This window comes from Rattus norvegicus, chromosome 19 (genome assembly GCF_021556685.1).
Source record: "Rattus norvegicus strain SHRSP/BbbUtx chromosome 19, alternate assembly SHRSP_T2T, whole genome shotgun sequence".
Taxonomy (NCBI): Eukaryota; Metazoa; Chordata; class Mammalia; order Rodentia; family Muridae; genus Rattus; species Rattus norvegicus.
Genome location: NC_141552.1, coordinates 297,231 through 438,805, shown reverse-complemented (window position 1 = coordinate 438,805; position 141,575 = coordinate 297,231). Strand labels below are relative to the sequence as shown.

The 141,575-nt window shown below is 43.3% G+C and overlaps 8 protein-coding genes and 1 pseudogene across 25 annotated transcripts; 5 read left to right on the top strand and 4 right to left on the bottom strand.

The window, feature by feature from the left end:
- Window positions 1-400: 400 nt before the first annotated feature.
- Rrad (RRAD, Ras related glycolysis inhibitor and calcium channel regulator) lies at window positions 401-3,608 on the bottom strand. Of its 2 annotated transcripts, none has more exons than XM_087595268.1 (5): window positions 3,443-3,608; window positions 2,869-3,302; window positions 2,137-2,210; window positions 1,832-2,036; window positions 401-1,040 (listed from the first exon to the last, which is right to left on the bottom strand). In XM_087595268.1, the coding sequence occupies exons 2-5, from the start codon at window positions 3,233-3,235 to the stop codon at window positions 763-765; spliced, it is 924 nt and encodes a 307-aa protein (XP_087451394.1). In that variant the 5' UTR covers window positions 3,236-3,302; window positions 3,443-3,608; the 3' UTR covers window positions 401-762. The 2 variants fall into 2 exon arrangements, with proteins under 2 accessions (XP_087451394.1, NP_445790.2); NM_053338.2 differs by having other exon boundaries at window positions 2,869-3,250; window positions 3,443-3,599.
- An 8,169-nt stretch (window positions 3,609-11,777) lies between these two features.
- Window positions 11,778-13,640, bottom strand: Ciao2b (cytosolic iron-sulfur assembly component 2B). Of its 2 annotated transcripts, NM_001144854.1 has the most exon segments (5): window positions 11,778-12,032; window positions 12,431-12,476; window positions 12,854-12,979; window positions 13,221-13,300; window positions 13,458-13,640. In NM_001144854.1, coding segments are annotated over 5 exon segments (495 nt in total). In that variant the 5' UTR covers window positions 13,603-13,640; the 3' UTR covers window positions 11,778-11,934.
- Window positions 13,641-22,840: 9,200 nt separating this feature from the next.
- Window positions 22,841-23,430, bottom strand: Med29-ps1 (mediator complex subunit 29, pseudogene 1; annotated as a pseudogene).
- A 28,292-nt stretch (window positions 23,431-51,722) lies between these two features.
- On the bottom strand, window positions 51,723-82,803 carry Ces2j (carboxylesterase 2J). Of its 7 annotated transcripts, none has more exons than XM_087595132.1 (12): window positions 59,177-59,326; window positions 58,307-58,506; window positions 56,994-57,126; window positions 56,179-56,312; window positions 55,837-56,095; window positions 54,660-54,758; window positions 54,249-54,389; window positions 54,054-54,134; window positions 53,666-53,810; window positions 53,136-53,273; window positions 52,537-52,609; window positions 51,723-52,112 (listed from the first exon to the last, which is right to left on the bottom strand). In XM_087595132.1, exons 1-12 carry the CDS (start codon window positions 59,183-59,185, stop codon window positions 51,926-51,928), a joined length of 1,599 nt encoding a protein of 532 aa, XP_087451258.1. In that variant the 5' UTR covers window positions 59,186-59,326; the 3' UTR covers window positions 51,723-51,925.
- Window positions 82,804-89,240: 6,437 nt separating this feature from the next.
- LOC120098496 (disks large homolog 5-like) lies at window positions 89,241-94,141 on the top strand. 2 transcript variants are annotated; one of them, XM_087595429.1, is made up of 5 exons: window positions 89,241-89,454; window positions 90,491-90,650; window positions 91,958-92,101; window positions 92,759-92,921; window positions 93,637-94,129. In XM_087595429.1, exons 1-5 carry the CDS (start codon window positions 89,334-89,336, stop codon window positions 93,691-93,693), a joined length of 645 nt encoding a protein of 214 aa, XP_087451555.1. In that variant the 5' UTR covers window positions 89,241-89,333; the 3' UTR covers window positions 93,694-94,129. The 2 variants fall into 2 exon arrangements, with proteins under 2 accessions (XP_087451555.1, XP_087451556.1); XM_087595430.1 differs by lacking the exon at window positions 89,241-89,454 and adding an exon at window positions 90,289-90,401 and having other exon boundaries at window positions 93,637-94,141.
- Window positions 94,142-100,268: 6,127 nt separating this feature from the next.
- LOC147998763 (disks large homolog 5-like) lies at window positions 100,269-105,158 on the top strand. 3 transcript variants are annotated; one of them, XM_087595414.1, is made up of 5 exons: window positions 100,269-100,482; window positions 101,519-101,678; window positions 102,974-103,117; window positions 103,775-103,937; window positions 104,653-105,158. In XM_087595414.1, exons 1-5 carry the CDS (start codon window positions 100,362-100,364, stop codon window positions 104,707-104,709), a joined length of 645 nt encoding a protein of 214 aa, XP_087451540.1. In that variant the 5' UTR covers window positions 100,269-100,361; the 3' UTR covers window positions 104,710-105,158. The 3 variants fall into 3 exon arrangements, with proteins under 3 accessions (XP_087451540.1, XP_087451539.1, XP_087451541.1); XM_087595415.1 differs by lacking the exon at window positions 100,269-100,482 and adding an exon at window positions 101,323-101,429; XM_087595413.1 differs by lacking the exon at window positions 104,653-105,158 and having other exon boundaries at window positions 103,775-104,090.
- A 6,115-nt stretch (window positions 105,159-111,273) lies between these two features.
- Window positions 111,274-116,164, top strand: LOC147998762 (disks large homolog 5-like). 3 transcript variants are annotated; one of them, XM_087595423.1, is made up of 5 exons: window positions 111,274-111,487; window positions 112,524-112,683; window positions 113,983-114,126; window positions 114,781-114,943; window positions 115,659-116,164. In XM_087595423.1, exons 1-5 carry the CDS (start codon window positions 111,367-111,369, stop codon window positions 115,713-115,715), a joined length of 645 nt encoding a protein of 214 aa, XP_087451549.1. In that variant the 5' UTR covers window positions 111,274-111,366; the 3' UTR covers window positions 115,716-116,164. The 3 variants fall into 3 exon arrangements, with proteins under 3 accessions (XP_087451549.1, XP_087451548.1, XP_087451550.1); XM_087595424.1 differs by lacking the exon at window positions 111,274-111,487 and adding an exon at window positions 112,328-112,434; XM_087595422.1 differs by lacking the exon at window positions 115,659-116,164 and having other exon boundaries at window positions 114,781-115,096.
- Window positions 116,165-122,276: 6,112 nt separating this feature from the next.
- Window positions 122,277-127,166, top strand: LOC147998761 (disks large homolog 5-like). Of its 3 annotated transcripts, none has more exons than XM_087595417.1 (5): window positions 122,277-122,490; window positions 123,527-123,686; window positions 124,982-125,125; window positions 125,783-125,945; window positions 126,661-127,166. In XM_087595417.1, the coding sequence occupies exons 1-5, from the start codon at window positions 122,370-122,372 to the stop codon at window positions 126,715-126,717; spliced, it is 645 nt and encodes a 214-aa protein (XP_087451543.1). In that variant the 5' UTR covers window positions 122,277-122,369; the 3' UTR covers window positions 126,718-127,166. The 3 variants fall into 3 exon arrangements, with proteins under 3 accessions (XP_087451543.1, XP_087451542.1, XP_087451544.1); XM_087595418.1 differs by lacking the exon at window positions 122,277-122,490 and adding an exon at window positions 123,331-123,437; XM_087595416.1 differs by lacking the exon at window positions 126,661-127,166 and having other exon boundaries at window positions 125,783-126,098.
- A 6,115-nt stretch (window positions 127,167-133,281) lies between these two features.
- On the top strand, window positions 133,282-138,168 carry Dlg5l13 (discs large MAGUK scaffold protein 5 like 13). Of its 3 annotated transcripts, none has more exons than XM_087595420.1 (5): window positions 133,282-133,495; window positions 134,532-134,691; window positions 135,987-136,130; window positions 136,785-136,947; window positions 137,663-138,168. In XM_087595420.1, the coding sequence occupies exons 1-5, from the start codon at window positions 133,375-133,377 to the stop codon at window positions 137,717-137,719; spliced, it is 645 nt and encodes a 214-aa protein (XP_087451546.1). In that variant the 5' UTR covers window positions 133,282-133,374; the 3' UTR covers window positions 137,720-138,168. The 3 variants fall into 3 exon arrangements, with proteins under 3 accessions (XP_087451546.1, XP_087451545.1, XP_087451547.1); XM_087595421.1 differs by lacking the exon at window positions 133,282-133,495 and adding an exon at window positions 134,336-134,442; XM_087595419.1 differs by lacking the exon at window positions 137,663-138,168 and having other exon boundaries at window positions 136,785-137,100.
- The last annotated feature ends 3,407 nt before the right edge of the window (window positions 138,169-141,575 follow it).

Here is a 141,575-nt window from a genome sequence, read left to right as displayed (position 1 = left end):
GATTTCCACCTCTTAGGAGGAGAAGGGAAGAAATACATGCCTCAGATCTTGAGCCCACAGTCTTGCCAGGCTGTGAGATCCAAAGCAAAGTGTGCTTCCTCAGGCAGCCTCAGTTTCCCTTCATGCATGAGGAAGCAATAGAATCTTCAGTGAGCTAGAAAAGGCCAGGCCCCAGTGCAGAAGGATCTAGATTTGCCTGGGAGCGGTATTTTGTCTCTTGCTTCTTGGACACTCCTCCTACCTATATCACAGACTTCCCCTCTGTTCTGTCCAGGCCAACTACTAGGGCCATAGAGACCACACATTAGGTCACCCGGGCAGGAAGACCTTACCTCTCAATTTCAGAATTTCTTTCTGTTCCTGAAGCCACCACGAAAGAAACATACTCAAACAGTCCTGGTTTGTCAGGAAATAGTCTTTATTACAAAAATCTGCATGTAAACAAACAGCAAGCATATAGAACAGCCTCCCTCCAGGGCAGACACCCACATGGAGAAAGGCAGAGTCCTGTCCAAGAGCAGGGTTCAGGCTGCTCGGTATGCACGTGGGCCTGCACATGCATCTCCATAGGCCCAGGCCTCGATGGCCGTTTGGAGTTGCCTCCCTGGTCAGCACTATCTGTCCATGACCGTGAGACAGGCTGTGCATAGTTGACAGTTCTGAGAAATACGGAGGGTGGGCCAACTCTGAGACATTTAGAGCAGTTGGCTGGGCCAGCCCTTCCATCCATCTACTGACCCACAAACAAGGGGGCCGTTGGCCTTAGAGAACAGAGAGGTCATGGCAGGACTTGGACTTGGCACGAAAGGCCATCTTGCGGCTGTTGCGAGCTACTATGCGGCCCAGAAAGCGTTTGGCCTTCTTGCCAAGGCTCTCCCGTCGTCGAGTGCCAGCTTGTCGACGAGCATTATCCTCTTTGCTGTCCCTGCGCAGGCGTATCTGACGCACAACACCCTCGAACAGTGCCTGGACGTTGTGATGCAGTGCTGCGGAGGTCTCGATGAACTTGCAGTCGAAGACCACTGCGCAGGCCCGGCCCTCTATGTGATGGGGACAGACATATACCAGTTAATGATGGGAGAATGCTAACTCAAACCCTGGCCATATCCGGCAGCTATGACTCAAGGATAACAGAAGGAACCCTAGATCCTTCCTAGAGACATGGAGATCCCATTTCCTATACCGAGAATCCCAAACATTCCTGGGGTCACTTGATAGACAGAATATGCCTCCAAAGTTTATGGTGGCCCACAAAAAAGGCATTCATATATTTAAAGCCCAGCATTTAAAATGTATTCTGTAATAGTGGACCAAGGCAAACAAGATTATTTGACGGCAGCTATGTATTTTATGACTTGCTACTACAACAAATAGCCCAACATACTGGGGTCGTGGCAAGATCACCTAGTTTGAAGTCTCGGTACTGCATGCCACAAAAGAGGATGCTAAAGCCTGATGAAGAAGCACCAGGCTTACGCCGAGACTGGTAGGGCCTGGAATTGGGTTCTGACTTCCTGATTCTCTACATGTTTGCCCATTTCTCCAGCCTCACTCTTGTCTCCTGTCAGGCATGGACCCAACGAGCAGTTGTGGAAAGTGCTTTCGTGTCTCATTCCTCCTAGCAGATCTGATCCTCCCCTCCCCCTTTGTTTTAGGTAGGCCTTTGGGAGCCTGATGGACCAGCAACACCTCCCCCACCCTCCAACACCAAGTTTTCTTCCTGAACATTTTTAGCCACTGATGATCCCCAGGGACTCAAGCTGAGCCAAGACCAGCTGGCCCACAGCCCAGCCAGGATCTCCCTCCCTTTCCTGACCCAATGCCTGCTTACCATCCACAGAGACCTCACGAGAGCGCACCAGATCGCTCTTGTTGCCCACTAGGATGATGGGCACATTGTCTGTCTGCCGTGCCCGCCGCAGCTGGACCCGGAGTTCTGAGGCTTTCTCAAAGCTGCCCTTGTCCGTTATTGAGTACACAATGACATATGCATCCCCCATGGCCATGCAGTGGCCAGGCAGCCAGCAGCCTCCATCCTGGAGGGGACACAAATGCATACACGACCTTGTAATTCCTAGCAAGACCCTTCTCCAGCTTTGCTTCCCCTCGTTCTCTGTGACCCAGTCTGCATCCTACCTGTTCCCAAATGTCATAGACCATTAGTGATGCTTCTTCTCCATCCACAGTGATAGAACGGTCATATGTGTGCCCTAGGAAGGAAGCCAAGAGCCAAGTTATCAGTTGGCTGTCAAAGTTCCCAGTGTCCACCTTCTTCTTCTGACCACACCCCCTGCTTCTTCTCTGAGTCCTCTGATAATTCTCATCCACTAGCAGATGGTTGCTATGCTCAAACAACACGGACAAACCTGGGAGCTAGGGACTAGAGGACATGACCTCCATCTCTATGTCCCCAAACTATTGAAGTACTGAGTGTCCAGGGATCCTGCTGCCTGGGTACAGAGTGGGTGTGATCATATTGGCTGGAGTTAGCATAGTGCCTGTCGCAAACCCCTGGAGACCTTGGCCACCTAACTTTCCTCTTCTAGAAATTTCCCCGGATTTTGTTTCTGCCAGCCCCAGCAGGCAGCTACATTTCTCTGCTCCAAGCCACAGAGAAATCGTATCTGGCACTCTACACTCTATTCTGGACACTTCTTCTCTGGACTTCTTCAAGGACCAGCACATGGGTAGGGGAGAGGGGGTGGCAGCAAGTAGGGAGTAAGTGGCTCTTCTCCTTTAGTTTCTCCATCTTGGACGCGGAGGAATAACATGATTCAAAAATGCCTTGAAATTTCATAGAATTTGCCACTTTTAGTCCAGCTCCACTGCCTCCCAACTATCTTTATCTAAACAGCCCAGTTCTCTCACCTGCTGCTTCTGCTTCAGGTCCGTCTTCTATACCACCAAAGATGCGCGCCAGAGCGCTCTTGCCCACACCAGGTGCCCCCAGCAGCAGCACCTTGTAAACGCCATCCTCTGAGCCGCTGTCTCCAGAACTGAGCGAATCGGAGGAGCCTTCAGGCCAGTCCAGCCTCTGCCCCTGTGTCCGAGTTCCAGCTGCAGTCGCTGCCAGGGAGCCCGGGGTTAGCGCCGCCTGAAGGTCTCGCTCGTCCACCGGCATGCTCCTGCGGTGCAGTGGGGGTGCCGGGCCCCATGGGGTGCTGCCTCGACGACGGTCGCGCTCCCGGCCCGCGCTACGGCTGCCGCCCGCTCCGCTGCCTCCATTCAGGGTCATCGTGTCGGACGCCGTCTGAGGAACCAAGAATTGGGATAGCAGCTCTATCGCGGGAACAGGCAGGACCCTGGAGTCAAGAAAGATGCTCAGGATGAAGGACCTGCCAGAACCTACTGCCAGCCAGGAGGTCTCTACACCTTCACCTGGGTCCCCATTCATCCCCCAGCCCAGATGGTGTCGTCCACCCCGCTTTGTCAGGACACTCACCGACTCTTGCACAGATGCTATCAGCACTTGATCAGCGCTGCGGCACAGACCACTGGGGAATCAGATAGACCCACTCGCAGACCCCTGTTCAGACTCGGAGCCTTGTCTCTGTCACGTCTGCAACCTTTTTCTCCTTGATGGCCTTCTCAGCCCCTCAGCTGGCGCTGGATCGCGGTTCTAGGGCCTCCTATTTAAACCTCTACCAGCCCTTACCCCTACCCCGCTCCCGCCTCTGCTCCCGCCCCCGCCCCCGCCCCCGCCCCCGCCCCCATCCTCCCGGGCTGCTGCCCAGGCTGACGCATCCACTCGCCCCCGGGAATCCCCCCCTCCCTTCTAGGACCTCAAACCCGCCAGGGGCGGGGCAGGTAGCTGGAAAGAGGCTGGCACAGGGCGGGGGAGGGGGGTGTTGGAGGGGAGGTATGGGGACAGGGAGTGTGAGTTGAGGAGGGTGCACCAGTGTGTGTAATTCAGAGGCTGCCAGTAGTGGGTAACTGGACCAGTGAAGTACAACTCCATCTGGAGAAAAATTAGGTCTGTCTCTTTAAAGATGAATTTTCTCTTCTTTGGCTCAGTCCTGGCTTGTTACCCAAGCTAATAGACATGTTATAGACTGGACACACTCAGAACCAATGGAGCCCATTCCTCCAGGCATGGACCTAACCAGAATTTAGAGGGTCTTAAACCAGCATTTCTAGCTTCAACACTAAGCCCTTCCTATTCCTGTCCTTGTTCTGGGACTTAAAGAGTCTCCCAAAGAGACTGCCCTTCAGGTTGAGGGTTGGTGTCATCCATGAATTCTTAGGGTCCCTTAGAAGGTTCAGGGGGTGCAATGGAGTCCTCTGTTAGGGCCTACTAGGTGCTTGTCTCCTGGAGAGAAACTACAGGGCCAGAAAAAGGAAAACACAAACTCAAGTCCCCACCCTAACTCTAAGCATGCCAAGCAGCTGCCAGTAACTGCTAAAAATATCTAACCCTGGCCCTAGCCATTTTGTTTCTGGGCATGAGGCTGCCCAGAGTTGGGGAGATCCAGGCTGACAGTGGGGGACTCCAGAAAGAGCCAACTCCTTTAGAGTTTTCAAGTTTTTCCTGCTCCTGAGCCCCATGCTAGGCCTCATCTCACCGAGGAGGGGCATAAATGGTTATGGGCAAGGGGTAGCTTTTAGGAACTAGTCCCAGGGCCTCTGCTCTGTTTAAGACTCACTTCTCATCCATACTAAGTACCCATGTGCCAATGGCAAAACTAGATGAAGTACCATCACTGCCTCGGGTCTCCCCTTTCTCAGACACTGAGTGAAAACAGGTATAGTCTCAGAGGGAAGGAGAGCTGATGGGCGGGCTGTGGGTCTAGTGCCCAGTCTGCCTCTCTCCCAGCGTTCAGGTTCCCAGTCCTGAACTACTGGATATCATAACTATTCTTTCCTTGCTCATCTCTAGGGTGAAGATTGGGCGCGCGCGCGCGCGTGTGTGTGTGTGTGTGTGTGTGTGTGTGTGTGCCTGCCTGCCTGCCTGCCTGCCTGCCTGCCTGCCTGTCTGTCTGTCTGTCTGTCTGTGTACTGGCTGTGACGTACTTTGGGACAGGAACTTGCTCTTAGATGTTTACAATGACTGTGGTGGGGGTGGAAGGGCACCCATTTGAGGCTCAGGTGACATCATACATAGATGGACCTCAGTGGGCTGTAGCAGGTTGCCATGGAGACTTGAGCCAGCCTTTCTGGTACTGCATCAGTCTCCTTGGCAACACCTAAGAAGGCCTTGAATTGAGGAAAGTGGCTAAGGGATAAGGTTAGGAGGTTTATGATGCAGGGTTCTCTTGTTCTCAAGGCCCTCAAAGTAAGCGAAAGCTGAGAGCCAAGGCACCTGCTTACGTGTCCTTTCCATGAAGGAGGAATCATGGAGGCCTAGGAAGTCCCTGCTGACTTGTTTCTTGGATAAGGCTCAGTAGGAGGAAGGAATCAGAGACTTCTGTCTCTTCTGTTCCGTCAGAAGCTTCTAGAGTCAGCACACCGCTTCCCGGCAGGAATCCGAGTTCGCCGTTTATGACACATACACCCCCATGGCATACACATACAGTGTGGCTGGAAAGAACCTTGAGGTGTCCAGGAGAATGTCTGGCAGAATACGGGTATAGGATAGCTGTAGGCCTTCCCAGAAGGGGCCATACAGGGAAACAGGGCTGACTTTCCCCTCTGGTAATTTGAGCTTTTGACTTCAACAGTGTATCTTCTTTGCCAAGGCAACGACATCCACACAGAGCCACTCAGACCCCAGGCATTCCTTGGCTATGCCAACGGGTCAGAGATGATCATCACAAGCCTAGGTATAGCCAGGATCCAATATCAGGACATGACCTTAGGATCATTTCCTGCTACACTCCTGGTCCTCTCAGCTCTCTCAGCTGCCCAGAAGGAGCAAGCAGGTTGGAGCCAGCTCTGTACCTTGTTAGTGCCACCTTCATTGGTTTGCCCCAGCCGAGCCTCACTTTCCTCCACTGTAAGCCAAGGATAATGTCTCCCTAGTTCTTTTCTTTCATTTTCATTCATTCATTCATTCACTTCACATCTCGATCACAGCGTCCATCCCACTTCCCCCTCACACAGCCCCTCTCCGCACCCCCTCCCCTTCTTTTCTGAGTATCCCCTGGGTCCCAACCCACTCTGCCACATCAAGTCACTGCAGGACTAGGGACATCCTCTACCACTGAAGCCAGACAAGGCGGCAGTTAGGGGAACAGGGTTTACAGGCAGGCAACAGAGTTGGGGATAGCTCCCACTCCAGTTGTTGGGGATCCGGCATGAAGACCAAGCTGCATATCTGCTACATATGTGCTGGGGGCTAGGAGACCTGTGTATGCTCTTTGGTTGCTGGTTCAGTCTCTAGAAGGCCCCAAGGGTCCAGGTTAGTTGGCTCTGTTGGTCTTGTGGAGTTTCTATCCCCTTCGGGTTCCCCAATCCTTCCCTGTCTCCCTAGTTCTGAGACGCAAGTAACATGAGTTGCCGAGATAGGCCATTGATTTAAGAGTGGTACCTATTGCTATCTTAGCAGGCACACGGATATTCTCATCATCCTGGGTTGGATGGGGTAGGCTGAGTGAATCCGTGGACTCTCTCTTGCTTCTGCTTCAGTAGTTTCAGGAGGATGTTTTGTCCGGAGGAAGGTTGGGGAACTCAGGGACAATGCAGATAACTCTGTCATCTAATCCCACCTCTTCTCTGTGGGACACTCCCCACTCCCTCAAGTGACTAAATGTTGAAAAGGTAACCTAGCACGTCTGAGGGTTAATCTCCATTGCCAATTTGACTGTGTTTAGAAACTTCTGTCTGTGACTGCAGGTGGAAAGGTTTAACTGAAGAAGATGCATCTTGAATGTGGGTAGCACCACTCAAGGACTGGGATCTAAGATGATAACAAGGAGAGAGAGAACTGAGAACCAGCATCCATTTTCCTTTCTGCCTCATGTGCCTGAAGTCATGCCTTCCCTACTATGATGTATATCCTCAAACTGTAAGCCCAAACGAACCCCTCTCCCACAGTTGCTGCTTCTCATGCATTTTGTAAGAACAACGAGAAAAGCAACAAACACGGCTGGGCTTTAGCATCCACCACCCTCCTCACACCACAGCCCTCTTCCTTCAGGGCCTCTGCTGTGCTGTGGTGCCATTCATTCATTTCACTGAGCTATGCTAAGTACCTGTGTGCCAGACCCTTTTGTCAAGGGCAGGAATGATGGGAGAAATAAATGGAGCTGAGTGTGCTCATGTGTCATCCCTGAGGCAATCTCATTTAGCTGGGATTTGTTATTCCTATTGTGTAGACATAGCAACCGAGGCTTGAGGGATCACAGTCCTGAAATAGAGCTAGATATATGAGGTGGAAGGTCTCAGGGAATCTCAGACTTCATCCCTCCCCCACCACTACTGTGCCTTCACAGCACAGCTGTGCTTCCAGAAAGTTCTTTGGGTGCTGGTCCAATATTCACAGATGGTATCCTGCAGACAGCCAGTGGCCAGACACAGATGAGTCAAGAATGGCAAAGGGACTGAAATGCCAGAAGCTTGATGTCTCTCACCCCAGTAGCCCCAGCTACCAGGAAGACCAGCAGAATGACTTGAAAGCACCTGCCTACCCTGAACATGGCTGAACACAGACAGATACCATGACCACCTCAGACAGATGGGGCTTGCCAAACTGAGGTTTACACATGGGGAGGCTTGCAGTTTGGGTCTAATCACCCTAGTGGGTCACCCCATCTTTGAAACATTCAGCTTTTCCACTTGTGAACATGGAGGACCAAGTGGCTGGAAGATCATTTGAGATAGATCAAGGGCAAGTTAACACATGCATAGAGAGGTCCCAAAGAGATTGCCATGCCTATTCCCATGTCAACAGATGAGAATCTGAATGACATGGGCAATGGCTTCATCTTTTTGGTCTTGGGTATTCACAAGAAGCCCCTCCTCTTCTTAGTCACTAGACTGGGAAAGCTACTCCTCCTAAGAATGAACTGAGACTAGGAGCTGGGGTCTAGGACCTGCTTAGGTCTCTGGAATAGGCCTAGGCCTTTCTATGGGGGAACCAGCAACCCCAGCCAAGGGAGAAGTATTTTTATCTGTGGCTGGAAGTCTTTAGGATATTCTAGATCACTTCTCACTTGCAAAGTGTACATAAGGAAGAAAAGCAACCACCACTTGAAGCAAGATGATTTGCTGAGCTGGACCTGGTGGCACACGTGCATAATCCTAGTACTCAAGACTCTCTTAGGCAGCCTGGGCTATACAGTGAGTTCAAAGCCAGCCTGGGCTACACAAGTAGTTGTTACAAGATATTTGAACTTGTTTCTAGTTAGGGTGTGTGTGTCTCAGCCCTTAGCACACTTTTAATTCCCTCTGGCTGAAACACAGACATCCCGTTAATCCCAAACTGACGGTAAAGTAAGTTTGTAGAAGGAATCACTTGTGTTTGAAAGTGATGTCTAATTGAGTGGCAGAAAAAGTAATGAATCAGAGAAAGATCACAGAATAGGATCTTCCTATCTCTCATGAGAAAGAGAGAGAGAGAGAGAGAGAGAGAGAGAGAGAGAGAGAGAGAGAGGAAGCTACTTAAGGGAGAGACAAACAGACAGACAGAAGAGAGTACAGAACAGGAATAGAGTAGAGTTGGTGGAGGGCAGCACAGTAGAGTTGAGAGGGAGAGTAGAGCAGCAGCAGAGAGGGAAGAAGGAGGCAGCTTTACTAGGAGAGGTTTACAGAGACAGACTGAAGAGAGAACAAGCTAGACACAGGTGAAGACAGTATGAGCCAGAGAATGAGAAGGAGCCAAAAGATTAGAACATAATGCCAAAGTTAGTTTGAGGCCAAGCAGAGTAAAAGTCAGAGGCTGAGAGAAAAGGCAGATTGAATCAATCATCTGGGAGAGGAGTTTGACCCAGAACAGCTGAGTTCAACCAGTCAGCCAGAGCTCAGAAAGAACAAGAAAGGGTGAGCTTATTCAGCAGCAAGTCTCAGAGGCTGACAATATTCTGGGCCTAGATAAGGTTGTTTGGGGCTAGAGGATTCCAGGACTAGGTTTCGGTTAGCAGACAGAGGCAGAAAGTCTGAGAGGACAACTGAATCAGAATAAAAGCTACTTTTACAAAGAGTAAGACCCTGACTCAATAAACCAAAACAAATGAACAGGAGATTTGACACATTTTAAAGTGCTCAGGCAACCTGATAAGGATCCATGAGGACCCTGCCCAGTTACGACTGGGCTTCAGTAGGGATGGGCATTCTCATCAGAGAACGAGACTGAAGCAGGGAATCCCAAGGCAGAGTACCAAACAAGAGCTTCCCACTGGCTAAGATCTAAGTCTCTCTGGATGACAAAGTACACTCGGGGGGGGGGGGGGGGGGTCAACAGGAGGCAGAGGCCCCAGACACAACCATATCATCTTACAGAGCAGAGCTTCTCTTACCCACCACCTGGGGTGACAACCGCCTTACCCAAAGACTGATGGTGAGGGTTCCCCAGGATCCTGTCAGAAGACACAAGGAGCACCTTGACCTGGGGACTAGGCTAAGCATTTGTCATTAGGCAAACAGGTACCATATCTACAGGTTAAGTCATAGCATACACACCATTCCCTGAGCAAACCCCCAGAGCTGAGCTCATTTCCTTTAGACTACTTCTAGCTGACAAAGAAACACATCAGATGGTGGGACTTTGTAATAACTTGCCTGGATCTTTTGAGGGGGTGGTAGACAGAATGAAGATGTACAAAGGTGGGTGCTACAGCCTAGATCTAAAAAAAAATTCCTAAGATCCTAGTGCCCAAGGCTTATTCTTCCAAGTGGAGCTACAGAGAGGTGGTGGAAACTTTTAAGAGGCTGGGCCTAAGGGAAGGTCTTCTAGAGCACACATTTGAAGCACAGACAGCAATCCTGGCCCTTTCAGAATTTTTCTGCCAAGTACTCTGAAACAATGTACTACTTCACCACGGGCCCAAAAGCTACCAACTACAAGTGGACTTACTGTCACCTCCAAAGCAGTGAACCAAAGTAAATTTGCATTTTAAAGGAGAGCTTTTACGTTTTATGAATTTTGTTGGCATATATGTTTGCAAAACACAAGTGCCTGGTGTCTGCAAAGGCTACAAGAGAGCATTGAATCCCCTGGAACTAGAGTAATAGTTGTGAGCTACCATGTGGGTGCTAGTAATCAAACCAGGGCTCTGGGCAAGAGGAACAAGTGCTTTAAACTGCTGAGTCATTAGTAAAACCAAACCAAACCAAGTTTTAAATTTACACACATGTATATATATGTATATGCCACATTGTGTGTTGAGTGCCCACAGAGGCAGGAAGAGGGGTTGGAGCTAGAGTTACAGTGGTTCTGAGCTGTCTGATATGAGTGCTGGGAACCAAAATCAGGCCATCTATAAGAACAGTACACGTTCTTAGTTAGCCGTTGGCCCCAAAACTTGCTTTCTTTTGTAAATTATTTCATGTATGTAGGTATGGAGAACAGACTATCAGTGGAAGGGAAAAGGAAGTCTTAGAAGCTTAAGAGAACCTGACACAACACACAAACGTTGAGAAAAACCTAAGTGCTGTTTCTGGCAAACCTATCCATGACCAGTGTGGATATCAGTTTTGTTTTGAGACAGACCATAGCCCAGGCTGACCTTAAAAATCACTGTGTAGCTGAGGATAACTTTCAACTTCTGATCCTTCTGCCTCTACCTCCCAAGTGCTGGAATTACAGGCATGCAACTGCCATTCCCAGATTAGAATGGCTCATATTTTGGTCAGATAAACACCATGGTTATATAGTTTTTGTGGTTTGAATGAGAATGGCCCCTGCCCGTTCATACTTTTGAATACTTGTTTTCCAGCAGGTGAGACCAGGATGAATTAGGAGGTGTGACCTTGATGGAGAAGGCCTGTCCCTGGGGGCAGGATCTGAAGTTTCAAAAGGCAAACTATTTCTAGTCCCCCACTCTCTCTGCCTCCAGCTTGTAGATTGGGACGTGAGCTCTCAGCTGTTGCTGCCACCATGTCATTGCTCTGCCATCATGAACACTAGCCCTCTGAAACTGTAAGCCCTAAACCAAACATTTCCTAAGCTGCCTTTGTCATGGTGTCTTACCACAACAGAAAAGAAACTAAGACAACAACAGACTTACATCAATTTAGGGCATGGTTCTTTAAAGCGAAGGGTCACATTTCTGGAGATCCCTCTAGAAGCAGTTCTTAAACACATATAAACAAGGCCAGGGTCACAACAGGTCAGCTGAATCTATAGACTTCAATTCTTTGGGGGCTTGGCTATCCAGGTATATGTATCTAATTCTTCAGATTTTTTATTTTTAACATTTGCAACTTTTGGTAAGTGAAACATTGGAAGGGCTAAAAGATAATTTAAAAAACTTTTTGGGGAGGGGGCAAGATTTCCCTATAGTGCCTTGGCTATCCAGAAACTCTATGTAGACCAGGCTGCCTGCCTCAATCTCCTGAGTGCTGGGACTAAAAGTGTGTACCACCACACCCAGCTTGCCGACTTATTTTGTGTGTATAATTATTTGCTTATACCTATGTGTACATGTGTGCTCCCGGTGCCTATGGAGACCCGAATAGGTTGTTAGATCCCATGGAACTGAAGTTATAGATGGTTGTAAGCCTCCATATGGGTGCAGGGAATCTAACCCAGGTCTTTAAGAGCAGTAAGTGCTTTTAACTGGTGAGCCATGATCTTTCCAGCCCCACTGGGAGGAATTAGAAGCGATGAGGGCACCTCACAGACCTACCTAAGCACACACTCCCCACCCCACAACCGCAAATAAGTCCACTATGAGAGATACTAAGGCATGCTGGGAAATGAATATAAATTAAGGGTTTATTACAAAATAAAAAGTGTTAAGTTTCTCCTTGTCAGTGATTCAAGAAAACAAAGCCAGAAGCCTTTTGTGGAGCCGAAGCCAGGACCTCTGTGTGCAGGCTGGTGGTCAAAAGCCAGGCTCATGAGCGGGCAGACAGACACTGATTAACGACCTCTAGCAGGTGGGTATTCTCCAGGGCAGCTGCCACTCGCTCCTTATCTGCAAGTTGTTTGTTCACTAGGTGGGAAAAGAAGGGTGGAAAAACAGGGTTAAAACAACTCGGCCAGGCTGCTAGCCCCAGTATAGATTATATTTCTACCGATGAGGTTCTCTTCTGACGTCTCAGGACTCCAAGCCTGGATCAGGATATATTTACTGCCTGTGCCATAACTAGCTTCTTCACTAGGAATACCTGTCACGGCCAGGGACTGCTCATTCCGTCTCTGTCCCTGTGTACTTGAGAACTTCGGGAGGGAGGGTCATGGGAAGCAGGAGATTTAAGTCAGGCCAGCTTTGGTCTAGACTGTAGTCTGGCCATTTCATTCACTTAGTACCCTAGTCCTAATCTTGCCCCATACACTGCTGTGGCAATGGGGAGGCCTCCCACAGTTTGGGCCCCACCAGCCCACTCTAACCTGCATGCTCTGAGGCGTGGGTGCCCGGCGTAATGTGCACATCCATCTGCAGGAAACACAACGTGGGCATGAGCGCTTACTCACCTGTCCATATCTTTTGGACACCATCTTCCTCCCAGTCACACCTCTTCATTCTGGCTCTTCTGTCCCACCCCGAGCCCACCTGCAGTCAATCCATTTTTAGCTCAGGCCCTAGTCAGCGACTATTTAAACGTTTTCCAGTGCCTGCATCAAGCCCAGCCACAGCTCCCTGCCGCCCTTTCTACCACGCTTCTATTTTCTGGTGTATTTCCAATATCCTTGTCACATCGACTTGGAGTTTCCTCGAAGTTCAACTCTGTGAGTTTGGATCCTTCCAATCTCCACTCTGATGTCCCCGCTCCCCAGTAGCTGTTTCACCTTTGGGGATCGACTCCAACTGACCTTGAACCGCTGGGGAAGGGATCGCAGAAGCTTGACTTTGATAGAAAGGCCTATAAGTGTGGCCATGCTGCAGTGAGGGATGGTGGGTGTGAAGGCCACTGCTACTGTGCTCTCCGGGTCGCTAACCTGGATGGATAAGGGAGATCAGACCGCAATGATCACACGACCGGCCCTAGACCAAAGACACTCTCTTTAGTTTACTGACTTGGGCAAATCACCCATTTTTTACGGGCTCCATAAACATGAACATTCGTAAACTAGAAAAACAACCACCCCTCCCAAAGATCCTCTTATGTGCTTGTGAACGGAGAACACCAGCCTCTGATCTACAATGGTACCTTTTTGATTACTTGAGCAAACTACTCACCTGAATTCGAACCTGCTCTACTACGTTCAATTCCTCCAGTGTCAGTGGATGCTCCGGGTCATTAATGGAGCGAATAAGATGTGCCAAGTGAAGGAAAAGGAACTCTAAGTTTTGGCCCAGTTAAAATCTCTGCGGGCTCGCCTAACCCGGACACCCTTCCACCAGCGTGTTGCACATCACTTCTTCCCGATACGCCAAGCCCCCACTGTCCCACCAGCGCCCAGCAGCGACGGATATCGAAGATCTCCCGGGCATCGATGCTGTCCGGCACTTCCTCATCTTCTTCACCCGCCGTCACCGGCCGCTCCCCCGATCGCTCATAGATGAGGGGGTTAGCATTCTCTAGGAGCCCGCCGCCGCCGCCGCCACCACCGCCCACCATCCCGGAACCGCAGTTCCCACAACCCCCTGGTGGTGTGTACTTCCGCTCCTACGGCGCACTTCCTGGGAACGAGAAGAAGGCGTGGTGTGGCTACGGGGTAGCGCAAGGGACATGCCACACTCCCGGGATCCAGCGGGTAGTCCGCTAGAAGCGTTGTGTTTGTCGTGCAGGCTACTCCAAAGGCGGGAAAATGCTGGTAGCTTTGGCCAGGGCATCTGAAGGGTCTCCCGCGGTTCTTAGCCGTGTGATCCTGTTGTGGGCGGGAACGCAGGAAGCCAACACCATTTGACAAGGGCACTTTGAGATTGAACCCACACGACCTTTTTCAGGACCTTTTTTTCCTGGGCTGAAAGGGCATTCGGACGCTCAAGCTCGCTGTCTGCTGTCGTGGAACCGCAGATCAGATAACACGCTGTTTTTCCCTAGTAGGGATAGGCAGCACTAGTTACATGCATGTTAAGTAGAGAAGCGGTCCTAAATTCTACTGAAAAAGAAAGGCCTACGGGGCATGGGTGTCATTAAAAAACGTCATATTCACGAGTCTGGGAGGACCGATGTAGCCTCTCTGACCAGGAACTAAAATAGATAAGATGTGTATACTTGAAGGTGGATCCCCTAAACTATGAGTCCTGAAAGCAAAAAGGAGTTATAGGGAATAAAGTCTTCCCCCCACCCCCAACTCTCCTCTCCCCTCATAAATACACATGCAGTTCTCCTCACCCAGATCAAATTCCCTGAAGGTGGGCTCTATTCTCCATCTGGGTCCTGAGTGTGTACTCAGTTATAGGTTTCTGCATTATTCTTTCCAGTCAATCTCCTACCATGGGAATGTGTTACAGGGGCAGTTAACACAGCGAGCCAAGACTTAAGAGAAAAGTTCTCGATGTCTTAAAAGGTCCATTGCTGTCCCCTCCTTGCTGGTCAGAGGCTCACTGCAACATACTCAGTACTGCTGTCCTGCAGGAATGACATTACCAGGCACACCCTGTGCCCAGCCTACCAGCTGTCCAAACCAAACTTCTGGAGGAGGCCTTGATATGTATGTATTCTGTTGCTGTCTGAGAAACACAGCATACCTAGACACAAACCAAGATTCTGAAGACAATGTGTCCAGGCAGACTTTACGGCTGTTTAAATGCTATGGTATGTGGGCTCTTGAATCTCTTCTTCCCACTGCAGGATGAGACTCTTGAAGGGGACAGGGACCTGGTAAAAATTACACAATTGTGTAGAATCAGAGGCTGAGACTGGAAGTGAGGAGGCACCACGGAGGAGAGGGTAGTTGACTGTGTGGGAATAGTGCACCTACCCAATGAACTTCTAACCACAGGACCTCTATGTAGCATTAGGAGGGTCAGATATTTCTGAGGACACCCAACACACGATCCAGTTCAGCATAAAGAGCTCTGAGGGGTGTTGGTCTTGGAGGTTAGAAACCTCTAGGTGGTGGTTGGGACGTGGTCATGTGAGTGGCTGTGGGTGTGATTGTGGTTGTAGCTGTCCCTTACCACAGGATAATAATGACAATAAGTCCTTCCCTCTGGCATTTGGTTCGGAATGTTCCCTTCATCACTGGTCAATGAAAAGGTCTTCCTTGCCCAGGGAGATACAGAAACTCCTACCTCATATCCCACACACACAGTAGAAGGCCCCTGTGTTCTGTTCCCCACATACTTCACCTGGACCTGGGGCAAAGGCACAGCTTGGCTTCCTTGGTGAAGGGGATATGTCAGGCAGTCTGTAGGTCCTATTAGTAGCTCAGCTGTGCATCCCCTTGAGGTTTCTCGCCTCAGGGATCCTAATGTGGTCCATAATGATCTCCAACTAGGCTAGTTGAATCTGATCTGCCCTGAGGAGGCAGCATTTACTTTATCCCATAGCCCCTCCCTACCAGACTGTCTCATTTCCCTGCTGTCAGCCAGGCTATGGAAGGCCCCGAATGCCTTAGCAGGCAGAAACATCATTCTTGGCATGAGTGATGTCATGTCCAGCTTGTGAGTCTAGAGAACGGGAAATATGCAATGTGATTCCCACAGTTCTTTCTGTAGATCAGGAGAGGCAGAAATGGTGGAAGACAGACTTGTGCCATTGGGACCAGCACATGTGGCCCATTGCTGGATTGAATGATGGCAGCAGTTCCCGAGGGGTAAAACCAGTGTTTGGAAACAAGAGTACCTTGACAAGGCTGACCTAAAGGTCACAAGGAGGTAGCAACACCCACACTGCGGCAACAGCTATTAGAACAAACTCAACTCAGTCAGTCCAATCATGACCCACAACATGGGGGTAGGGGTATGTTGAGTAAAGCGTCTTTCATCTGAGTGGTATGCCCAGCTACCTCTAGGGCTCCTCTGGTTTATCCCCTGGCCCCCGCCCCGAGGCCACCTAAACTGTGGGGTGGTGTGAAGGATGAAACCAGCAATGTAAGTTCTCCTGGGGCCCAGGGGACTTAAGGGAGCTCTGAGCTCTGGGTCAGGCTGCTGTGGTTCTTTCCTCTTAACCCCACATTTCCAGCACCGTTGTGAAGAGTCTCATGTTCATTAACATTTTAACTATATTTGAGAAGAGGGCATATGCCACAGTGTGTTAAGTGGAGGTCAGAGGACAAGTTTCAGGAGTAGTTCTCTCTTCCAGCATGTGGTTTCCAGGAGTGGAATGCAGGTCATCCCCAGGCATTGCAGCAAATGCCTTCATCCAATAAGTCATCGTGTGCTTCCTCCCATATATCCATGCACCTGCTTCTCATCTGTCTGTTCCACTAACAGTTATGCGGGCTGCTTGGTACCAAGCCTGCCGGTGTCCTGTCTTGCTTTACATGCTCACTAATTTCCCTCAGGACATTGCATGTGTCTGACTTAATGAATGGCAACTTTCCTTCACACCCCAGTGACCTGGCTCCCTTTCCCTCTTCCTTATCTTATCTTCTCTCCATCCTTTTCCACTTCTTCTCCAAGTCCCAGACATCTTTAATGAATCTGAAGCATTGGAGGAGACAGAGGTGAGTGGGTACCACAACCTTATGTCCACCTCTTAGGAAGCCTCGAGTTTTCTCAGTCTGTAAATGGCTTATAGATAACCCAAGCTGCCATAGCAAAATCATTGTAAGCTGAATGCTGTGGTAAATATGTGTGTCCCAACTACTAGGAAGACTGAGGCTGGAGGATTTCATGAGCTCAGGGATTCAAAGATAGATTCAATATCTATCTATCTATCTATCTATCTATCTATCTATCTATCTATCTATCTATCTTCTATCTATCTATATCTAGAGATATGAATAAGTTTAATATGTATGTGTGTATATGTCATGAGCTATGTGGTTTCTAAATAAAGATTCAGATACCAGCAGATTTGCTGCGCAGTGTGGGTTAACTATCTGGTTTAAAGATTTCCCTTTTTGTCTTTCTGGGTAGAGGAAATACAGTGTAGTACTCATAATCCAGACATGACTGGCCTGAATCTTAATACCATCACACTGGACATTGGTCTTCAACATACAGACACGAGCCATAGACATTTTCAAAACTTAGTGTCCAAAGGCCTCCATTTCAGCCAGCAAAGTTGCCAACAGTGGAAAAACGCCTCCAACAGCTTCTGTAGATTAAAGGCCACTCATGATGGGTATTTTAAAACAATTTGCCCATTTGTATAACCCTGTTCCTGTTTGAGTGGCATTAAAAAACCAAAAAAAAAAAAAAAAACAAAAACAAAAAAAAAAATGAGCACCAGTCCACTATTCTGTCTAGCCTGGGACAGTGTATGTGTGCCCACAAGAACCATCCTGGTTTCTTGATGCCCACTGATGTCTGTTCCTGTTCTAAAGGTTCTTTAGACATGGTGAGACTCACACTTGCATGATCATACTACACTGTGAAAATGTTTAAATGTGCATGTCTGAAAGGAGGATGTGGGTGTCAGAAGGCTCAGACATAGCCAATACAAAGGATTGCTGTCCCCTGTGTCCCTGAGTGCCTATTCCATGTATGGAGGACCCATCTGCCTTTTTTAGTTCCCTGCACACTCCTGGATCCTGTGACACCCCCATTCTCCTTGGTCCTCTATGTCATTAATTTCCATTCTTACTTTATTGTCATTCCCACCCTCACAAAAAGGAAACCCTCTAAGATGTCTTTATATAAAAGTGCCAAATTGTGTTGACTTCATGTTTTCCTAAAACATCTTTGTCATAAAGAAGCTCGATCCTGGGGCTGGAGAGATGACTCAGTGGTTAAGAGCACTGACTGCTCTTCCAGAGGTCCTGAGTTCAAGCAGTCAATGCTCTTAACCACTGAGCCATCCCTTCAGACAAGGGCAGCCTTGTCTTAACCCCGATTTTAGTGGAATTGCTTCAAGTTTCTCTCCATTTAATTTCATGTTGACTGTGGGCTTGTGTATATCGCTTTTATTATGTTTAGGTATTTGCCTTCAGTTCTTGATCTTTCCAAGACTTTTTTTTTTTTATTATTAACTTGAGTATTTCTTATATACATTTCGAGTGTTATTCCCTTTCCCAGTTTCCGGGCAAACATCCCCCTCCCCCCTCCCCTTTCTTATCGGTGTTCCCCTCCCCACCCTCCCCCCTTGTCCCCCTCCCCCCAACAGTCTAGTTCACTGGGGGTTCAGTCTTAGCAGGACCCAGGGCTTCCCCTTCCACTGGTGCTCTTACTAGGACATTCATTGCTACCTATGGGGTCAGAGTCCAGGGTCAGTCCATGTATAGTCTTTAGGTAGTGGCTTAGTCCCTGGAATCTCTGGTTGCTTGGCATTGTTGTACATATGGGGTCTCGAGCCCCTTCAAGCTCTTCCAGTTCTTTCTCTGATTCCTTCAACAGGGGTCCTATTCTCAGTTCAGTGGTTTGCTGCTGGTATTCGCCTCTGTATTTGCTGTATTCTGGCTGTGTCTCTCAGGAGCGATCTACATCCGGCTCCTGTCGGTCTGCACTTCTTTGCTTCATCCATCTTGTCTAATTGGATGGCTGTATATGCATGGGCCACATGTGGGGCAGACTCTGAATGGGTGTTCCTTCAGTCTCTGTTTTAATCTTTGCCTCTCTCTTCCCTGCCAAGGGTATTCTTGTTCCCCTTTTAAAGAAGGAGTGAACCATTCACATTTTGATCATCTGTCTTGAGTTTCATTTGTTCTAGGCATTTAGGGTAATTCAAGCATTTGGGCTAATAGCCACTTATCAGTGAGTGCATACCATGTATGTCTTTCTGTGTTTGGGTTAGCTCACTCAGGATGATATTTTCCAGTTCCAGCCATTTGCCTACGAATTTCATAAAGTCGTTGTTTTTGATAGCTGAGTAATATTCCATTGTGTAGATGTACCACATTTTCTGTATCCATTCCTCTGTTGAAGGGCATCTGGGTTCTTTCCAGCTTCTGGCTATTATAAATAAGGCTGCAATGAACATAGTGGAGCACGTGTCTTTTTTATATGTTGGGGCATCTTTTGGGTATATGCCCAAGAGAGGTATAGCTGGATCCTCAGGCAGTTCAATGTCCAATTTTCTGAGGAACCTCCAGACTGATTTCCAGAATGGTTGTACCAGTTTGCAATCCCACCAACAATGGAGGAGTGTTCCTCTTTCTCCACATCCTCGCCAGCATCTGTTGTCCCCTGAGTTTTTGATCTTAGCCATTCTCACTGGTGTGAGGTGAAATCTCAGGGTTGTTTTGATTTGCATTTCCCTTATGACTAAAGATGTTGAACATTTCTTTAGGTGTTTCTCCGCCATTCGGCATTCCTCAGCTGTGAATTCTTTGTTTAGCTCTGAGCCCCATTTTTTAATAGGGTTATTTGTTTCCCTGTGGTCTAACTTCTTGAGTTCTTTGTATATTTTGGATATAAGGCCTCTATCTGTTGTAGGATTGGTAAAGATCTTTTCCCAATCTGTTGGTTGCCGTTTTGTCCTAACCACAGTGTCCTTTGCCTTACAGAAGCTTTGCAGTTTTATGAGATCCCATTTGTCAATTCTTGATCTTAGAGCGTAAGCCATTGGTGTTTTGTTCAGGAAATTTTTTCCAGTGCCCATGTGTTCCAGATGCTTCCCTAGTTTTTCTTCTATTAGTTTGAGTGTGTCTGGTTTGATGTGGAGGTCCTTGATCCACTTGGACTTAAGCTTTGTACAGGGTGATAAGCATGGTAACACGAAGGTCTTTTCAGCCGCTGCATTTCGTCTACTGAACCGAGGAGTCTTGCTTTACTCACTTTCAACACCAGAGGGCAGTCAAAGATAAAGTTTGCCACAAGGGCTTAGGCGCTTGCTAGCCGGCCTTCGAGCACTGGGAGAAGGGAGATGATGCTCCGAATGGAGCCGGAACACGTTGCTGGTTGCAAGCACATTTCAGCAGGCGAACAGGGCCCTTCATCAGGAGTGTCAGCGGGCACTTTAGATTTCAGTAATTGTCTCATTTTTGAGGATCTTTACCGTCCAGTGATAACGCACTCAAATTCACCCATTTACCTCCATAGCTTAGTAAATTGGAATAAAAATGACGCATGCAACCACACCCACTTCAAATATAGAGAATATTTATTATTTTCTGGCTAAAAAAATGTTTCTCTGTGCTCCTTTTCATTAAGCATTGACCTGAGCCCTGTTCCCAGGCAACATCTAACACCTTTCTGGAAGTTTGGAAATGGAATATAGTTCAGAAACACCAGAGCCTTGACTCCTCCATCACAGAAAAGAATCACACGTGGAAGGTTCTGTCACTGAGCACAATGCCTTTGATATTCGGACGTCATTTTCCTTTGACTGTGAGTGAACACGCCGCACTGTTACCCACTCGCCTGTTGGTACGCATCTGAGCGACTTCCGGTTTGGATTATTTCAAACAAGACTTAAAGCTGGGAGTGGTGGCGCAGGTCTTTAATCCCAGCACTGGGGAGGCAGAGGCAGGAGGATCTGTGAGTTTGGGCCAACCTGACCTACATAGTGAGTTCCCAGACAGCCAGGGCTATGTTAGAGAGACCCTGTCACAAAACAAAACAAAACACAAACACAAACAAGCAAACTGGACCTTTAACTGTGTGATCACATTCACTTGTTTCTTCAGGCTAATGTCCTGAGAGTAGAACTTTTGAGTCACAGGGCACAGATGCTTAACTTTCAGAGAAAATGCCAATTTGCCCTCCCCAAACACCACATGATCGTCTTAGTTCCCCTCTAGCCGCGGTGTGGCTGTATCAATTGCTCCATTTCTTTGCCAATAATTTTGGTTATTGGTCTTAAATCTGATTATATCAAATGGGAGTGTAGTGGTATGTCACTTCAGATGCTTCCCTGAGCTACACACACACACACACACACACACACACACACACACACACACTCAGTACACACAACACATGCATATTCTCACACATACACACTCACCCACACATACACACATGCATGCACACTCCTGCAATACTCTCATGCACACAACACACACACATGTACTTACACATACACATACATACATATACAGTATCTCATAAACTCACATACATATACAAACACACACTTATATACATACACTCACACACAAAACACACACACACACATACACTCACACATACATACACATACACACACTCACAAATTCCTTGTATACAGAAAAATACCAGAGGAACTCTCTACATTTTCTGTGGTCTTTGTCATCATCAATAAGAGTCTCTGAATGTCAATGCAGCAGAGTGAATGGGGACCCTCCTACAGTTGGTGCAGCAGCCAAGGGTTAGGAAGATTACCATGGTGTCCAATTAACTAAAGACACTGGCTCTATGACACTGAGCTTGGAGTCACTGAGGGCCTCTGTAGTGGCTGGTTTTGTGTGTCAACTTGACACAAGCTGGAGTTACCACAGAGAAAGGAGCCTCCCTTGAGGAAATGCCTCCATGAGGCAGCTGTAAGGCGTTTTCTCAATTAGTGATCAAGAGTGGGAGGGCCCATTGTGGATGGTGCTGTCCCTGGGCTGGTAGTCCCGGGTTAAGCTGAACAAGCCAGGGGAAGCAATCCAGTAAGCAGTACCCCTTCATGGCCTCTGCATCAGTTCCTGCCTCCAAGTTTGTGTCCTAACTTCCTCTGGTGATGAACAGCAATGTGGAAGGGTAAGCTCAATAAACTCTTTCTCCCATTTGAAAGGACACGTGAGCACATATTGGTCAGGCTTGCATTGCTGAGTTGAGCATCTTTTGTCAGAACTCCATAGAGAGAAACGCACCAAAGCCCCTAGTGGTTTGCTGTAGCTTGTTGCCACTTCCGAGTATGTGGGCTGATTGGCAGAGCGAGGTTAGCTGAGACAGACACGCGGGCTGAGGCAAGACCTGTGGAGGATAGGTGATTTTGGAGGGAGTATAAATAGGACTCAACAGACAGGAAGAGGAGCATGAGGCTTGGCTGGGCTCAGTTGGCTTACGGAGCTAGCTGTGCATGCTTGCTGGTCTTGCATCTTCGCTGATCTTTGCTTGTGGAGAGAGCAGCTCCTGACACCCCTGCTGCTCCACATCCCTCCTGCCTGGCTGTTCCTGCTAGGTCATGCTATGTGCTGCTATCCTGACACTACTGAGCTGGACTGCTGATAGATCTGTGAAGTGTTTGCCAGTGGATCAAGCTGCCACTGCTGGCCTGTGAACTGAACTGTTGACTTCCTGACAACGCAGGCAGGATTCGCGCCAAAGAACCATTTCTAAACAGGTCCACTTCCCCATATCCTTTCTTTTCCACTACCTCTGGTGGGTAGTGGGCTAGAAGGGAGGTTAAAGCATTTAAGAACCATCATTAAAAGTAGGCTTTGAAAAAACTTAGTTTTCAAAGATAGGTTTAAAAGTTAGGCAGATACTAAATAGCTAGCTAGAAACAAGCATCTTTTGCCTATTCAGATATACTTTAGATAGAAGGTCTTCAAACAACTCAGAGATCTGCAGAATGTGTCATTTAATATGGCATTTTATTTTATTTTATTTTATTTTTAGACTGAGGAAGGTTTAAAGGGCCCAGTCAGCGCTATGCCAGGGCCAGGTGGGAGACGGGAGTCTCCAGAACAGAGGTCATCAGCAGTCAGGATGACCTCTGGGGCAGAGTGGTGGAGGCAACAGAGGTGGGGTTGAGGCCTGTGCTGCCTGCTAGTCTCTGCTGCCCCCTGCTGGTTTCAGCTACTAACTGTGGCGGGACAAATAAATCCGTAACAGGAACCACCTATTTTCCCTCAGGCCAGATTTCATTCTCTACCTCTCCCCTCACCAAGACCTCAGAGGCCGCCCGTAGGGCCAGTTGAGGGTGCAGTAGTCTTGCCAGTGACTTTGCTGGCACAGTACACCAGGTCAGTGTGAATGCCTTTGGCACAGGTAATCTGGGCTTTGATGACAGCCAGGTACTGCGGGGAGTGCAGCCTGCACTGCATCTAGCTTTGTGGCTGTGGGTACCAGTGTTGGAGAGTGCTTGCCGCTGTCACAGCTCTGTGAAAGGCACTCGTGGTCAGGTGCAAGCAGAGTTCCAGCTGATCACAGAGTGCATAAAACTCCTCCAGACACTTGTCAAAGCGCTGTGTGGTCCATCACTGCTTTTCTGTCCGTTGTCAATGTTAGTGTTCTGAATCAGGTTTTGGGCTGCAACCTTCATCAAAGTCTGGAGACTCTCCTTCAGTTGCAGGATGAAGATCTTGTAGCACTGCACAGGATCGAAGTCCTGTTGCTGCTGCTGCAGGAGCCCGCTCTGGGCAGAACCCACTAGTTGGGTTGGTTGCGGCTGTTGCTGGGGACCCGGACCACTGGCCGAACCCGTACCTGACACGCTGGCAACAGAGGAAACCACCGCAGCCTGTGGCTGGGCCACAGCCATTTCCCCTAATTTTAAAACCATTTCTAATCTAGTTTATTAATGAGCTGATGTTTCCATTTTCAGCATACTCTTGTAAACTTCTCAGGAATCTTCGGCCTGACATTTTGAGAAGTTAATGGACTTCAAACTGCTATTCATCTAGGTGTAAACATTTACAAATCACCTGGTAGCCACATTGATGACTTACATTATATTTATAAAATTATATTTCCAATAAACAAAACATGTGTGTTAATAACATTAGGTAATGTTATTTAATGAGCATAGGAATTGTGTCTCAACGAAACCCTCCACACTTCATTTTCATGATATTCTCTTATGGAAGAATACATGCCCTTACAAACTTCTTGGCTCAGTGTAAGTAACACCTACAAAGCTAAATCCATAGAAACTTATTCACCCTTCTCTTGTAACTCTAATATTGTCAGACGGTGAAGTTGAATAGATCCCTTTGTCTGATTTCTTGCTTTTCCTATCATGAAACTATTAAGGGTTGTCATAGATAGGAAACTTTCCAAGGACTGTTCAGCAGATAGCAAGCCAGAATACACTTTTACTTCTTATTTTTTTCATCCCAGTGTTTCTTTTATTGGCTAATGAATGTTTCTTTTCATTTCTGGTCAAGTTTGGCTTTCTAATGAAAATTCTGACAATCCACATTATACACAATTACTAAAAATTGCGGAAAAAGACTGTTCTAGAAACTTGGAAATGAGGAGAAAATGAGCCATTATTCTTATTCATTTGGAGATATTATGGCATTTAATATATCTTAATAACAAAAGGCTTTTATGACTGTGAGACACATCAGCTCCTGGCAGCACCCCCATACTACTTCAAAGAAGATGATGGGCATCGCAGAACCTCCATATAGAGTTTGCTTCAAATGTGGCAAAACTAGGCATTGGGCAAAAAAACTGCCCTTGTCTTGACTGATGACAGCTTGCTGTCCAAGCTGTGGACAAACAGGACACTGGGAAGTCAATTGACTAACTTTGCAGAGTCAAGGTAGGCTAGTGCTTCAATATTCCTGCTTCACAGATAAGTCTGCCATCTATTCTGGGCCTGTAAGCTAAGGATAGATGGATGCCCCAATGTTGCAGAGGAACCTTGGGTGGTTGTCCAGGCAGGCAACAGTCTTTGTCATTTCTGGAGTTTTGGAAGTGGCTTTCTCTCTACTTCCTGTTTACTCAAGTAATATTTATCCTTCTCAAGTCTCTGATGGGATTGAAAACTAGATAGTTATAGTCTCACATTAAGCTTGATTTGTTTAGGTTTTAAAAAAAGGGTTTAAGGTCTAAAAAAGATATTTTTAGATTGGTAATGCAATTTATAATAGAAATTGATTAGGTACAGAACTTTGAACTCACCAAGATAAGATACAGATGGAGTACTTTCTCCAAGGTTGCCAAATACAAATGGATTAGACACTGTAAATGTAATCTTATGATATAGTTCCTATAATTTCCTTATTGTATATGGTTTATTTATTTTAGAAAAAGAATCTTTTACTGGACAAAAAGGAGACATTGGGATAAAAAGATAATAATAACCTTTGTGTAAAGATTGCCTTTGTATTATTTAAGAGTTGATTTCCATGCCAGCAGAGAGCTGAGTACTCTCCAGACTTTGATTTTTTTTATGAAGTGTCACCAGTTTCAGTGTTTTGTAAATATCTTCTCCATCATCTCCTTATTGGTTTAATAAATTACTGATGACGATAGATGAGGCAGGAGAGGGACATCCGGGTAGAGATAGGAGCTGTGGGAAGAACTGAGATGTAAGAGATTAGCTAGGCAGACACAGGAAGTTGTATGTACTGGGACTGAGTTAGAGGTAACAGGCCATGTGGCGAATGTAGAATAGAATAACCCGGTTAATTTAAGCAGTATGAGCCAAGATGGAAATAGCCTAAGCTAAGGACTGAGGTATAATAAATAATAATAGTCTCTGTGTCTGTCACTCTTGGTAGCTGGCAAGTCTAGACAGTGAGATGATAGTCATCTCTACCAGCAACTTCCCCTCCCTGGTGCCTTCCATCCCACAAGCTCAACCTCTGATTCTACCAAACTGGGACAGCTCTGGCCCTCCTCTTTCAGACAGTCTCACCGTGCACATGCTGGAGGAGAAGCAGGAGCTCACAGGCTACAACATACAGTCAATCGGGAAGTCTAGCCAAAGGCAAGGTTGAATCTCAGGCCTGAACCTGTGCTGCTGCTACAAGATGAGAATCTGCTGAGAGCCTCCTGGCCTGGAGAGGGTAGAGATGAGGCACAGAGTGGGACTCTGGTGTGGCTTCAAAGTCTGAGGGTCTCTGGATGTGTTAACTCTCTAACTATACTGAGATGCTGATGATAACTTCGAAAAAGTCCTAAAAACTTTCTTGGTCCTTCTGAGGGTAAAAAGCTGCTGGCTTATGCAATCGACACCTGTAGTCTAACAGCTGGGGGGGATGGGGGGATTAAGTAATGTGGCCTTTGTTTTATCTCTTTAGGAACTGCTGGGTTCTAACTTTCAAGCTTGCTAGTCAGAAGTCAAAGAAAAAGGGACACTTTGAAAAGTGATTACAGCATTTATTATGGCGTTATAAAAAGTTTCATGTGGAAGCTAACTAAGAAAAAGGGGAAAGTGGAAAGATCCTAAGCAGGGCAAAGGAAAAATTATTCCTCTCATCTTTTTGTCCTCAGTAATCACACATCTTTCAGAATACATGAGCACATGTTAAAAAGTTCATCACAAGTTCACACATAAAATCAAATCATAAATTGAAATAGAAGTTTACCATGGAGAATGTTTACATGCATATCCATTAGGAGTCATTATCTGGCTAAACATCTATCACCTGTCACAGCTCCACAGGTTCACTGAAAGTTGAAAACTGTAACTAAATTGTTAGTGAAGTTTTGTATAGATAAACCCAGTCAATATTTTATCTTTTGTTCTATCACATATTATAAACTGTTAGTTCCCTTTTACTGACCTTTGGTTAATTGTTTTACAATCTCTTGAAATGTGCTCTTGGTAGTAGAAAGTCTTGTTACTATCTAAGAGCAATTAACTGGTGACACTTGGGAGACTGAGTTCTCATTGCAGTTTTGACTATCAGAAAAGGATCTAATAGTCCCACTATAAAAGAGCTTAATAATCACTGATAAAATTTTAGGAATTCTTATAGGATCATCATTAAGAATTAAGAAGTCATCTATTTGTCTATATTGTATTACTACAAGACAGTATATCTTTGTAGCTCTGCAGGGATCTGCTCAAAAGGGTGGGCTAATACCTAGTGATTTTTATATATGTTTAATAATAACAGGAAAGCATATTAATAGCAGGAATCTTCCCTAAAATGAATTTTCCCTGGAAATTTGCCTATTGAGCAAATCTGTTGCGGATTATAATCAGAAGCAGACCATCTCAGGAAGATCACTTGATAGCTATTAGCTTGTCCTATGAAGGCTCCTGACAAATCTCACAGCAGGAAACAGAAAGGATTGGCCTGGTTCAGGCAGGATTTTGTACATTTAGGGGTTTAGGTGTGGAAATTTGGTTGGATGGGGCAAAGTTCTTATTGCAGAAGAACCAATAAGGCAGAAGTCACAGGGAGCCAAGAGCCAGCAGGTAGGGCAAAGCCATACCTGTAGTTTCTGCTCCTTCCTTGGCCTCTTGGACAGACGTAGCATGGCACCTGAAGTCCTTCTAGAATGCCAGGTTTCCTGTCCTCCAACTCAGATCCACTTCTTCCTCTCTTTCCTCTCAGAAAGGAGCTAGCCTCCCAGGGATATCAACTGAACATGGCTGAACAAGTTACAATAAGACTAGGTGCAAACTCTCATTGTCAAGGTAACCTCGGAGGAGGGAAAGGGTCTCAAGAGTAGGCAAGATAATCACAAACACCCCACTTCTACAGTTAGGAGTCCCACAAAAACACTAAGCTACACAACTATAATATGTATGCAGAGGACCTAGCACAGTCCTATGCAGGCCCCATGATTGCTGCTTTAGTCTCCATGAATCCTTATGAACCCTACTTTGATGATTCTGCGGCTGTGTTATTGGGGTGTCCTTGACCCCTCCTACAATTCTGTTTCCCACTCATCAAAGAATTCCCAAGCTCTGCCTAATGTTTGACTGTGAGTGTCTGCAACTGCTCCCATCAGATGCTGATTGAAGCCTTGGTGATGACAACTGGATTAGACATAGATCTGTGAGACTAGCAGACTATCATTTGGAATCATTTCATTAACTTTTTGGGCAAGTGTTTGGTTCTATCTTAGGTCTCTGGGCATTCCAGACTCTGGTTCCTGGCCATCCAGGCAGTGTCAGGCATGTGCTCCCTCTCATGACATGGGCCTCAAGTTGGATCAGTCATTAGTTGACCATTCCCACATGTTCTCCACCACCATTACCGCAGAACATTTTGTAGGCAGAACAAATTGAAGGTCAGTATGGCAGTTCCTAGGATAATTTGGAATTGATTTATCTCAAAACCCAGCTATACCTCTCTTGGGTATTTACATAATGGATGCTCCATCATACCACAAGGACACTTGCTCAATTATGTTCATAGCAGCTTTATTCATAATAGCCAAAATTTGGAAACAACCTAGATGTCCCTCAACTGAAGTATGGATAAAGAAAATGTATTACATTTACACAATGGGGGACGACTCAGTTGCTAGGAAAACATGGCACCATGAAATTTGCAGTCAAATAGATGGAACTAGAAAAAAATAATCACCCCTAGTGAGGTGACCCTGACCCAGAAAGACAAACTCACTTACGACTGGATATTAGCTGTTAAGTAAAGAATAATCACACTACAGTCCACAGATGACTCAGAGAAACTAAGTAGCAAGGAGGTCTCAAGTGAGGAACATGGAACTCCCAGGGAAGGAGAAGTAAAGCAGATGTTTTTGGGTGGAATGGGCATGTGGGGGAACAGAAGCAGGAATCAGGAGCAGGGGAGGGATGGAAGGAGAGGGCGCTGGAAGAGACGACTGGGATTTGGGGATATTTTGGGGAAACCCAGTGCAGTGGAAACTCCCTGGAATCTACAAGGCTAACTCTATCGGAGACTCATAGTAATAGAGGATACAGAGCATGAAGCAGTCATTTTCTGTAGCCAGGTAAGGCTTCCTGTGGTGAAAATAGGTAGGACAGAAACATTTCTGACAAGGAGAAAATGCTTTAGGGGAACACAGAGACAGGTTGAACACAATTTGTCACCTTTATATGATGGCATAAAGGATAGGAGAAAGTTTTTATTTTTTAATAAAAGGCCCAGAATTAACCAAAGAGTCTCAGGGGCATCTGTGAAAGTTAGAAATAGCTGTCCATACATGGACACACATCACAGTCAAACATATTCACAGATTCCCTGAGCAGGGGAACATGAACCTCCATGCCCTGAGGTTTGAGGAGAAACTTCAGCAGACTCCAAAATACACAGACAGACAGACAGAGAGACAGAGAGACAGACACAAACACACACAGACACTGTCTCAGGCTAGAGGGACTAATGGGCAAGTGTAAGTCCAGATCTCCTTAAAATATGTGTTACCCATCACTTATTAAATAGATACATAAATAAGTGGGTGGATTGTCTTAAATGTCAGTCATAGGTAACACCTGAGTTGTGTCATATGTTGAAGCTCATCCTTAAATATAATGAAATTAAGAATCAGGGACAGTTATAATAAGGTTGTCAAGTCATGGCAACATTGTTTATACTTTCTATCTTGTGAGGACACAAGTTACATCTTTGAGCTAGAAAGCTAGTCCTCATAGCACAGCACATCTACTAGCATCTTGAACCTAGATTTATAAATCTCCAAAACTATGAACAAAGTTTTATTGTTTATAAGTTGAAAACTTATATGTATAGTCATACAAATATGTTCATATATAAAATTATTGATACATAATTCTTCTATATCAGATGGATAATTCTTATATTCCTGAGCTCACACAATCCTCCTGTCTCTGCTTTCCAAGTAGCTGGGACATAGACACCTGACTCAACACAAAGTTAGCAGTTTAGAATGACTTTGCTACAACAGCTGTATCATGCAGAATCCTTTAAAGAAGTAGAAGTGATAGACTACATACATTATACATAGGGATTTACTGGAATATCTGGCTTACATGATAAGTATTAGGTTCTCTAATGATAACAATCTGTACCTTAGAGAGGCTTAGAATCCTGATAGCTGCTTATTCCATGATGTTTAATGCCCTAGCAGTTTCAGTCTGGTGTTGAAGGCCTGGAAGATTCCTGGAGACTCTCCCATCTTCAACACACATTGGAAGACTTGAAGAAACTAACGTCTGATGTCATTGAAAGATGGTAGTGCCATCAGCAGAGCTGGTTAGATGCTCACACCAGGAAGAAGCAGAGGGAAGAAGGCAAGGAATGTTGCCGTTAACATGGAACATGTTAACATGTTAACATGTCTGGGACACACTCTCAAGGAGGCTCCTTTCCCCTCAGCTCATCCCTCCTGCCCCCAGAATGTTCTTCAAGACCCAACCAAAAGTGTGTCTCTTAGTTGCTTCCAGATACTATGAAGTTGGCAATCAAGATTTAATATCACTGCAGCTTCAACCTATTAAGACAAAAGACTTTCAGCTAATCAAGGTTTTAGTGGCCACTCATAGATATGTGAAAACACAGGACTTGCTCAAAGATGATGATAAAAACTTGATACATACGCATAATGTGGCCAAAACTTCTCAAAGCTCCTGCTTACTTTTAGTGCTTGAGACTTGGAGACTAGGTAGGGAAAGAAGATGAGGCAATGAAGAGATGAAGAAACCAAGGCTTATGGGAGGGTGTGGATAAATTTGGCATTGTTTGGGGCACATACATATACATTGTCTTGTGGGAATTTACTGAGGATTTGTACACACACACACATACACACACACACACACACACACACACACACGGGGCATTTACTGAGGGAATAAATAAGGCAGGAAGAATATTGTTTTTGCAACTAGGGGCATAGGCATAGCGAGGATTCCTTTTAAATGTTAGGTGAACAGGCTGTTGAAGAGTAGATACATAGAGACATATATAATGCAGCCACCCTTGGCTATCTGTGTGTGTGTAAACATCTCAGAATGCCCTCACTTGCACTCAGGATAGCACCGTCCTTACATGCTGCAGGACTATATGCTTGTCCTCAGCCCATTTGATCTCCTGGGTCATCTGAGGACAGGATCTGCATCTAGAATTTGGCCTGTGGACTTTCAGATGATGGCTCATAGTAGGCAACATGTCCAACTGCAAATGTCACTTATCCTGGTTGAACATAGGGTATTAGAGCTGGCCTTTGATGCTAAGGTTACTGCAAATACCTCCTTTCAGCAGGATGAGAAAAATGTCACTCAGAGTCCTGATGACTCCAAGCCTTATCTCCCAGTTAGGGCCCATATGGGCAGTGAAGGGGGTCATGGAATGGGATCACAGAGCTATGAATTTGATGATTAGACAATCAAAGAGTGATCAGCATCCAATGCATGTAGAGCCATGTGATGGAGACAGCATCTCTTTTCCCTCAGAGGTAAGCTTCTCTCTATAAAATCCATAATACCCAAACCCACTAGATCTTTGTTTACTGACCAGGAGCCAGCATCTAGAAGTTATCCCTGTCTAAATGGATCTTGGCACAGAGGAAGGAGGCTACCATGTGATCAAGAACAAATGCCTGGTGGCAAGGCCACCAAAGAAGAGCAGAGTTCTGAATACTTCTCCACCACCAGGAGACTGAGGGAGGGCCATCTGCTCACACATGTTATGAAATGTTTGTCCAGTAACCCTCCTCCTGCACAGCAGCTCCTCCTCAGTGAAGTCAACTGCAGACAGGAGGAGGATGAGGGTCCTGACCACAGCATGCAGCTCCCAGCTCGTGCTCAATACTTACCATCCCTGCTTCACCTGATCTGAGGACTCTTCTATGGTCCTTTCTTTCCTCCTCTACCATCCAGGATCCAGGCCTGCCCTTTGCCCATCTTTCCCTCACTAATCCTTGACTCATTTCCATGTCAGAATGACTTCCTTCCCTTTGGCACATAGGACTTCCTGACAAACATCAGGTCAATTTAGATTAAGCTATCTGAGTCTTCCCAGCTAAAAGCCTAAGCTATAATAAAAAAATAATAAGTATCTGTGTCTTTATTTAACCAATGGCTGGTCCAGAAAGTCCTGGTATATTAGGCAAAGTAATCAGCCTTTTTTTTTTCTTTTTCTATTTTTCGGAGCTGGGGACTGAACCCAGGGCCTTGCGCTTGCTAGGCAAGCGCTCTACCACTGAGCTAAATCCCCAACCCCAGTAATCAGCCTTTTTATACATGTATCAAAGCAGAATTATATCATGGTTCCCATGATATAATGGTGGGTGCATGCCCTAGACATGGGATGTAAGATTAACATTTAATGTTAATTTTTCAACCAAATACCTCATTCTTCACCAAGCTCTATGGTACACAGAGAGACCCATAGGTTACTGTATGCCTCACTGCCTGAGGATGTGCCTCAGTTTCTCAGGAACTGAAAGGCACACAAAACGTGTCAGGTATTTCAGACTCAAACCTGAAAAAGCATGACTCATGCATGCCTCTCAAGGCAGCTAGACCAGACCAACTTTATAATTCCCTGAAATTATAGAACTGAGGACCACCAGCTCACGGATGACACCACCTACATGTGCTGGACTTTCCCCCATCAATCACTAATTTTAAAAGTGTCCTTCAGCTGTTAGGTTTTATAAAGAATTTTTTTTCATATTAAACTTGTAGTTTTATTCAGGTTTGATTTTTAACAAATGTGTCAGGGAGAAAGCCCACAGGAAAGGTTAAAGCCCATGGGAGCAAGGCCTTCCCAGATGCCTGAGGAGGGATCGTGTCCTCTCCTCCCTCCTCTTCTTGTCACCCCTAAAGAGGGGTTTGGGAAGAGACACAGGCAGGGAAGGGGGCTGGTCCCCACTTTGTACAGTGGTGCTTGGGGATGAAGGACTATGGAGAACAGGGGACCAGATGGGTTTGAGTGGGATAAAGGGCACAAGACCATTTGCCAGAATCCACAGCTTTCTGATTCCAAATTGAATTAAAAAGAAAAAGGGAGAGGGGAACCTAAACCACAAGCAGTGCCCACTCCCTTTCCCCCATCAGGGCTGCGAGAGAAGAGGCAGGTAGCTTCACCAAGGCCATGGCTCCCTCATGCCTGGCCAAGGGAGCTAGGTGAAGGGCAGGGTCTCCCCGACAGTTTGAAGGGGTGAGGAAAACCAAAAGAAAACGTCAAATAAATTGGATAGGAGTCCAGCCAAGGGCCCAGCCAGAGCTGGGGGAGGGGCCTCTGTAGGCTCATGGATCACTGCTGCCACCACTGCCACCCTGGAAGCCAGTTATTTTGCCATGGCCTTGATTGCAACAGCTGCCTCCTCTGTCATGGCGGACAGCACTGTGATCAGGATCTCTTCTCCACAGTCATACTTCTGCTCAATCTCCTTGCCAAGGTCTCCCTCAGGCAGATGAAGGTCCTCTCGTACCTCCCCACTGTCCTAAGAATTTTTTTTCAACTGAGACTCCCTTCTTTCTGATTTCTATGGCTTGTGTCAATTTGAAAAAAAAAAGCCAACTAGGCAGAATACCCTATATATTTCATTTTATTATTAAGGTATCAGTTAGTTTGGTCCAATCTCTTGCTATATAGGTCAGGCTGCCTTGAAACTAGATTCTGCTGTTTCTCTGCCTCATGCAAAGTGCTGGGTTGCAGGTACAGGCCAACACACACAGCTTATACCCACCCTCTAAAGAAATCCCAGGCACTATGTATCAGCGGTACCTAGCACTAGTGTTAGGAGGATGAGGCAGGCTTGGGAGGGATGAAGGAGGAGGGAACACACCTCTACGCCTTCTACTGTTATCACTGATTCTGAACCCATGCATCCCAGCAGAGGATGTTCTGTAAGTGAGGTAGACCTTCCTACCTAGAAAGGCTTGGTGAGATCCCAGAGCCTGGGAAACAGCACGCAAGGGTCACAGGTAAGGTAAGTATGGCCTCTGTAGGTTGGATTAGATTGGCAATCCTGGTGGGAGGTCATCAGAGTTCACACTGGACACATAGAGTGGTAGACATCAAGGGAATTATATGTGTTTGTGTATACATATATGTATATGTATATGTATATGTGTATGTATATATTCTGGATACTGAACCCTCCTGAGTAAACTTTTGATATAAGCCCAGAGAACACAACCTTAACCCTAGAAGCCAACTTGTTTCCATGCCCAAGGTCAAATATATAGGGGAAGATTACGTGTAGATTCTCATTTCAGCAGTAGGATATGGGTATATGAACTGTGTACCTTAGAGCCAGGAAACTTGCTTAATGTCCTTCTAGAGGGTGAAAGGTTGTTCCTATAGCCAAGGAGGTGATACTAAGAGTCCAAACACATTATGATGACATGATCAGTTTCATTATTATCTGAGGGTCAATAGCAGCTACAGTCAATGGTACAACTACAACCCAACATGAAGAAGGGAAATGTCACATCAGTCTTGTTTTGAACTTTGTGCCTGGAAACCTTGACCTGCAGATCCAGCTCATGAAAGCCCCTTTGGAGAGCAGGCTCCTGAGTGATGAGTATCTTTAGTCATTGCTAACCTTCAGTGGGCCACAGGGTCCACCTCCAGGTTTGGCTTTGGCACTATCATTTGTCATCTATACTAGTTTACACCTCTACTGTCCCTTGCCACCAGCCTTTTTAGCTTCTGACTCTCTGACCCCAGTCCTTATCTCCACCAATTTGCAGTGTTAGCAAGCACACAGAGGAGGAGAAGCAGGAACCCATAGAATACAGCATTCAGGAATCTGTTCAAGTGGCATTATTGTCTCCTGAATCTGTTTTGCAATCGCTATACCATTTTCCAACAGGAAGATATGGTAGGCCTTGTCTGTGAGGGAATTTTTACCCACAGTAGGCAGGCAGCTTGGTGGGGCAGGGCAAGAGAGCTGCACTGACTAGACAGAAGAGTCAGCATTTAGCAGGGGGAGGAAGTCATATCTACTCTGCTCGTGGGAAGGCATAGTTGGCCTCTGAAGCCATTGTAGATACCAGCAGCCCTTACCCACAATCTAGAGTTCATGATCTTCACATTCACAGGAAAATGTTGGTTATATATTGGAGATCTTGGAGCAGAGGGCTCTAATCACAGATTCTATTTTCTCTAAGTTGTGTGTGTTAAGGAACCCACAGATGGAGAATGGTCAGGCAATGACTTCTTAGTTTAGGCATCAGAGCTTGGACTGCTCCAAGTGTGTCTTCTACAGCTTGGCTTATTGTCTTTTCTTTTCATTTGACTCTAAACTTTCTATATTTCTTCCTTGATTTCTTCAATGATGCATACATGATGTCTAATCTATAGTTTCTCTTATTGTGGAATTAAAATTTAATTCTGTCGTGATAAAATAGACATAATTACTTCAATTTTTCACTGTTTCTTAAAACTTGTCTCCAGTCCAAACACACAATCTATTTAATAGAAAACTCTCACAGAATTCAAGAATAATGTGTCTTTTGTAGTATTTAGATGGAATGTTCTGTAGGTGTCTATCAACTCCACTATATCTATGCTATGTTTTAATTTAGATGATAGTCTGTTTTCATGTGACACTTTTTTTTTAAATTTAGAGAATACTTTATTAGTTTTTGTAATCAAACCCACATAGGTAAGACCTTACACATTTAATACAGTGCGTTACCCCTGTACAAATGGAAAAAACTTAAGTTCAACATTTCTAGACCAATATGGCTGTTAATTTCTGTACAGTGCCAACTCAACACAGTAAACGGGGATACTTTTTTCCAAAGTTGACAGCACAGCTAAAGTTTCAAAAAATTCAAATTATATATCTGTATATATATATATTTATATTTATATAAAAAGACCAATAATAGCAGTGTGTTATGCATCAACAGCAGCAACAGCTTTTCCAGGTTCTGCAGTCATCTGAACAAAACTGTAGAGACATCCAGCACACTCCATTAAAAAAAAAAGTAAAAAAAACAAAACCCGAGAAAACAGCACAGTTCTGTTACTCTTGTGGTACCTGGCACCATTTTTTTTTTAAATTAGCTTCTCAATCATCTGGAAAGAAAACATTCTGAGCAACATCATTAAAAACAGCTCTGATAAAGCACGGTCACTACTACGTATCATAAAGCAGGTACAAGCTATTTTACATCCACAGAGGTATGATACAGTACTGTCCTACATCTATAATACTAGAGGATACAATTTAAAAGGCATTATTTGAGACTTGATTCTACTTTTCCAGCAGAGGGCCCAAAGGATGGTGTGACACAGCTTTGTAAAGAAACATACTCTAGACAGGATTTCCTTTCACTAGTGGCACAGTTCTAAGGATTCATTCTCTCCATGAATGTCAGCTAAAACTGTTATTAAAAAAATGAAATATCCCTAGAACAAAACCATATAACCACCGGATTCACATGAAGATGACCTAGTGGAGACAAGCTGGACCTCACCTTACCAACAAGCTATCAAATCTGTTATGTTTAAACAGTGAGACCTCCAAGGAAGGAGATGCCAAGTAGTGCTTCAAAGCTTCGGACCACAATCAAACACAGCATCCTTTTCAACAGAAGCAGAAGCTCATCTGAATATGCTCAAGGATGCTGACATCAACATTTAATCATCTCCTCACTCATCCAGGAAGAAGGGGAGATCAGTTACTACTGTACTTTATTGTGTTCAACCAAATCATCATGTTACAAAAATAGCAAGCTGCCATAATAAAAAATAAGGCTCCTCTATCCAGCACCAGATAGCATCATTTTACTTTCAAGCCTAGAAATTGCACACTTGTATATAAACCAACCGAAGATGAGGATTGAGAGTTCATCTTGGTGGGTTTTTCCTTTGATGAATATGAAGTGTCCTTACTTATCTTTTTTGATGACTTTTAATTGAAAATTGATTTTATTTGATATTAGAATGGCTACTCCAGCTTGCTTCTTCTGACCATTTGCTTGGAAAGTTGTTTTCCAGCCTTTCACTCTGAGGTAGTGTCTGTCTTTGTCTCTGAGGTGTGTTTCCTGTAGGCAGCAGAATGCAGGGTCCTCATTGCGTATCCAGTTTGTTAATCTATGTCTTTTTATTGGGGAGTTGAGGCCATTGATGTTGAGAGATATTAAGGAATAGTGATTATTGCTTCCTGTTATATTCATATTTGGATGTGAGGTTATGTTTGTGTGCTTTTCTTCTCTTTGTTTTGTTGCCAAGATGATTAGTTTCTTGCTTCTTCTAGGGTATAGCTTGCCTCCTTATGTTGGGCTTTACCCTTTATTATCCTTTGTAGTGCTGGATTTGTAGAAAGATATTGTGTAAATTTGGTTTTGTCATGTGACACTTCTTAAGTACCTTTTCTCCCTTCATATGTTCTCTGTGCTGTGGCTAGTGTGGTGGCAAACTCCTACGGAGAACAAGGTCAGAGTCATTTATTCACCTGACAAACATTTTTAGATCCTGATGTTCCCAACACTGGGATTCACTGAACAATCAGAACATATAATAAAACTGGAATACTGGGCTATGAACAGGAGTGTCTCAATTCTACAGAACTTGTCAGGATTCACTAAAGAGTACAGGGGTTCATGGAGGAAACTGGCCGTCTACTGCAGAGAACCATCATTCTATATGTCTCCTTCCCTCCAGCCCCCAGTAATCTAGAGTTCCCACAGCCTGGCACAGCAAGCCTTCTTCCACAGTGCTTTTCCCCTCACCTTGGCAGAGAGATATAACAGGAGAAGCCAGATGGATTCCATGAGAAGGTCACAGTCAAGATGTCACAGGAGAAATGGGCAAATGCAGGAGCTTTGAGTGTGACTTGCGTCCTCAAGACTCCTGTGCTTTGAAGACTCAGTTTACTGAGCCTGCTTCCAGGGTCCCTGATCCCTACAATCATTTAGGGTCTGCATGACACTCTCCTTCTTAGATCACATTTTTTTTCAAGAAAACACACTGAAATTTTGTTGCTTTTAGAGTCCATAGTCCTGTTCTCTCCACTGTTTTGCAGTGTCTCCTCTAGTGGTCAGCTCCTGCCAAGATCAATGTCAAAGTCACTCATCCATTTAACAAACCATTGTGTTTGCCTTTATTTTGCTCATGGATGTGTGGACGCTCCCTGGCCACTTATGATTCATATATTGAGGTGAAAGGATAATTTGTGTTACGTCCTCCCACCATGTCAATCTCAAGGCAGAACTTAGATAATAATAATTATCTCTTACCACACCCTGATCAGTCTCATTCTTATCCATATGACCAGTATTTAATAGGGCCTTAATAGCTCCAACACTGGGTTCAATCTATGATAAAGCTGATAGACAAATCTAAAAATAGAAGTTTCAGAATTACAAAGAACCCCGACAGGATATATGAAAGAATGAAGGACCAGGAGCCAATATCCAGTCCAGTCTGACTCCTTGGAGGAAGTGTTGTGGCTATCAGTGTCAGACAGCCTCTAGTACAACCGCAACTTGACCTTGGCTCTAAATTATAATTGCCATCATAATTAACCAAATAATAATCCAGATCCTGCAGTATGGCATAACAAAACTTCTTCCTTGTATCTTTTTGGCTGCTTCTCTGGCACAACACGGAATGGTTCTTTTTCACTGTTTCTCTAAAATCAGCAGGGGCCATTTGGTTTAATTTTGCCCCTCCAATGGACTCTTTTCTTGTCTATGGTCAAAACCTTTCTTGGTAACTGTTCTCTCTACACCACATTCCATGACCAAAGAATTGCTAGAAGAGGAAGTCTGGGAAGTTCCCAGTTTGTCCAATCTTGGGATGGAGAAACCAGATCCCAATGGGTGCTGGGCATCCATGTGCTTCTTAATCCCAGATATTTCTTTAGCTAAGCTTGGGAAACTCTCCATGTGCTCTGCTATGTACTGCACCATCACTTGAAGGCCCCATGTTTATGGTGACCATGGCCCCAGTGAAGGTATAAAAGGAAGACTTTCAGGTTTTTCCTGTGGATTGAGGGAATAAGTAGGGGAAATATGAGAGATAGACAGAGATGCAAGGGACAGAGACAGAGAGAGACAGATACACACACACACACACACACGCACACACACACACGTACACACACACACACACACACACACACACACACACACAGAGAGAGAGAGAGAGAGAGAGAGAGAGAGAGAGAGAGAGAGAGAGAAGAATGTAGAGGTTTAACCCCATGGAAATACATTCAATGACATACTTCTATATGCCCATTCAGTATAATTAGATTTAAGATCCACAGAGCCAAGTGCTGGCAAAGACATGGATACCCGGACACTCTCATAGAAGAGATACAGGATGGTATAGTCATTATAAATGACCCATCACCCATGCAGGAGCTCAGCAATACCTTGGGCTCCTGTAGAAGTATCAGGCACAGCTCATCTGTGCTCAAAGGAGGGGCTCTTCTCTCTGCCATGCTATAGAATCCAGACTAAATAGAGTGTAGACTAAAGAGTATTCCAATTTCTATCCTTCCTGTGGTGTTTGAAGGTGGCACAGGAAGAACTGTCATCATTTTGATGATGATGATGTTAAATTGGTTTAAAATAATGGATGGAAGAAGGACTGAGTACCAATTTTCCAAGATCAAGGAATAGTTAGTTGCACAGCCCTGTAATTTCAGTCCCCTAGGCAGGAGGGCTATGTTGGGTTTCAGGTCCTGCTAGGCTTGTTCACACTCTTTCTCAAAATAGCATAACATAATGTAATGTAATGTAACATAACATAAGGTACCCCCCTCCCCCTGCCTCATGCTTGTTTCTCTGCTCACTTGGGGTAGATACATAAGGGGGTAGAAGGAGCTTAAATTCTAACCCCACAGTAGCTTTTGAACTTTAAACAGTGCACAACTGGTCCTTTTCTCCCTTGAGGCTATTTCCACACCTGGACATGTTTCTTGCAGGGCAGGGATCAGAAATATGAAATCTGCAATTATCTTTTGGAACTGCAGTTGGAAGGTCAGGGGGTCTTCAGTGCCTCTCTTGAGCTCCTCTACCAGTAGGCCACCAAACTTAGGATTGTATTTGAAGGCTGCAGACCATTCAGGGTGAGGAAATAAAACTTTTGGATTTTCTTATACCCCAAAATGTAATTCTCTCCCACCCCCATATACACCCACTTATTAATTCAGAGTCAAGACAGAACTTAGAAAGAAATTACAGACTTTTTTATAATTGAATGAATATGAATATACAACATATCCAAACTTAAGGGAAAAATTGAAGGCAATTTCAAGGTCACAAGGGTGTACATAAAAATTTTGGAGAGATCTCACACTAGTAACTTAACAGCACACCTGAAAGCTCTAGAAGAAAACATTACATTCAAAATAAGTAATGGTAGAAATAATCAAACCCAGGGATTACATCAGTGATACAGAAACAAATAAAGAATACCAAAAAAATCAATAAAACAAAGAGATGGTTAGTTTTAAAAAATCAGGAAGTTTGACAAATACTTATCCAAAAAAATAAAAGGTGGAGAGAGAAGATCCAAATAACACAACTAGAAATGAAAAAAAAGGATATAACAACAGACACTGAGGAAATCCAGAGAATCATAAGAACGTACTTTAAACACCTGTCCTCCACCAAATTGTAAAAGCTAAAAGAAAAAGATAATTTTCCCAGTACATACCACTTACTAAAGTTAAGCCAAATAAGAGAAGCAATTTAAAGAAAGCTATAACTCCTAGTAAAATAGAATCAGTCATTTAAAGCCTCCTAACCAAATGAAACCCAAGGCCAGATGGTTTCAGTGGAGAACTCTGCATGAATTTCAAATAAGAGTTAGTGCCAATGCTCCTCAAAGTACTCTACAAAATAGAAACTGGGAGAACTTGGCCAATTTGTTTTACAAAACCACTCTGGTACTCAAACAATAATTTTTCTCATAAACATAGGTACAAAAATAATCAAATACTTACAATCTGAATCCAAGAATACATCAAAAGATCATCACCCATGATCTAGTAGACTCTATCCCAGAGACGCAGGGATGGCTCAACACAAATAAAGTGATAAATGTTATATACCAAACAAACAAACTGAAAAAAAAACAACCACATGGTCATCTCCTTAGATGCAGAAAAAGCCTTTGACATCATCCAATATGTGGTGTTCATGAGAAAGTTTATGAAGAGATTACAGATGCACCTCAATAATAAAGGCAGTTTTTAGTGAGGCCATAGGCAATGCCAACTTAATGGAAATAAACAGAAAACAATTCCACAAAAATTAGGAACAAGACAAATTCGTCTATTCTCTCCATGCCTATTCATTATAGTACTTGAATTCTAAGCTAAAGCAATTAGACAATGGAAAGACATCTAGGGGATACAGATCAGAAAGGAAGACATCAAAGTACCTGTATTTTCACATGATATGATAGTATGTATAAGTGACCTGAAAAATTCCACCAGAAAACTTCTACAGCTGATAAACACTTTCAGCAAAGTAGCTAGATACAAAATTAGCTCACAAAAATCAGTCACCCTCCTCTATACAAAGACAAGTGACTAAAAAAGAAATCTGGGAAATATCTTTCATAATAGCTGAAAATTATATAAAATATTTTGAAGTAACTCAAGATCAAAACTTCAAGTCATTGAAGAAAGAAATTGAAGAATATACCAGAAGATGCAAAGATCTCCCATGCTCATGATTTGTTAAAATTAACACAGAAATTACAATCCTATTAAAAAGAATCTATAAATTTAATGCAACCCCCACAAAAAATTCCAATGCAATTCTTCTCAGAATTAGAAAGGGCAATTTCAACCTTCATATAGAAACACACACACACACACACACACACACACACACACACCAAACAAACAAACAAACAAACCCAAATTAGATAAACAATCTGGAATAATAAAAGAACTCCTGGAAGTATCAACATTCCAGATTTCAAATTGTACTATAAAACTATAAGTAACAATAATGACAGTGGTGGTGGTGATGATGATGATGATGATGATAATAAAACACCATGCTATTGGCACCAAAATCAGACATATTGATCAATAGAATTGATTTGAAGACCTAGATATAAGTCCACACACCTATGGATGCATGATTCTTGACAAAGAGGCCACAAGTACACACTGGGAGAAAAAAAGACATCTTCAACCAATGGAGATGTTCAAGTGGATGGCCGTATATAGACAAATCCAATTTGATCCATATTTAATACCATGCACAAAACTCAATTCCAAGTGGATCAAAATCATCATCACCAACAACAAAACAAAAACAGATACATGGAATCTGATAGAAAAGAAAGTGGGGAATAGCCTTGAACTAATTGGCAAAGGAAAGGAGTTTTTGAACAGAACACCATTAGAACAGGCACTAAGACCAACAATTAATAAATGGGACCTCATGAAACCGAGAAGCTTCACATGACAGAGAACATTGTTATTCAGACAAAGAGACAACCGACAGAATGGGGTAAACTGTTTACCAATTACACAGATGGCAGAGGGTTAATATCCAAAATATATAAAGGAGTCAAGAAACTAGATATCAAGGAAGCAAATAACCCAATTAAAAATGGGATACAGATCTCAACTGAGCATTCACAGTAGAGGAAATTCAAGTGACCGAGGGGCACTTAAGCAATCCAACATCCTTGCCATCAGGGAAATGCAAATCAGAAGGACTTTGAGATTTCATCTTACACCTGTGACAATGGCTAAGATTAACAAAACAAGTGACAGCTCATGCTGGTGAGGATGTGGAGAAAGAGGCACACTCCTCCATTGCTGGGGGGTGTGTTTAATTAGGTGTACAGGCCTTGTTAAGTCAGTGTGGCAGTGCCAATGGAGGATGGGGATAGATCTACATCAAGATCCACCTATACTACTCAAGGACATATGACCAAAGATGATTCATTCTGCCACAGAGACACTTACTTCTTGACCATGTTCATTGCTACTCTATTCATAATATCATGAAGCTGGGATCAACCCAGATGTCCCTCAACAGATGAATGGATAAAGAAAAGCAGTGCATTTGCACAATGGAGTATTACTCAGCTGTTAAAAATATGACATCATGAAATTTGCAGGCAACTAGATAGAACTAGAATAAATCTTCCTGGGTGAAGTACCCAACCCAGATCCTGAAGTCAGGTATTATATGTACTTGCTTATATGTAGAAACTAGCTGTATAGTCAATGATAAGCAAACTATGATTCATTGAACCACAGACAATAGGAACAGAGCAAGGGAGCAGAGGGAACAGAGTGATCCTGTTAGGAAGTGCCCCTCGACCATTTGAATTTCCTCTATTGTGAATGCTCAGTTGAGATCTGTAGGTGCAATAATTAATTTTTGATAGAAGCAGAGAAGGAATTGGATGTTAAAGTGATGAGGATAAGCAGGGTTGTTAAAGGAGGGAATATGGGGAGAGGCAGACAAAACTAAAGGGTGTTTTAAGGGTAGTATGGAAACTTGATAGAATAAATACTTTTTAAAATATGTATGTATATGATGGAGATCTGAATGAAACTGTCAAATAATGGGGGAGACAGAGTATCAGCTGGCCATCTTTTGTCACCAAATGAAGCTTCAAGCATCAAGATTAAGTTACTTCTAATTCAGTTGTAATTGGGTTGTTAGCCAAAAAAGTCCCATGGGAATTCCCAAACAAGCCAGGCTATTCCTAACATCATAGGTTGTAATCCACAAACTGACAACAAGGACTCACTGGTGAAGACAAGACTTAAGTCACTGAACACAGGAAATCCAGCACCTTCACACCAGCATTCTGGCATGTTTGGTACAGAAAGGTACTCATGCATTGTTCCAAAAGAGCGACAAACATAAAACCATTTACAAACCCTGTGATCTACAGTGGTGTCCTTCTTGCAAGTTGTACTAGGGCAATGGTGGTACAAAGATGTAGAAGTGACCAACTAATGTCTGGTTTGAGTTAAGGTCCACTCCATGAGATGGAACCCATACTCAACACTTACTGGTGCTCAAGAACCTGAGACTAGATATCATCCTGAGTGAGGTAACCCAATCACAGAAAAACACACATGGTATGAACTCACTGAAAGTGGATATTAGCCCAAGAGGTCGAATTACCCCAGATGCAATGCACAGACCACATGAAACTCAAGAAGGATGACCAAAATGCAGAAGCTTCAGTCCTTAAAAAGAGGAACAAAAGTATCCATTGGAGGGGATAGGGAGGCAAAGTTTAGAGCAGAGACTGAAGGAACAACCATTCAGAGCCTGCCCCACATGTGGCCCATACATATACAGCCACCAAAACTAGATAAGAAAGATGAAGCTAAGAAGTGCAGGCCGACAAGAACCAGATATAGATCTCTCCTGAGAGACACAGCCAGAACATGTCAAATACAGAGGCGAATGCTAGCAGCAAACCACTGACTCAAGAACAGGACCCTCATTGGAGGAATTAGAGAAAGGATTGAAAGAGCTGAAGGGGCTCGAGACCCCATAAGAACAATGCCAACCAACCAGAGCTCCCAGGGACTAAACCACTACCCAAAGACTATACATGGACTGAACAATGGCTCCAACTGCATATGTAGCAAAGGATGGCCTTGCTGGTCACCAATGGAAGAAGAAGCCCTTGGTCCTGCCGAGGTTGGACACCCAGTGTAGGGGATTGTTGGGGGTGGGTAACGGGGAGGGAAATACCCTTATAGAAGGGTAGGGGGAGGAGTTAGGAGTGTTATGGAGAGGAAACTGGGAAAGGGAATACCATTTGAAATGTAAATAAGAAATACCAAATTTAAAAAAAATGAAAAAAAAAAGGTTGAAAATAGCCCCTCCAAAACTAAAAACTTTCTATATGGGAGGAGGAGAAAGAGAAATCCACAGATCAGTTCCAAATGGACACCATTACTACATTCTCATATAATCAGTGTTGACAAAGTCATGGAGTCACTGGCTTCCTCACACACATCTGGAACAAATGCGAAATGATGTTATCATTTTGAAAGACATATTATCATTTTCTTTAAAAGTTAGCACACTGTTCTTTGATTGAACATGTCTACTTTCATGTTTCTAGCCCTAGGATGTGAAAGTATGTCACAGAAACGCATGCTTGAAATGTTTATAACAGTTTGATTAAAAGACCAATATCGTTTATAAAGTTTTTTTTACCAATATCGTTTATGAATATTAATGCAAAAATACTCAATAAAATTCTTGCAAACTGAATCCAAAAACACATCAAAAACATCATTTACCGTGATCAAGTAGGCTTCATCCCAGGGATGCAAAGTTGGTTCAATATATGAAAATCCAATAATGTAATCTACCATATAAACAAACTCAAAGAAAAAAAAATCACATGGTCATCTCCTTAGATGCAGAAAAAGTGTTTGACAAAATACAACACCCCTTCATATTGAAAGTATTAAAGAGATCAGGAATTCAAGGCCCATACCTAAACATAATAAAAGCAATTTACTGCAGACCAACAGCCAATATCAAATTAAATGGAGAGCTAATTGCAGCAATTCCACTAAAATCTGGGACAGAACAAGGATGCCCACTCTCCCTATATCTATTCAATATAGTCCTAAAGTGCTAGCTAGAACAATAAGACAACAAAAAGAGATCATGGGGATATAAATTGGCAAAGAAGAATTAGAGGTATCACTATTTGCAGATGATACAATAGTATACATAAGTGACCCAAAAATTCTACCAGAGAACTCCTCCCACTGATAAACAACTTTAGCAAAGTGGCCAGATATGAAATTAACTCAAATAAATCAGTGGCCTTCCTTTATACAAGTGATAAACAGGCTGAGAAAGAAATTAGGGAAACAATTATCTTCACAATAGCCACGAATATAAAATATCTTGTGGTAACTCTAACCAAACAAGTGAAATACCTTCATGATATGAACTTCAAATCTCTGAATAAATTGAAGAAGATCTCAGAAAACAGAGAGATCTCCCAGGCTCATGGATTGTCAGAATTAGCATAGTAAAAATGGCCATCGTTCCAAAGGCAATCTACAGATTCAATGCAATCCCCATCAAAATCTCAACACAATTCTTCAAAGACATGGAAAGAGCAATTCTCAAATTCACCTGGAAAGGTAGAAAACCCAGAAAAGTGAAAAAAAAATCTTAACAATAAAAGAACGACTGGGGGAATCATCATCCCTGACCTCAGGATCTACTACAAAGCAATAGTGATTAAAAACTGCATGGTATTGATACAGAGACAGACAAGTGAATCAACAGAATAGAATTGAAGACCCAGAAATAAAACCACACACTTACGCACACTTGATCTTTGACAAGCCAAAGGATCTTTAATAAATGGTGCTGGTCTTAGGCATCCAAAGATGCCCCATTATGCCACAGGGGCACATGTTCCACTATGTTCATAGTGGCCCAGATGTCCCATGACAGAAGAATGGATACAAAAAGTATGGTTCATTTGCACAATGGAATACTACTGAGCTATTAAGAATGAGAATGTCCTGAGTTTTGCAGTCAAATGGATGGAACTAGAAAATGTCATCCTGATTGATGTAACTCAGACCTAAAAGGACATGCATGGAATGTTCTCACTAATAAGTGGATATTAGTCAAAAAAAGTACAGAATACCCAAGATACAGTCCACAGAACTCAAAAAGGTCAACAAGCTGAAGGGCTTAAGTGAGGACATCTCAGTTCCATTTGGGAGGGACAAGAAAACAACCACAATGGGGGGGTGTGGAATGGAGGAAGGGAAAGGGGATGGCGGTGGTGGAGCGGGGAACATGGTCTGGTATTGTGTGGGGGAGAAAGGGCTGAAGCCCTGAGGGTCAGCAGAAAGAATGAAAACAGGCAACCTCAGGAGGAAGGAGGTTGGGAAGACCCTCTAGAGTGTACCAGAGACCTGGGAAGTGAGAGACTTTCAGGACTCAAAGGGAGGGGCTCTAGATGAAAGGTCCTAGAGTGGGGAGAGGGAACTTATTGAATCCACCTCCAGCAGAAAGACAGAGCATCAAGTGAGGGATGGGGTTGCTATCCCACAGCCAAAGCTCTGACCCATAATTCTTCCTGTCTGAAAGAAATGCAGGGATGGAAATGGAGAAAAGCCCAAGGATAAGAAGGTCCAGCGGCAGGTCCAAAGTGGGTTCCAGCTCAAGGGGAGGCCCCAAGACCTGACACCATTACTGAAGCTATGGGGTGTTCACAAAAAGGGACCTACCATGACTGCTCTCCAAAAGACCCAACAAGCAACTAAAAGAGTCAGATGCAGAAAAGTGCACCCAATCAATGAACAGAAGCTGCTAATTCCTCTGGTTGAAATAAGGAAAAGCTGGAGGAAGCTGAGGAGGAGGGCACCCTGCAGGAAGACCAGCAGTCTCAATTAACCTGGACCCCCGAGATCTCTCAGACACTGGATCACCAACCAGGCAGTATATAGCTGAGATGAGGCCTCCAACACATGTACAGCAGAGGACTCCTGGGTCTGGGTTCAGTCAGAGAAGATGCAATTAATCCTCAAGAGACTGGAGGCCCCAGGAAGTTTAGAGGACTGGTGGGGTGGGTGGGGTGGAGACAGGACCAGGGGTGTGGACAGTGGGGGTGGGTGGGGAAGAGGTGTGGAACCCTGGTGTTGGTGGTGGTTTGGGAGGGGAATGAAGTCTGGAGTGTAAAAACAAACAAACAAACAAACAAACAAACAAACAAACAAACAAACAAACAAACCAAGAAACTCAGGTCAGTGGGTGTGTTGGCACTGACAAAGACACTCGAGTGCCTGCTGTGCCTGAGAACCTGGAAGAAAGACACTCATGCCTCCACCCCAGACACACCTGCCAGGGTGGGCCCCTAGACAGACTCTCAAGTGTCTGACCAGGGCTAGCAGTCCCTGGGTAGCTGGAAGAAAGTGCTCCTCCTCCTCCTCCTATTCCTCTTCTTTCTCCTCCCCTACCTCCTAAATCTCAACATCCACCTGTCCTCCTCCTAGTCCCATCTTCATACAGCTTCTCCCCCATCTCCCTCTCCTTCTCCTCTGAGAAGGGGGAGGCCTTCCCTGGTATCACCTCACTCTGGCAGACCAAGTCACTGCAGGACTAGGTACATCCTCTCCCACTGAGGCCAGACGATGTGAGGGGGACAGAATCCAGAGGCAGGTAACAGGTTCATGGATAGCATCTGGTCCAGTTGTTGGAGGACTCATAGGGAAGACCAAACTACATATCTGATACATTCATGTGGGGAGCCTAGGCCCAGCCCATGTATGCTCTTGGGTCTCTGGGAGTACCCAAGGGAGTATTCTGTTGGTCTTCCTGCAAAGCCCCTGTCCTCTTTGGCTTCCTCAGGCCTTTCCCCAACTCTTCTGCAAGACTCCCCAAGCTCCATCTAATATTTGGCTGTGGGTATTTGTATCTCTTTCCATTGCCTGTGTGTTAAATCTCTCAGAGGACAGTTATGCTAGGCTGCCAGCCTAACACAGTATTATTGATAGTGTCAGGGATTGGTTATTTCTTGCCCATAGGCTGGGTCTCAATTTGGGCTAGTCATTGGTTAGACATTCTCTCTGTCTCTGCTCCATCTTTGTCCCTGAACATCGTGAAAGCAGGACATATTTTGGAAGGTTTTGCGGGTGTGTTGCTGTCTTTATCCCTCCACTGGGAGTCCTGCCTGGCAACAGGAAGTGGCTACTCCAGATGCCATATCCCTCACTACGAGGAGTCTCAGCTAGAGTCACCCCCATGAACTCCCTGGTGCCTCCTCCCCTCCCTGGTCTCTGGCATGTGCTAGACATGCCTCAGCACCACCGAATTCCATTCTTTCTCCCCTGATCGATGTCAGCCTGGCTCCCTTTCCCCTTCCCTCTCCCACCAAGTTCCCTCCATCAATCGACCTCAATATCTGTTTAATTTCCCCTCCTGAGAAAGATCCAAGCATCTCCTTTGGGACCTCCTTGTTATTTTGGCTTCTTTGGTTCTGTGGATTATAGCATGTTTATCCTATAATTTATGGCTAATATCCACTTATAAATGAGTACATATCATATCACGCCCTTTTAGATCTGAGTTACCTCACTCAGGATGATATTTCCTAGTTCCATTCATTTGCCTGCAAAATTCATGATGTCCTTGTTTATAATAGCTGAGTAGTATTCCATTGTGTAAATGAACCACATTTTCTTTATCTACTCTTCAGTTGAGGGACATCTGGGTTCCTTTTAGTTTCCAGGTCTTACAAATAAAGCTGACTGAGCATAGTTGAGCAAATGTCCTTGTGGAAAGGTGGAACATCTTTTGGGTACACCCAGGAGCGGTATAGCTGGGTCTTGAGGTAGCATTATCCTAATTTTCTTAGAATATGCCAAATTGATTTCCAGAGTGGTAGTACAAGTTTGTACTCCCATCAGCAGTGAAGAAATGTTCCTCTTACTCCACATCCTAACCAGCATGTGCTGTCCCTTGAGATTTTGATCTTAGCCATTCTGATGGATATAAGTTGGAATCTCAGAGTTGTTTTAATTTGCATTTCCCTGATTACTAAGGCTGTTGAGCATTTATTTAAGTGTTTCTCAGCCATTTGACATTCCTCTGTTGAGAATTCGTTTAGCTCTGTACCCCTCTTTTTAAAAGTTGGGTTATTTGGGTTGCTGGTGTCTAACTTCTTGCGTTCCTTATATATTTTAAATATTAAGCCTCTGTCAGAGGTAGGGTTGATGAAGATCTTTCCTCATTTGTATGTAGGCTGATGTTTTCTCCTCTTTCTTCTCCTCCTCCTCTTTTTTCTTTTCTCCTCTTCCTTTTTCTATGTCCCCTTCTTTAATTACCCACTAAGTAAAATTAGATATATATGATTTTTTGTATTTCTTTTTAAAGACAGTTTCTCTGTGTAGTCCTGGATATTCAGGAACTTTCTCTGTAGACCACACTGGTACAGAATTCAGAGATATACCTGCTTCTCCTTCCCAAATGCTAGATTAAAGGTGTGCTCAGTTGCTCCCAGGATCCAGTGGGGATGACATTAGCTGAAATGCCCAACATCGGGGAGATAAAACCTGAAGATATTGCCTCCAGTAGATAGACATGGCCCCCAATTGAGGGATGGGGCCACCCAGCCATCTCAAAAAATTTAACCCATAATTGTTCCTGTCTAAAGGAAACGCAGGGACAAAAACGGAGCATAGATTGAAGGAAAGAGACTGCCCCACTTTGGGATCCATCCCATGTGCAGATTCTAAACTCCAATACTATTGCTGATGTTAAGATGTACTTGCTGGCAGGAACCTGGCATGGCTGTCCTCTGAGAGGCTCTGCCAGCACTTGACTGAGACAGATGCAATACTTACAGTCAATCATTGGACTGGTCCTGCGGACCTGTATGGAAGAATTAGGGGAAGAACTGAAAAACTGAAGGTGATTTCGACCCAAAGCAAGAACAATACTGTCAACTAAACAGACCTCTCAGAGTTCCCAGGGAGTAAGCCACCAACCAAAACACATATATGGGCTGGTCTGTTACTCTGGCTACATATGGGGCAGAGGACTGCCTTGTTTGGCCTAGAGTGGGAGGGGTTGTGCTTGGTCCTTTGGAGGCTTGACAGCTCAGAGAAGGGGGATACTAGAGGGGTGAGACAGGAGTGGGTGGGTCGGGGAGCACACTCTTATAGGCGCGGGAGAGGGGGGAATTGGGTGTGGGGCTTGTGGAGAGAGAACCAAGAAGTGGGATAATTAAAATATAAATAAATATAATTAATAATTTAAAAAATGGTGTGCTCAGTCACCACCTACTGGCCATTTTTTGGTACATTTTATGTGGAAACACACCACAACTAAAATTTATACTAGTATAGTATAGTAAGATAAAGCAATGTCATGTTCACTCTGAAACAGGGCTAAAGATACAGAATGGCAGGAAAAGGGCCTCAGGGAAGCATAGAGCTTATTCATGGCTTTCTTTTTTTTTTTTTATTAACTTGAGTATTTCTTATATACATTTCAAGTGTTATTCCCTTTCCCGGTTTCCGGGCAAACATCCCCCTCCCCCCTCCCCTTCCTTATGGGTGTTTCCCTCCCCACCCTCCCCCCATTGCCGCCCTCCCCTCAACAGTCTAGTTCACTGGGGGTTCAGTCTTAGCAGGACCCAGGGCTTCCCCTTCCACTGGTGCTCTTACTAAGATGTTCATTGCTACCTATGTGGTCAGAGTCCAGGGTCAGTCCATGTTATTCATGGCTTTCTAAACTATACACCTAAAATAGATGAATTTAATTGCATGTAAACAACCCACAGTGGTCTGAGGGTATAGTTCATGGGTGGAACCATTGCCTAACATGCACAAGTCCTAAGACAATCCCTAACACTATAAAACAATCCACACCCAAGCTATCAATGATGAAATAATTATTAAATGTGTAAAGCATATTCTGATTGTCTGTTCCTGGTTTAGTGTGTATATACAGAGCTAATAAGCAGAGGTATGCTGGCAGTAGGAACACCAATCAGTGCTGTGCATATAGAATGGAAAAATCACACACAGTCTCACTGAGAGGAAGGTCTTCCCTGCCCCTACTTCAAGTCAGCAGGGACTTAATATTATCCTTATAATGGCCTTGTTTACACATCCTACAAGGAGAGGGCACAAGCAGTGCCCTTGAGAATGGTTTCCCTGAGAACTGTTTCTCACCATACAGGAAATCTATGGGTATCTTTACCCAGAATTTCTCAATCTACAAGACTGAATATTTGTTACTGTTTGTAAGATACTGAGGTTATGAGATTTTGTTTTGCTTCAGAGATGTGGGTCTTGTTATCTTGCCCCAGATTTATGTAATCCTCCTATCTCCACCTGCACACATCTGAGGACACAGATACTATTTGTAGTCAATGTTGTTTTAGGAACAGAATTCTGAAGGCAAAAAGACTTAGGGAAAGCAGATTTTCTATTGGTAATTATAAATATGAGAAAACATGAAGTTGTCAAGAGAGGACACAGGATTTGATTCAGTCAGTCTCTTAGTCAACAGTCCTCGAAGCATCTGGTTCATTTGAACAGGGTCTGGGACTTGGAGGAGAGTGAAGATGGGGAAGAAAGAAAGTAAGGAAGGAAGGAATAGAAAAAGGAAGGGAGGAAGGAAGGAAGGAAAGAGGAGCTTAGTCTCAGTGAAGGGTTAAAGAAAATGGAGGTAATTTTGGGCACACACATCCACATTGTTATGAGAGCTTTTATTGACTCTAATGAATGTTTGCCCAGAATGATAACACAGAGTGTTTTTCATACATGTCTGAAAGAGTAAATGCTGAGGTGAGAAATGCTTATGTACTTATTGGAATGAATAAATGTAGATAATGGAGTTTGTAACCTCAGAATTACCCCATTTGCTTTCAACCTCACACTCCTGGCCCAGGATGCTACAGCTCTGCATGCTTGCTCTGAGAACCCTTTAGCTCCTGGATCTTCTGGGGCAGAGTCTTGGTCCAGAACTGCAGCCTTCTGGCCTTTAGGGCTCGGCCCACAGCAGGCTGGGTGTTCAACTGCAAATACTGCTCATCATGGTCCAACACAGGCCAGTGGGGTAGATCTTCACCATTGGGGTTCCTGTGGATATACCAGCCAGCAGGTAGGAGTGAAGGTCTCTCTGACACAAAGCCTGATCCCCTTATTTGGTCAGGGTAGTGGGTGAGCAGACCATGGGCTTCAGGGGACAGAGGGACTGGTGTACTGATATAGATACAAGTTTCACCATCAGTGTCCACTCCATGTGAAGCAAGGGGAGCTGGCTAGTTTTGTATCTCCTTCTCAGAGGAAAATCTAAAGAACGGTACTACAGTAGTGTGACTCACCCTCCTGATCTCTGTGGGATGAACAGTAACTGAAAGCTATAAGGTATCTGCCTTAGTGTGGCCTGAGTTGTAGACTCTTGTGTTATTAAGGACACATGAACACTAATGGAACACACCCACACTGGGGCTGGAGATGGAGACTTGACCATAAAGAGGTTGAAGATGGGGTCTATTCTCACCCAGTTCTTGCAAAGTTGGCCCAGTACTTCATCACCCTCCTCTTCAGCAGCTCCTCCTCCTCAGTGAGGTCAACTGCAGACAGAAGAAGAAAAAGAGTCCAAGTCCTACCAACTCATGCTCTCCTATAGCAACCACAGCCAGAGAGTAAACCCTAGGCCTGGTTTATACATTCTTCCCTCTCCTCTCAGAATCCAGTTTCCATCCAAAGCAGTACTTGAAGTTTCTTGGGTTCATTTCTACAGCAGTGTGCTCTCATTCCTTCTAGCACAAGCTAGACAAGGAAAGGATCATATTCAAACTGTAGCATATTTGGGGGGAAGAGCTTGGGTTGTTTTTTTTTTATTTTTTTGTTTTTCTTTTTTTCTTTTCTTTTTGTCGGAGCTGGGGACCGAACCCAGGGCCTTGCGCTTCCTAGGCGAGCGCTCTACCACTGAGCTAAATCCCCAACCCCTTGGGTTGTGTTTTAAGCTCTGATGTTGTGAACACTTGACCTTGTCCCCTCCCAGACTCTCAGTTTCCCCAACTGGACAGAGAGCTCAATAATCCCTTGGGAACTCATCTGATGCTGATTCAGCCCAAGGAAACAAGAAAGACTCACAGGTCATGCCCCAGAAATAGGAGCCAAAGACAAAGACAGTGTCATCACCATGGTCTGCCTTCGGATAGAATGGCCTGACTTGCTTGATGAAGCTGAGCAGATGCTGGAACTCATAGAAGTAGACAGGAGCTTGGGAACCTGGAACACATGTTGACGTATGATTTCTCTCATATGGCACTTATCTGCCTCACCTTTGGTGACAAGAAACCTTGCTGTAAAGTTATCTAGAATCCCAGTTGAGTGGTGAGATCCAGACTGGGGCACTGGACACAGGAAATCTGTGTTAAGCAGAGGCCCTGGTATTCTAGCCGAGGAGTTGACAAGACACTGAGTGTATCTCACATGTTTCCTCCTCTAGACCTGGATTGGATGCCATCCTTTATACTAGACATAAAGATTCACTGGGGGGAAAGCTGTCTGCTACCTGAGACCTGACCAGGGCATGGGTCCAGCCTTGACACTGCAGAGCTCACCGGGGTCCCACAGCTCTGAGTACCCCCTGTCCTTGCTCTTGTCACAGATGTACTCACGTTGGAAATGTGCTACTTGCAGAGCAGGGATCACAAATATGAAGTCCCCCAGCATCTCTTTGAACTGTGCTTGCAGTGTCTCTGCATCCTCAGTATCCCCCATGTACTCTTCCATTATCAGGTCAATACACTCAGGAGGCAGCATCTATACCAGGAAGAATCAGGAAGAATGATGACAGGACAGGCAGGCAGCAGCCTCTAAGTAAGGAATGTGGCCAGGAATGAAAGAGGGTCTATGGGTAAAGTAAGAAGCTTTGTAGTGATCCCACTCAGAAACACACACACACACACACACACACACACACACACACACACACACACACAGAGAGAGAGAGGGGGGGTGCATCTAGGAACCCTCTATCAGGACAGGAGCCAAGGTCTCTCTCACCATCTGTGCTGCTGCGATCTTTAGAGCAGCTGGCAGGGTCTCTCTGGTTATGTTGTTTATGATATGATAAAGGCCCAGGATCTAGAAGGCAGAAGATATTCTTAGGTTTTAGATGGTTTGGAACTACATCCAAGTATCTCTGAGTCCCACCCACCATGTGAGTTTATGTTCTCAGGGGCTTAGAACTGGTCTCACCGTGGGGACTCCCCAGCCACATTCATCTGTGTTGACACCAATGATACTGGGGACAGGGTGAAAATCCTTAGAGGCCAACAGCTCCTGAGGATGTTTGGGTAGGAACTTTCCATCCACCACACCAGGAATCATCTTGAAGACCTATACAGCATTGACGGTCAGTACCGAAGATCAATCATATAAATATTCTAATGCTCATGAATATCCACAGCAATTCCCTATATCATATCTTATCTCAGGATACTATGCACACTCTAGAAGAAATGCACATTAGCTTGTCATGCTCTCTTTGCACACTGTACTGAAAGGACACCAAACCATGGAGATGAGTTAGCAAATTGAGTAGTAAGTGAATAATGGTAATCCCACATCCTGGTCATCAAGTCCTCCAAGACACACAATTCTCCCAACCTGGTTAATAGCCAGGATCTCTTGTTTACTCTTTGCTCGCAGGCAGCGTATCAGGGCTTCTGAGTCTGAGGCCTCACATCCAGATAGGTTGGCTACTGTCTGTAAATGGAACAGACAATGGTTAGCTCATCCTTCCCAGCAGCGAACAGTTTCTTTGATACTAGTAGAAGTCATTACCCCTAAATACCACATCCTAGTGTTTGCTGTGGATGAAAGGAGTCAATAGAATTGTTGACATTTTCTGTTGCTCAGAGGTGAATGACAGCTGGGAAAGGACATTCTACCTGTGCATTGCTTTGTTGTTGCTTTGTTGTGTGTGTGTGTGTGTGTGTGTGTGTGTGTGTGTGTGTGTGTTACTTTGACAATAATTATTATGTAGCACATTTTGACTGAGAATGTCAGAGAGTAATCTCATACATGTCACCCTATCCCTTGTTCACTTTTTCTATACCAGCTTAGTTGGCCTACCAGGGAGTCTTTGTTTCCTGTATCTTCATAGGAACATTAAACATTTCTCAAACATTAAAACCACCAGCTTTGTATGGGTTCAGGAGATTTGAACTTGGGATCTCATGCTTGCACAGCAAGTACTTTTTCCAGTTGACCCTTTCCCTCAATTGTGTGTTCTTGTTAGATTTTTTTTTTTTTTATCAGCTCAACGCAAGCCAGGATCAGCTGCAAAGAGGAACTTCAGCTGGGAATATTGTCTCTATCAGACTGGTCCATGGCAAGTCTGGGCCTTTTCCTGATAAATGACTAATGCAGAAGAGCCCACCTCACTGTGGGCAGTGTCCCCCATGAGCAGGTGTTCTGGGCTGTTTAAGAATGCCAGCTGAGGAAGCCATGTGTTACAAGCCATATGCATGTTGTTCCTTGGCCTCTGATCGAGTTCTGGCCCCCAGGTACATGCCTGATTGCAAACTTCCCTTCAAGATAGATTAAAAGCTATGAGCTGAAATAAACCTTTTTGTCCCCAAGGAGCTTTTGACAATAGTCTTTATCACAGTGATAAGAAACAAACTGGGAAACCATGCGTACGTGTTTTTGCTAATGACGGAATCCACTGGATATTGGTTTGTTGTTATATAACATACTCAGCATACATAAAATCCAGTTAACTGAACATCAGAGTACCAGAGGCAAAGACTGAGGTAGCTGGTGTTCTTAGGGCGCTTACCTTGTAGACCACCTCAGAAGTGTCAGAGATGAGGCCAGGCAGCAGGGCCACTCCACTCTGCATAATGGCTCTATGAAAGAGTCCTTTGGACATGGGGGACACAACATGGGAAGACACACTTGTGCCTCCTGCTGAGACTCCAAATATAGTGACGCTGTCACGGTTTCCCCCAAAATAAGCAATATTTTGCTGGACCCAGCGTAGGGCGGCCATTTGGTCCAGGTATCCCCAGTTGCCTCTGGCATGCTGGTCTCCAGTGCTGAGAAGTAACAGGAAGAAGAAGAATGTATGGTTGTCCATGTACTACTTAGTCCCCATTACCCAGCCCTGTCCCAGGCTTACCTGAAGAAGCCAAGGACACCCAAACGATACTGGATGGATACAATTACTATTTCCTCAGTAGCTGCCAGTGTGGATGCATCATTCATGGAAGCTGATCCTCCAACCAGCCCACCACCGTGGATCCATACCATCACCTGGAGAGAGGAACTCACCTACCAGGAGGCCCACATACAGCCCAAGCTCATCTAGACTGCCCATTAGGTTATCAACTGCTTTGCTCTGTGCAAGTTGACCTACAAACAGATCTCCTTAGGATCTCAGGAAGTGAGCCACAGATGGGGTACTTTAGGCCTATGAGCATATTTCCGTTCTAGCTTCCCCAACAGGAAATCTCAGTATGGATTAATGACTCTAGATCTAAATTAAAGTCATCATTACTCTCAGACGCATCAAAGTAGAACAAACAACAACAACAAAAACAAAAAACAAAAAAGGAGTGTTCTCTTGAGTGGCTTTCCTGATTGCCAATCAAAAAGGCCATTAGATCGCATTGGCAGAACAGGTAACTTGCATCTAGAAATTTCAGTAATGTCAATATTCAGCTTTCGTGCACTATCCTGAGTGAGTCTGCTAAGTTGATAGAAGAATTCTTGATTTAATTGAAGACCTAGACCCCTTTACCTTTCAGAGTGCCAGAACTCTGATTTGCATACACAGAGTTTCAGGCAGCTCACCATGGGCTGGTATGACCTTCTTGAATCCTAAATCTTAATCAGGCTCTAAACTACAGTGGACCTCAGAATTATTCCTTCCCTTCCCATTTTCCAGAGAAAGAAATGAACTCTTCCCCAGCTGACCATGTCCTGATAACTCACAGGCAGGTTGGAGTCCTCATGGGCATGAGCTGGTACATAGATGTTGAGATACAGGCAGTCCTCAGACATAGGAAGCTTGGTCAATTCTGTCTCCTTCATACCCTCTAAATTCATCATAGCAGTCTGCAAACACCTAGTGAAAATGGAAGACAGGGTGTCCAAGATACATAGTGGTCAAACATATATCCTAGTCTGAATTTTCTCCTAGCCACTTATAGCTACTGCTTTGTATGATGGCTGGCTAACATGATTCTTCTCTAAAGTTTCTACCACAGTAAATGCTACCAGTTCTGTGGAGATGGAAATGGAGTCGGATTTTTCAGGGAGGCCTCTTAATATATAATAATATTCTGGGAGTTATTATATGAAGACTTCTGGCAGCCTCTATGAAAATGATAGTTTTTCTGTTCCAACATTCAATCCTTCTGTTTGTATAATTTAAATCCTGGTGTGGTTGTTAGTTTTGATTGTTGACTGGACACACTGTAGAATCACTTGAGGGAAAAATTTTACTGAGGGATTGTGTAGACCCTGTTGGCTGGTTCGCATGACAGTGGAAAGTTATCTCAATTATGTTCTTTGCAATAGAAATACATGCCCATTTTAGGATGCACCAATCATTCCCTAGCAAGGTGGCTTTTGCATTGTATAAGAGTAGAGAGTCACTGAAGATTAGGCATGCATGTGTGCTTTAAACTCTGTTCCTGATTATGGATGTCATGTAATCAGCTCTCTCAAACTTCTGCCTCTGTGGTTTCCCACCAATGGTTGGTTATAAGCTGGAATTGTGACCCTTGAAAAAAATTTGTCTTTACTAATTTGCTTATGTAAAGATACTTTATCACAGAAATAGAAAGGTAACTAAGACACTTAGGCATTGGGGTACTGTGCCCACATAGCAACTATAGGAATGAATGGACTAAATATCATTCCATAGAGTAGTGAGACATTCTTTAGTTCACTTCCAAGTATCAATAAGTACTTCCTTGTTCCACATAGTCTCCAGTTGGAAGCATGAGTACTTGTTCCTTAGTCAGTGGCACAGGGATAACGGATGGTCACAGAGACTGTGAAAAATGGACTCAGTCTCTGCTCCTTACTGCAGTACCTTCAACAAACTCCCTACAGGTGCCAGGCTCTGACCCAGCAGGCTGGAACAGTTGTTCTACTCTAACCCTTAGCACATTCACCAGAAATGTGCATGGGAGACACCCCTCAGCACAGGAAGAAAACTGCTGTAGAGCTGAGTTGGAGAAAACATCGCAGTGTGGCCTCGAACTCATGCCTTAAGTCCTCTGAGTCCCAGAACTTACATGGCCGGCTGTGAGGTCGCATCTCTCACACCACTCCATGGCTCAGGGTCCTCAGGAGGTGCAAAGCGCAGCGGTCCTACAGGAGGCTTGGCAAAGGGAATTCCCAGGAAGGTATGGATACCAGATTTAGTGTCCTTCACATGGACAAAGCTGCCTCTCACCTGACCCGTGTGTGTGTTCCTGATGGGGCTGGCTGAGTCCTGGCCTGTAAGTAGAGAGATGCCATCAGCTGTCAATACACTTGGGGATTTCTACCTCATCATCATCATGGTACATGGGGAAGGTAAGCCAGGGCCTCCCAGTTCAGCAGTAGGATGTGGAAATGAGGGTTTCTGGATTACCTAGGGACAGAAACCTTGTCTACTGACTTTTCTTCCAAACTAACAGGGTTCTTCCCTAGCCAAAAAAGGGACAGGCTCAGAGCCACTTGGTATTGTGAAGGAATTATTGTCATTATCCAAGTACAGTGGGATTTCTAGCCACAACTACATGCAGATGAGGGACATGTCCTGCTTGTTCTTCTGTCTCTATTGCCTCCTCAGGATGTACTAACCTCAGACATCTCTGACTCCTGTGTACCGCGGTGGGACATTAGAAAGCACACAGTCGGGGGCTGGGGATTTAGCTCAGTGGTAGAGCGCTTACCTAGGAAGAGCAAGGCCCTGGGTTCGGTCCCCAGCTCCGAAAAAAAGAACCAAAAAAAAAAAAAAAAAAAAAAAAAAAGAAAGCACACAGTCCCCTGTAATTCTGTCATTCTTCACCAGTCCCTTTCCCCTCCTTGGTGCCTTCCATCCCAGAAGCTCAGCCATGACTTTGCAGAACTGGAGCATCTCTGACCCTGGTCCCCTCCGTTCATTTAGACAGTCTCACCGTGCACATGCTGGAGGAGAAGCAGGAACCCACAGGCTACAACATACAGCCAATCAGGAAGTCTAGCCAAAGACATGGTTGAATCTCAGGTCTAAACCTGTGCTGGTGCAAGCCGAGATTCTCACAGCAGGAAACAGAACACATTGCCATGGCCCAGGCAGGAATTTGTAGCTTTTGGCATGTAGGTGTGGCATTTGATTGCATGGGGCAAAGTTTTCATTGCTGGAGAACTGATAAGGTAGAAGCCACAGGAAGCCAATAGCCACCAGGCAGGGAAAATCCACTCCTGCAGTTCCTGCTCCTTCCCTGGCCTCCTGGACAGACACAGCAAGGCATCTGAGGTGCTTCTGGAATTCCAGGATCCCTGACTTTCAATACTGAGCCATTGTGTTTTCTGGTTCTTTTACTCACCAACCCAATTTGGGCGTTAGTGTGAAGATTAGAGAGCAGAAAGTTGTAACAGGAGAAACCATGGGGCTCCTGTCAACAGGTGCATAGTCAAGATGCCAAGATAAAGAGAAGAGCAAGGGCAGGAGCTCTGAGTGTGCCTTCCTTTCATCCTCAAGACTCTTCTGTGCTGACATAACTCATAGAGTACTGAGTCTACCCTCAGAGGCCCTGGTACCTTAGGATTGTAGATATAAACTCTCCCCACCCCCAATTGGGTCATGGTAACTTCATTGAAAGATACTGAAATTCTGACACTTCTGCCTCAATCTCCAATGTAGATGCCCACACCGCCAACTCCTGTTTAGATGAACTACACAGTCATTTGTCCATTGACAAACATTTTACTCTTTCCTACCTTTTACTTATATGTATTGTGTCCATGTATGTATGTATATGAACACTCACAGTCCATCACATACACGCAGAGGTCAGAAGACAATATGTACTATCAGTTCTATCTATCTACTATATGGGTTCAGGGACCAAACTTAGATTGCTACGCTTGGCAGCAAATTCCCTAACTAGCTAAGCCCCTTGCCATCCCCCAATCCCCACCCCCACAATCTGACTTCTATGGGTTCTGGTATACATGTCCAGAATAGGAGTTTCAGAATCAAATGTCCTAGCAAGGTATATGAAGGTATATACAACCAGGAGTTTATAACTAGCCACACCTGACTTCCTGGAAGAAGTGGCATAGGAGCCCACATTGGGTAGTTTTTTGTTTCTGAGATTTGGTTTTGGCTCTATGGTTTCATTCTCAATAATATATGACCCCATAGCCTGGCACTGCAGGATTTCCTTTACAGCCCTGCTTTCTCCTGCCTCCCTGATACAGTGTTGTGCCTCCAACATATGCTTGTCCAATCTGTGGTCCTGGCCCTTCCTAGAGGATATTCTGCTTTTAGTATTGTTCTTCTTCCACATCCTCAGGGCCAAGGAAGTTCTGGACTGAGGGAACTGAAAGGTCTCCAACCCCTCCAATTTCTAGGTCAAGCAGTCAATTTCTTTGTTTCCTGAACCTTCTTGTGCTTTTTCCTAACTCCAAGTGTTTTGTAGCTTGGCTAGAGGAAAGTCCCCATTTCCTCTGCAGAGGACACTTACCATCAGAGATGCCAGAGACATGGTAAAATAGAATGTGTACTGGAGAAAGTTCAAGCCCTCTTTTGTTGAGGGAGTCAAGGACATAGACTAATCAGACAGACAGATTGACAGACTTTGAAACAGAAGTCTAAATGCAGAGGCTCAAATTTCATGGACATATCTTCATTGAGACACCACTCCACACCCATTTAGTATTCAGTGTTGGCAGAGACTTGGGACACCTGGCATTCCCATATATGACTGGAGGAGATTTAAAATGGTGTAGTCATTTTGAAAGATAGTGTGTTATTTTTATTCAAAAATTAGCTACAACCTTGTCCTATGATTGAGAATTTCTTCTTTCAGGGATTTAGCACAAGGAAATAAAATTACTGATCACAAAAATCAACAACAAATAAACAAGAACAGCAAAAATTGTTCCAAATGATGATAAGAGCTTCATAAACAACAGGAAAAATAACAATGGACATCATATTCATATATGGACTGACACCATTTGTCAAGGATGGCACTTAAATCTCCAAGACTATTAATTAATTTATTAGCAACAGAACGAGTGACCAATCTTTTATTTTCCATGATAGAATATCTAGGGTCCTGAAATTTCTAAATCATACACCATTTCCAAGCTCTTCCATCAGAAAGCAGTCAAGTGGTTGCCAGAAACAGAGATCAGAGGGTAATTGACATAAAATAATAAAAGGAACCTTTCTCCAGTGAAAGAAACACTCATATCTGAAGTCAAATTGGTTGACTAGTTCGTATTCTTTGTGAATTAACCAGGCTATGTACAAACATTCAATAATTAAGCTTTTCAACAACGGAGTTAGTCAAAGTCTATAAATCTCTTTGGCAATGTCCAATGCATTAGCTGAAATGCCTTGGAACCTCACAGTGGTGTGTACAGCAGGAGTTGAATGATGCATTCAGGCCTGGTAGAAGTACCAGGCATAATCTGCCCTCCTGCAGGCAAGAAGAGCTCTTCCCTCTATGAGCCCAGCTGATCTTAATTTCTCTCTCTCTCTCTCTCTCTCTCTCTCTCTCTCTCTCTCTCTCTCTCCCCCCCCCCCCGTCTCTGCTTCCTGGTGTGGAAGATTGACATTGCAAGAATCATCATTTTAGTAATGTCCTAGGGTTGGCCTTCAAGCTATTGCATGAATCTTGCAAAAACCAGCACCCTGGGAAGATGCTGGTTTGTCATATGTAGGGTGCCTGGGACCATGGAGATCTAAAGAAGACAGAACCTGTTAATGACAGAAAATGCTTAGGAGAATACAGAGGCAGACAGAGCAACATTCATCACCATTGTATGATTGCATAAAGTACAAGAGAATGTTTTTAATACAGGGCCCTGAGGATGTGGAGAAAGAACACTTCCCCATTGCTGGTGGGACTGCAAGCTTGTAAAACTACTTTGGAAGTCAATCTGGCAGTTTCTCAGAAAACTGGAAACAGTTCTACCTGAAGACCCAGCTATACCACTCCTAGACATATACCCAAAAGGTTCTCCAACATATAAAAAGGACATATGTTCCACTATATTTATAGCAGTCTTATTTATAATCTTAATTGTAATAGCCAGATGCTAGAAAGAACCTAGATGTTCCTCAACAGGAGAATGGATACAGAAAATGTATATTTATACAATGGAATATTACTCAGCTATCAAAATAATGACTTCATGAAATTGTTAGGCAAATTGGTGGAACTAGAAAATATCATCTTGAGTGAGGTAACCCAGACACAAGTGAACACACATACTCACTGATAATACGTACTCACTGATAATTGGATATTAGCCCAAAAGCTCAGAACACCCATGATATAACCCGTATAAATGATATAAACCATACGAAGAAGGAAGACCAAAGTGTGGATGCTTCAATCCTACATAGAAGGGGGAACAAAATCACCACAGGGAGGAAGGAACCTGGGAGGGAGAGAGGAGGGAGTGGAAAAAGGAGGGGGGCAGGATTAGGTATTGGAAGAGGCAGGATAGAAGTACAGAGTGTCAGGAAAAGGAATAGAAATATGTAGCAGGGAGTATGGGGAACTGAGGTAACCAGTAGAAAGTCCCAGATGCTAGGCAAGCAAGAGGCTCCCAGGACCCAATGGGGGTGACATTATCCGAAATACGCAACAAGGGGAGATAGAACCCATAGAGACAAATTCTTGTAGATAGGCACGACCCACAGTTGAGTGACAGGGGCACCCACCCATCTCCAAATTGTTAACCCAGAAATATTCCCGTCCAAAGGAAAGACAGGAACAAAAACTGAAACAGAGACTGAAGGAAAGGCCATCCAGAGACTACCCACCTAGGAATCCATCCCATCTGCAGACACCAAACCCTGACACTACTGCTGATACCAAGAAGTGCTTGCTGACAAGAGCCTGGTATGACTGTTCCTGAGAGGCTCTGCCAGCTCCTGGCCAGTACAGATGCAGATGCTCACAATAAACCATAAGACTGAGCCTGTGGACCCTAATGGATGAGCTAGGGAAAGGACTGAAGAAGTCGAAAGGGATTGCAACCCCATAAGAAGAACAACACCAACTATCTGGACCACCCAGCTCTCCCAGATACAAACCAGCAACCAAAGTGTACATAGAGGTATCCATGGCTCCAGAGACATATGTTGCAGAGTATGGCCTTATCTGACATCAATGGTATGGGAGGTCCTTGGTCCTAAACATTTTGTAACAGTTGCTATTAAAAGGGCTATGTCAAAGCCTCATGTATTTAAATGATTCGCATAGACACAATGCCTATCTAAGAGTAACAATATTATTTTCATATTTTTATCAAAATACAGATTTATATCAATGAAAACATAAATCCTGTATCAATATTTAAATTCCGTACCAATGTAAGAAATTATAATTTCAATTTTGCCTCAATTATAATAATTTCCATTAATGTAAGGTTATGACTACATAATGCTTTCTTCAAGAATAAATTTAGTAATCTATTCCATCTATTTCTTCCCTGTTAAAAATTATAAACATTTCCAAATTATCCAATAAATGACAAGCTATATATAATTTATAAAATAACCATAACCAGATACCCAAACCCAAGGGATTGGATTGACAATTCTCCATGGCTTCTTCCTGTGGAATACGGGGAATGAGAAATTCTTTAAAGGAGTGAGGAGGGGTAAGAACGTTAGAAAAATTGGTTAGACTTAAGAAAGTTTTAGCACTTAGTCTCTGTGTGCTTAGAAGGGTCAGGGCTTGACTGAAGTTCTGACTGGGTCTGTCTGAAAGGCTAGATAAACTGACTCCATTTGAAATCAGCAACAATTCCTGAAACTGTTCTGGAAGCAAGTCTCTGGACAGCATCAGAAAACAGGAGGCTGGAACAGCAGGTCATTTCAGTATCCCTGAGGATGAATCTTGCCAAGGGTATACAGCTTGTAATATTTTAGTACCATTCGTATATTTGTATAGATTGTGCAAATTACACAATTCAGATAAGGATGAAATTTTGCTCCTTGTTTGAGCAGGTGAAAGACAACTGTCTTTTATGAGTTAATTTGATCAGTAAACAGTTGTAATAAATCTTCATTCATGCTACATGAAGGAGGGCACAAAGAATCTTAAGGATTTCATAACCAACAAGATTTATTGTCTAACATTAGCTGAAGTTTTGGGCTAGAGACATTTTTATGTCTAAGCCAGTTACTGGACTGTTCCCATGTCGAGGAATCAGCAGATCAAGTTACTTGTCCTGTTTGATTTTCTCTCATTCTTCTCCTCTGTCTTCTACTCTTGTCATACCTGATCCATATCACTCTGTAAGGGGTCTAGAGCCTTCTCTTTTTTCCTGTCGACACAGTTACAGAGTCTCTCTTCTCCAGAATAGCATGTCCTTGCTCCAGCAACCAGAAATCATTAATAGTATAGCTTAACCTTCCTGTCAGAGAAATTTTATTATAACCACCAAACTCATAACCACATGAATTTTAATAATTAAAACAATTCAAAGCAATTAAAGCAACCTAAACAAATATTATCTGTTGTGACAGTGCTTCTTCAATGTTCCCTGCCTTGTTCTACCTGAGATCAAGGACTCTCCCCTCAGCAAATCCTCCCCAGAAATGTTCTTCAAGACCAAACCGAAGGTATTCTCTTAATTGCTTCCAGATACTATGAAGTTGGCAATCAAGATTTAACATCACTGCAGCTTCAACTTATTAAAAGACTTTCAGCTAATCAAGGTTTTAATGGCCACTTATAAGATATGTGAAAACACAGGACTTGCTCAAAGATGAGGATAAAAATCTGATACATACACATAATGTGGCCAACACTTCTCAAAGCACCTGCTTACTTTTAATGCTTGAGACTTGGAGGTAAGTGGGGAAAGATGAGATAATGAAGAGATGAAGAAACTAAGGCTTATGGGAGGGTGTGCATAAAGTTGGCATGCTTTTGGGCTCATACATATACATTGTCTTGTGGGACTTTACTGAGGGCATTCATACATTCTCTTGGGGGGAATTAACTTAGGGAACAAAGCAAGACAGGGACAATATAGGCTTTGTAACCTCATGAATGTTAGGTGAACAGACTATTGAAGTGTAAATATATAGAGACATATATAATGCAGCCACCCTTTCTGAGTAGGGTTGACGCAGTCTGGGATGGCCTCACTTGCACTGAGGATAGCACCCACTGTCCTTACACTCTGCAAGACTATGCTTGGCTTCAGCCCATTTGATCTCCTGGATCATTTGAGGACAGGGTCTGCATCCAGAATTTTAGTCTGTGGACTTTTAGATGATGACCCATGGTATGATACATGTCCAACTGCAAATGTCACTTATCCTGGTGGAACACAGGCTATAGGAGCTGGCCATTGATGCTAAGATTACTGGAAATACCTCCTTTCAGCAGGATGAGAAAAATGTCACTCAGAGTCCTGATGACTCCAAGCCTTATCTCCCAGTTAGGGCCCATATGGGCAGTGAAGGGGGTCATGGAATGGGAGCACAGAGCTATGAATTTGATGATTAGACAATCAAAGAGTGATCAGCATCCAATGCATGTAGAGCCATGTGATGGAGACAGCATCTCTTTTCCCTCAGAGGTAAGCTTCTCTCTATAAAATCCATAATACCCAAACCCACTAGATTTTGTTTACTGACCAGGAGCCAGCATCTAGAAGTTATCCCTGTCTAAATGGATCTTGGCACAGAGGAAGGAGGCTACCATGTGATCAAGAACAAATGCCTGGTGGCAAGGCCACCAAAGAAGAGCAGAGTTCTGAATACTTCTCCACCACCAGGAGACTGAGGGAGGGCCATCTGCTCACACATGTTATGAAATGTTTGTCCAGTACACCCTCCTGCTGCACAGCAGCTCCTCGTCAGTGAAGTCAACTGCAGACAGGAGGAGGATGAGGGTCCTGACCACAGCATGCAGCTCCCAGCTCGTGCTTCATACTTACTGTCCACCATCCCTGCTTAACCTGACCTGAGGACTCTTCTATGGTCCCTTCTTTCCTCCTCTACCTGCCAGGATCCAGGCCTGCCCTTTGCCCATCTTTCCCTCACTAATCCTTGACTCATTTCCATGTCAGAATGACTTCCTTCCCTTTGGCACATAGGACTTCCTGACAAATATCAGGTCAATTTAGATTAAGCTATCTGAGAGTCTTCCCAGCTAAAAACCTAAGCTATAATAAAATTAATATTTCCCTGTATATTTATATAACCTCTGGTGAGTCCAGAGAGTCCTGCTATATTATTCCAAGTAATGAGCCTTTATATACATGTATCAAAACAGAATACAATATGGTTCCCATGATGTAATGGCAGGTGCAAGCTAGACATGGGATGTAAGACTAACATCTAATGTTAATTATTCAACCAGATACCTCATGCTTCACTGAGCTCTATGGCACCCAGAGAGACCCACAGGCTACTGTATGCCTCACTGCCTGAGGAAGTGCCTCGGATTCTCAGGAACTGAAAGGCACACAAAATGTACTAGGAGTTTCAGGTTCAAACCAGAAGAAGCATGACTTGTGCATGCCTCTCAAGGCAGCTAGACCAGACCAACTTTGTAATTCCCTGAAATTATAGAACTGCAGACCCCCAGTCCAGGGATGACACCACCCACACGTGCTGGGCTTTCCCCCATCAATCACTAATTTTAAAAATGTCCTACAGCTCCTAGGCTTTATAAAGATTTTTTTTCAGCTGAGATTCCCTTCTTTCTGATTTCTATGGCTTATGTCAATTTGAAAAAAAAAACCAATCAGAATACTCAGGATATTTTATTTTATTTATTACCATACCTGGTTAGTTTGATCCAAGCTCTTGCTATGTAGGTCAGGCTGCCTTGAAACTAGATTCTGCTGTTTCTCTGCCTCATCAGAGTGCAGGCATGTACCAACACACACAGCTTATACCCACCCTCTTAAGAAATCCCAGGCACTATGTATCAGCGGTACCTAGCACTAGTGTTAGGAGGATGATGCAGGCTTGGGAGGGATGAAGGAGGAGGGAACACACCTCTACGCCTTGTACTGTTTTCATTGATTCTGAACCCAGGCATCCCAGCAGAGGATGTTCAGTAAGTGAGGTAGAGCTTCCTACCTAGAAAGGCTTGGTGAGATCCTAGAGCCTGGGAAACAGCACGCAAGGGTCACAGGTAAAGTAAGTATGGCCTCTGTAGGTTGGATTAGATTGGAAATCCTGGTGGGAGGTCAGCAATGTTCACTCTGGACACCTGGAGTGATTGACACCAAGGGAATTATATGTATAGATGTGTACGTGTGTGTGTGTGTGTGTGTGTGTGTGTGTGTGTATGTGTATGTGTGTGTGTGTGAGTGTACACACATTCTGGATACTGAACCCTCCTGAGTATACTTTTGAAAAGAGCCCTTTACTATGGAAACCAAACCAACTTGTTTCTGTGCCCAGAGTGAGGTGTATGGGGAAGATAACCTGTGGATTCTCATTTTAGCAGTGGGATATGGGTCTAGGAACTGTGTACCTTAGGGCCATGAAATTTGCCCAAGATCCTCCTGGAGGGGTAAATGTTGTTCCTACAGACAAGGAGGTGACACTCAGAACTCAATGGCACTATGATAACACGGTCAGCTTCATTATTATCTAAGGGCCAGTAGCAGCTCCAGGTCACAGGTACAGCCACAACCCAACATGGAGGAGGGAAATGTCACATCTGTCCTGATGTGAACTTTTTGCCTGGAACCCTTGACCTGCAAGTTCAGCTCATGAAAGCCCCTTTGCTGACCAGGCTCCTGATGATGAGTGTCTTCAGTCATCGCTGACTCTCAGTGGGCCACAGGGGCCACTCCTGGGTTTGGCATTGTCACTGTCATCTGTCATCTATACTAATTTACTTCTCCACTGTCCCTTGTCACCAGCCTTTTTAGCCTCTGACTCTCTGACTCCAGTCTCCAACTCCCCCATTTGCAGTGTTAGCAAGCACACAGAGGAGCAGAAGAAGGAGGCCATAGGCTACAGCATTCAGAAATCTGCTCAAGTGGCATTATTGTCTCCTGAATCTGTTATGCAATTGCTGCACCGTTTCCCAGCAAGAAGATATGTTAGGCCTTGTCGGTGAGGGAATTTTTACCCACAGAGGTATAGGCAGGCAGCTTGGTGGGGCAGAGCAGGAGAGCTGCACTGACTAGACAGATGAGAGCCAGCATTTAGCAGGTGGAAGAAGTCATATCTACTGAGTTTGTTTACTCTATAGTCCCCTGGGAAGGCATAGAATGGCCTCTGAAGCCATTGTAGGTACCAGCAGTCCTTACCCACAGTCTAGATTTCATGGTCTTCACATTCACAAGCTCTAGTTGGTTTTATGTTGCAGAGGATGGAGTAGAGAGCTCTAATGACAGATTCTGGTTTCTCTAAGTTGTGTGTGTTGAGGAGCCCACAGATGGAGAAGGGTCAGGCAATGACTCTTAGTTTTGGCATCAGAGCTTGGACTGCTCCAAGTGTGCCTTCTAGGGCTTGGCTTATTGTCTTTCCTTTTCATATGACGACTGTACACATTTCTAAATTTCTTTCTTCATTTCTTCAATGATTCATACATGATGTCTAATCTACACAGGATTGTATGTGTTCTATAGTTTCTATCCCTGTGGAATTAAAGTTTTATTCTATTGTGATCAAATAGGTATAATTACTTCAATTTTCAGTGTTTCTTAGAACTGGTTTCCAGTCCTAACTCACAGTCTATTTTACAGAAAACTCTCACAGACTTCCAAGAAGAGTGTAGCATTTTGTAGCATTTAGATGGAATGTTCTGCAAGTGTCTATCAACTCCTCTAGATCTACTATACCTTTTAATTTGGATGATAGTCTGTTTGTTTCCTGGTGACACTTCTTAAGTACCTTTTTCCGTTTCATTTGTCCTCTGTGCTGTGGCTAGTGTGGTGGCAAACTCCCACTGAGAACAAGTTCAGAGTCATTTATTCACTTGACAAACAGTTTTAGATCCTGATGTTTCCAACACTGGGATTCACTGAACAATCAGAACCTGTGATAAAGCTGGAATACTGGGTTATGAACAGGAGTTTCACAATTCCATAGAACTTGTCAGGATTCACTAAAGAGTACAGGGGTTCATGGAGGAAACTGTGTGGATATCTACTTCACAGAGTCATTTTTTCTACATGAGAGCCAGCCTCCTTCTCTCCAGCCCTCAGTAATCTAGAGTTCCCACAGCCTGGCACAGCAGGCCTTTCTCCACAGTGTGAATGACATCCTTAAGACACTTGGGCTTTGAAGACTCAGTTTACTGAGCCTGCTTCCAGGGTCCCTTGTCCCCACAATCATCTTAGGATGTTCATGGTCTCTCTCCATACAAGGTTACATTTATTTCAAGAAAACACACTGAAATTCTGTTGCTTTTAGCGTCCTCAACTCTGGTCTTTCAACTGTTATGAATTGTCTCCTCTAGTGGTCAGCTCCTGCCAAGATCAACTTCACAGTCATTCATCCATTTAACAAATAATTGTGTTTGCCTTTATTTTGCTAATGGATGTGTGGACGCTCCCAGGCCATTTATGATTCATATATGGAGGTGAAAGTATAATTTGTATTGAGTCCTTCTACCACGTCAATCTCAAGGCAGAACTTAGATAATAATAATTGGAGGAATGTTCTCTTACCACATCCTGATCAATCTCATTCTTATCAATATGACCAGTATTTAATAGGGCCTTAATAGCTCCAACACTGGGTTCAATCTATGATAAAGCTGATTGACAAATCTAAAAATAGAAGTTTCAGAATTACAAAGAAGCCGACAGAATATATCAATGAATGAAGGACCAGGGGCCAATATCCAGTCCATTCTGGAAGAAGTGTTGTGACTATCAGTGTCAGACAGCCTCTAGTACAACTGCAAATTGACCTTGGCTCCAAATTATAATTGCCATAATAATTAACCAGATAATAATCCAGATCCTGCAGTATGGCACTACAAAACTTCTTTCTTGAATCTTTCTGGCTCTTCCTCTGGCACAACACAGCATGAGATTTTTTACCCCAGTTTCTCTAACCAACAGGGGCCATTTGGTTTAATTTCGTCCCTCCAATGCACTCTTTTCTTGTCTGCGGTCCTAGCCTTTCTTGGTAGCTGTTCTCTCTACACCAAGTTCTCCAACCAAAGAATTGCTAGACCAGGAGGTCTGGGAAGTTCCCAGTTTGTCCAAGCTTGGGATGGAGAAACCAGATCCTAGTGTGTGCTGGGCATCCATGTGCTTCTTAATCCCAGACATTTCTTTAGCTAAGCTTGGAAAACTCTCCATATGTTCTGCTACCCACTGCACCATCACTTGGAGGCCCCATGTTTATGGTGGCCATGGACACAGTGAAAGTGTAAAATGAAGAAGACTTTCAGGTTATTTCTGTGGATTGAGGGAATGCGTAGGGGAAGAATGAGAGATAGACAGAGATGCTAGTGACAGAGACAGAAAGAGACGCAGACACAGACACAGAAACACACACACACACACACACACACACACACACACACACACACACACACAAGAAAGTAGAGATTTGGTCCATGAAAATACATTCAATGACATACTTCTATATGCCCATTCAGTATAATTAGATTATTAGATTTAAGGTCCATAGAATCAAGTGTTGGCAAAGACATGGATACCCTGGCACTCTCATAAAAGAGATACAGGATGGTGTAGTCATTATAGATGACAGTTTGACCATTTTAAAAGTCAAACATATTTATACCATGACTGAGCAATTGGACTTCAGGTGTTTAGTTTAAGGAATTGAAGGCACCAATCACAAAGACTCATGCTTTTAAAAGTTCATAAAAGCTCAATTGAAAGCAGTCAAAATCAGGTCAGCTAGATGTGCATCAACCAAGGAGTGGCTAAAATGTTTTGTGTGCATATATGGAATGACACTGTTAATCAAATGACATAGTCGACTCTCAAATAGGTTTTATTTAGTAACCGGACCAGTCACAAAGAATTCTTTGACCATGAAAAAGCAGATGAGGCTCTGATGTTTTCAAATTATATGCAGCTTTCAAATTATAGCATCTGAAAGTGGTTGCTCTGGAGCAGAGACCAAGCAATGGTTGACAGAGAGGATACTAGTGAAAGAGTAGTCTCAGACCTAAGTGTAGGTGGTCGCATAACTCATATCTTCATGTAAAATTTACCTATGTATGCTGGTACATGAGTAAATTTGGTTGCATAGAAATCATTAGGCAACAAAGTAAAGCTTTTAAAACATAATAAGGATACTGAAATTCTTAATGCCATTTGGTGTAGTGTTTGTATGTCAGCAGAAATGGGGACCTCACAGATGTGTATGTGTGCAGCAAGAACTTAATACTGGACCCGCGGATCCCGGCCCGCAGCAGCTCTCTGCTCCCAGACCCGGTGAGAGAGAGACCCAACCGCCTGGTCAGGTGGGCACTCCTGAGGCTGCAGAGCGGAAGAGACCACCAACACTGCTCACCCCTGCCCACATCCCTGGCCCAAGAGGAAACTGTATAAGGCCTCTGGGCTCCCGTGGGGGAGGGCCCAGGAGCGGCAGGACTTCTGCGCCTGAGACACCGCCGGAACCTGAAAGAAACAGACCGGATAAACAGTTCTCTGCACCCAAATCCCGTGGGAGGGAGAGCTAAACCTTCAGAGAGGCAGACAAGCCTGGGAAACCAGAAGAGACTGCTCCCTGCACACACATCTCGGACGCCAGAGGAAAAAGCCAAAGACCATCTGGAACCCTGGTGCACTGAAGCTCCCGGAAGGGGCGGCACAGGTCTTCCTGGTTGCTGCCGCTGCAGAGAGCCCCTGGGCAGCACCCCACGAGCGAACCTGAGCCTCGGGACCACAGGTAAGACCAAATTTTCTGCTGCAAGAAAGCTGCCTGGTGAACTCAAGACACAGGCCCACAGGAACAGCTGAAGACCTGTAGAGAGGAAAAACTACACGCCTGAAAGCAGAACACACTGTCCCCATAACTGACTGAAAGAGAGGAAAACAGGTCTACAGCACTCCTGACACACAGGCTTATAGGTCAGTCTAGCCACTGTCAGAAATAGCAGAACAAAGTAACACTAGAGATAATCTGATGGCGAGAGGCAAGCGCAGGAACCCAAGCAACAGAAACCAAGACTGCATGCCATCATCGGAGCCCAATTCTCCCACCAAAACAAACATGGAATATTCAAACACACCAGAAAAGCAAGATCTAGTTTCAAAATCATATTTGATCATGATGCTGGAGGACTTCAAGAAAGACATGAACACACTTAGGGAAACACAGGAAATCATTAATAAACAAGTAGAAGCCTACAGAGAGGAATGGCAAAAATCCCTGAAAGAATTCCAGGAAAACACAATCAAACAGATGAAGGAATTAAAAATGGAAATAGAAGCAATCAAGAAAGAACACATGGAAACAACCCTGGATATAGAAAACCAAAAGAAGAGACAAGGAGCTGTAGATACAAGCTTCACCAACAGAATACAAGAGATGGAAGAGAGAATCTCAGGAGCAGAAGATTCCATAGAAATCATTGACTCAACTGTCAAAGATAATGTAAAGCGGAAAAAGCTACTGGTCCAAAACATACAGGAAATCCAGGACTCAATGAGAAGATCAAACCTAAGGATAATAGGTATAGAAGAGAGTGAAGACTCCCAGCTCAAAGGACCAGTAAATATCTTCAACAAAATCATAGAAGAAAACTTCCCTAACCTAAAAAAAGAGATACCCATAGGCATACAAGAAGCCTACAGAACTCCAAATAGATTGGACCAGAAAAGAAACACCTCCCGTCACATAATTGTCAAAACACCAAACGCACAAAATAAAGAAAGAATATTAAAAGCAGTAAGGGAAAAAGGTCAAGTAACATATAAAGGGAGACCTATCAGAATCACACCAGACTTCTCGCCAGAAACTATGAAGGCCAGAAGATCCTGGACTGATGTCATACAGACCCTAAGAGAACACAAATGCCAGCCCAGGTTACTGTATCCAGCAAAACTCTCAATTAACATTGATGGAGAAACCAAGATATTCCATGACAAAACCAAATTTACACAATATCTTTCTACAAATCCAGCACTACAAAGGATAATAAATGGTAAAGCCCAACATAAGGAGGCAAGCTATACCCTAGAAGAAGCAAGAAACTAATCGTCTTGGCAACAAAACAAAGAGAATGAAAGCACACAAACATAACCTCACATCCAAATATGAATATAAAGGGAAACAATAATCACTATTCCTTAATATCTCTCAATATCAATGGCCTCAACTCCCCAATAAAAAGACATAGATTAACAAACTGGATACGCAACGAGGACCCTGCATTCTGCTGCCTACAGGAAACACACCTCAGAGACAAAGACAGACACTACCTCAGAGTGAAAGGCTGGAAAACAACTTTCCAAGCAAATGGTCAGAAGAAGCAAGCTGGAGTAGCCATTCTAATATCAAATAAAATCAATTTCCAACTAAAAGTCATCAAAAAAGATAAGGAAGGACACTTCATATTCATCAAAGGAAAAATCCACCAAGATGAACTCTCAATCCTAAATATCTATGCCCCAAATACAAGGGCACCTACATACGTAAAAGAAACCTTACTAAAGCTCAAAACACACATTGCACCTCACACAATAATAGTGGGAGATTTCAACACCCCACTCTCATCAATGGACAGATCATGGAAACAGAAATTAAACAGTGATGTCGACAGACTAAGAGAAGTCATGAGCCAAATGGACTTAACGGATATTTATAGAACATTCTATCCTAAAGCAAAAGGATATACCTTCTTCTCAGCTCCTCATGGTACTTTCTCCAAAATTGACCATATAATTGGTCAAAAAACGGGCCTCAACAGGTACAGAAAGATAGAAATAATCCCATGCGTGCTATCGGACCACCACGGCCTAAAACTGGTCTTCAATAACAATAAGGGAAGAATGCCCACATATACGTGGAAATTGAACAATGCTCTACTCAATGATAACCTGGTCAAGGAAGAAATAAAGAAAGAAATTAAAAACTTTTTAGAATTTAATGAAAATGAAGATACAACATACTCAAACTTATGGGACACAATGAAAGCTGTGCTAAGAGGAAAACTCATAGCGCTGAGTGCCTGCAGAAAGAAACAGGAAAGAGCATATGTCAGCAGCTTGACAGCACACCTAAAAGCTCTAGAACAAAAAGAAGCAAATACACCCAGGAGGAGTAGAAGGCAGGAAATAATCAAACTCAGAGCTGAAATCAACCAAGTAGAAACAAAAAGGACCATAGAAAGAATCAACAGGACCAAAAGTTGGTTCTTTGAGAAAATCAACAAGATAGATAAACCCTTAGCCAGACTAACGAGAGGACACAGAGAGTGCGTCCAAATTAACAAAATCAGAAATGAAAAGGGAGACATAACTACAGATTCAGAGGAAATTCAAAAAATCATCAGATCTTACTATAAAAACCTATATTCAACAAAATTTGAAAATCTTCAGGAAATGGACAATTTCCTAGACAGATACCAGGTATCAAAGTTAAATCAGGAACAGATAAACCAGTTAAACAACCCCATAACTCCTAAGGAAATAGAAGCAGTCATTAAAGGTCTCCCAACCAAAAAGAGCCCAGGTCCAGATGGGTTTAGTGCAGAATTCTATCAAACCTTCATAGAAGACCTCATACCAATATTATCCAAACTATTCCACAAAATTGAAACAGATGGAGCCCTGCCGAATTCCTTCTACGAATCTACAATTACTCTTATACCTAAACCACACAAAGACACAACAAAGAAAGAGAACTTCAGACCAATTTCCCTTATGAATATCGACGCAAAAATACTCAATAAAATTCTGGCAAACCGAATTCAAGAGCACATCAAAACAATCATCCACCATGATCAAGTAGGCTTCATCCCAGGCATGCAGGGATGGTTTAATATACGGAAAACCATCAACGTGATCCATTATATAAACAAACTGAAAGAACAGAACCACATGATCATTTCATTAGATGCTGAGAAAGCATTTGACAAAATTCAACACGCCTTCATGATAAAAGTCCTGGAAAGAATAGGAATTCAAGGCCCATACCTAAACATAGTAAAAGCCATATACAGCAAACCAGTTGCTAACATTAAACTAAATGGAGAGAAACTTGAAGCAATCCCACTAAAATCAGGGACTAGACAAGGCTGCCCACTCTCTCCCTACTTATTCAATATAGTTCTTGAAGTTCTAGCCAGAGCAATCAGACAACAAAAGGAGATCAAAGGGATACAGATCGGAAAAGAAGAGGTCAAAATATCACTATTTGCAGATGATATGATAGTATATTTAAGTGATCCCAAAAGTTCCACCAGAGAACTACTAAAGCTGATAAACAACTTCAGCAAAGTGGCTGGGTATAAAATTAACTCAAATAAATCAGTTGCCTTCCTCTATACAAAAGAGAAACAAGCCGAGAAAGAAATTAGGGAAACGACACCCTTCATAATAGACCCAAATAATATAAAGTACCTCGGTGTGACTTTAACCAAGCAAGTAAAAGATCTGTACAATAAGAACTTCAAGACACTGAAGAAAGAAATTGAAGAAGACCTCAGAAGATGGAAAGATCTCCCATGCTCATGGATTGGCAGGATTAATATAGTAAAAATGGCCATTTTACCAAAAGCAATCTACAGATTCAATGCAATCCCCATCAAAATACCAATCCAATTCTTCAAAGAGTTAGACAGAACAATTTGCAAATTCATCTGGAATAACAAAAAACCCAGGATAGCTAAAGCTATCCTCAACAATAAAAGGACTTCAGGGGGAATCACTATCCCTGAACTCAAGCAGTATTACAGAGCAATAGTGATAAAAACTGCATGGTATTGGTACAGAGACAGACAGATAGACCAATGGAATAGAATTGAAGACCCAGAAATGAACCCACACACCTATGGTCACTTGATTTTTGACAAAGGAGCCAAAACCATCCAATGGAAAAAAGATAGCATTTTCAGCAAATGGTGCTGGTTCAACTGGAGGGCAACATGTAGAAGAATGCAGATCGATCCATGCTTATCACCCTGTACAAAGCTTAAGTCGAAGTGGATCAAGGACCTCCACATCAAACCAGACACACTCAAACTAATAGAAGAAAAACTAGGGAAGCATCTGGAACACATGGGCACTGGAAAAAATTTCCTGAACAAAACACCAATGGCTTATGCTCTAAGATCAAGAATTGACAAATGGGATCTCATAAAACTGCAAAGCTTCTGTAAGGCAAAGGACACTGTGGTTAGGACAAAACGGCAACCAACAGATTGGGAAAAGATCTTTACCAACCCTACAACAGATAGAGGCCTTATATCCAAAATATACAAAGAACTCAAGAAGTTAGACCGCAGGGAAACAAATAACCCTATTAAAAAATGGGGTTCAGAGCTAAACAAAGAATTCACAGCTGAGGAATGCCGAATGGCTGAGAAACACCTAAAGAAATGTTCAACATCTTTAGTCATAAGGGAAATGCAAATCAAAACAACCCTGAGATTTCACCTCACACCAGTGCGATTGGCTAAGATCAAAAACTCAGGTGACAGCAGATGCTTGCGAGGTTGTGGAGAAAGAGGAACACTCCTCCATTGTTGGTGGGATTGCAGACTGGTAAAACCATTCTGGAAATCAGTCTGGAGGTTCCTCAGAAAATTGGACATTGAACTGCCTGAGGATCCAGCTATACCTCTCTTGGGCATATACCCAAAAGATGCCTCAACATATAAAAGAGACACGTGCTCCACTATGTTCATCGCAGCCTTATTTATAATAGCCAGAAAATGGAAAGAACCCAGATGCCCTTCAACAGAGGAATGGATACAGAAAATGTGGTACATCTACACAATGGAATACTACTCAGCTATCAAAAACAACGAGTTTATGAAATTCGTAGGCAAATGGTTGGAACTGGAAAATATCATCCTGAGTGAACTAACCCAATCACAGAAAGACATACATGGTATGCACTCATTGATAAGTGGCTATTAGCCCAAATGCTTGAATTACCCTAGATCCCTAGAACAAACGAAACTCAAGACGGATGATCAAAATGTGAATGCTTCACTCCTTCTTTAAATGAGGAAAAAGAATACCCTTGGCAGGGAAGGGAGAGGCAAAGATTAAAACAGAGACTGAAGGAACACCCATTCAGAGCCTGTCCCACATTTGGCCCATACATATACAGCCACCCAATTGGACTAGATGGATGAAGCAAAGAAGTGCAGACCGACAGGAGCCGGATGTAGATCGCTCCTGAGAGACACAGCCAGAATACAGCAAATACAGAGGCGAATGCCAGCAGCAAACCACTGAACTGAGAATAGGTCCCCTATTGAAGGAATCAGAGAAAGAACTGGAAGAGCTTGAAGGGGCTCGAGACCCCAAAAGTACAACAATGCCAAGCAATCAGAGCTTCCAGGGACTAAGCCACTACCTAAAGACTATACATGGACTGACCCTGGACTCTGACCCCATAGGTAGCAATGAATATCCTAGTAAGAGCACCAGTGGAAGGGGAAGCCCTGGGTCCTGCTAAGACTGAAACCCCAGTGAACTAGTCTATGGGGGGAGGGCGGCAATGGTGGGATGGTTGGGAGGGGAACACCCATAAGGAAGGGGAGGGGGGAGGGGGATGTTTGCCCGGAAACCGGGAAAGGGAATAACACTCGAAATGTATATAAGAAATACTCAAGTTAATAAAAAAATAAAAAATAAAAAAAAAATAAAAAAAAATAAAGCCAAAAAAAAAAAAAAGAACTTAATACTGCATTGTGGTCCCAGTAAAATATCAGCAGTAACTCTCTTGCACTCCAAGGAAGAGGTACAGCACAGCTACTAAATAAACCAAGGCTAAAGGACAGATTTTTCTGTCCCTGATATTTGGAATGTGCAATATAAGAATCATCTCATCCATAAGGTATCAGGAATACAATGAACATACACAAACACAGTAAGGCAATATACAGCAAGACAATATCTAACATCAAATTGAATGGCGAGAAACTTAAAGCAATTCCACTTCAATCAGGGACAAGACAAGACTGTCCACTCTCTTCCTATCTCTTCTATATAGTACTTGAATTTATAACAAGAACAATAAGACAACTAACAGAAATCAACGTGATACAAATTGAAAACTAAGAACTCAAAGTATCACTATTCCCAGATTATATGATAGTATACATAAGAGACTCCCAAAATTCTACATCTGGTTTCTACAGGGAACTCCTACAACTGATAATAACCTTTAGCAAAGTGATTGGATATAAAATTAACTCAAAAAATCAATAGCCCTTCTTTATATAAATCATAAATTGGCTGAGAAAGAAAGAAGTTAGGGAGACAACATCCTTCACAATAATCACAACTAATACAAAATATCTTGGTGTAAATCCAACCAAGCAAGGGAAAGTCCTATATGACAAGACCTTCAAATCTCTGAATAAAGAAACTGAAGAAGATATCAGAACATAGAAAAATCTCCCATGCTCCTGGATTGTAAGGATTAACATTGTGAAAGTGTCCATCTTACCAAAAGCAATCTACAGATTAAACACAATTCCTGTCAAAATTCCAATATAATTCTCAATAGACAAGGAAAAACTGTTCTCAATTTTACAGGGAGAAACAAAAAATCCAGGGTAGCTAAAACAATCCTGTATAATAAAAGAACTTCTGGAGTCATTACCGCTCTGATTCAAGCTGTGCTACAGAGTCATAATAATGAAAGAAATGCATGGATTTGGTATAGACAGACAGGTTGATCAATGGAATAAAAACTGAGATCCTGAAATAAACCTACATCCTATGGACACATGATTTTGATAAAGAAGCCAGAAATACACACTGGAAAAAAGACAGCATCTCCAACAAATGAAGCTGGTCAAATTGGATGCCTGAATGTAGAAGGATGCAAATAGATCCATGTTTGTCACCCTGAACAAAACTAAGTTCAAGTAATCAAAGATCTCAACCTAAAACCAGATACAATAAATGTAATAGAACAGAAAGTGGGGAACAACTTTGAACTCCTTGGTACAGGAGACAACTTCCTGAACAGAACACCAATGACTCAGACAATAAGATCAACTGTAAATGAGACCTTATGAAACTGAAAAGCTTCTGTAACACAAAAGACACCATCGATAGGACAAAATGGCAGCCTACAGACTAGGAAAAGATCTTCACCAAACCTTCATCTGACAAAGGCTCATTATCCAAAAAACAAATAGAACTTGAGAAGTTAGACACCAATACCCCCCCCACCCCCCAAAAAAAACAATTAAAAATGCGGTACAGAGCAAAACAGAACTCTTACCAGAGGAATCTCTACTGGCTGAGAAACACTTGAAGAAATGTTCAACTTCCTTAGTCATCAGGGAAATGCAAATCAGAACAACTCTCAGATTCTACTTTATACCCAGACCTAAAGACATGTATGTTATGTACTCATTTATAAGTGGATATTAGCCATAATGTATAGCATAACCATGCTATAATCCCTAGAACCAAAGAAAGCAAAATAACAAGGAGTGTCCAAAGAAAGATGACAGAATCCTTCTCAGAAGGGGAAAAATAGATATTGAAGGTGGATGGAGGGTGGAACTGGGTGAGAGAGTGAAGGGGAGCAGGGCTGATAGGGATCAGGTGTAGTGAGAGCAGGGTAGAGAGAACAGAATTCGGTGGGGGGCATCTCTAGGAGGTTCCAGAGACCTGGGACATGGGCGTTGGGCAGAGGGTATATAGGGGAATTTCTAAGAATCCTAGCAGTTGGGCATATGGGTCCTGAAGTGGTCAATCCTGTAGCCAGGCAAGACTGACAGCAATCCACCCACAAAATCTTTGACTCAGAATGTGTCCTGCCTGCAAAATGAGCAGGGACAAAGATAGAGCACATTCACAGGGAGCAGCGAACCAATGATTGTCCAAAATTGAGACCCACCCTATGGACAAGAACCAATCCCTGACACTATTAATGATACTGTGTTATGCTTGTAGACAGGAACCTAGCATAACTGTCTTCTGAAAGGCAACCCAATAGCCAATGGGAACAGATACAGAGACTCACAGCCTAACATTAGATGAAGCTCTGGGAGTCTTGTGGAAGAGTTGGGGGAAGGACTGAGGGACCTGAAGAGAACAAGGACTCCACTGAAAGATCATCAGAGTCAACTAACCTAGACCCTTGGGTACTCCCAGAGACTGAACCATCAATCAAAGAGCATACAGGGGCTGGCCCTAAGCCCCTTGCACATATGTAGCACATGTGCAGCTTGGTCTTCATGCAGGACCAACAACTGAAGGGAGGTTGTCCTTGAATCTGATGTTTGTCAGTGGATTCTGTTCCCCTAGCTGGGCAGCCTTGTCTGGCCTCAGTGGGAGAAGATACACATAGTTTTACAGTGAGGTCTTGGAGGATAGGATACAGGGGGGATCCCCCTTCTTAGAGGAGAAGTGGAAGTGGAAATGGAGGGGGTTGTGGGAAGAGGAGGCTGATATTGGGATATAAAATGAGTACATAAATTAATTAACTTAAAAAAGAGTTGGTCTCACTAAAAAGCCCAGGACAGAAGCATCACTATTTGCTTGAGTAGCTTAATGTAAACCAAAAGAACACTCTTTGATGAGAAAGCTAACCCTCAACATATAGCACAGAGAAGGTATATTAGCCTTGGATTTCATAGTCTCCAAAGTTAGATCCACATTTTTGCTGGTTATAAGCCACTTGGATTATGATACATACATACTCATTCATGTATGTAACACATATATATGTATATATAAGTGTACATATATGCACATAACTATGTGTATATGCAATGTAAGTGTATGATACAGGCTGACTCTTAGGATATTAGCCCTCTATCAGATGTAGGATTGGTAAAGATCTTTTCCCAAAGTATTTTAAATTTTAAAAAGTTAAAAAAAACAGAGAACCAGTAGTGTTATGCCCCTCAATAATCAAATACCTCTACTTCAATCCCATTTGAGGAAGCTCCAAATAATACTAAGACCCCCGAGTACTTTCTCACTCACATGCCCCACTTGCAGTAGACTTCTCATCTCCACTATGTATTTCCTTTTGAATGAATTTTCTTAACTTCTTTGTAATTTGTACATCAAATTCTAGTTCTTTGAATAACCCCACAAGTACCTGGAAACAATAATTCCAGACACCAACTTCTTGTAACTTTTTGGGTCGGAACCGTAGTCATTTATGAGAGTAGAATTCCACAACCTGAATATTTCATTCAGACTCTACTTTGCAATATTACACAACTGGGAAGCAAACTCCCCACACAGGAGTTCTAAGGGGTAGTACAAAATTACAAGAGTGCACCTTGTAATATTTTTGGTAGTTTGACTGGGAAATTTTTCCTGTAGGCTCATGTATTTGAACACTTGGCCCCCAGTTGGTGGCACTATTTGTGTAGGTAATGCAACAAATTTGGAGGTGGAATTTTGCTGGAAGAACTACATCACCAAGGACAAGCTTTGAAGTTTTATGGCCTCACCACACTCCCTGTGGCCCATCTCTGCTTCCCATGTACAGATAAAATGTGATTTCCCTGGTTCCTGCTTCTGTTATTATGCCATGCCTTCTCTGTCTTAGTGAGTAGATTCCTCTGGAACCATAGTGAAAAGAGAAAATTTCTTCCTTGAGTTGTTTTTGGTCATGATATTTTTCTGCAATAACAGAAACGTGACTAATATATAAACTGGTACCGGAGAGAGTGGAGTTGTTTTGTGAGGAACCTGCTGATTTTTGGAGAAGAGTGGAAGACTTTCGATTGGGAAAACTGTTGAACTATTTAAGCAGATCTTAATAGCCCAATTTAGTTTGCCACATGGGAGACATAAGTGTTGTGAGTATTGTGGACAGTAGAGCCTCTCTGATGAGACTTCAAAAGAGGGCAGGAACTCTATTGGTGACTGGCTTAGAGGCCATTAACATTATTTTGCAAAGAAACTTTTCTGCCCATATACTAAAAAGTTACCTGAAGCTTAATAAAAAATCAATTGACTAATTTTTTTGAGCAAATTTCAAGGGGTAGATATCGGGGTGACCTTCCTCAAATGTTATGAAGGTGTGTCTGTGTTCTCAGTTGTTAATTTAGCTAGGACTTCAGTCAATCCCTGCTCTTCCAGGGCCTGGAGAGCATATGAAACTGCAAACTCTCCCAGGATTTGGCCAATATCCCAAGCATTGTAGGGTCCCTATGTGGTGTTGTCACCCCACAGACTACAGGAAACACTTTAAAAGAACCCGACACCCTCATTCTCAAGAGGAGGGACGAGTGGGTGGTTATTTGTCATTCAGTGGGTTATAGATGGTTATTGTCATTTAGTGTGTTGGTTGTAAGTTGTTACTGACCTTGCTCAGTGAGGAAAGAGTGAAGATTAGAGTCAGGGATGCCTTTCTTCCTTTCTCTTTCTCTCCTCAATCCCTTTTCTCTGCTATCCAGTGTTGGGGGAAAGCAGGGGAAAGGGGCTGAAATGACAAAGAGCATGGATTATTTCATCTCTTTTCAGACTAGAAACAACACCAGGTCTCAAATATTTTAGGATGGCATGGATTTTGTATTATGATAGAATTTAAAATTGTACTTGCATAAATGATTCAAATGTTGTTTAAGGTATATGCATATGCAACTTATTAATGATGTGGTGTGAAGTTCTAATTCTATAAAAGCTACTATTGTACACTGCTATGGATAATTAAGGAATGCAAGCTAGTAGTTACTAGCTTACTTTTGAGAATGCTAATGAAGACTATAAGAGAGCATTAATACCTATAAAGGAGACTGGAGATATTAATGCTTTTATGAAGGCATGCAAGAATATCATTTCTGAAAATGGAAAGATGCATTTTTGGCACATATTGATCCAGATAGAGTTATTAAATTAAATATTTTAAATGCCTTTAAATATTCTACAGGAATTTTAGCTCAAGTTGTATTGCCTTTAGAATGGATATATACTAAACATAAATTTAGTAAAACATTAACAACTTATGAGGGACAATTTCTTTAATTATTCAACAAGGCAGACAAAGAACTGTTATACTGTCAGTATATGATTGTGGTACTATCGTTTTCCCATTAGGTAAAGATAAAGTGGAATATTTAATACAGATGTCTGAAGTTTTTCAGTTAGCCATGATTTCTTACACTGGAAATACTGAATTTCATTTTCCTCACAGGAAACTGTGGGATTGCTATAGAAAGCAGAAATTTGTGATAAATACACTAATTCTATTGATCCATTACCACCCACTGTTACTGTGTTTACTGATGGCTCTAAGTCCAAGAGGGTTTATTGAACCAAAGATAAATTTTGCGTACAGCAATATTCTTTTGGGTCAGGAGAGCAAAATGAATTATTAACAGTAATTAATGTAATACACAATTTTAATCATTATGTAAATATTATAGCTGATTCAGCTTGTCTTGTAGGAATAGTACAGAATATTGAGACTGCTGTTATTTCTACATCTAAGCCTGTATTAAATGTTATTTTGTCATATTAAAGGACTATTGTTAGTATGAAACTCTAGAATATTTATTACACATTTTAGATCACATTCAAAACTGCCAGGAACTTTAACTTTTGGCAATCATATGGTAGATTCGTTAGTGGAATTTGCTACCCCAGAAGAAGAATATGGCCATAATCATGTCAATGCAGGATATTTATATATTAAATATAAGATTCCCTCTTCTCAAGCCAAACAAATTATTGCTAATTGCCCTATTTGTAAGCCTTTGCATATAAAATGTATTCCATCTGACACTAATCCCAGAGGAATACAACCTAATAAATTGTGGTAGATGGATGTAACTCATATTTCTGAGTTTGGTCGATTTCCATATGTAAGCATAGATACTTTTCCAAAATTGTATGGGTTAAGCCATTGCTGGGAGAACGCACTGCTCATGTTATACAACATCTATTGGAAACTTTTGCTGATATGGGAGTGCCGTCTAAAATTAAAACTGATAATAGACAAACATATTTCTTATAAATTTAAACAATTTTGTCAACAGTATCATATTATACACATTACTAGTATAGAATATAATCCCCAAGGACAAGCTTTTGTTAAAAGAACACAACATACCTTGAAACACAAATTAAAGAATTTAAAAAGGAGGAAAAGAGATGACCTTACACAGCTTGAATGGAGTTTACAGACTAATTCCAGAGCTATACTGGCACAAGCATTACTTGTTATTAATTTTCTTAATTTACCACAAGGTGAAATTTTATCAAGATCAGATAGACACTTTATTGACCTTCCCCCTGAAGGCATGAAACAGCCAGTATGGATAAAAATTGCCCGAGATGCTGAATGGCAGGAAGGGACATTATTTTATTTAGGGAGGGGATAGGGTTTTGTCTGATTACATGATGGGAGACAATTCTGGTTACCCAGGAGATGGATCCAAGCATGTACTGATAAGAACCGCGCCCTACTCTCACAGGAATCCAGTTAAACCAGCTACATTTTCTCCTGATGGATGTCCTTCGGTGATGAAGGAGGTGTCCTCCGTTACTGAGGCCATGGCTTCTTTTAAGGTTGACAAACGACAATGGAGAAGGATACATGCAGTGACAACACCATTACCTATGTGAGGTCAGGTGAAGGGATTAACCTCTGAAAGACAAAAAATGTTCTCTCCTACACGAAAGTCCTTTACTGCTGAGCATTTATTTTTAGCAATGTGTGCTTTACTCATGGTATCTTCTGCTGAGGCCAATGTCACTTATTGGGCTTATATTCCTAATCCACATTTACTTGATCCTGCTACTTGAGGAGGGGAACAGACTTCGTTTTATACACCACTCCTAGCATTTTATCATCTCCTTGGAATAATTTGACTTATTGGAATAGATATGATGGAGCTTTGTATAATTTTCCTTATGCTGGAACAAAGATGCCTTTGTGTTTAGGACAGAGACCATGCCTGCAAATGGGTTATCAAAATTGGCTATTACCAGGAATTAATGTTACAGGCTCCAGGACTTGTCTACAGCAATTAACAGCATGGTTTATAAACCAAAATTGGAATAACATTACATTTGTTAGTGAGCCAGTATAGCCTATTTATGCTCAATTTACTTATATAGGCTTAAAATATTGTCCATTCATTTGGAAAAAGTGCCCTGGCACGTTTAGAAAATTTATTCAAGAAAAATGGATAAATTAGGTCCTTATGGCCAATTTATTAATACATGTTCAGAATGGAATGTTACCACTTGTGATTTGCGAAATGTCCACGAGGATGAGTGGAGAGAAGAATGAATGCCTTAATGGATCCTTGCCGATGGAATGGGGAGATGGTGACATTGCTGATAATTGATTGGCCTCTGTGGAAGAACCTACTGCATTCCAAATTCATTGGTGGAAGACTGCTGCTACATTGAAAGAAGTTGTGCTTACTAATGGAGGACTTTCACAGACCGCTCAATTTGCCTCTCAATATAATTTTATCACATTTATGAAAGAAAAGGTTACTACTTGTATTCCTATGCCATGTTTGTTTCTAACAGGTAGATTTAATTTTATTAATGCTTGTATTTACTGTAGTTTGTATTCATGTATTAACTGATCTATTTAGTTTAACATAAACCAAGATCTATTATGATTATTCAACAAAAAATACACGTATAGATTCCTGTTAATTTTAGACGTCATTGGTCACAAGATCCCCTTAATCATATGATAATTGATGCACAGAACACATGAAACTCAAGAAGTACGACCAAAACGCGAATGCTTCACTCCTTCTAAAGGGAACAAGAATACTCTTGGCAGGGAATAGGGAGGCAAAGTTTAGAACAGAGGCAGAAGGAATACCCATTGAGAGCCTGCCCTACATGTGGCTCATACATATACAGCCACCAAACTAGATAAGATGGATGTGGCAAAGAAGTGCGGGTTGACAGGAACTGGATGTAGATCTCTCCCGAGAGACACAACCAGAATACAGCAAATACATAGGCGAATGCCAGCAGCAAACCACTGAACTGAGTACGGGACCCCTGTTAAAGGAATCAGAGAAAGGACTGGAAGAGCTTGAAGGGGCTCATGATCCCATATGAACAACAATGCCAACCAATGAGAGCTTCCAGGGACTAAGCCACTACCCAAAGACTATACATGGACTAACCCTGGGCTCCAACCTCATAGGTAGCAATGAATAGCCTAGTAAAAGCACCGTGGAAGGGGAAGTACTTGGTCCTGCCAAGACTGAACACCAGTGAATGGGATTGTTGGGGGGAGGGTGGTAATGGGGGGAGGATGGGGAGGGGAACACCCATATACAAGGGGAGGGGAAGGGGTTAGAGGGATGCTGGCCTGGAAACAGGGAATGGGAATGACAATCGAAATGTAAATAAGAAATACTCAAGTCAATAAAGAAAAAAAATAATGTGTTTGTGGCTGGAATTGAGTTGCCTCAGCTGTGTTGCTCAGACGGCTCAGCGCCCATTCAACCTCACTCTGTTTCTACAGAGGAACTCAAGGTTTGCCCCAGCCGTCTGTGAGCCAGATATTGCACAGAAAGACCAGGACACAGTGCTGCTTTCCCGCTCCTCAGTTATGCTGGGTTTCCCACTACTGTACTTGTACACACAAGTACAGTGTGGTCAGTTGTTATACATATTTGTCATTTCTTACACAGGGCAACAGTGATTGACTACACCCCATTCTATAAAGAACAAAACTCAGGAAACCTGGCCCTTGGCAGCCATGTATCAAGAAACATCAAGGATGGTGGGGCATAAATCCTGCCAAGCAATGAACTCAGATAGGTTGGTTGCCAGAAAGATGTCTGGTTAAATAGCCCACTAGATTCACATTGTATCATCTTGATTTAATCTAAGGACAAAGAAGTGGAGTATCTCTGATGGCTTCCTTCTAACCCCTTGAAAGGTTCACTGGGGTTTGACCTCAGTACCTCATTCTTCTTGCTGGGGCAGCAGCACTCAGGGAAGCTTGAGATTGCTGTAGGCACAGTATTAGGCTAGAAATGCTGAGTAGGTGATAGTAAGTTGTTCAGATGGTGACAACCATTTCATTTGTTCTTAACGTGGACCTAAGAAAGACAGATCGAGGTCCTTAGAATAGAAAGATCATTTCCAGTTCTTTTCTACCACTCCAGAATGAAAGACTGGTCAGCAGAGAATCGTCAAAATTCCAGAATTGGTAGATGATGCTTTGAATGAAGAGTGGGTTTCAGTGCTGGTTTTAGACAGGGTCTCAATTACCCCAAGTTGTCCTCTTCCATGCTCGCCAGGTTCACTCTGAGCTCAGATAAACCTGCTTCCACTTTCCAAAGGATAGTCTTACAGGAGGGGCCTCCAAGGACTGTGAGGACATTCTTAGCCATTCACAATTGAGGTGTGTAACCCACAGCTATAACTTTATCCACTTTCTCCCAAGTCTACCAGCCATTTCAGATCGTTGCTGTAATATGCCTGACAATCAAGGACACAGAAAATTAACTCGATACACAGCAAGGGCATGGCAATCATATCCTGTGTCGTTATGTATGTTCTGGATGAGGTTTGTTAAAACGACAATATTGCACAAAGCTTTATATAGGACCCATCAAATTCAGGGTCACTATGCATTGTCATATCTAAAATGTCCTAAGGAGAACTGACCACTGGACCACTATTCCTGTAACTTCATATGAGAAGCTTGTGCTTTTTGTTTTTTTCTTTTCTTCCTTCCATCCTTCTGTCCTTCCTTCTGCCCTTCCTTCCTTCCTTCCTTCCTTCCTTCCTTCCTTCCTCCCTCCCTTCCTTCCTTCCTTCCTTCATTCTCCCTTTCTTTCTTTCTATGTTCCTTTCTGTCTGTCTTTCTGTCTTTCTTTCTTTCTTTCTTTCTTTCTTTCTTTCTTTCTTTCTTTCTTCCTTCCTTCCTTCCTTCCTTTCTTTCTTTCTTTCTCCCTTTCTTTCTTATGTATTTATTTATTTATTTTGCTTTATGAGTTGTCAGGAAGATAGTTCAAGTCATGGATCTGCCCCCAAAATCTGAGCTATGCCTCTGATTAATCAGCATTAGTGTGTGCATTCAATAAAATAACTTGTTCTTTTTTTATGACAATAGAGGATTTGTGTTTTGTGGGGTGATCCATGAACCAGAAGGGAAGATGCTTGTTTCTTACTCTGTCCACTGAGTCATGTCTCTAGGCTTGTCCTACCCCTTTGGCTGCACCCCTCACATCTGCTGACTATTTTGTTTTTTTTTTTTCAGATAGAATCGCGTGTTAGAGCTTAGAGAGGCCTGTAAGCAATCCTGCTTTGGTAACTTAAGTGCAAAGAGGAGAGCCCCACACTCAGCCTGAGGGTGCATTCACTGGTGGATCCAATATTTCCGTTTCCTCTGCCAACAGATCTCCACATTGTTGCCAGGACCATAATGATTGCAATTCTCTCTCCTAAGGAATCTGGTGGCAACTGTCAAATGTTAAGCACAAAGCTTCAGGTTGTACCCATAACACACACCCACATTGCAACCTACCCTGCAGGCTATTTCTGGGTGTGATTTCATGCACCTGCACATGATGAGACAGGAGACCTCTTTGGCTACTTATGTAAACTGGTGTGATTTCTCAGTAATTTTTAATGGGTAATATTGCTGAGTGAGGAGAATTTGAGGTAGGATGAAACATTTCTGTGCAGGGATTCAGGAGGAAGCACTCATTTAGATACAGAGCAATGACTTAGGTTTTTCCACTCAAGCCTAGAGCCAAATTTGGCTTTGGAAGCATGTGGTGCTCAGTGGCTATGCCACAGGGAAGTCTCCCGAAAAGGGCACATCAGCTTTTGCTCAGTACAGGGAGAACATAAGCAGGGAGGCAAAGTCTGTTCCCCGTGACATCAGCCGTCCCTTCTTGGACATTCTATTGTCTCCTAGAGACTTCTTGGAATCCCTGTGATGTCACCAGTGTTGTAGTGACAACCAGTTCCCTAATTTTTCTCTCTTAGTGTCCAAAGGATATATCCACAGGCATGTTTGCCCGTCTTCGCGGGCGCTTTGGGAGAGTTGATTTTGATGGAGAAGAGTCTAGAGTGAAGCAAACGAAACCTAAAAGTAATGATGGACACAGGACGTGGTCATGTGGAATGTGGAGTAAGTTCTGGGCAGTGTATGTTGAGCTTCCTGTCAGGGGTGTGTGTGGGAGCTATAGATGGCCTTTATAGCAGTGGGCCACAACCACTGGAACATCTCCAAAGATATTGAATTCCATGATTATCACAATTCCTGAAAGTCGAGGTTTTCACATCATTAGTTTCTCCATACCCAAATGGAGGATATGATAATGCCTATGCTATCATTCTGTGAACTTCTAGCCTTTACTTTTACAGTGCATTCGGTATGTTAAATTGGTATAATAACACCATCAGGAGTCATGGAGGGTATAACTTTTCTGAATTAAACAGGGCATCAATGTACTTCACTTTCATTGCTTCTTTAAATTGAGTGGCTCTCTGACAGTCGCAACAGGGAGAGAATGGTGCTCCTGGCCATGACCTTATCTTTTTAGAACTCCTCTGACTACCTCTGGCTGGCAGGGCCAGCCTTCCCCTCATATATTAGAGGTTCTGTGTGGCAGATATTTTTCTACAGTAGCCAAACTATTTGGAGTGGGTAGACCAAGAAAGAGCCTGTAACCTATTGGCACTTCTGGGGCATTTGTCATTTCGGTAGGGGGAATTGATAAGTCTGCCAACCATGTCCTCCCCCTGCATGACTTTGTAATCCAAAGTTATTGGACTAGAATAGCAGTGAAGGATATCTGAGTATCCCTGATCACTCAAGTCTTTGTGGATGCTGAATTGATGATCTGACTTCTGAAACCACAGGGTGTGGGTCTTGAAACCAGGTTGTAGCCTGCGTAGCTGGTAATAATCCTGGAGAAGCCATTCTCTCTGGTACTTGTAAGCCTGTGTCGGCAGGCATAGGAAACACGTGGCTGCTTACATCTCTTAGTCTCTATATTTAGTGGGGGAACTGAGATCTACTTAGGAGGCCTCTTATGCATAGACCAAACTCCTTGCAGCGACACTGGCTTCCAGGCATGTTCTCCTGTTTGGGCCTCAGGGTGGTCTCTGTATGCTCTATGCATTCTCCCCATGCAGGTTCACTTATGTTCTTCTACCTACAGAGGCCTGCAGACAGACGTCATCCCCTGAAACTGTCCTAAACAAGGTGCAGGGCAACGAGGAAGAGGAGAGGCTGATTAGAGAGCTCGAGCTAACTACCAAGGAGAGAAATGAGCTGAATGATCGCCTCCTTTATGTGACAGATGTATCCATGAACAAGAGGTATGCATTGCTCCAAAAGCTCTTGTGTCATTCACCGCTGTGCAGTATCACTCTCATCTTATCCTATTAAGGTGGTGGGCTCTAGAATGCTGTGCCTCCCGAAAGACCTTGTCCTAAACCTCGTCTCCCATATAGAGGAGATTCAGAACCTGACCCTTAGTGAGGAGTGAGTTTGGAAATGGACTCTCTGGTTCCTCCAGTTGAAAATCGGAACTTGTGATCTGAGTGAAGAATTCAGGGATCAAGTCCCTGGAACATGAGTTCCCAGTGTATACTTGGAAAGCCCTCGACAGGTGGTAGCTTTGGCAGGTTCTAGGTGCTGTGAGTTTGTGGAGAGTCTTTGTACTTTCTAGGAAGGTGACTGAATGCTGGCATCTCCTGGGAGCAGCCTGAGGTGACAGGTCCCACATTGTTTATATCATTGCTTAACTAGAAGGCCCGAGACTCAGGCCTGTTCCTTCTTGTCTGTGTGCCTTATACTCGGAGACAGTAATGGTGCATACATTTCTACTGATTCTCACTGTGCTCTCTGTTTCCATATTTATCTCTCTTTCTCATTCTCTGAGTCTGTTTTCTTTTCTTGTGGGTGTGTCCCAGCTTGTGTGTCTGTGTGTGCACATGTCTACACGCATATGCACAACTTTTATATGTTTGTATATCCCTCCACACCTGGAATTTAGGGGTCTGTTTTTTGGCCTCAGGATTTACCTGTATAACAGTTTCATGGAGATGTGAGTGCTATATTTTGGAAGCCACACTTTCAACAGTACAGATCTTTGCCTGTGTGGTTACATTTGTCTGTACATTTGTATGCCTTGGGCAGATTATAAGTTTGTGGCAATATCTGGTCTCATCTCCAGAATTATGTGTACTGTCTGCCTCTAGAATATTAGTTATTCAGCTTGTAGCATTCCAGTTGTCAAAACAGGAAAAATGAAATCACAGGTTTCTGGTGTGTTTGTGTATGTGTATTTGTGTGTGTGTGTGTGTGTGTGTGTGTGTGTGTGTGTGTGTGTGTGTGTGTGTGTGTGTGGGCATAAGAGCTGTGGCCTAGGCTCCTGATGGCATAACAGGTATCAATGCAGATCCAGCCCTCCTGATTGAAAAAAGTGAGACAGGGATCCCTTTCTCTGGGTGTTTACTTTCTGTTGTCCTGGGCGCACAATTACAAGTTTCTGAACCTGAAGAAGATCCCATTATGTAGAATTCAGAAAGTGTCCTTCCAGAGCTGGGTTAGTACAGGACTCAGCCGAGTTCCTATAATCCTAAACGCCGATGTTCATTGGGTTCTCTCTTCCTGGGGCCAGCCCCTACTTCAGGCCAAATCCATTTTATGAAAAATTGAAGATAAAGGAGAAAGAGGTCATGTCATTACTGCACAACTTAGAGATAAAGAACACTGAACATTGTCAGAAATTTCAGGAGCTCAAGAAGGAGATTAACTTCTATCGGTAAGTACTGGTCAGAAGGGCCATCACTTGGGGAATGGCCATTTCTGCCTTTCTTTGTTCTGGATTGGAGATTCTGCAGCTCTGGTTCCATTACTTCTGCTGTTTAAATATCACTGTGCCGTGGGTCTTTTGGACTCAGTTTCAGTTTCATAAGAGACTGTTACTTATGAGCACAGTGTCTATGCATCTTTAGAAAACTCTGGATAGAACTACACTGATTCAGGCATCAGAGTGTTATTAGGCGGACCTGGGCCTCTGGGGTCGTACCAGGTTTAACAAAGCTCAATGTGTGGACCACATGGTTAGCATGACCTTCCCTTGGTTCTACTGTCCTCCTTTGTGGTTCTTTGCCTGCTACTAATAGATGTTGCCCCCACGCATTGGGCTTTCATGGATACTTGTAGATCCCTTGTTCTTTTGGAGAGACATGGACTCTTATTGGTGCTTGGGTCACAGAAACAATGCATTCTTCCCTGGATTGGCCGTTTGCTGTTTGTGCAGCAGCAGCAGCAGCAGCAGCAGCAGCCATGTATGTGTTTGGAGATGTATTCTGTGAAGTCTTTGTGGGTATCTGGGTCCTGGTGGAGTCTGTGGGATTTGGCAGTTGGAATGGGAGAAAGAGGCTTCAGGATCTTACTATGCAGAGTGTGTTTCCAGCAACCTGCAGAGCCGGCTCCTGATGGACCAGGCATGCATGAAGAAGAAGTTGGTCACATTGAAGCAGGAGAGCAAGGAGGTACAGCTGTACTTGTTTGAGTTGAACCCGAATGATGAAGACGAACAGGAGAAGACCAGCATCCTCCAGACCCAGCAAAATTTGGTAGGAACAAGCAGCTGCGTCAGATTAACAATGTCTGATACCATTTGCCTATTTGATACATCTTTGCTTTCCCCTATCATCTTTCTAATCTCTCACACCCAATCAGTCAACCACCTCCTGTGATACAGTTATTCATTGCTCTGTCTATGCACAGTATTCTGGGAAGTTAACCACTTTTCAGAAACTGAATTACTGGCAAGTATACTTTTCTGCTCTTTTTGAAACTGCAGTCCAGAAATGGTGACAGAGGAATAGCATATCACATTACTGCATCTCCCTGTGATAGATTGGATGCTATGAAGAGTTTTGAACAAGTTCTTGGTCGTGTTACAAAGGTCATACAGGGGTCATGTGATGGTTGGAAGCACCTTGCAGGGATAAGAACCAAGTGCAAATGGCAAATGAGTCCTTGTCATTGGCTTTGATCTGGCTATCCTGTGCCCTTCTCCTTTCTTCCTGCAACCCAATTAGTTCTCTTCCTGTTTCCCCGTTCTTGGTTTGCACTGGTAGAAGTCTGACTAGCAGCTTGTTATCCCACATTACTGTGAGGGTTGCTGGTGATTTTCCCCAGGCTGCAGAGATATTAGCAATGATTTCAGTTAAAAGATCAATGTTTTCTGCCTAATGCAGCTGAAGGGAGAGAAGGCAGCAACTTGACAGGTGGCAAGCGTGTCCCCACCAAATCAGCGTCTTAATAGCTGCCTTCTTCTCCCAGGTCTCAGAGATGCAGGAGAGATGGAATAGGACACATCCCAGGAAGACGGCCACCTGAAGAATGAGTTTCTTTCTCAGGAGTTCCCTGCTGACGACCATCGTCAAGTGCCAAAGCCTTTTTTGGGTGAATGTTCCTCATCTCAGTTAATTTTTTCAATGGTTAGAGACCCTAAATTTATCTATCAGTATGCCAGCCTGTCTGACTGAGGTCTTCATCCCTTTCTCATATCCACAACACCGTTTGAGAGACAACTGAGGGGACTTCCTTGACATCTCGTGTCCTACAACAGAAACAGCAGTACAATTGTTCTTCTAAATGTCCATCATAAAACGTTAAGAAACATTTTTGGTTATGATTTTCATTGAAGTTTGATTTTTGTTGTTTCATAGTTATATATTCCTGTTACTTTTTTTCATTTTTGATAACACTTTAGTTGTTCATTAAGACTGTTTTTTGTTAATTGTATTCCTTATGAATAAAAATTGATTTGGAACTCTTGACTCTTAAGACCACCTTCGTTATTCAATAGTCCTTTCCCCTCCTGTAGCCTTAGAACTGACATCTAGAATTGGATCTTTGAATGTTCGAGGGAACATGGGCTAAATAGTGAATTCAAAGCCACCAAGGGCTACACAGGGTGATAGGGTCTTTTGTGGGGATACTGTGACTTTTTTTTTTATGGACACACACTTTATGATGCAATCACTGCCATACTCTATCCATGCTGTCATGTGTTCTGCTCCTCCTAGTCTATATCAGTCCACAACACACATTCCTTATTGATTGTGTGCACCAGACATTGAGTAAAATACACTCATTGCTGTACAGCTGCAGAAAAAACATGACAACGTTCACAAAGGAATACAGAAGTAATCCTTACCGAGAACCATGTGCCTCAGTTTTTCTTACAATACAGCATCAGCATTAAACCACAGAGATAATGACCTTCAAAGTCATTTTGGGAAATAGGTTTTTATAGGTGCTGTTTTACTTGATCATTCATATGCTGTGTTTTTTATGGTTGCTGATTATATTTATTTTTATCATTTAAGTCAATGGATCTTTCTTTCCAACTCTATGTCTGGGTCCCTCCTGGGTGCATTTTCCCCATGACCCAAAAGAGGGAATAACATTCTCCGTTGTAGATGATTGTTAGGGACCACGTGGTTCTTCTGAGAGAGCAGCAGATGCTCTAACCTGGGAGTCATCACCACAGCTCCTGTAGGTAGCTTTTGTCCTTCCAGGGCATGTGCTGTAGTAGGTGGACATGATCACCTCCAATTAAGGAGACAGATCTCAGGAGATGTGTATGTACAGGTGGTTGAGCGGTGCCTGCTCAATGTGGTAGGCTGCTAGGCATCCATACCGGGCTCTGGTGCCTCCACTGCTCATTGTGCATTCAGGATCATCCTCCAGCATCACCCAGTTTCAATTCCAAACAGATCTCTCACTTACTATCAATGATGATTCCACAGATTATGCACATTTGATAAAATACAGAAGAGACTAGCCTCCTTCTACAGGCCAACTTGGCATAATGAATTCTTTTGATAGAAAGCAAGATAATTATCTTAATCTATGCAGCTTAGGGAGGACCTCAAGAGCATCCATACTGGAATGCAGACCGCAGCTGTGAACACATGTCTGTGTAAGCCCAGAACTTAGGTGGGACAGTTCATGTTGCCCCTTTTCCATGGGAAATCTGTGATTGTATTGAGAAAGTATTTTTTCGTGTGACTCATTTCCAATTTATGGAATTAAACTGACTTACTGAGAGTGGAGGTGACTCAGACAGATAAAGTGCAGAAGAATAATCCAGTATGTCTGCAAATGGATGCTGCCTCATTAGGGCTTTTCAATGCTCAGCAGCTAGAGAAGCAAGGGAGAGGCATTGGTTACTCTCAAGCTTAGGTCCTCTAGTCACTATAAGCCTACCATGACAGGAAAAGAGTCATAGGTAACACAATAGAAACTAGTGACTAGATCTAACCAACCTATCCCATTAATGCTGTATTTGGTGGTATTTTTGGCTCTTTTAGAACCTGGAAGAATTTTGGGGTTTTCTAATCATACTCATAATTTATTATCCTTCCCAACACTATGTGCTTTGTTCTGTTAATGCTAACAGCGGCATCCAATACCTTGGATATTTTCTACTGACACATGTGACATGAGACAAAATAGTTGGTGTCATCCCTTACCTAAATAGACTGTCCTTAGAGTTCAGTGTAGTTGTAGGGTCCTTCTTTCCCCTCCAAGAGAGAGAAACATTTCCCGTCTTCAGACAAGTCTGTCAGCCATTGTCCAGTGACTGACTTGAGATGTCCACACTGTGGGCTGAGTGTCTTCATCCAGCCTGCCCTGTAACTGTTGTAAACGATTAATAGGGTTCCAGCCCTAGGATTTAATTCAGTGCTACAGTACTTGCCAAACACACTCAAAGCCCTGGCTGCCAGCCAAGAGAAAGAAAATAAAGCACCACATTGTCTATCAAGTTTCTCCTCCAATAACAGGAGACTCTGCATCGGGTCTTTTAAGTAACTCTAAGCCCCAGCTTCCCCACATTCCATTATTGGTGTATTTTCAGTAATGCTCACTTTATTCTTGGTGTGCAAAGGATGTGCAACATTTCAGTAAAGTCTCTGTGTGTGTATGTGTGTGTGTGTTTGCGTGTGTGTGTGTGTGTGTGTGTGTGTCTGTTCGTCCTCGAACTCACTATAAACTTTTATCAAATGACCCAGAAGACCATAGAGAAACCTGTCGAGGTGCATGCAGAACTATCCCTTGGCCCCTTGCAGGGAACACTGAAATAGTGGGCTGCCTTAAGAGATCCTCAAACGAGGCTATGCATGGTTTTCAGTGAGATTGTGATGTGCAACACCACAGCAGGGATCAGCAGAAGCTTCATTTATTACATGCTGCTGTACCAAGGTGAGGCAAAGCCTCATCCCATAGAGAGTCTGGTAGGAGTTGATGGAAGGAAATAAACTCAGGGTTCAAATCAAGCCTTTAGAAACAAAGAGAAAAATACAAAGAGTCAGGGAAACCAAGATCTTTCTTTTTTTTTTTTCTTTGAGAAGATCCACAGGAGTAACAACCCCTTCCTCAAACTAACAATGCACGAGAGAGCCAATACATAAATTAAAGGTCAGCAATGCAATGAGGACATAACAATAGACGCTGAGCAAATTCCAAAATCATTACTTCTTATTCCCGAGAACATTATGCCAGAAAACTGAAATATCAATTCGATATTGTTGATTTTCTAGACAGATAACAATGACGAAAGGTAAATCCAGATCTGGGAAGGTATCTGAATCATACCCCTAAGAAAATAGATAACAGTCATTAAAGGTTGCGGACATTATATATTATGTTGCTTTCTTTTAGCATGATTAAACCCCTTCGAGGACATTTAGCTATGTTATAGAAAGTGTTACTTTTAAAACAAAAGAACAAAGAAAGAAATTGTGGAGTCATTGAGATACAGTTCCCAGACAGGATCAAGTAAAGACTGGTGACAGTTGCAAGCAGGGGCTGGAATGCTGCCCTTGAGAAGAAAATATTTTTTCTCACTTTACCTTACACTCTGTTGTACTATGTCCCATTTTTGTGGAAACGGCTCTCATGCTCTCTGGGTTATGACAAGTATATTGTGATTCTAGGAAGGGAGGTATTTGCTATACAGATATTGTAAGAAGAAGCCTTTGCTTAGTCTTATTGCTTTGCTTAGTCTTGCTTCGGTTGTTCCTGGCATCATGGGAATAACGATCTTATTATATCTTGCCAAAAGGAAAAGTGAGGTAATTCATATTCATGTCTACATAAGGATTAATAAACTTGCAACTGCATGCAGTTGCATCTGCCTTTGCTCTGCATCTCCTGTGTCCTGGTTATTTGCGAACCTACCTGGGCCCCAAATGCACAGGACGCTGACAAGAATCACCCTGTTCAGTGTCAGGTTTATTGTTTTTTTGTTTTTAAGAATCTATGATGTGGAGGCGTATTACAGCAACAACATGAAATAGCAGGCTGGCATGTATGAAAATTGCTGTGGTTAAGCTAGGTGTGGGGACAAGACCATGAAATGAGGTGTTGAGATGGGAAACCAATAATGTGTTTGTTGCTGGAATTGAGAAGCCTCAGCTGTGTTGCTCAGCCGGCTCAGCGCCCATTCAACCTCACTCTGTTTCTACAGAGGAACTCAAGGTTTGCCCCAGCCGCCTGTGAGCCAGATATTGCACAGAAAGACCAGGACACAGTGCTGCTTTCCCGCTCCTCAGTTATGCTGGGTTTCCACTACTGTACTTGTACACACAAGAACAGTGTGGTCAGTTGTTATAGATATTTGTCATTTCTTACACAGGGCAACAGTGATTGACTACACCCCATTCTATAAAGAACAAAACTCAGGAAACCTGGCCCTTGGCAGCCATGTATCAAGAAACATCTAGGATGGTGGGGCATGAATCCTACCAAGCAATGAACTCAGATAGGTTGTGTTGCCAGAAAGATGTCTGGTTAAATAGCCCACTAGATTCACATTGTATCATCTTGATTTAATCTAAGGACAAAGAAGTGGAGTATCTCTGATGGCTTCCTTCTAACCCCTTGAAAGGTTCACTGGGGTTTGACCTCAGTACCTCATTCTTCTTGCTGGGGCAGCAGCACTCAGGGAAGCTTGAGATCGCCATAGGCACAGTATTAGGCTAGAAATGCTGAGTAGGTGATAGTAAGTTGTTCAGATGGTGACAACCATTTCATTTGTTCTTAACGTGGACCTAAGAAAGACAGATCGAGGTCCTTAGAATAGAAAGATCATTTCCAGTTCTTTTCTACCACTCCAGAATGAAAGACTGGTCGGCAGAGAATCGTCAAAATTCCAGAATTGGTAGATGATGCTTTGAATGAAGGGTGGGTTTCAGTGATGGTTTTAGACAGGGTCTCAATTATCCCATGTTGTCCTCTTCCATGCTCGCCAGGTTCACTCTGAGCTCAGATAAACCTGCTTCCACTTTCCAAAGGATAGTCTTACAGGAGGGGCCTCCAAGGACTGTGAGGACATTCTTAGCCATTCACAATTGAGGTGTGTAACCCACAGCTATAACTTTATCCACTTTCTCCCAAGTCTACCAGCCATTTCAGGTCGTTGCTGTAATATGCCTGACAATCAAGGACACAGAAAATTAACTCGATACACAGCAAGGACATGGCAATCATATCCTGTGTCGTTATGTATGTTCTGGATGAGGTTTGTTAAAATGACAATATTGCACAAAGCTTTATATAGGACCCATCAAATTAAGGGTCACTATGCATTGTCATATCTAAAATGTCCTAAGGAGAACTGACCACTGGACCACTATTCCTGTAACTTCATATGAGAAGCTTGTGCTTTTTGTTTTTTTTTCTTTTCTTCCTTCCATCCTTCCGTCCTTCTGCCCTTCCGTCCGTCCTTCCTTCCTTCCTTCCTTCCTTCCTTCCTTCCTTCCTTCCTTCCTTCATTTCTCCCTTCCTTCCTTTCTTTCTATGTTCCTCTTTCTGTCTGTCTGTCTGTCTGTCTTTCTTTCTTTCTTTCTTTCTCCCTTTCTTTCTTTCTTTCCTTCTTTCTTTCTTTCCTTTCTTCCTTCCTTCCTTCCTTTCTTTCTTTCTTTCTTTCTTTCTTTCTTTCTTTCTTTCATTCTTATGTATTTATTTATTTATTTTGCTTTATGAGTTGTCAGGAAGATAGTTCAAGTCATGGATCTGCCCCCAAAATCTGAGCTATGCCTCTGATCAATCAGCATTAGTGTGTGCATTCAATAAAATAACTTGTTCTTTTTTTATGACAATAGATGATTTGTGTTTTGTGGGGTGATCCATGAATCAGAAGGGAAGATGCTTGTTTCTTACTCTGTCCACTGAGTCATGTCTCTAGGCTTGTCCTACCCCTTTGGCTGCACCCCTCACATCTGCTGACTATTTTGTTTTTCAGATAGAATTGCGTGTTAGAGCTTAGAGAGGCCTGTAAGCAATCCTGCTTTGGTAACTTAAGTGCAAAGAGGAGAGCCCCACACTCAGCCTGAGGGTGCATTCACTGGTGGATCCAATATTTCCGTTTCCTCTGCCAACAGATCTCCACATTGTTGCCAGGACCATAATGATTGCATTTCTCTCTCCTAAGGAATCTGGTGGCAACTGTCAAATGTTAAGCACAAAGTTTCAGGTTGTACCCATAACACACACCCACATTGCAACCTACCCTGCAGGCTATTTCTGGGTGTGATTTCATGCACCTGCACATGAGGAGACCTCTTTGGCTACTTATGTAAACTGGTGTGATTTCTCAGTAATTTTTAATGGGTAATATTGCTGTGTGAGGAGAATTTGAGGTAGGATGAAACATTTCTGTGCAGGGATTCAGGAGGAAGCACTCATTTAGATACAGAGCAATGACTTAGGTTTTTCCACTCAAGCCTAGAGCCAAATTTGGCTTTGGAAGCATGTGGTGCTCAGTGGCTATGCCACAGGGAAGTCTCCCGAAAAGGGCACATCAGCTTTTGCTCAGTACAGGGAGAACATAAGCAGGGAGGCAAAGTCTGTTCCCCGTGACATCAGCCGTCCCTTCTTGGACATTCTATTGTCTCCTAGAGACTTCTTGGAATCCCTGTGATGTCACCAGTGTTGTAGTGACAACCAGTTCCCTAATTTTTCTCTCTTAGTGTCCAAAGGATATATCCACAGGCATGTTTGCCCGTCTTCGCGGGCGCTTTGGGAGAGTTGATTTTGATGGAGAAGAGTCTAGAGTGAAGCAAACGAAACCTAAAAGTAATGATGGACACAGGACGTGGTCATGTGGAATGTGGAGTAAGTTCTGGGCAGTGTATGTTGAGCTTCCTGTCAGGGGTGTGTGTGGGAGCTATAGATGGCCTTTATAGCAGTGGGCCACAACCACTGGAACATCTCCAAAGATATTGAATTCCATGATTATCACAATTCCTGAAAGTCGAGGTTTTCACATCATTAGTTTCTCCATACCCAAATGGAGGATATGATAATGCCTATGCTATCATTCTGTGAACTTCTAGCCTTTACTTTTACAGTGCATTCGGTATGTTAAATTGGTATAATAACACCATCAGGAGTCATGGAGGGTATAACTTTTCTGAATTAAACAGGGCATCAATGTACTTCACTTTCATTGCTTCTTTAAATTGAGTGGCTCTCTGACAGTCGCAACAGGGAGAGAATGGTGCTCCTGGCCATGACCTTATCTTTTTAGAACTCCTCTGACTACCTCTGGCTGGCAGGGCCAGCCTTCCCCTCATATATTAGAGGTTCTGTGTGGCAGATATTTTTCTACAGTAGCCAAACTATTTGGAGTGGGTAGACCAAGAAAGAGCCTGTAACCTATTGGCACTTCTGGGGCATTTGTCATTTCGGTAGGGGGAATTGATAAGTCTGCCAACCATGTCCTCCCCCTGCATGACTTTGTAATCCAAAGTTATTGGACTAGAATAGCAGTGAAGGATATCTGAGTATCCCTGATCACTCAAGTCTTTGTGGATGCTGAATTGATGATCTGACTTCTGAAACCACAGGGTGTGGGTCTTGAAACCAGGTTGTAGCCTGCGTAGCTGGTAATAATCCTGGAGAAGCCATTCTCTCTGGTACTTGTAAGCCTGTGTCGGCAGGCATAGGAAACACGTGGCTGCTTACATCTCTTAGTCTCTATATTTAGTGGGGGAACTGAGATCTACTTAGGAGGCCTCTTATGCATAGACCAAACTCCTTGCAGCGACACTGGCTTCCAGGCATGTTCTCCTGTTTGGGCCTCAGGGTGGTCTCTGTATGCTCTATGCATTCTCCCCATGCAGGTTCACTTATGTTCTTCTACCTACAGAGGCCTGCAGACAGACGTCATCCCCTGAAACTGTCCTAAACAAGGTGCAGGGCAACGAGGAAGAGGAGAGGCTGATTAGAGAGCTCGAGCTAACTACCAAGGAGAGAAATGAGCTGAATGATCGCCTCCTTTATGTGACAGATGTATCCATGAACAAGAGGTATGCATTGCTCCAAAAGCTCTTGTGTCATTCACCGCTGTGCAGTATCACTCTCATCTTATCCTATTAAGGTGGTGGGCTCTAGAATGCTGTGCCTCCCGAAAGACCTTGTCCTAAACCTCGTCTCCCATATAGAGGAGATTCAGAACCTGACCCTTAGTGAGGAGTGAGTTTGGAAATGGACTCTCTGGTTCCTCCAGTTGAAAATCGGAACTTGTGATCTGAGTGAAGAATTCAGGGATCAAGTCCCTGGAACATGAGTTCCCAGTGTATACTTGGAAAGCCCTCGACAGGTGGTAGCTTTGGCAGGTTCTAGGTGCTGTGAGTTTGTGGAGAGTCTTTGTACTTTCTAGGAAGGTGACTGAATGCTGGCATCTCCTGGGAGCAGCCTGAGGTGACAGGTCCCACATTGTTTATATCATTGCTTAACTAGAAGGCCCGAGACTCAGGCCTGTTCCTTCTTGTCTGTGTGCCTTATACTCGGAGACAGTAATGGTGCATACATTTCTACTGATTCTCACTGTGCTCTCTGTTTCCATATTTATCTCTCTTTCTCATTCTCTGAGTCTGTTTTCTTTTCTTGTGGGTGTGTCCCAGCTTGTGTGTCTGTGTGTGCACATGTCTACACGCATATGCACAACTTTTATATGTTTGTATATCCCTCCACACCTGGAATTTAGGGGTCTGTTTTTTGGCCTCAGGATTTACCTGTATAACAGTTTCATGGAGATGTGAGTGCTATATTTTGGAAGCCACACTTTCAACAGTACAGATCTTTGCCTGTGTGGTTACATTTGTCTGTACATTTGTATGCCTTGGGCAGATTATAAGTTTGTGGCAATATCTGGTCTCATCTCCAGAATTATGTGTACTGTCTGCCTCTAGAATATTAGTTATTCAGCTTGTAGCATTCCAGTTGTCAAAACAGGAAAAATGAAATCACAGGTTTCTGGTGTGTTTGTGTATGTGTATTTGTGTGTGTGTGTGTGTGTGTGTGTGTGTGTGTGTGTGTGTGTGTGTGGGCATAAGAGCTGTGGCCTAGGCTCCTGATGGCATAACAGGTATCAATGCAGATCCAGCCCTCCTGATTGAAAAAAGTGAGACAGGGATCCCTTTCTCTGGGTGTTTACTTTCTGTTGTCCTGGGCGCACAATTACAAGTTTCTGAACCTGAAGAAGATCCCATTATGTAGAATTCAGAAAGTGTCCTTCCAGAGCTGGGTTAGTACAGGACTCAGCCGAGTTCCTATAATCCTAAACGCCGATGTTCATTGGGTTCTCTCTTCCTGGGGCCAGCCCCTACTTCAGGCCAAATCCATTTTATGAAAAATTGAAGATAAAGGAGAAAGAGGTCATGTCATTACTGCACAACTTAGAGATAAAGAACACTGAACATTGTCAGAAATTTCAGGAGCTCAAGAAGGAGATTAACTTCTATCGGTAAGTACTGGTCAGAAGGGCCATCACTTGGGGAATGGCCATTTCTGCCTTTCTTTGTTCTGGATTGGAGATTCTGCAGCTCTGGTTCCATTACTTCTGCTGTTTAAATATCACTGTGCCGTGGGTCTTTTGGACTCAGTTTCAGTTTCATAAGAGACTGTTACTTATGAGCACAGTGTCTATGCATCTTTAGAAAACTCTGGATAGAACTACACTGATTCAGGCATCAGAGTGTTATTAGGCGGACCTGGGCCTCTGGGGTCGTACCAGGTTTAACAAAGCTCAATGTGTGGACCACATGGTTAGCATGACCTTCCCTTGGTTCTACTGTCCTCCTTTGTGGTTCTTTGCCTGCTACTAATAGATGTTGCCCCCACGCATTGGGCTTTCATGGATACTTGTAGATCCCTTGTTCTTTTGGAGAGACATGGACTCTTATTGGTGCTTGGGTCACAGAAACAATGCATTCTTCCCTGGATTGGCCGTTTGCTGTTTGTGCAGCAGCAGCAGCAGCAGCAGCAGCAGCCATGTATGTGTTTGGAGATGTATTCTGTGAAGTCTTTGTGGGTATCTGGGTCCTGGTGGAGTCTGTGGGATTTGGCAGTTGGAATGGGAGAAAGAGGCTTCAGGATCTTACTATGCAGAGTGTGTTTCCAGCAACCTGCAGAGCCGGCTCCTGATGGACCAGGCATGCATGAAGAAGAAGTTGGTCACATTGAAGCAGGAGAGCAAGGAGGTACAGCGGTACTTGTTTGAGTTGAACCCGAATGATGAAGACGAACAGGAGAAGACCAGCATCCTCCAGACCCAGCAAAATTTGGTAGGAACAAGCAGCTGCGTCAGATTAACAATGTCTGATACCATTTGCCTATTTGATACATCTTTGCTTTCCCCTATCATCTTTCTAATCTCTCACACCCAATCAGTCAACCACCTCCTGTGATACAGTTATTCATTGCTCTGTCTATGCACAGTATTCTGGGAAGTTAACCACTTTTCAGAAACTGAATTACTGGCAAGTATACTTTTCTGCTCTTTTTGAAACTGCAGTCCAGAAATGGTGACAGAGGAATAGCATATCACATTACTGCATCTCCCTGTGATAGATTGGATGCTATGAAGAGTTTTGAACAAGTTCTTGGTCGTGTTACAAAGGTCATACAGGGGTCATGTGATGGTTGGAAGCACCTTGCAGGGATAAGAACCAAGTGCAAATGGCAAATGAGTCCTTGTCATTGGCTTTGATCTGGCTATCCTGTGCCCTTCTCCTTTCTTCCTGCAACCCAATTAGTTCTCTTCCTGTTTCCCCGTTCTTGGTTTGCACTGGTAGAAGTCTGACTAGCAGCTTGTTATCCCACATTACTGTGAGGGTTGCTGGTGATTTTCCCCAGGCTGCAGAGATATTAGCAATGATTTCAGTTAAAAGATCAATGTTTTCTGCCTAATGCAGCTGAAGGGAGAGAAGGCAGCAACTTGACAGGTGGCAAGCGTGTCCCCACCAAATCAGCGTCTTAATAGCTGCCTTCTTCTCCCAGGTCTCAGAGATGCAGGAGAGATGGAATAGGACACATCCCAGGAAGACGGCCACCTGAAGAATGAGTTTCTTTCTCAGGAGTTCCCTGCTGACGACCATCGTCAAGTGCCAAAGCCTTTTTTGGGTGAATGTTCCTCATCTCAGTTAATTTTTTCAATGGTTAGAGACCCTAAATTTATCTATCAGTATGCCAGCCTGTCTGACTGAGGTCTTCATCCCTTTCTCATATCCACAACACCGTTTGAGAGACAACTGAGGGGACTTCCTTGACATCTCGTGTCCTACAACAGAAACAGCAGTACAATTGTTCTTCTAAATGTCCATCATAAAACGTTAAGAAACATTTTTGGTTATGATTTTCATTGAAGTTTGATTTTTGTTGTTTCATAGTTATATATTCCTGTTACTTTTTTTCATTTTTGATAACACTTTAGTTGTTCATTAAGACTGTTTTTTGTTAATTGTATTCCTTATGAATAAAAATTGATTTGGAACTCTTGACTCTTAAGACCACCTTCGTTATTCAATAGTCCTTTCCCCTCCTGTAGCCTTAGAACTGACATCTAGAATTGGATCTTTGAATGTTCGAGGGAACATGGGCTAAATAGTGAATTCAAAGCCACCAAGGGCTACACAGGGTGATAGGGTCTTTTGTGGGGATACTGTGACTTTTTTTTTTATGGACACACACTTTATGATGCAATCACTGCCATACTCTATCCATGCTGTCATGTGTTCTGCTCCTCCTAGTCTATATCAGTCCACAACACACATTCCTTATTGATTGTGTGCACCAGACATTGAGTAAAATACACTCATTGCTGTACAGCTGCAGAAAAAACATGACAACGTTCACAAAGGAATACAGAAGTAATCCTTACCGAGAACCATGTGCCTCAGTTTTTCTTACAATACAGCATCAGCATTAAACCACAGAGATAATGACCTTCAAAGTCATTTTGGGAAATAGGTTTTTATAGGTGCTGTTTTACTTGATCATTCATATGCTGTGTTTTTTATGGTTGCTGATTATATTTATTTTTATCATTTAAGTCAATGGATCTTTCTTTCCAACTCTATGTCTGGGTCCCTCCTGGGTGCATTTTCCCCATGACCCAAAAGAGGGAATAACATTCTCCGTTGTAGATGATTGTTAGGGACCACGTGGTTCTTCTGAGAGAGCAGCAGATGCTCTAACCTGGGAGTCATCACCACAGCTCCTGTAGGTAGCTTTTGTCCTTCCAGGGCATGTGCTGTAGTAGGTGGACATGATCACCTCCAATTAAGGAGACAGATCTCAGGAGATGTGTATGTACAGGTGGTTGAGCGGTGCCTGCTCAATGTGGTAGGCTGCTAGGCATCCATACCGGGCTCTGGTGCCTCCACTGCTCATTGTGCATTCAGGATCATCCTCCAGCATCACCCAGTTTCAATTCCAAACAGATCTCTCACTTACTATCAATGATGATTCCACAGATTATGCACATTTGATAAAATACAGAAGAGACTAGCCTCCTTCTACAGGCCAACTTGGCATAATGAATTCTTTTGATAGAAAGCAAGATAATTATCTTAATCTATGCAGCTTAGGGAGGACCTCAAGAGCATCCATACTGGAATGCAGACCGCAGCTGTGAACACATGTCTGTGTAAGCCCAGAACTTAGGTGGGACAGTTCATGTTGCCCCTTTTCCATGGGAAATCTGTGATTGTATTGAGAAAGTATTTTTTCGTGTGACTCATTTCCAATTTATGGAATTAAACTGACTTACTGAGAGTGGAGGTGACTCAGACAGATAAAGTGCAGAAGAATAATCCAGTATGTCTGCAAATGGATGCTGCCTCATTAGGGCTTTTCAATGCTCAGCAGCTAGAGAAGCAAGGGAGAGGCATTGGTTACTCTCAAGCTTAGGTCCTCTAGTCACTATAAGCCTACCATGACAGGAAAAGAGTCATAGGTAACACAATAGAAACTAGTGACTAGATCTAACCAACCTATCCCATTAATGCTGTATTTGGTGGTATTTTTGGCTCTTTTAGAACCTGGAAGAATTTTGGGGTTTTCTAATCATACTCATAATTTATTATCCTTCCCAACACTATGTGCTTTGTTCTGTTAATGCTAACAGCGGCATCCAATACCTTGGATATTTTCTACTGACACGTGTGACATGAGACAAAATAGTTGGTGTCATCCCTTACCTAAATAGACTGTCCTTAGAGTTCAGTGTAGTTGTAGGGTCCTTCTTTCCCCTCCAAGAGAGAGAAACATTTCCCGTCTTCAGACAAGTCTGTCAGCCATTGTCCAGTGACTGACTTGAGATGTCCACACTGTGGGCTGAGTGTCTTCATCCAGCCTGCCCTGTAACTGTTGTAAACGATTAATAGGGTTCCAGCCCTAGGATTTAATTCAGTGCTACAGTACTTGCCAAACACACTCAAAGCCCTGGCTGCCAGCCAAGAGAAAGAAAATAAAGCACCACATTGTCTATCAAGTTTCTCCTCCAATAACAGGAGACTCTGCATCGGGTCTTTTAAGTAACTCTAAGCCCCAGCTTCCCCACATTCCATTATTGGTGTATTTTCAGTAATGCTCACTTTATTCTTGGTGTGCAAAGGATGTGCAACATTTCAGTAAAGTCTCTGTGTGTGTATGTGTGTGTGTGTTTGCGTGTGTGTGTGTGTGTGTGTGTGTGTGTCTGTTCGTCCTCGAACTCACTATAAACTTTTATCAAATGACCCAGAAGACCATAGAGAAACCTGTCGAGGTGCATGCAGAACTATCCCTTGGCCCCTTGCAGGGAACACTGAAATAGTGGGCTGCCTTAAGAGATCCTCAAACGAGGCTATGCATGGTTTTCAGTGAGATTGTGATGTGCAACACCACAGCAGGGATCAGCAGAAGCTTCATTTATTACATGCTGCTGTACCAAGGTGAGGCAAAGCCTCATCCCATAGAGAGTCTGGTAGGAGTTGATGGAAGGAAATAAACTCAGGGTTCAAATCAAGCCTTTAGAAACAAAGAGAAAAATACAAAGAGTCAGGGAAACCAAGATCTTTCTTTTTTTTTTTCTTTGAGAAGATCCACAGGAGTAACAACCCCTTCCTCAAACTAACAATGCACGAGAGAGCCAATACATAAATTAAAGGTCAGCAATGCAATGAGGACATAACAATAGACGCTGAGCAAATTCCAAAATCATTACTTCTTATTCCCGAGAACATTATGCCAGAAAACTGAAATATCAATTCGATATTGTTGATTTTCTAGACAGATAACAATGACGAAAGGTAAATCCAGATCTGGGAAGGTATCTGAATCATACCCCTAAGAAAATAGATAACAGTCATTAAAGGTTGCGGACATTATATATTATGTTGCTTTCTTTTAGCATGATTAAACCCCTTCGAGGACATTTAGCTATGTTATAGAAAGTGTTACTTTTAAAACAAAAGAACAAAGAAAGAAATTGTGGAGTCATTGAGATACAGTTCCCAGACAGGATCAAGTAAAGACTGGTGACAGTTGCAAGCAGGGGCTGGAATGCTGCCCTTGAGAAGAAAATATTTTTTCTCACTTTACCTTACACTCTGTTGTACTATGTCCCATTTTTGTGGAAACGGCTCTCATGCTCTCTGGGTTATGACAAGTATATTGTGATTCTAGGAAGGGAGGTATTTGCTATACAGATATTGTAAGAAGAAGCCTTTGCTTAGTCTTATTGCTTTGCTTAGTCTTGCTTCGGTTGTTCCTGGCATCATGGGAATAACGATCTTATTATATCTTGCCAAAAGGAAAAGTGAGGTAATTCATATTCATGTCTACATAAGGATTAATAAACTTGCAACTGCATGCAGTTGCATCTGCCTTTGCTCTGCATCTCCTGTGTCCTGGTTATTTGCGAACCTACCTGGGCCCCAAATGCACAGGACGCTGACAAGAATCACCCTGTTCAGTGTCAGGTTTATTGTTTTTTTGTTTTTAAGAATCTATGATGTGGAGGCGTATTACAGCAACAACATGAAATAGCAGGCTGGCATGTATGAAAATTGCTGTGGTTAAGCTAGGTGTGGGGACAAGACCATGAAATGAGGTGTTGAGATGGGAAACCAATAATGTGTTTGTTGCTGGAATTGAGAAGCCTCAGCTGTGTTGCTCAGCCGGCTCAGCGCCCATTCAACCTCACTCTGTTTCTACAGAGGAACTCAAGGTTTGCCCCAGCCGCCTGTGAGCCAGATATTGCACAGAAAGACCAGGACACAGTGCTGCTTTCCCGCTCCTCAGTTATGCTGGGTTTCCACTACTGTACTTGTACACACAAGAACAGTGTGGTCAGTTGTTATAGATATTTGTCATTTCTTACACAGGGCAACAGTGATTGACTACACCCCATTCTATAAAGAACAAAACTCAGGAAACCTGGCCCTTGGCAGCCATGTATCAAGAAACATCTAGGATGGTGGGGCATGAATCCTACCAAGCAATGAACTCAGATAGGTTGTGTTGCCAGAAAGATGTCTGGTTAAATAGCCCACTAGATTCACATTGTATCATCTTGATTTAATCTAAGGACAAAGAAGTGGAGTATCTCTGATGGCTTCCTTCTAACCCCTTGAAAGGTTCACTGGGGTTTGACCTCAGTACCTCATTCTTCTTGCTGGGGCAGCAGCACTCAGGGAAGCTTGAGATCGCCATAGGCACAGTATTAGGCTAGAAATGCTGAGTAGGTGATAGTAAGTTGTTCAGATGGTGACAACCATTTCATTTGTTCTTAACGTGGACCTAAGAAAGACAGATCGAGGTCCTTAGAATAGAAAGATCATTTCCAGTTCTTTTCTACCACTCCAGAATGAAAGACTGGTCGGCAGAGAATCGTCAAAATTCCAGAATTGGTAGATGATGCTTTGAATGAAGGGTGGGTTTCAGTGATGGTTTTAGACAGGGTCTCAATTATCCCATGTTGTCCTCTTCCATGCTCGCCAGGTTCACTCTGAGCTCAGATAAACCTGCTTCCACTTTCCAAAGGATAGTCTTACAGGAGGGGCCTCCAAGGACTGTGAGGACATTCTTAGCCATTCACAATTGAGGTGTGTAACCCACAGCTATAACTTTATCCACTTTCTCCCAAGTCTACCAGCCATTTCAGGTCGTTGCTGTAATATGCCTGACAATCAAGGACACAGAAAATTAACTCGATACACAGCAAGGACATGGCAATCATATCCTGTGTCGTTATGTATGTTCTGGATGAGGTTTGTTAAAATGACAATATTGCACAAAGCTTTATATAGGACCCATCAAATTAAGGGTCACTATGCATTGTCATATCTAAAATGTCCTAAGGAGAACTGACCACTGGACCACTATTCCTGTAACTTCATATGAGAAGCTTGTGCTTTTTGTTTTTTTTTCTTTTCTTCCTTCCATCCTTCCGTCCTTCTGCCCTTCCGTCCGTCCTTCCTTCCTTCCTTCCTTCCTTCCTTCCTTCCTTCCTTCATTTCTCCCTTCCTTCCTTTCTTTCTATGTTCCTCTTTCTGTCTGTCTGTCTGTCTTTCTTTCTTTCTTTCTTTCTCCCTTTCTTTCTTTCTTTCCTTCTTTCTTTCTTTCCTTCCTTCCTTCCTTCCTTTCTTTCTTTCTTTCTTTCTTTCTTTCTTTCTTTCTTTCTTTCATTCTTATGTATTTATTTATTTATTTTGCTTTATGAGTTGTCAGGAAGATAGTTCAAGTCATGGATCTGCCCCCAAAATCTGAGCTATGCCTCTGATCAATCAGCATTAGTGTGTGCATTCAATAAAATAACTTGTTCTTTTTTTATGACAATAGATGATTTGTGTTTTGTGGGGTGATCCATGAATCAGAAGGGAAGATGCTTGTTTCTTACTCTGTCCACTGAGTCATGTCTCTAGGCTTGTCCTACCCCTTTGGCTGCACCCCTCACATCTGCTGACTATTTTGTTTTTCAGATAGAATTGCGTGTTAGAGCTTAGAGAGGCCTGTAAGCAATCCTGCTTTGGTAACTTAAGTGCAAAGAGGAGAGCCCCACACTCAGCCTGAGGGTGCATTCACTGGTGGATCCAATATTTCCGTTTCCTCTGCCAACAGATCTCCACATTGTTGCCAGGACCATAATGATTGCATTTCTCTCTCCTAAGGAATCTGGTGGCAACTGTCAAATGTTAAGCACAAAGTTTCAGGTTGTACCCATAACACACACCCACATTGCAACCTACCCTGCAGGCTATTTCTGGGTGTGATTTCATGCACCTGCACATGAGGAGACCTCTTTGGCTACTTATGTAAACTGGTGTGATTTCTCAGTAATTTTTAATGGGTAATATTGCTGTGTGAGGAGAATTTGAGGTAGGATGAAACATTTCTGTGCAGGGATTCAGGAGGAAGCACTCATTTAGATACAGAGCAATGACTTAGGTTTTTCCACTCAAGCCTAGAGCCAAATTTGGCTTTGGAAGCATGTGGTGCTCAGTGGCTATGCCACAGGGAAGTCTCCCGAAAAGGGCACATCAGCTTTTGCTCAGTACAGGGAGAACATAAGCAGGGAGGCAAAGTCTGTTCCCCGTGACATCAGCCGTCCCTTCTTGGACATTCTATTGTCTCCTAGAGACTTCTTGGAATCCCTGTGATGTCACCAGTGTTGTAGTGACAACCAGTTCCCTAATTTTTCTCTCTTAGTGTCCAAAGGATATATCCACAGGCATGTTTGCCCGTCTTCGCGGGCGCTTTGGGAGAGTTGATTTTGATGGAGAAGAGTCTAGAGTGAAGCAAACGAAACCTAAAAGTAATGATGGACACAGGACGTGGTCATGTGGAATGTGGAGTAAGTTCTGGGCAGTGTATGTTGAGCTTCCTGTCAGGGGTGTGTGTGGGAGCTATAGATGGCCTTTATAGCAGTGGGCCACAACCACTGGAACATCTCCAAAGATATTGAATTCCATGATTATCACAATTCCTGAAAGTCGAGGTTTTCACATCATTAGTTTCTCCATACCCAAATGGAGGATATGATAATGCCTATGCTATCATTCTGTGAACTTCTAGCCTTTACTTTTACAGTGCATTCGGTATGTTAAATTGGTATAATAACACCATCAGGAGTCATGGAGGGTATAACTTTTCTGAATTAAACAGGGCATCAATGTACTTCACTTTCATTGCTTCTTTAAATTGAGTGGCTCTCTGACAGTCGCAACAGGGAGAGAATGGTGCTCCTGGCCATGACCTTATCTTTTTAGAACTCCTCTGACTACCTCTGGCTGGCAGGGCCAGCCTTCCCCTCATATATTAGAGGTTCTGTGTGGCAGATATTTTTCTACAGTAGCCAAACTATTTGGAGTGGGTAGACCAAGAAAGAGCCTGTAACCTATTGGCACTTCTGGGGCATTTGTCATTTCGGTAGGGGGAATTGATAAGTCTGCCAACCATGTCCTCCCCCTGCATGACTTTGTAATCCAAAGTTATTGGACTAGAATAGCAGTGAAGGATATCTGAGTATCCCTGATCACTCAAGTCTTTGTGGATGCTGAATTGATGATCTGACTTCTGAAACCACAGGGTGTGGGTCTTGAAACCAGGTTGTAGCCTGCGTAGCTGGTAATAATCCTGGAGAAGCCATTCTCTCTGGTACTTGTAAGCCTGTGTCGGCAGGCATAGGAAACACGTGGCTGCTTACATCTCTTAGTCTCTATATTTAGTGGGGGAACTGAGATCTACTTAGGAGGCCTCTTATGCATAGACCAAACTCCTTGCAGCGACACTGGCTTCCAGGCATGTTCTCCTGTTTGGGCCTCAGGGTGGTCTCTGTATGCTCTATGCATTCTCCCCATGCAGGTTCACTTATGTTCTTCTACCTACAGAGGCCTGCAGACAGACGTCATCCCCTGAAACTGTCCTAAACAAGGTGCAGGGCAACGAGGAAGAGGAGAGGCTGATTAGAGAGCTCGAGCTAACTACCAAGGAGAGAAATGAGCTGAATGATCGCCTCCTTTATGTGACAGATGTATCCATGAACAAGAGGTATGCATTGCTCCAAAAGCTCTTGTGTCATTCACCGCTGTGCAGTATCACTCTCATCTTATCCTATTAAGGTGGTGGGCTCTAGAATGCTGTGCCTCCCGAAAGACCTTGTCCTAAACCTCGTCTCCCATATAGAGGAGATTCAGAACCTGACCCTTAGTGAGGAGTGAGTTTGGAAATGGACTCTCTGGTTCCTCCAGTTGAAAATCGGAACTTGTGATCTGAGTGAAGAATTCAGGGATCAAGTCCCTGGAACATGAGTTCCCAGTGTATACTTGGAAAGCCCTCGACAGGTGGTAGCTTTGGCAGGTTCTAGGTGCTGTGAGTTTGTGGAGAGTCTTTGTACTTTCTAGGAAGGTGACTGAATGCTGGCATCTCCTGGGAGCAGCCTGAGGTGACAGGTCCCACATTGTTTATATCATTGCTTAACTAGAAGGCCCGAGACTCAGGCCTGTTCCTTCTTGTCTGTGTGCCTTATACTCGGAGACAGTAATGGTGCATACATTTCTACTGATTCTCACTGTGCTCTCTGTTTCCATATTTATCTCTCTTTCTCATTCTCTGAGTCTGTTTTCTTTTCTTGTGGGTGTGTCCCAGCTTGTGTGTCTGTGTGTGCACATGTCTACACGCATATGCACAACTTTTATATGTTTGTATATCCCTCCACACCTGGAATTTAGGGGTCTGTTTTTTGGCCTCAGGATTTACCTGTATAACAGTTTCATGGAGATGTGAGTGCTATATTTTGGAAGCCACACTTTCAACAGTACAGATCTTTGCCTGTGTGGTTACATTTGTCTGTACATTTGTATGCCTTGGGCAGATTATAAGTTTGTGGCAATATCTGGTCTCATCTCCAGAATTATGTGTACTGTCTGCCTCTAGAATATTAGTTATTCAGCTTGTAGCATTCCAGTTGTCAAAACAGGAAAAATGAAATCACAGGTTTCTGGTGTGTTTGTGTATGTGTATTTGTGTGTGTGTGTGTGTGTGTGTGTGTGTGTGTGTGTGTGTGTGTGTGTGTGGGCATAAGAGCTGTGGCCTAGGCTCCTGATGGCATAACAGGTATCAATGCAGATCCAGCCCTCCTGATTGAAAAAAGTGAGACAGGGATCCCTTTCTCTGGGTGTTTACTTTCTGTTGTCCTGGGCGCACAATTACAAGTTTCTGAACCTGAAGAAGATCCCATTATGTAGAATTCAGAAAGTGTCCTTCCAGAGCTGGGTTAGTACAGGACTCAGCCGAGTTCCTATAATCCTAAACGCCGATGTTCATTGGGTTCTCTCTTCCTGGGGCCAGCCCCTACTTCAGGCCAAATCCATTTTATGAAAAATTGAAGATAAAGGAGAAAGAGGTCATGTCATTACTGCACAACTTAGAGATAAAGAACACTGAACATTGTCAGAAATTTCAGGAGCTCAAGAAGGAGATTAACTTCTATCGGTAAGTACTGGTCAGAAGGGCCATCACTTGGGGAATGGCCATTTCTGCCTTTCTTTGTTCTGGATTGGAGATTCTGCAGCTCTGGTTCCATTACTTCTGCTGTTTAAATATCACTGTGCCGTGGGTCTTTTGGACTCAGTTTCAGTTTCATAAGAGACTGTTACTTATGAGCACAGTGTCTATGCATCTTTAGAAAACTCTGGATAGAACTACACTGATTCAGGCATCAGAGTGTTATTAGGCGGACCTGGGCCTCTGGGGTCGTACCAGGTTTAACAAAGCTCAATGTGTGGACCACATGGTTAGCATGACCTTCCCTTGGTTCTACTGTCCTCCTTTGTGGTTCTTTGCCTGCTACTAATAGATGTTGCCCCCACGCATTGGGCTTTCATGGATACTTGTAGATCCCTTGTTCTTTTGGAGAGACATGGACTCTTATTGGTGCTTGGGTCACAGAAACAATGCATTCTTCCCTGGATTGGCCGTTTGCTGTTTGTGCAGCAGCAGCAGCAGCAGCAGCAGCCATGTATGTGTTTGGAGATGTATTCTGTGAAGTCTTTGTGGGTATCTGGGTCCTGGTGGAGTCTGTGGGATTTGGCAGTTGGAATGGGAGAAAGAGGCTTCAGGATCTTACTATGCAGAGTGTGTTTCCAGCAACCTGCAGAGCCGGCTCCTGATGGACCAGGCATGCATGAAGAAGAAGTTGGTCACATTGAAGCAGGAGAGCAAGGAGGTACAGCGGTACTTGTTTGAGTTGAACCCGAATGATGAAGACGAACAGGAGAAGACCAGCATCCTCCAGACCCAGCAAAATTTGGTAGGAACAAGCAGCTGCGTCAGATTAACAATGTCTGATACCATTTGCCTATTTGATACATCTTTGCTTTCCCCTATCATCTTTCTAATCTCTCACACCCAATCAGTCAACCACCTCCTGTGATACAGTTATTCATTGCTCTGTCTATGCACAGTATTCTGGGAAGTTAACCACTTTTCAGAAACTGAATTACTGGCAAGTATACTTTTCTGCTCTTTTTGAAACTGCAGTCCAGAAATGGTGACAGAGGAATAGCATATCACATTACTGCATCTCCCTGTGATAGATTGGATGCTATGAAGAGTTTTGAACAAGTTCTTGGTCGTGTTACAAAGGTCATACAGGGGTCATGTGATGGTTGGAAGCACCTTGCAGGGATAAGAACCAAGTGCAAATGGCAAATGAGTCCTTGTCATTGGCTTTGATCTGGCTATCCTGTGCCCTTCTCCTTTCTTCCTGCAACCCAATTAGTTCTCTTCCTGTTTCCCCGTTCTTGGTTTGCACTGGTAGAAGTCTGACTAGCAGCTTGTTATCCCACATTACTGTGAGGGTTGCTGGTGATTTTCCCCAGGCTGCAGAGATATTAGCAATGATTTCAGTTAAAAGATCAATGTTTTCTGCCTAATGCAGCTGAAGGGAGAGAAGGCAGCAACTTGACAGGTGGCAAGCGTGTCCCCACCAAATCAGCGTCTTAATAGCTGCCTTCTTCTCCCAGGTCTCAGAGATGCAGGAGAGATGGAATAGGACACATCCCAGGAAGACGGCCACCTGAAGAATGAGTTTCTTTCTCAGGAGTTCCCTGCTGACGACCATCGTCAAGTGCCAAAGCCTTTTTTGGGTGAATGTTCCTCATCTCAGTTAATTTTTTCAATGGTTAGAGACCCTAAATTTATCTATCAGTATGCCAGCCTGTCTGACTGAGGTCTTCATCCCTTTCTCATATCCACAACACCGTTTGAGAGACAACTGAGGGGACTTCCTTGACATCTCGTGTCCTACAACAGAAACAGCAGTACAATTGTTCTTCTAAATGTCCATCATAAAACGTTAAGAAACATTTTTGGTTATGATTTTCATTGAAGTTTGATTTTTGTTGTTTCATAGTTATATATTCCTGTTACTTTTTTTCATTTTTGATAACACTTTAGTTGTTCATTAAGACTGTTTTTTGTTAATTGTATTCCTTATGAATAAAAATTGATTTGGAACTCTTGACTCTTAAGACCACCTTCGTTATTCAATAGTCCTTTCCCCTCCTGTAGCCTTAGAACTGACATCTAGAATTGGATCTTTGAATGTTCGAGGGAACATGGGCTAAATAGTGAATTCAAAGCCACCAAGGGCTACACAGGGTGATAGGGTCTTTTGTGGGGATACTGTGACTTTTTTTTTTATGGACACACACTTTATGATGCAATCACTGCCATACTCTATCCATGCTGTCATGTGTTCTGCTCCTCCTAGTCTATATCAGTCCACAACACACATTCCTTATTGATTGTGTGCACCAGACATTGAGTAAAATACACTCATTGCTGTACAGCTGCAGAAAAAACATGACAACGTTCACAAAGGAATACAGAAGTAATCCTTACCGAGAACCATGTGCCTCAGTTTTTCTTACAATACAGCATCAGCATTAAACCACAGAGATAATGACCTTCAAAGTCATTTTGGGAAATAGGTTTTTATAGGTGCTGTTTTACTTGATCATTCATATGCTGTGTTTTTTATGGTTGCTGATTATATTTATTTTTATCATTTAAGTCAATGGATCTTTCTTTCCAACTCTATGTCTGGGTCCCTCCTGGGTGCATTTTCCCCATGACCCAAAAGAGGGAATAACATTCTCCGTTGTAGATGATTGTTAGGGACCACGTGGTTCTTCTGAGAGAGCAGCAGATGCTCTAACCTGGGAGTCATCACCACAGCTCCTGTAGGTAGCTTTTGTCCTTCCAGGGCATGTGCTGTAGTAGGTGGACATGATCACCTCCAATTAAGGAGACAGATCTCAGGAGATGTGTATGTACAGGTGGTTGAGCGGTGCCTGCTCAATGTGGTAGGCTGCTAGGCATCCATACCGGGCTCTGGTGCCTCCACTGCTCATTGTGCATTCAGGATCATCCTCCAGCATCACCCAGTTTCAATTCCAAACAGATCTCTCACTTACTATCAATGATGATTCCACAGATTATGCACATTTGATAAAATACAGAAGAGACTAGCCTCCTTCTACAGGCCAACTTGGCATAATGAATTCTTTTGATAGAAAGCAAGATAATTATCTTAATCTATGCAGCTTAGGGAGGACCTCAAGAGCATCCATACTGGAATGCAGACCGCAGCTGTGAACACATGTCTGTGTAAGCCCAGAACTTAGGTGGGACAGTTCATGTTGCCCCTTTTCCATGGGAAATCTGTGATTGTATTGAGAAAGTATTTTTTCGTGTGACTCATTTCCAATTTATGGAATTAAACTGACTTACTGAGAGTGGAGGTGACTCAGACAGATAAAGTGCAGAAGAATAATCCAGTATGTCTGCAAATGGATGCTGCCTCATTAGGGCTTTTCAATGCTCAGCAGCTAGAGAAGCAAGGGAGAGGCATTGGTTACTCTCAAGCTTAGGTCCTCTAGTCACTATAAGCCTACCATGACAGGAAAAGAGTCATAGGTAACACAATAGAAACTAGTGACTAGATCTAACCAACCTATCCCATTAATGCTGTATTTGGTGGTATTTTTGGCTCTTTTAGAACCTGGAAGAATTTTGGGGTTTTCTAATCATACTCATAATTTATTATCCTTCCCAACACTATGTGCTTTGTTCTGTTAATGCTAACAGCGGCATCCAATACCTTGGATATTTTCTACTGACACGTGTGACATGAGACAAAATAGTTGGTGTCATCCCTTACCTAAATAGACTGTCCTTAGAGTTCAGTGTAGTTGTAGGGTCCTTCTTTCCCCTCCAAGAGAGAGAAACATTTCCCGTCTTCAGACAAGTCTGTCAGCCATTGTCCAGTGACTGACTTGAGATGTCCACACTGTGGGCTGAGTGTCTTCATCCAGCCTGCCCTGTAACTGTTGTAAACGATTAATAGGGTTCCAGCCCTAGGATTTAATTCAGTGCTACAGTACTTGCCAAACACACTCAAAGCCCTGGCTGCCAGCCAAGAGAAAGAAAATAAAGCACCACATTGTCTATCAAGTTTCTCCTCCAATAACAGGAGACTCTGCATCGGGTCTTTTAAGTAACTCTAAGCCCCAGCTTCCCCACATTCCATTATTGGTGTATTTTCAGTAATGCTCACTTTATTCTTGGTGTGCAAAGGATGTGCAACATTTCAGTAAAGTCTCTGTGTGTGTATGTGTGTGTGTGTTTGCGTGTGTGTGTGTGTGTGTGTGTGTGTGTCTGTTCGTCCTCGAACTCACTATAAACTTTTATCAAATGACCCAGAAGACCATAGAGAAACCTGTCGAGGTGCATGCAGAACTATCCCTTGGCCCCTTGCAGGGAACACTGAAATAGTGGGCTGCCTTAAGAGATCCTCAAACGAGGCTATGCATGGTTTTCAGTGAGATTGTGATGTGCAACACCACAGCAGGGATCAGCAGAAGCTTCATTTATTACATGCTGCTGTACCAAGGTGAGGCAAAGCCTCATCCCATAGAGAGTCTGGTAGGAGTTGATGGAAGGAAATAAACTCAGGGTTCAAATCAAGCCTTTAGAAACAAAGAGAAAAATACAAAGAGTCAGGGAAACCAAGATCTTTCTTTTTTTTTTTTCTTTGAGAAGATCCACAGGAGTAACAACCCCTTCCTCAAACTAACAATGCACGAGAGAGCCAATACATAAATTAAAGGTCAGCAATGCAATGAGGACATAACAATAGACGCTGAGCAAATTCCAAAATCATTACTTCTTATTCCCGAGAACATTATGCCAGAAAACTGAAATATCAATTCGATATTGTTGATTTTCTAGACAGATAACAATGACGAAAGGTAAATCCAGATCTGGGAAGGTATCTGAATCATACCCCTAAGAAAATAGATAACAGTCATTAAAGGTTGCGGACATTATATATTATGTTGCTTTCTTTTAGCATGATTAAACCCCTTCGAGGACATTTAGCTATGTTATAGAAAGTGTTACTTTTAAAACAAAAGAACAAAGAAAGAAATTGTGGAGTCATTGAGATACAGTTCCCAGACAGGATCAAGTAAAGACTGGTGACAGTTGCAAGCAGGGGCTGGAATGCTGCCCTTGAGAAGAAAATATTTTTTCTCACTTTACCTTACACTCTGTTGTACTATGTCCCATTTTTGTGGAAACGGCTCTCATGCTCTCTGGGTTATGACAAGTATATTGTGATTCTAGGAAGGGAGGTATTTGCTATACAGATATTGTAAGAAGAAGCCTTTGCTTAGTCTTATTGCTTTGCTTAGTCTTGCTTCGGTTGTTCCTGGCATCATGGGAATAACGATCTTATTATATCTTGCCAAAAGGAAAAGTGAGGTAATTCATATTCATGTCTACATAAGGATTAATAAACTTGCAACTGCATGCAGTTGCATCTGCCTTTGCTCTGCATCTCCTGTGTCCTGGTTATTTGCGAACCTACCTGGGCCCCAAATGCACAGGACGCTGACAAGAATCACCCTGTTCAGTGTCAGGTTTATTGTTTTTTTGTTTTTAAGAATCTATGATGTGGAGGCGTATTACAGCAACAACATGAAATAGCAGGCTGGCATGTATGAAAATTGCTGTGGTTAAGCTAGGTGTGGGGACAAGACCATGAAATGAGGTGTTGAGATGGGAAACCAATAATGTGTTTGTTGCTGGAATTGAGAAGCCTCAGCTGTGTTGCTCAGCCGGCTCAGCGCCCATTCAACCTCACTCTGTTTCTACAGAGGAACTCAAGGTTTGCCCCAGCCGCCTGTGAGCCAGATATTGCACAGAAAGACCAGGACACAGTGCTGCTTTCCCGCTCCTCAGTTATGCTGGGTTTCCACTACTGTACTTGTACACACAAGAACAGTGTGGTCAGTTGTTATAGATATTTGTCATTTCTTACACAGGGCAACAGTGATTGACTACACCCCATTCTATAAAGAACAAAACTCAGGAAACCTGGCCCTTGGCAGCCATGTATCAAGAAACATCTAGGATGGTGGGGCATGAATCCTACCAAGCAATGAACTCAGATAGGTTGTGTTGCCAGAAAGATGTCTGGTTAAATAGCCCACTAGATTCACATTGTATCATCTTGATTTAATCTAAGGACAAAGAAGTGGAGTATCTCTGATGGCTTCCTTCTAATCCCTTGAAAGGTTCACTGGGGTTTGACCTCAGTACCTCATTCTTCTTGCTGGGGCAGCAGCACTCAGGGAAGCTTGAGATCGCCATAGGCACAGTATTAGGCTAGAAATGCTGAGTAGGTGATAGTAAGTTGTTCAGATGGTGACAACCATTTCATTTGTTCTTAACGTGGACCTAAGAAAGACAGATCGAGGTCCTTAGAATAGAAAGATCATTTCCAGTTCTTTTCTACCACTCCAGAATGAAAGACTGGTCGGCAGAGAATCGTCAAAATTCCAGAATTGGTAGATGATGCTTTGAATGAAGGGTGGGTTTCAGTGATGGTTTTAGACAGGGTCTCAATTATCCCATGTTGTCCTCTTCCATGCTCGCCAGGTTCACTCTGAGCTCAGATAAACCTGCTTCCACTTTCCAAAGGATAGTCTTACAGGAGGGGCCTCCAAGGACTGTGAGGACATTCTTAGCCATTCACAATTGAGGTGTGTAACCCACAGCTATAACTTTATCCACTTTCTCCCAAGTCTACCAGCCATTTCAGGTCGTTGCTGTAATATGCCTGACAATCAAGGACACAGAAAATTAACTCGATACACAGCAAGGACATGGCAATCATATCCTGTGTCGTTATGTATGTTCTGGATGAGGTTTGTTAAAATGACAATATTGCACAAAGCTTTATATAGGACCCATCAAATTAAGGGTCACTATGCATTGTCATATCTAAAATGTCCTAAGGAGAACTGACCACTGGACCACTATTCCTGTAACTTCATATGAGAAGCTTGTGCTTTTTGTTTTTTTTTCTTTTCTTCCTTCCATCCTTCCGTCCTTCTGCCCTTCCTTCCTTCCTTCCTTCCTTCCTTCCTTCCTTCCTTCATTTCTCCCTTCCTTCCTTTCTTTCTATGTTCCTCTTTCTGTCTGTCTGTCTGTCTGTCTTTCTTTCTTTCTTTCTTTCTTTCTTTCTTTCTTTCTTTCTTTCTTTCTCCCTTTCTTTCTTTCTTTCCTTCTTTCTTTCCTTTCTTCCTTCCTTCCTTCCTTTCTTTCTTTCTTTCTTTCATTCTTATGTATTTATTTATTTATTTTGCTTTATGAGTTGTCAGGAAGATAGTTCAAGTCATGGATCTGCCCCCAAAATCTGAGCTATGCCTCTGATCAATCAGCATTAGTGTGTGCATTCAATAAAATAACTTGTTCTTTTTTTATGACAATAGATGATTTGTGTTTTGTGGGGTGATCCATGAATCAGAAGGGAAGATGCTTGTTTCTTACTCTGTCCACTGAGTCATGTCTCTAGGCTTGTCCTACCCCTTTGGCTGCACCCCTCACATCTGCTGACTATTTTGTTTTTCAGATAGAATTGCGTGTTAGAGCTTAGAGAGGCCTGTAAGCAATCCTGCTTTGGTAACTTAAGTGCAAAGAGGAGAGCCCCACACTCAGCCTGAGGGTGCATTCACTGGTGGATCCAATATTTCCGTTTCCTCTGCCAACAGATCTCCACATTGTTGCCAGGACCATAATGATTGCATTTCTCTCTCCTAAGGAATCTGGTGGCAACTGTCAAATGTTAAGCACAAAGTTTCAGGTTGTACCCATAACACACACCCACATTGCAACCTACCCTGCAGGCTATTTCTGGGTGTGATTTCATGCACCTGCACATGAGGAGACCTCTTTGGCTACTTATGTAAACTGGTGTGATTTCTCAGTAATTTTTAATGGGTAATATTGCTGTGTGAGGAGAATTTGAGGTAGGATGAAACATTTCTGTGCAGGGATTCAGGAGGAAGCACTCATTTAGATACAGAGCAATGACTTAGGTTTTTCCACTCAAGCCTAGAGCCAAATTTGGCTTTGGAAGCATGTGGTGCTCAGTGGCTATGCCACAGGGAAGTCTCCCGAAAAGGGCACATCAGCTTTTGCTCAGTACAGGGAGAACATAAGCAGGGAGGCAAAGTCTGTTCCCCGTGACATCAGCCGTCCCTTCTTGGACATTCTATTGTCTCCTAGAGACTTCTTGGAATCCCTGTGATGTCACCAGTGTTGTAGTGACAACCAGTTCCCTAATTTTTCTCTCTTAGTGTCCAAAGGATATATCCACAGGCATGTTTGCCCGTCTTCGCGGGCGCTTTGGGAGAGTTGATTTTGATGGAGAAGAGTCTAGAGTGAAGCAAACGAAACCTAAAAGTAATGATGGACACAGGACGTGGTCATGTGGAATGTGGAGTAAGTTCTGGACAGTGTATGTTGAGCTTCCTGTCAGGGGTGTGTGTGGGAGCTATAGATGGCCTTTATAGCAGTGGGCCACAACCACTGGAACATCTCCAAAGATATTGAATTCCATGATTATCACAATTCCTGAAAGTCGAGGTTTTCACATCATTAGTTTCTCCATACCCAAATGGAGGATATGATAATGCCTATGCTATCATTCTGTGAACTTCTAGCCTTTACTTTTACAGTGCATTCGGTATGTTAAATTGGTATAATAACACCATCAGGAGTCATGGAGGGTATAACTTTTCTGAATTAAACAGGGCATCAATGTACTTCACTTTCATTGCTTCTTTAAATTGAGTGGCTCTCTGACAGTCGCAACAGGGAGAGAATGGTGCTCCTGGCCATGACCTTATCTTTTTAGAACTCCTCTGACTACCTCTGGCTGGCAGGGCCAGCCTTCCCCTCATATATTAGAGGTTCTGTGTGGCAGATATTTTTCTACAGTAGCCAAACTATTTGGAGTGGGTAGACCAAGAAAGAGCCTGTAACCTATTGGCACTTCTGGGGCATTTGTCATTTCGGTAGGGGGAATTGATAAGTCTGCCAACCATGTCCTCCCCCTGCATGACTTTGTAATCCAAAGTTATTGGACTAGAATAGCAGTGAAGGATATCTGAGTATCCCTGATCACTCAAGTCTTTGTGGATGCTGAATTGATGATCTGACTTCTGAAACCACAGGGTGTGGGTCTTGAAACCAGGTTGTAGCCTGCGTAGCTGGTAATAATCCTGGAGAAGCCATTCTCTCTGGTACTTGTAAGCCTGTGTCGGCAGGCATAGGAAACACGTGGCTGCTTACATCTCTTAGTCTCTATATTTAGTGGGGGAACTGAGATCTACTTAGGAGGCCTCTTATGCATAGACCAAACTCCTTGCAGCGACACTGGCTTCCAGGCATGTTCTCCTGTTTGGGCCTCAGGGTGGTCTCTGTATGCTCTATGCATTCTCCCCATGCAGGTTCACTTATGTTCTTCTACCTACAGAGGCCTGCAGACAGACGTCATCCCCTGAAACTGTCCTAAACAAGGTGCAGGGCAACGAGGAAGAGGAGAGGCTGATTAGAGAGCTCGAGCTAACTACCAAGGAGAGAAATGAGCTGAATGATCGCCTCCTTTATGTGACAGATGTATCCATGAACAAGAGGTATGCATTGCTCCAAAAGCTCTTGTGTCATTCACCGCTGTGCAGTATCACTCTCATCTTATCCTATTAAGGTGGTGGGCTCTAGAATGCTGTGCCTCCCGAAAGACCTTGTCCTAAACCTCGTCTCCCATATAGAGGAGATTCAGAACCTGACCCTTAGTGAGGAGTGAGTTTGGAAATGGACTCTCTGGTTCCTCCAGTTGAAAATCGGAACTTGTGATCTGAGTGAAGAATTCAGGGATCAAGTCCCTGGAACATGAGTTCCCAGTGTATACTTGGAAAGCCCTCGACAGGTGGTAGCTTTGGCAGGTTCTAGGTGCTGTGAGTTTGTGGAGAGTCTTTGTACTTTCTAGGAAGGTGACTGAATGCTGGCATCTCCTGGGAGCAGCCTGAGGTGACAGGTCCCACATTGTTTATATCATTGCTTAACTAGAAGGCCCGAGACTCAGGCCTGTTCCTTCTTGTCTGTGTGCCTTATACTCGGAGACAGTAATGGTGCATACATTTCTACTGATTCTCACTGTGCTCTCTGTTTCCATATTTATCTCTCTTTCTCATTCTCTGAGTCTGTTTTCTTTTCTTGTGGGTGTGTCCCAGCTTGTGTGTCTGTGTGTGCACATGTCTACACGCATATGCACAACTTTTATATGTTTGTATATCCCTCCACACCTGGAATTTAGGGGTCTGTTTTTTGGCCTCAGGATTTACCTGTATAACAGTTTCATGGAGATGTGAGTGCTATATTTTGGAAGCCACACTTTCAACAGTACAGATCTTTGCCTGTGTGGTTACATTTGTCTGTACATTTGTATGCCTTGGGCAGATTATAAGTTTGTGGCAATATCTGGTCTCATCTCCAGAATTATGTGTACTGTCTGCCTCTAGAATATTAGTTATTCAGCTTGTAGCATTCCAGTTGTCAAAACAGGAAAAATGAAATCACAGGTTTCTGGTGTGTTTGTGTATGTGTATTTGTGTGTGTGTGTGTGTGTGTGTGTGTGTGTGTGTGTGTGTGTGTGTGGGCATAAGAGCTGTGGCCTAGGCTCCTGATGGCATAACAGGTATCAATGCAGATCCAGCCCTCCTGATTGAAAAAAGTGAGACAGGGATCCCTTTCTCTGGGTGTTTACTTTCTGTTGTCCTGGGCGCACAATTACAAGTTTCTGAACCTGAAGAAGATCCCATTATGTAGAATTCAGAAAGTGTCCTTCCAGAGCTGGGTTAGTACAGGACTCAGCCGAGTTCCTATAATCCTAAACGCCGATGTTCATTGGGTTCTCTCTTCCTGGGGCCAGCCCCTACTTCAGGCCAAATCCATTTTATGAAAAATTGAAGATAAAGGAGAAAGAGGTCATGTCATTACTGCACAACTTAGAGATAAAGAACACTGAACATTGTCAGAAATTTCAGGAGCTCAAGAAGGAGATTAACTTCTATCGGTAAGTACTGGTCAGAAGGGCCATCACTTGGGGAATGGCCATTTCTGCCTTTCTTTGTTCTGGATTGGAGATTCTGCAGCTCTGGTTCCATTACTTCTGCTGTTTAAATATCACTGTGCCGTGGGTCTTTTGGACTCAGTTTCAGTTTCATAAGAGACTGTTACTTATGAGCACAGTGTCTATGCATCTTTAGAAAACTCTGGATAGAACTACACTGATTCAGGCATCAGAGTGTTATTAGGCGGACCTGGGCCTCTGGGGTCGTACCAGGTTTAACAAAGCTCAATGTGTGGACCACATGGTTAGCATGACCTTCCCTTGGTTCTACTGTCCTCCTTTGTGGTTCTTTGCCTGCTACTAATAGATGTTGCCCCCACGCATTGGGCTTTCATGGATACTTGTAGATCCCTTGTTCTTTTGGAGAGACATGGACTCTTATTGGTGCTTGGGTCACAGAAACAATGCATTCTTCCCTGGATTGGCCGTTTGCTGTTTGTGCAGCAGCAGCAGCAGCAGCAGCAGCAGCCATGTATGTGTTTGGAGATGTATTCTGTGAAGTCTTTGTGGGTATCTGGGTCCTGGTGGAGTCTGTGGGATTTGGCAGTTGGAATGGGAGAAAGAGGCTTCAGGATCTTACTATGCAGAGTGTGTTTCCAGCAACCTGCAGAGCCGGCTCCTGATGGACCAGGCATGCATGAAGAAGAAGTTGGTCACATTGAAGCAGGAGAGCAAGGAGGTACAGCGGTACTTGTTTGAGTTGAACCCGAATGATGAAGACGAACAGGAGAAGACCAGCATCCTCCAGACCCAGCAAAATTTGGTAGGAACAAGCAGCTGCGTCAGATTAACAATGTCTGATACCATTTGCCTATTTGATACATCTTTGCTTTCCCCTATCATCTTTCTAATCTCTCACACCCAATCAGTCAACCACCTCCTGTGATACAGTTATTCATTGCTCTGTCTATGCACAGTATTCTGGGAAGTTAACCACTTTTCAGAAACTGAATTACTGGCAAGTATACTTTTCTGCTCTTTTTGAAACTGCAGTCCAGAAATGGTGACAGAGGAATAGCATATCACATTACTGCATCTCCCTGTGATAGATTGGATGCTATGAAGAGTTTTGAACAAGTTCTTGGTCGTGTTACAAAGGTCATACAGGGGTCATGTGATGGTTGGAAGCACCTTGCAGGGATAAGAACCAAGTGCAAATGGCAAATGAGTCCTTGTCATTGGCTTTGATCTGGCTATCCTGTGCCCTTCTCCTTTCTTCCTGCAACCCAATTAGTTCTCTTCCTGTTTCCCCGTTCTTGGTTTGCACTGGTAGAAGTCTGACTAGCAGCTTGTTATCCCACATTACTGTGAGGGTTGCTGGTGATTTTCCCCAGGCTGCAGAGATATTAGCAATGATTTCAGTTAAAAGATCAATGTTTTCTGCCTAATGCAGCTGAAGGGAGAGAAGGCAGCAACTTGACAGGTGGCAAGCATGTCCCCACCAAATCAGCGTCTTAATAGCTGCCTTCTTCTCCCAGGTCTCAGAGATGCAGGAGAGATGGAATAGGACACATCCCAGGAAGACGGCCACCTGAAGAATGAGTTTCTTTCTCAGGAGTTCCCTGCTGACGACCATCGTCAAGTGCCAAAGCCTTTTTTGGGTGAATGTTCCTCATCTCAGTTAATTTTTTCAATGGTTAGAGACCCTAAATTTATCTATCAGTATGCCAGCCTGTCTGACTGAGGTCTTCATCCCTTTCTCATATCCACAACACCGTTTGAGAGACAACTGAGGGGACTTCCTTGACATCTCGTGTCCTACAACAGAAACAGCAGTACAATTGTTCTTCTAAATGTCCATCATAAAACGTTAAGAAACATTTTTGGTTATGATTTTCATTGAAGTTTGATTTTTGTTGTTTCATAGTTATATATTCCTGTTACTTTTTTTCATTTTTGATAACACTTTAGTTGTTCATTAAGACTGTTTTTTGTTAATTGTATTCCTTATGAATAAAAATTGATTTGGAACTCTTGACTCTTAAGACCACCTTCGTTATTCAATAGTCCTTTCCCCTCCTGTAGCCTTAGAACTGACATCTAGAATTGGATCTTTGAATGTTCGAGGGAACATGGGCTAAATAGTGAATTCAAAGCCACCAAGGGCTACACAGGGTGATAGGGTCTTTTGTGGGGATACTGTGACTTTTTTTTTTATGGACACACACTTTATGATGCAATCACTGCCATACTCTATCCATGCTGTCATGTGTTCTGCTCCTCCTAGTCTATATCAGTCCACAACACACATTCCTTATTGATTGTGTGCACCAGACATTGAGTAAAATACACTCATTGCTGTACAGCTGCAGAAAAAACATGACAACGTTCACAAAGGAATACAGAAGTAATCCTTACCGAGAACCATGTGCCTCAGTTTTTCTTACAATACAGCATCAGCATTAAACCACAGAGATAATGACCTTCAAAGTCATTTTGGGAAATAGGTTTTTATAGGTGCTGTTTTACTTGATCATTCATATGCTGTGTTTTTTATGGTTGCTGATTATATTTATTTTTATCATTTAAGTCAATGGATCTTTCTTTCCAACTCTATGTCTGGGTCCCTCCTGGGTGCATTTTCCCCATGACCCAAAAGAGGGAATAACATTCTCCGTTGTAGATGATTGTTAGGGACCACGTGGTTCTTCTGAGAGAGCAGCAGATGCTCTAACCTGGGAGTCATCACCACAGCTCCTGTAGGTAGCTTTTGTCCTTCCAGGGCATGTGCTGTAGTAGGTGGACATGATCACCTCCAATTAAGGAGACAGATCTCAGGAGATGTGTATGTACAGGTGGTTGAGCGGTGCCTGCTCAATGTGGTAGGCTGCTAGGCATCCATACCGGGCTCTGGTGCCTCCACTGCTCATTGTGCATTCAGGATCATCCTCCAGCATCACCCAGTTTCAATTCCAAACAGATCTCTCACTTACTATCAATGATGATTCCACAGATTATGCACATTTGATAAAATACAGAAGAGACTAGCCTCCTTCTACAGGCCAACTTGGCATAATGAATTCTTTTGATAGAAAGCAAGATAATTATCTTAATCTATGCAGCTTAGGGAGGACCTCAAGAGCATCCATACTGGAATGCAGACCGCAGCTGTGAACACATGTCTGTGTAAGCCCAGAACTTAGGTGGGACAGTTCATGTTGCCCCTTTTCCATGGGAAATCTGTGATTGTATTGAGAAAGTATTTTTTCGTGTGACTCATTTCCAATTTATGGAATTAAACTGACTTACTGAGAGTGGAGGTGACTCAGACAGATAAAGTGCAGAAGAATAATCCAGTATGTCTGCAAATGGATGCTGCCTCATTAGGGCTTTTCAATGCTCAGCAGCTAGAGAAGCAAGGGAGAGGCATTGGTTACTCTCAAGCTTAGGTCCTCTAGTCACTATAAGCCTACCATGACAGGAAAAGAGTCATAGGTAACACAATAGAAACTAGTGACTAGATCTAACCAACCTATCCCATTAATGCTGTATTTGGTGGTATTTTTGGCTCTTTTAGAACCTGGAAGAATTTTGGGGTTTTCTAATCATACTCATAATTTATTATCCTTCCCAACACTATGTGCTTTGTTCTGTTAATGCTAACAGCGGCATCCAATACCTTGGATATTTTCTACTGACACGTGTGACATGAGACAAAATAGTTGGTGTCATCCCTTACCTAAATAGACTGTCCTTAGAGTTCAGTGTAGTTGTAGGGTCCTTCTTTCCCCTCCAAGAGAGAGAAACATTTCCCGTCTTCAGACAAGTCTGTCAGCCATTGTCCAGTGACTGACTTGAGATGTCCACACTGTGGGCTGAGTGTCTTCATCCAGCCTGCCCTGTAACTGTTGTAAACGATTAATAGGGTTCCAGCCCTAGGATTTAATTCAGTGCTACAGTACTTGCCAAACACACTCAAAGCCCTGGCTGCCAGCCAAGAGAAAGAAAATAAAGCACCACATTGTCTATCAAGTTTCTCCTCCAATAACAGGAGACTCTGCATCGGGTCTTTTAAGTAACTCTAAGCCCCAGCTTCCCCACATTCCATTATTGGTGTATTTTCAGTAATGCTCACTTTATTCTTGGTGTGCAAAGGATGTGCAACATTTCAGTAAAGTCTCTGTGTGTGTATGTGTGTGTGTGTTTGCGTGTGTGTGTGTGTGTGTGTGTGTGTGTCTGTTCGTCCTCGAACTCACTATAAACTTTTATCAAATGACCCAGAAGACCATAGAGAAACCTGTCGAGGTGCATGCAGAACTATCCCTTGGCCCCTTGCAGGGAACACTGAAATAGTGGGCTGCCTTAAGAGATCCTCAAACGAGGCTATGCATGGTTTTCAGTGAGATTGTGATGTGCAACACCACAGCAGGGATCAGCAGAAGCTTCATTTATTACATGCTGCTGTACCAAGGTGAGGCAAAGCCTCATCCCATAGAGAGTCTGGTAGGAGTTGATGGAAGGAAATAAACTCAGGGTTCAAATCAAGCCTTTAGAAACAAAGAGAAAAATACAAAGAGTCAGGGAAACCAAGATCTTTCTTTTTTTTTTTCTTTGAGAAGATCCACAGGAGTAACAACCCCTTCCTCAAACTAACAATGCACGAGAGAGCCAATACATAAATTAAAGGTCAGCAATGCAATGAGGACATAACAATAGACGCTGAGCAAATTCCAAAATCATTACTTCTTATTCCCGAGAACATTATGCCAGAAAACTGAAATATCAATTCGATATTGTTGATTTTCTAGACAGATAACAATGACGAAAGGTAAATCCAGATCTGGGAAGGTATCTGAATCATACCCCTAAGAAAATAGATAACAGTCATTAAAGGTTGCGGACATTATATATTATGTTGCTTTCTTTTAGCATGATTAAACCCCTTCGAGGACATTTAGCTATGTTATAGAAAGTGTTACTTTTAAAACAAAAGAACAAAGAAAGAAATTGTGGAGTCATTGAGATACAGTTCCCAGACAGGATCAAGTAAAGACTGGTGACAGTTGCAAGCAGGGGCTGGAATGCTGCCCTTGAGAAGAAAATATTTTTTCTCACTTTACCTTACACTCTGTTGTACTATGTCCCATTTTTGTGGAAACGGCTCTCATGCTCTCTGGGTTATGACAAGTATATTGTGATTCTAGGAAGGGAGGTATTTGCTATACAGATATTGTAAGAAGAAGCCTTTGCTTAGTCTTATTGCTTTGCTTAGTCTTGCTTCGGTTGTTCCTGGCATCATGGGAATAACGATCTTATTATATCTTGCCAAAAGGAAAAGTGAGGTAATTCATATTCATGTCTACATAAGGATTAATAAACTTGCAACTGCATGCAGTTGCATCTGCCTTTGCTCTGCATCTCCTGTGTCCTGGTTATTTGCGAACCTACCTGGGCCCCAAATGCACAGGACGCTGACAAGAATCACCCTGTTCAGTGTCAGGTTTATTGTTTTTTTGTTTTTAAGAATCTATGATGTGGAGGCGTATTACAGCAACAACATGAAATAGCAGGCTGGCATGTATGAAAATTGCTGTGGTTAAGCTAGGTGTGGGGACAAGACCATGAAATGAGGTGTTGAGATGGGAAACCAATAATGTGTTTGTTGCTGGAATTGAGAAGCCTCAGCTGTGTTGCTCAGCCGGCTCAGCGCCCATTCAACCTCACTCTGTTTCTACAGAGGAACTCAAGGTTTGCCCCAGCCGCCTGTGAGCCAGATATTGCACAGAAAGACCAGGACACAGTGCTGCTTTCCCGCTCCTCAGTTATGCTGGGTTTCCACTACTGTACTTGTACACACAAGAACAGTGTGGTCAGTTGTTATAGATATTTGTCATTTCTTACACAGGGCAACAGTGATTGACTACACCCCATTCTATAAAGAACAAAACTCAGGAAACCTGGCCCTTGGCAGCCATGTATCAAGAAACATCTAGGATGGTGGGGCATGAATCCTACCAAGCAATGAACTCAGATAGGTTGTGTTGCCAGAAAGATGTCTGGTTAAATAGCCCACTAGATTCACATTGTATCATCTTGATTTAATCTAAGGACAAAGAAGTGGAGTATCTCTGATGGCTTCCTTCTAACCCCTTGAAAGGTTCACTGGGGTTTGACCTCAGTACCTCATTCTTCTTGCTGGGGCAGCAGCACTCAGGGAAGCTTGAGATCGCCATAGGCACAGTATTAGGCTAGAAATGCTGAGTAGGTGATAGTAAGTTGTTCAGATGGTGACAACCATTTCATTTGTTCTTAACGTGGACCTAAGAAAGACAGATCGAGGTCCTTAGAATAGAAAGATCATTTCCAGTTCTTTTCTACCACTCCAGAATGAAAGACTGGTCGGCAGAGAATCGTCAAAATTCCAGAATTGGTAGATGATGCTTTGAATGAAGGGTGGGTTTCAGTGATGGTTTTAGACAGGGTCTCAATTATCCCATGTTGTCCTCTTCCATGCTCGCCAGGTTCACTCTGAGCTCAGATAAACCTGCTTCCACTTTCCAAAGGATAGTCTTACAGGAGGGGCCTCCAAGGACTGTGAGGACATTCTTAGCCATTCACAATTGAGGTGTGTAACCCACAGCTATAACTTTATCCACTTTCTCCCAAGTCTACCAGCCATTTCAGGTCGTTGCTGTAATATGCCTGACAATCAAGGACACAGAAAATTAACTCGATACACAGCAAGGACATGGCAATCATATCCTGTGTCGTTATGTATGTTCTGGATGAGGTTTGTTAAAATGACAATATTGCACAAAGCTTTATATAGGACCCATCAAATTAAGGGTCACTATGCATTGTCATATCTAAAATGTCCTAAGGAGAACTGACCACTGGACCACTATTCCTGTAACTTCATATGAGAAGCTTGTGCTTTTTGTTTTTTTTTCTTTTCTTCCTTCCATCCTTCCGTCCTTCTGCCCTTCCGTCCGTCCTTCCTTCCTTCCTTCCTTCCTTCCTTCCTTCCTTCCTTCATTTCTCCCTTCCTTCCTTTCTTTCTATGTTCCTCTTTCTGTCTGTCTGTCTGTCTGTCTTTCTTTCTTTCTTTCTTTCTCCCTTTCTTTCTTTCTTTCCTTCTTTCTTTCTTTCCTTTCTTCCTTCCTTCCTTCCTTCCTTCCTTTCTTTCTTTCTTTCTTTCTTTCTTTCATTCTTATGTATTTATTTATTTATTTTGCTTTATGAGTTGTCAGGAAGATAGTTCAAGTCATGGATCTGCCCCCAAAATCTGAGCTATGCCTCTGATCAATCAGCATTAGTGTGTGCATTCAATAAAATAACTTGTTCTTTTTTTATGACAATAGATGATTTGTGTTTTGTGGGGTGATCCATGAATCAGAAGGGAAGATGCTTGTTTCTTACTCTGTCCACTGAGTCATGTCTCTAGGCTTGTCCTACCCCTTTGGCTGCACCCCTCACATCTGCTGACTATTTTGTTTTTCAGATAGAATTGCGTGTTAGAGCTTAGAGAGGCCTGTAAGCAATCCTGCTTTGGTAACTTAAGTGCAAAGAGGAGAGCCCCACACTCAGCCTGAGGGTGCATTCACTGGTGGATCCAATATTTCCGTTTCCTCTGCCAACAGATCTCCACATTGTTGCCAGGACCATAATGATTGCATTTCTCTCTCCTAAGGAATCTGGTGGCAACTGTCAAATGTTAAGCACAAAGTTTCAGGTTGTACCCATAACACACACCCACATTGCAACCTACCCTGCAGGCTATTTCTGGGTGTGATTTCATGCACCTGCACATGAGGAGACCTCTTTGGCTACTTATGTAAACTGGTGTGATTTCTCAGTAATTTTTAATGGGTAATATTGCTGTGTGAGGAGAATTTGAGGTAGGATGAAACATTTCTGTGCAGGGATTCAGGAGGAAGCACTCATTTAGATACAGAGCAATGACTTAGGTTTTTCCACTCAAGCCTAGAGCCAAATTTGGCTTTGGAAGCATGTGGTGCTCAGTGGCTATGCCACAGGGAAGTCTCCCGAAAAGGGCACATCAGCTTTTGCTCAGTACAGGGAGAACATAAGCAGGGAGGCAAAGTCTGTTCCCCGTGACATCAGCCGTCCCTTCTTGGACATTCTATTGTCTCCTAGAGACTTCTTGGAATCCCTGTGATGTCACCAGTGTTGTAGTGACAACCAGTTCCCTAATTTTTCTCTCTTAGTGTCCAAAGGATATATCCACAGGCATGTTTGCCCGTCTTCGCGGGCGCTTTGGGAGAGTTGATTTTGATGGAGAAGAGTCTAGAGTGAAGCAAACGAAACCTAAAAGTAATGATGGACACAGGACGTGGTCATGTGGAATGTGGAGTAAGTTCTGGGCAGTGTATGTTGAGCTTCCTGTCAGGGGTGTGTGTGGGAGCTATAGATGGCCTTTATAGCAGTGGGCCACAACCACTGGAACATCTCCAAAGATATTGAATTCCATGATTATCACAATTCCTGAAAGTCGAGGTTTTCACATCATTAGTTTCTCCATACCCAAATGGAGGATATGATAATGCCTATGCTATCATTCTGTGAACTTCTAGCCTTTACTTTTACAGTGCATTCGGTATGTTAAATTGGTATAATAACACCATCAGGAGTCATGGAGGGTATAACTTTTCTGAATTAAACAGGGCATCAATGTACTTCACTTTCATTGCTTCTTTAAATTGAGTGGCTCTCTGACAGTCGCAACAGGGAGAGAATGGTGCTCCTGGCCATGACCTTATCTTTTTAGAACTCCTCTGACTACCTCTGGCTGGCAGGGCCAGCCTTCCCCTCATATATTAGAGGTTCTGTGTGGCAGATATTTTTCTACAGTAGCCAAACTATTTGGAGTGGGTAGACCAAGAAAGAGCCTGTAACCTATTGGCACTTCTGGGGCATTTGTCATTTCGGTAGGGGGAATTGATAAGTCTGCCAACCATGTCCTCCCCCTGCATGACTTTGTAATCCAAAGTTATTGGACTAGAATAGCAGTGAAGGATATCTGAGTATCCCTGATCACTCAAGTCTTTGTGGATGCTGAATTGATGATCTGACTTCTGAAACCACAGGGTGTGGGTCTTGAAACCAGGTTGTAGCCTGCGTAGCTGGTAATAATCCTGGAGAAGCCATTCTCTCTGGTACTTGTAAGCCTGTGTCGGCAGGCATAGGAAACACGTGGCTGCTTACATCTCTTAGTCTCTATATTTAGTGGGGGAACTGAGATCTACTTAGGAGGCCTCTTATGCATAGACCAAACTCCTTGCAGCGACACTGGCTTCCAGGCATGTTCTCCTGTTTGGGCCTCAGGGTGGTCTCTGTATGCTCTATGCATTCTCCCCATGCAGGTTCACTTATGTTCTTCTACCTACAGAGGCCTGCAGACAGACGTCATCCCCTGAAACTGTCCTAAACAAGGTGCAGGGCAACGAGGAAGAGGAGAGGCTGATTAGAGAGCTCGAGCTAACTACCAAGGAGAGAAATGAGCTGAATGATCGCCTCCTTTATGTGACAGATGTATCCATGAACAAGAGGTATGCATTGCTCCAAAAGCTCTTGTGTCATTCACCGCTGTGCAGTATCACTCTCATCTTATCCTATTAAGGTGGTGGGCTCTAGAATGCTGTGCCTCCCGAAAGACCTTGTCCTAAACCTCGTCTCCCATATAGAGGAGATTCAGAACCTGACCCTTAGTGAGGAGTGAGTTTGGAAATGGACTCTCTGGTTCCTCCAGTTGAAAATCGGAACTTGTGATCTGAGTGAAGAATTCAGGGATCAAGTCCCTGGAACATGAGTTCCCAGTGTATACTTGGAAAGCCCTCGACAGGTGGTAGCTTTGGCAGGTTCTAGGTGCTGTGAGTTTGTGGAGAGTCTTTGTACTTTCTAGGAAGGTGACTGAATGCTGGCATCTCCTGGGAGCAGCCTGAGGTGACAGGTCCCACATTGTTTATATCATTGCTTAACTAGAAGGCCCGAGACTCAGGCCTGTTCCTTCTTGTCTGTGTGCCTTATACTCGGAGACAGTAATGGTGCATACATTTCTACTGATTCTCACTGTGCTCTCTGTTTCCATATTTATCTCTCTTTCTCATTCTCTGAGTCTGTTTTCTTTTCTTGTGGGTGTGTCCCAGCTTGTGTGTCTGTGTGTGCACATGTCTACACGCATATGCACAACTTTTATATGTTTGTATATCCCTCCACACCTGGAATTTAGGGGTCTGTTTTTTGGCCTCAGGATTTACCTGTATAACAGTTTCATGGAGATGTGAGTGCTATATTTTGGAAGCCACACTTTCAACAGTACAGATCTTTGCCTGTGTGGTTACATTTGTCTGTACATTTGTATGCCTTGGGCAGATTATAAGTTTGTGGCAATATCTGGTCTCATCTCCAGAATTATGTGTACTGTCTGCCTCTAGAATATTAGTTATTCAGCTTGTAGCATTCCAGTTGTCAAAACAGGAAAAATGAAATCACAGGTTTCTGGTGTGTTTGTGTATGTGTATTTGTGTGTGTGTGTGTGTGTGTGTGTGTGTGTGTGTGTGTGTGTGTGTGGGCATAAGAGCTGTGGCCTAGGCTCCTGATGGCATAACAGGTATCAATGCAGATCCAGCCCTCCTGATTGAAAAAAGTGAGACAGGGATCCCTTTCTCTGGGTGTTTACTTTCTGTTGTCCTGGGCGCACAATTACAAGTTTCTGAACCTGAAGAAGATCCCATTATGTAGAATTCAGAAAGTGTCCTTCCAGAGCTGGGTTAGTACAGGACTCAGCCGAGTTCCTATAATCCTAAACGCCGATGTTCATTGGGTTCTCTCTTCCTGGGGCCAGCCCCTACTTCAGGCCAAATCCATTTTATGAAAAATTGAAGATAAAGGAGAAAGAGGTCATGTCATTACTGCACAACTTAGAGATAAAGAACACTGAACATTGTCAGAAATTTCAGGAGCTCAAGAAGGAGATTAACTTCTATCGGTAAGTACTGGTCAGAAGGGCCATCACTTGGGGAATGGCCATTTCTGCCTTTCTTTGTTCTGGATTGGAGATTCTGCAGCTCTGGTTCCATTACTTCTGCTGTTTAAATATCACTGTGCCGTGGGTCTTTTGGACTCAGTTTCAGTTTCATAAGAGACTGTTACTTATGAGCACAGTGTCTATGCATCTTTAGAAAACTCTGGATAGAACTACACTGATTCAGGCATCAGAGTGTTATTAGGCGGACCTGGGCCTCTGGGGTCGTACCAGGTTTAACAAAGCTCAATGTGTGGACCACATGGTTAGCATGACCTTCCCTTGGTTCTACTGTCCTCCTTTGTGGTTCTTTGCCTGCTACTAATAGATGTTGCCCCCACGCATTGGGCTTTCATGGATACTTGTAGATCCCTTGTTCTTTTGGAGAGACATGGACTCTTATTGGTGCTTGGGTCACAGAAACAATGCATTCTTCCCTGGATTGGCCGTTTGCTGTTTGTGCAGCAGCAGCAGCAGCAGCAGCAGCCATGTATGTGTTTGGAGATGTATTCTGTGAAGTCTTTGTGGGTATCTGGGTCCTGGTGGAGTCTGTGGGATTTGGCAGTTGGAATGGGAGAAAGAGGCTTCAGGATCTTACTATGCAGAGTGTGTTTCCAGCAACCTGCAGAGCCGGCTCCTGATGGACCAGGCATGCATGAAGAAGAAGTTGGTCACATTGAAGCAGGAGAGCAAGGAGGTACAGCGGTACTTGTTTGAGTTGAACCCGAATGATGAAGACGAACAGGAGAAGACCAGCATCCTCCAGACCCAGCAAAATTTGGTAGGAACAAGCAGCTGCGTCAGATTAACAATGTCTGATACCATTTGCCTATTTGATACATCTTTGCTTTCCCCTATCATCTTTCTAATCTCTCACACCCAATCAGTCAACCACCTCCTGTGATACAGTTATTCATTGCTCTGTCTATGCACAGTATTCTGGGAAGTTAACCACTTTTCAGAAACTGAATTACTGGCAAGTATACTTTTCTGCTCTTTTTGAAACTGCAGTCCAGAAATGGTGACAGAGGAATAGCATATCACATTACTGCATCTCCCTGTGATAGATTGGATGCTATGAAGAGTTTTGAACAAGTTCTTGGTCGTGTTACAAAGGTCATACAGGGGTCATGTGATGGTTGGAAGCACCTTGCAGGGATAAGAACCAAGTGCAAATGGCAAATGAGTCCTTGTCATTGGCTTTGATCTGGCTATCCTGTGCCCTTCTCCTTTCTTCCTGCAACCCAATTAGTTCTCTTCCTGTTTCCCCGTTCTTGGTTTGCACTGGTAGAAGTCTGACTAGCAGCTTGTTATCCCACATTACTGTGAGGGTTGCTGGTGATTTTCCCCAGGCTGCAGAGATATTAGCAATGATTTCAGTTAAAAGATCAATGTTTTCTGCCTAATGCAGCTGAAGGGAGAGAAGGCAGCAACTTGACAGGTGGCAAGCGTGTCCCCACCAAATCAGCGTCTTAATAGCTGCCTTCTTCTCCCAGGTCTCAGAGATGCAGGAGAGATGGAATAGGACACATCCCAGGAAGACGGCCACCTGAAGAATGAGTTTCTTTCTCAGGAGTTCCCTGCTGACGACCATCGTCAAGTGCCAAAGCCTTTTTTGGGTGAATGTTCCTCATCTCAGTTAATTTTTTCAATGGTTAGAGACCCTAAATTTATCTATCAGTATGCCAGCCTGTCTGACTGAGGTCTTCATCCCTTTCTCATATCCACAACACCGTTTGAGAGACAACTGAGGGGACTTCCTTGACATCTCGTGTCCTACAACAGAAACAGCAGTACAATTGTTCTTCTAAATGTCCATCATAAAACGTTAAGAAACATTTTTGGTTATGATTTTCATTGAAGTTTGATTTTTGTTGTTTCATAGTTATATATTCCTGTTACTTTTTTTCATTTTTGATAACACTTTAGTTGTTCATTAAGACTGTTTTTTGTTAATTGTATTCCTTATGAATAAAAATTGATTTGGAACTCTTGACTCTTAAGACCACCTTCGTTATTCAATAGTCCTTTCCCCTCCTGTAGCCTTAGAACTGACATCTAGAATTGGATCTTTGAATGTTCGAGGGAACATGGGCTAAATAGTGAATTCAAAGCCACCAAGGGCTACACAGGGTGATAGGGTCTTTTGTGGGGATACTGTGACTTTTTTTTTTATGGACACACACTTTATGATGCAATCACTGCCATACTCTATCCATGCTGTCATGTGTTCTGCTCCTCCTAGTCTATATCAGTCCACAACACACATTCCTTATTGATTGTGTGCACCAGACATTGAGTAAAATACACTCATTGCTGTACAGCTGCAGAAAAAACATGACAACGTTCACAAAGGAATACAGAAGTAATCCTTACCGAGAACCATGTGCCTCAGTTTTTCTTACAATACAGCATCAGCATTAAACCACAGAGATAATGACCTTCAAAGTCATTTTGGGAAATAGGTTTTTATAGGTGCTGTTTTACTTGATCATTCATATGCTGTGTTTTTTATGGTTGCTGATTATATTTATTTTTATCATTTAAGTCAATGGATCTTTCTTTCCAACTCTATGTCTGGGTCCCTCCTGGGTGCATTTTCCCCATGACCCAAAAGAGGGAATAACATTCTCCGTTGTAGATGATTGTTAGGGACCACGTGGTTCTTCTGAGAGAGCAGCAGATGCTCTAACCTGGGAGTCATCACCACAGCTCCTGTAGGTAGCTTTTGTCCTTCCAGGGCATGTGCTGTAGTAGGTGGACATGATCACCTCCAATTAAGGAGACAGATCTCAGGAGATGTGTATGTACAGGTGGTTGAGCGGTGCCTGCTCAATGTGGTAGGCTGCTAGGCATCCATACCGGGCTCTGGTGCCTCCACTGCTCATTGTGCATTCAGGATCATCCTCCAGCATCACCCAGTTTCAATTCCAAACAGATCTCTCACTTACTATCAATGATGATTCCACAGATTATGCACATTTGATAAAATACAGAAGAGACTAGCCTCCTTCTACAGGCCAACTTGGCATAATGAATTCTTTTGATAGAAAGCAAGATAATTATCTTAATCTATGCAGCTTAGGGAGGACCTCAAGAGCATCCATACTGGAATGCAGACCGCAGCTGTGAACACATGTCTGTGTAAGCCCAGAACTTAGGTGGGACAGTTCATGTTGCCCCTTTTCCATGGGAAATCTGTGATTGTATTGAGAAAGTATTTTTTCGTGTGACTCATTTCCAATTTATGGAATTAAACTGACTTACTGAGAGTGGAGGTGACTCAGACAGATAAAGTGCAGAAGAATAATCCAGTATGTCTGCAAATGGATGCTGCCTCATTAGGGCTTTTCAATGCTCAGCAGCTAGAGAAGCAAGGGAGAGGCATTGGTTACTCTCAAGCTTAGGTCCTCTAGTCACTATAAGCCTACCATGACAGGAAAAGAGTCATAGGTAACACAATAGAAACTAGTGACTAGATCTAACCAACCTATCCCATTAATGCTGTATTTGGTGGTATTTTTGGCTCTTTTAGAACCTGGAAGAATTTTGGGGTTTTCTAATCATACTCATAATTTATTATCCTTCCCAACACTATGTGCTTTGTTCTGTTAATGCTAACAGCGGCATCCAATACCTTGGATATTTTCTACTGACACGTGTGACATGAGACAAAATAGTTGGTGTCATCCCTTACCTAAATAGACTGTCCTTAGAGTTCAGTGTAGTTGTAGGGTCCTTCTTTCCCCTCCAAGAGAGAGAAACATTTCCCGTCTTCAGACAAGTCTGTCAGCCATTGTCCAGTGACTGACTTGAGATGTCCACACTGTGGGCTGAGTGTCTTCATCCAGCCTGCCCTGTAACTGTTGTAAACGATTAATAGGGTTCCAGCCCTAGGATTTAATTCAGTGCTACAGTACTTGCCAAACACACTCAAAGCCCTGGCTGCCAGCCAAGAGAAAGAAAATAAAGCACCACATTGTCTATCAAGTTTCTCCTCCAATAACAGGAGACTCTGCATCGGGTCTTTTAAGTAACTCTAAGCCCCAGCTTCCCCACATTCCATTATTGGTGTATTTTCAGTAATGCTCACTTTATTCTTGGTGTGCAAAGGATGTGCAACATTTCAGTAAAGTCTCTGTGTGTGTATGTGTGTGTGTGTTTGCGTGTGTGTGTGTGTGTGTGTGTGTGTGTGTCTGTTCGTCCTCGAACTCACTATAAACTTTTATCAAATGACCCAGAAGACCATAGAGAAACCTGTCGAGGTGCATGCAGAACTATCCCTTGGCCCCTTGCAGGGAACACTGAAATAGTGGGCTGCCTTAAGAGATCCTCAAACGAGGCTATGCATGGTTTTCAGTGAGATTGTGATGTGCAACACCACAGCAGGGATCAGCAGAAGCTTCATTTATTACATGCTGCTGTACCAAGGTGAGGCAAAGCCTCATCCCATAGAGAGTCTGGTAGGAGTTGATGGAAGGAAATAAACTCAGGGTTCAAATCAAGCCTTTAGAAACAAAGAGAAAAATACAAAGAGTCAGGGAAACCAAGATCTTTCTTTTTTTTTTTTCTTTGAGAAGATCCACAGGAGTAACAACCCCTTCCTCAAACTAACAATGCACGAGAGAGCCAATACATAAATTAAAGGTCAGCAATGCAATGAGGACATAACAATAGACGCTGAGCAAATTCCAAAATCATTACTTCTTATTCCCGAGAACATTATGCCAGAAAACTGAAATATCAATTCGATATTGTTGATTTTCTAGACAGATAACAATGACGAAAGGTAAATCCAGATCTGGGAAGGTATCTGAATCATACCCCTAAGAAAATAGATAACAGTCATTAAAGGTTGCGGACATTATATATTATGTTGCTTTCTTTTAGCATGATTAAACCCCTTCGAGGACATTTAGCTATGTTATAGAAAGTGTTACTTTTAAAACAAAAGAACAAAGAAAGAAATTGTGGAGTCATTGAGATACAGTTCCCAGACAGGATCAAGTAAAGACTGGTGACAGTTGCAAGCAGGGGCTGGAATGCTGCCCTTGAGAAGAAAATATTTTTTCTCACTTTACCTTACACTCTGTTGTACTATGTCCCATTTTTGTGGAAACGGCTCTCATGCTCTCTGGGTTATGACAAGTATATTGTGATTCTAGGAAGGGAGGTATTTGCTATACAGATATTGTAAGAAGAAGCCTTTGCTTAGTCTTATTGCTTTGCTTAGTCTTGCTTCGGTTGTTCCTGGCATCATGGGAATAACGATCTTATTATATCTTGCCAAAAGGAAAAGTGAGGTAATTCATATTCATGTCTACATAAGGATTAATAAACTTGCAACTGCATGCAGTTGCATCTGCCTTTGCTCTGCATCTCCTGTGTCCTGGTTATTTGCGAACCTAC

Bases quoted from the DNA above. Each gene is read 5' to 3' on its own strand.
- Rrad (XM_087595268.1), bottom strand. From the start codon at position 3,235: ATGACCCTGAATGGAGGCAGCGGAGCGGGCGGCAGCCGTAGCGCGGGC. The intron at 2,211-2,868 runs GTGAGAGAACTG...CTTCCTTCCTAG, and splicing joins ACCTGAAGCAGAAGCAGCAG to GGCACACATATGACCGTTCT. The intron at 2,037-2,136 runs GTAGGATGCAGA...TGTCCCCTCCAG, and splicing joins TCTATGACATTTGGGAACAG to GATGGAGGCTGCTGGCTGCC.
- Ciao2b (XM_087595122.1), bottom strand. From the start codon at position 13,602: ATGGTGGGCGGTGGTGGCGGCGGCGGCGGCGGGCTCCTAGAGAATGCT. The intron at 13,301-13,457 runs ATATCCGTCGCT...TTCACTTGGCAC, and splicing joins CGATGCCCGGGAGATCTTCG to ATCTTATTCGCTCCATTAAT. The intron at 12,980-13,220 runs GTGAGTAGTTTG...TTATCCATCCAG, and splicing joins TAGAGCAGGTTCGAATTCAG to GTTAGCGACCCGGAGAGCAC.
- Ces2j (XM_087595137.1), bottom strand. From the start codon at position 58,898: ATGTCCCACCGCGGTACACAGGAGTCAGAGATGTCTGAG. The intron at 54,135-54,248 runs GTGAGACCAGTT...TCTGCCTTCTAG, and splicing joins GTGGCTGGGGAGTCCCCACG to ATCCTGGGCCTTTATCATAT. The intron at 52,113-52,536 runs GTGAGAATAGAC...GTATATCCACAG, and splicing joins GCCAACTTTGCAAGAACTGG to GAACCCCAATGGTGAAGATC.
- LOC120098496 (XM_087595429.1), top strand. From the start codon at position 89,334: ATGTTTGCCCGTCTTCGCGGGCGCTTTGGGAGAGTTGATTTTGATGGA. The intron at 89,455-90,490 runs GTAAGTTCTGGG...TTCTACCTACAG, and splicing joins GTGGTCATGTGGAATGTGGA to AGGCCTGCAGACAGACGTCA. The intron at 92,922-93,636 runs GTAGGAACAAGC...TTCTTCTCCCAG, and splicing joins TCCAGACCCAGCAAAATTTG to GTCTCAGAGATGCAGGAGAG.
- LOC147998763 (XM_087595413.1), top strand. From the start codon at position 100,362: ATGTTTGCCCGTCTTCGCGGGCGCTTTGGGAGAGTTGATTTTGATGGA. The intron at 101,679-102,973 runs GTATGCATTGCT...TCCTGGGGCCAG, and splicing joins GATGTATCCATGAACAAGAG to CCCCTACTTCAGGCCAAATC. The intron at 103,118-103,774 runs GTAAGTACTGGT...GTGTGTTTCCAG, and splicing joins AAGGAGATTAACTTCTATCG to CAACCTGCAGAGCCGGCTCC.
- LOC147998762 (XM_087595422.1), top strand. From the start codon at position 111,367: ATGTTTGCCCGTCTTCGCGGGCGCTTTGGGAGAGTTGATTTTGATGGA. The intron at 111,488-112,523 runs GTAAGTTCTGGG...TTCTACCTACAG, and splicing joins GTGGTCATGTGGAATGTGGA to AGGCCTGCAGACAGACGTCA. The intron at 112,684-113,982 runs GTATGCATTGCT...TCCTGGGGCCAG, and splicing joins GATGTATCCATGAACAAGAG to CCCCTACTTCAGGCCAAATC.
- LOC147998761 (XM_087595416.1), top strand. From the start codon at position 122,370: ATGTTTGCCCGTCTTCGCGGGCGCTTTGGGAGAGTTGATTTTGATGGA. The intron at 123,687-124,981 runs GTATGCATTGCT...TCCTGGGGCCAG, and splicing joins GATGTATCCATGAACAAGAG to CCCCTACTTCAGGCCAAATC. The intron at 125,126-125,782 runs GTAAGTACTGGT...GTGTGTTTCCAG, and splicing joins AAGGAGATTAACTTCTATCG to CAACCTGCAGAGCCGGCTCC.
- Dlg5l13 (XM_087595419.1), top strand. From the start codon at position 133,375: ATGTTTGCCCGTCTTCGCGGGCGCTTTGGGAGAGTTGATTTTGATGGA. The intron at 133,496-134,531 runs GTAAGTTCTGGG...TTCTACCTACAG, and splicing joins GTGGTCATGTGGAATGTGGA to AGGCCTGCAGACAGACGTCA. The intron at 134,692-135,986 runs GTATGCATTGCT...TCCTGGGGCCAG, and splicing joins GATGTATCCATGAACAAGAG to CCCCTACTTCAGGCCAAATC.